The 109,509-nt window shown below is 47.2% G+C and overlaps 3 protein-coding genes and 1 pseudogene across 15 annotated transcripts; 2 read left to right on the forward strand and 2 right to left on the reverse strand.

Annotated features, from left to right (window-relative positions):
* Positions 1 to 4,029: 4,029 nt before the first annotated feature.
* RCC1L (RCC1 like) lies at positions 4,030 to 27,760 on the reverse strand. 2 transcript variants are annotated; one of them, XM_043914915.1, is made up of 11 exons: positions 27,378 to 27,758; positions 23,649 to 23,778; positions 20,746 to 20,874; positions 19,678 to 19,744; positions 19,134 to 19,185; positions 18,298 to 18,382; positions 15,907 to 16,088; positions 12,716 to 12,803; positions 11,740 to 11,913; positions 9,276 to 9,361; positions 4,030 to 4,796 (listed from the first exon to the last, which is right to left on the reverse strand). In XM_043914915.1, exons 1-11 carry the CDS (start codon positions 27,699 to 27,701, stop codon positions 4,719 to 4,721), a joined length of 1,395 nt encoding a protein of 464 aa, XP_043770850.1. In that variant the 5' UTR covers positions 27,702 to 27,758; the 3' UTR covers positions 4,030 to 4,718. The 2 variants fall into 2 exon arrangements, with proteins under 2 accessions (XP_043770850.1, XP_043770849.1); XM_043914914.1 differs by lacking the exon at positions 9,276 to 9,361 and having other exon boundaries at positions 27,378 to 27,760.
* Positions 27,761 to 36,681: 8,921 nt separating this feature from the next.
* Positions 36,682 to 94,529, forward strand: LOC122701700 (general transcription factor II-I repeat domain-containing protein 2). 10 transcript variants are annotated; one of them, XM_043914923.1, is made up of 16 exons: positions 36,682 to 37,080; positions 53,616 to 53,719; positions 54,828 to 54,966; positions 59,070 to 59,195; positions 61,327 to 61,510; positions 61,980 to 62,008; positions 63,383 to 63,437; positions 63,757 to 63,800; positions 67,956 to 68,033; positions 73,814 to 73,870; positions 75,312 to 75,374; positions 76,766 to 76,843; positions 77,148 to 77,231; positions 79,838 to 80,021; positions 80,567 to 80,595; positions 82,693 to 82,796. In XM_043914923.1, exons 2-16 carry the CDS (start codon positions 53,621 to 53,623, stop codon positions 82,743 to 82,745), a joined length of 1,302 nt encoding a protein of 433 aa, XP_043770858.1. In that variant the 5' UTR covers positions 36,682 to 37,080; positions 53,616 to 53,620; the 3' UTR covers positions 82,746 to 82,796. The 10 variants fall into 10 exon arrangements, with proteins under 10 accessions (XP_043770858.1, XP_043770859.1, XP_043770852.1 ...); XM_043914924.1 differs by lacking the exon at positions 82,693 to 82,796 and adding an exon at positions 93,742 to 94,529 and having other exon boundaries at positions 36,683 to 37,080; XM_043914917.1 differs by lacking the exon at positions 82,693 to 82,796 and adding an exon at positions 83,063 to 84,878 and having other exon boundaries at positions 36,685 to 37,080; positions 67,956 to 68,024.
* LOC122701702 lies at positions 78,332 to 79,778 on the forward strand (annotated as a pseudogene). The gene has a single exon (XR_006343112.1). The product of XR_006343112.1 is annotated as a glycine cleavage system H protein, mitochondrial-like (transcript).
* On the reverse strand, positions 92,524 to 107,565 carry NCF1 (neutrophil cytosolic factor 1). 2 transcript variants are annotated; one of them, XM_043914926.1, is made up of 11 exons: positions 107,424 to 107,565; positions 102,706 to 102,786; positions 99,797 to 99,872; positions 99,480 to 99,645; positions 98,400 to 98,455; positions 97,206 to 97,328; positions 96,344 to 96,451; positions 95,365 to 95,482; positions 93,625 to 93,732; positions 92,948 to 93,090; positions 92,524 to 92,787 (listed from the first exon to the last, which is right to left on the reverse strand). In XM_043914926.1, exons 1-11 carry the CDS (start codon positions 107,493 to 107,495, stop codon positions 92,660 to 92,662), a joined length of 1,179 nt encoding a protein of 392 aa, XP_043770861.1. In that variant the 5' UTR covers positions 107,496 to 107,565; the 3' UTR covers positions 92,524 to 92,659. The 2 variants fall into 2 exon arrangements, with proteins under 2 accessions (XP_043770861.1, XP_043770862.1); XM_043914927.1 differs by lacking the exon at positions 107,424 to 107,565 and having other exon boundaries at positions 99,797 to 99,868.
* Positions 107,566 to 109,509: the final 1,944 nt, after the last annotated feature.

Here is a 109,509-nt window from a genome sequence, read left to right on the forward strand (position 1 = left end):
GGCAGAACCTAAAAAAAAGACAAATTGTTTTTCTTCTAGCCTCAGAATTCATGTACCATCCTTTCCACCATGTTCTGTCATCATTGCAGCCCAGCTCTGACTAAGCCCTAGAGGAGACCACGGGGGTGTGAAAACCAAGAGGTCAAGGTAACCCTGGGACCACCTTGGCCTGACTGCTAACATTCACCATCCCCCCTCCCCAGCTCACATCTCTGGCAGAGGTGGGCCTGGGGGGTGGGGGCCCTGTTGAGGACGTCACACCCCCAGGAAAAGGTCTCTTGGGGCTGGAAGCCCAGGAGCTGATGCCTCCAGAGAAGACACCTGAGGTCAGGAGGCTTAGCATCCCTCCCACAAGCACTCTGGAGTTGGGACTCCTGCTCCCTTGGCAGGTGGACACAGGCTGCCCTGGCAAGAAAGGTTTGAGGGACTTCCCTGGGGGCCCAGTGGTTAAGACTGCGCTTGTAATGCAGCGGGCATGGGTTCAATCCCTGGTCAGGGAACTAAGATCCCACATGTTGTGCGACATGGCTAAAAAAAAAGAAGGAAGAGGCCTGAGACCAGCAGGTCTGGACCTTGCGCACCCTCACTGCTGTTTTCCATGGAGGGAAGGTGTGAGCAGGGCAGGGCTCTGCCTACATCAGACCCCACCCTCCCCTCACCCCTGCCGAGCAGGAAAAGTAGCCCTAACAATGGAAGGGGGTGAAAACGGGAGCTGAAGCGCTCATTCACCACCCTCAGTCCAAGGAGGTGCTTGGACCTCAGTCCTTCTGGCTGCTGCAAAGGCTTTTCTTCCTGGAATTTGCAAGGACGAAGCACCCGCCTCAACCCTTCACATTTCAAACAGGGGCCACAGCATCGGTGGGGACTCAGTTGCCCCCAACAGCGGCAGAGGCCTCCTTTTCCCACTGCTCATTCATGTTTAGTGTCTGCAGGGCAGTGCTAGACCTCGGGTTGGGGGCTGGAGGCGGGGGGCGCTGGAGACCCAGATGACTCTGCCACGGCCCCTATGCACCTGAGTTGCTCCAGGTTTAAAGATGAGGAAATGGGCCATTTCGGGGAAGTGCAGTGCCAGGTTCGACCACAAGGGGATGCTGCCGTGCCCCGGGGCCATGACCACAGGCAGGCAGGAGGAAGCAGCAGCCAGGACGTTAGGTTGAGCTTGGTTAAGCCGGGGGACCCAAACAGAAGGGACAGCAAAGGCGCAGAGAGCCTAGCAGAGAAGTGGGGAGAAGTAGGGGAGTGCGGAAATGGGACGGGGCTGGTAGGAAATGAGGCTGAAATACGAGGTGGGTCGTCAGGCCAGCTGGAGGCCTCACACTCCACTACAGACCGTGGGGAGCCGCGGAGGACTTTGTGCAAGAGATCAAACTTAGCACCTGAATGGTGAGTCTGGGTTACTGAATATGGCTGATAGGAGGAGGAAAGGGGGCAGCCAGGGGCCCAGCCGCCTATCTCAGGAGAGATGACCCTGGCCGACTCAAGAGCCTTCCCAGTGCAGTCAGGAACGGCGGGTACCGTGGATGTGGAGGGACTGGCTGGTGCCCCTCCCCCCAGCCAAGCATAATTCCACGTGGGAGCAGCTTGGCTGCTGCTTGGCAGGGATCTCACCGCAGCAAATCACTCTCCTGGAGGGTGGGAGGGGTTCCCTGTACTGGGACCCCCCCGCCAGAGAGTCTGATTCAATTCTTCTTGGCTTCAGTATAGTTTTTAAAGTTCCCCAACTCACTCTTAGGGGCTTCCTTGATGGCTCAGTGCTTCCTTGATGCACTCCTGGAGTGCAGGAGATGCAGGTTCGATCCCTGGGTCGGGAAGCTCCTCTGGAGGAGGAAATGGCAATCCATTCAGTATTCCTGCCTAGAAAATCCCATGGACAGAGGAGCCTGGCAGGCTACAGTCTGGAGGGTCACAAAGAGCCCCAGCATGGAACCCGCTCTTAAAAATACAGGGCCACAGAAGGAAAGAGCACCCTTAGTGGTCACTCTGCCTTCCCTTTGGTTTTTTGGTTTTTTATTAAATTTTATTTGGCCGCTCCAGGTCTTAGTTGTGGTGTGTGGCATCTAGTTCCCTGACCAGGGATCAAACCTGGGCCCCTGCATTCTAGCCACTGGACCACCAGGGAAGTCCCCACCTGCCCTTGGTTTGATCATGTGTAACCCTGCTGGTGGGGATGTGGGGGGCTCACAATGGTGAAAAGCTCTCCAGAGGGAGCGTGTGGAATGAGAACGTGGTGATGGTCGCACAAAAGACTAATAGGCTAAACCCACTTATACACTTGAAAATAGTTCTAGAGTATATGTCTCACATTTCAATTTTTTAAAAAAAACAATGTCCTAGAGAAGCCAGATGTGGACGCACCGCAGGAAGGATGGCCAAGAAGATGGGAGTTATTCCAACAGCCCCTTGATAGCTGTCAAAACTTAAAAGAAGGACCCAGGCATCTTAGATCGTCCACCGCGAGAGCTGGTGGTGGAGTCCTTTTGCCTTTTCAGGGGTCTGCACTGGCCCCAGCTACTGACCCCAACGTCCGTGAATGGACGCAGTCTGAGTGTGAGAGGAGAGGTCACATCAGGGCCAGCCCGGGGTCGCTTCACTCAGGGTGTCAGCCACGCATCTGCTCATGTGAGAGGTGTCCAGAGCCTGACCCTTCACAGCAACAAAATGAGAAACACAGCGACCAAGCCAGTGGCACAGAAGGCCTCTCTGTGTTCAATGCTGCGGGGCTGGGGAGTGGGGCTGGGAATGAGAGGACAGAACTGGAGAGAGAGAGGAGCACAGAGGAAGTCGTGGGAAGGGCCTGACACATGCACTCCGGCCAGGAACCCCCGTCACCTGCAGACTGAACGGCCATGCTGCCTGGCCGGGCAGAACAGACCCGGCCAGCGTTGTCTTGAGTTTTAAGACAAATCTAACTGTGTCCCTTCCCTGGCATCTCAGATGGTAAAGATTCTGCCCATGACGCCGGAGACCCAGGTGCCATCCCTGCGTCAGGAAGATCCCCTGGAGAAGGAAACAGTAACCCACTCCGATATTCTTGCCTGGAAAACCCATGGACAGAGCCTGGCAGGCTGCAGTCCACGGGGTCACAAAGCGTCAGACATGACTGAGCGACTCACACACACAGTGTCTGAGGAGGAGGTAGTGACCGGATCTTACCGTGGCTGCCACTTGTGGGGAGGCTAAAAACCACCCCCTTCTACGGAGACCCCCCATCACCACCATCCCCTACGGTCCCTGAGCATCACGGGGGGGGGTCCCCTGCCTGCCCTTCGGGGGCAGCACTCTCTGCAAATCAGTGTGAGCTTCGAGGCGTGTATCTCTCGGAGGACGGGTTACTGTTCACCGCCAGGGTGATGTCGTCCCTGGCCCAAGAGGAACTCTGGGAAGGAAAATGACAGTTTTCAATTTCTGTTTCAAGTTTATGGAAGAGCTTTGCTGTAAGAAACTCAAGAACTGGTCAGCCCACAGAGAAGTGGTACGAGCCCAGGTGAGGAGGGGTCCCAGGACCACACCCCACCCCCCAGACACCATCTGGCTGGTTCCCACTGCCTCGGGCCACAGCGAGGACGTCGACAGTGGCCGTTCCACTTTAAATGTCACACTCCCAGCATCGCCCACCCTCTTCTGCTTTTTCTCCACAGCCCACGCAAACATCTAACACACTCTGCACTTGGCTTGTTGACTGTTTTGCCTCCTCGAAATGTAAGCATCATGAGACCTGCTTGTGGGGGTTTTCTGTCCCCATGTGACTCATATGTGATCAACAATACTTGGCACATACAGGACACAACAGTAAACATTTGTTGAGTGAACAGCTAAAAGGAGGGGGATGTATGTACACCTCGAGTGAGACCCAGGTTTGTGACATAACTGGTTATTTTTATACAGCATTCTCTCCCAGTTGCAGTGAGGGGGCAGGACTGTCTTCCAGAGTTCTTTTCACTGGCTTCTAGTAGCCTCTTTACCAAATGCCTTGTTTTGGAAAGCTAATCCCTAAATGATTAGGTTAAAATAAAAAGGCCTCTCAAGTTCTTAAAAATGAAAAGGCAGAAAATAGACTTTATTCCGAAAAAGACTTTTAAAAGATTGTTAAAGATAAGGACATGTTATGTTACTAACGCAAATGTTTTTCACCGTCTGAGTTTTCCTTCTCCAAGGCGAGCACTCCAGCCAAGCTTTTGCGGACTGTGTTCAAAGCCCTTGGCCCGTAGAAATCTGGCCTTGCTCATCTTCCCAAGGGGCCTCTCAAGTCTTCCGAGCCAGGCAGGAAGAAGTGTTAGAAGGTAGGTGACTGCTGCAGGCCCACAGGGTTGCAGGCTGGTGCCCACGGGCATTTCCAGGGAGGACCCGGTGCAGGGCCGTCAGCGGGTATCCCAGAGCGCGCAGAGACGGCTGAGCGGATAGGCTCTCTGCAGACCAGACGTGACAGCGGATGCCACCGGGTGTCCCCGGGAAGGAGCAGAGATGAAGCAGATCCCCCTCGCCCCGCCAGGGCCACTCAGCCCAGAGGCAGAGTCTGTGCCAAGCGCCTCACCCTGGGCAGGAGGGGGGACCGCCTCCAGCACTTCCAGGCACCCCGCTCCAGGCTGCGGGAAGCGCGGCCCAGCGCACGGAGGGCCCTGACCCTCTCGGGCCCCAGCCAGAGCCCCGCGGCCGCCCTGGCTGAGCAGGCCAGGCGGTCCTGAGGCCAGGGCCGGGCTCCAGCAGATCGAGAAGGCAGTTCAGATGAAGGACCTGGCCAGAGTCACCATGTGATCCACACCACACGCCACGTCCACGGGCTCCCCAGGCATAGTCACCTGAAAAAGCAAGACCCGGTGCACGGTGAGGGGAGGGGGCCTAGCGGGGGCCCAGCGCGGGCCTGACCCTGGCTCTGCATCTGGGTCGGCGACGGAACCGCTCAGCCTCAGCCGCCTACCTGGAAATGGGGGCTTACACGCACCTGGCAGGTCAGCTGGGAAGGGCCATCCCAACTCCGCACCCCCAAGAGGCCGCTCTGGGCCCCTGCGTGCACCGTCCCAGGACGGGGACACCCCCCAGAGGCTGCTCCCTGTGAGGGGGACTCCCCAGAGGGGTCTGCCCCAGGGGTCACCAGACAGCTCCCTGAGCGGCTCCAGAAACCGTCCCGCCCGGTCCTGCCCGCGGGCGCACTACGGCCCACTGCCAGCCCAGTGTCTTCACCCGCCGCACCCATCAGCCCCAGGCCTGGGCAGGCTGCTCCCAAGTCCCGTGCACCCTGGGGGAGGCGTGCTGGCTGCGTCTCAAGGGGCCAGAGGCCCGGCTGGCGGCCCTGCCAGCACTTCATCACCGGCGGGGCCAGCCCTCTGGGCGACGTGCAGACAACCCCGCGCGGGTGTGGAGGCTAGGGCCTGGCCTGCTGGCCTTTACACGGGCGCTCAGCGTCCCGCAGCTCCACAGCTGAGCCCTGGAGAAGGGCACAGACACACACGCTACACACACACACTTCACGGTGCCCATGACACAAGCAGGGTCCCCAGGCCCACACAGCCCCCCAGTTCTCCAGGAGAAGGGCACTTGGCTTTCTCCTATTGTTGTTGTTGTATTTTTTTTGTTGTATTATTATTGTTGTTATTATTACTGTTATTGATTCAAATAGGTGATAGTCACATGGCTACCAAATAAAATGACATTCAGTAGAAAAGAAAGCTATTATTGCCTCTGGATACCACCAAGTCATCATCTGCCCTGCTCCCCACCTTCCCTCGGAACTGGAAACGACTTCTCACTGGTTTCTGCTCGTCCAGAGACTCTGGGTGCAGAGAGCCGGTGGGGGTGCAGTGTCTCCTTAGACAGAGCTCCCGCCCCGGCCCCTCCTCGGCCTCTGCCTGCACCCGCGTCCTGCCCGCCCTTCCCAGGGCGGCAAAGTGACAGCTGGAGACAGCCCTGCAACAGCCTGCCGAGTTTACTGAGCTTCCGAGGGGACGGCCCCGGCCAGATGGCCTGGCCTTTTAAAAGCCCAGAGGCAGCAGCGTCCACGGTTCAGAGACAAGTCCATTAAGGGCTTCGGGCTGCAAGGCAAACGGACAGTAGCACCAAGTCATGCTGCCCGCCCTGCTCTAAACAAACGCCCTCAGCAAAACCTGTTACAGGAATCACTGAGCAAACACGCCGCGGTGCCCCCGGCTCATCGCAAAGGCTCAGAGCTGCATAAAGTGTTCCGGGCTGGCCATGGAAGCAGAAGAAAACACGCTGCCCGGGGTGACCAGCCAGGTGAGCTCCCAGCAACCTCCCCGGCTGCGAGGGCGCCTTTATTGACCTTCCCGGGGGAGGCCACTCTCTGCGCGCCTCTGTCCTCATTCCCCAAGGGCTGTGGCTCGAGAGCCCAAAGCAGAGGGGGCCACGTGGCCCTGGCTGATGCTGGCCCCGGGAGCCTCTCTGGGGAGAAGCAGGCGGCTCCCCCGGCGACCAGCCCCTGAGCCTCTGAACTGAGTCCAAGAGACGGCTGCCCTCAGCCGTGTTCTGTTTGTGTCCGCCCCAAGGTTAAAAGGAGTTTCTATTTTAAACCAATTTACATTCCCATTATCGCAAAGGCAAACAGTTCCAGAAGCCGAACCCTATCTGGCCTGAGTAACTCTGAAAAGTATGAGCAGAATTAGTGTAGGAGCAACTCTCTACACAAGGACAAGCTCCCAAGACATAGACCCACCAGGTGAAGGACAGAGGACACACGCCCACCAGGTCAGGGACAGAGGAAGGCCGCAAGGAACACTGGACCGGCTGTGACCGGGCCGCTAGACTCACCACGTCCCCTCTCAGCTGCACCCGAAGACACCCTGCCCAGCACCCAGAGGTGGGGCCACACCCCGGAGGGGAGCCCGCCCAGCCTGCGAGGAGGCCCGGCCCCACAGGGCACCCTCCCCCGGGGCATCACAACTGCCGGAGGCCAAGAAAGGGGCCCTGAAGGCAGAGGGTCCCGAGCCTGGGCGCCAACCAACCAGAGGGGCGCACAGCGCAGGGGAGGCACGGTCTGCAAAGGACCAAGCTCGCACTGCAGCCCGGCCCAGCGGACCGCTGAGCCTGGGGAGGCGGGTGCAGGGGCGCAGGCTGGGGGGACAACCCACCTTCACCAGCAGGGCGCCTCGCCCCCAGGATGGTCGTCACCCTGCTATGGAGAGGGAGAGCACCGCCTGGGCGGGGTGCAGACTGAGCCCAGGCCCGCGGGGCCGCTATTGCGCAGAGGGCTCCCACGGCAGGGGACCCAGCTCAGGCCCTCACAGGGGAGGGGGGCCTTGGTGACATCTCAAAGTCAGACACTGAATCCGAATCTGGGCTCTGCTTCTCACTAGGTGTGTGGCCTTAAAGAGATCACTGAACCTCTCTGACCACCAACGTGGAGCAGGAAGACATCCTACATGCTTCCGGAAGGAGAGGCTTGGATCAGGTGACTCAGACGTCACCTCCTGGGCCTGTGAACCATGAGAAAAGCCCCAGCTCTGTGCATCTAAGAGTAACCAGTTAGTACCACTATAGGAGCTACAAATACAGTTTTACTTTTTTTTTTCCCCTTTTGTGGAATACTTTTTAAATGATGTAACATATCCCCTGCTGAAGATGAGTTAGAAAATCTAGTTTTTTAAGGAATAAAAATCACTTGCAATTGTTTTTTTAAGTGAGACAACAGAACAGACTGGAGAAAGGTCCAACTACTCAACATCAGACTAACCTTTAAGGATTCCAACCTAGCTGATCCAAAACCTGGCTCCTGTCTCCATTGCTCTCCCCGAGCCCCAGCCCCACATCCTGGAGCTGGCACGGACCTCAGCACCATCCTCCCACCTTAACCAAAAGGTGCCAAGGGGGCGAAGGAGCTCTGCAGATGCCCAAGAGGAGACAGCATGTGGCCCGAGGGCGGCCGTCACAGAACAGACCAGAGCGTCCTTGCCCTGACGGCGCAGGAGCCGGGAGCATGTCAGAGGGATGCTCAGGGGTCCAGCCTGAAGAGCAAGGGGTCCTCCTGCAGGCCTGGCGCCCCCTGCTCTGCCTCAGAGGCCAAGCCTGGCCCGGCCACCTCCACAGTAAAGATACCCTATGATGTCAAACCTGACTTCACAGCTGATGTTTGCTCTAATTTAGAGAAAATGAAGGCAGGTGGGGAGCCCCGAGTCACAGTGGTCATTCATTCAATACCTGGTTGCTTGGCCATTTCCCAAGCTGCCCCCGCAGAAGGGAGCCCTCTGGGTGGGGTCGGAGTTCCCGAAGGACAAGCGGGATCCTGACTGCCCCACGCTCTCACCCCTGGAGCAGCCGGCCACTGCCTGCTGCCGCAGCGCCGCTCCTCTCCTGGGCTAGGGTCCCCAGGGGACAGCAGGGCTGCCCCACCAGGCTGGGAACAACTCGGGGGCACACTCATCTTCCCCCAGCAAGTTCAAAGCCTCCCTTCTGACCAGTGTCTTTTAGAGACTGCACCGGAGGCAGGGCCAGCCGAGTTCACGGGAGCCAGGAGAGCCAGCCGCTAAGGGAAGGGCTGGGAGAAACAGCCGCTGAAATACCAAAGCGCCTCCAGACACTTTCTGTGGGTTTTTGACAGATAAATCTTCTTTTTAAAAATTTAAAACATTTCTTTTGCATTTTTATGTGTTTTTTTAAAAGATGCACACAACCTCAAAACACATTATTAAAAATGACCCTTCAAGACAAAACATTTAGGCACACACACGCACACAAGCGTGCATGCACACGAGCGCCTGCTTCTCTACAGAGACCACCTCCGGAAGGGAAGCATGAAACCAGAAGCTGCCTCTGGGACAGGGGACGGGAGGCTTATTTTTCACAATACGTTTTGTACCAGGTCCATATGTTCTGTACTCAAAAGAATAAATATCCTTGTTTAGAAGAACTTAAAGAACTGACTTACTAAACAACGTGAAGATAAACTACAACTGAGGAAGGAATCTCCTTCCCCTTTAATTTTGAAATGAGCCTTTTTGTATAATTGCACCCTCCTCCTGAGAAAAGCCTTTATGTTTGAGTCTGGTGGCTGTGGTAAGGCACTCTAAATATTAAACATCCTGCTTTCTTTTAAATTCGCTGTAAAACACTCCTCTCCACAGGCCTCGGTAAACAGCTCCTGGCACGTCAGCTCCTTCATCCCGACGCCCTCCCCCGTGGAGAGCCGGGACCCCAGCCTGCAGCTCACTCCTCCCTGAGGCGCCCTCAGGACAGCACGAGAACGGAACTCTGGGACCCGGTCCGGCCTGGCTGCCGCGTCCAGAGTCAGCTCCGCAGCCACGCCCTCAGGCCGCCCGGCCCAGCCTTACCCTCCACGGGAAGTACTGGTCTTCCAGGCGACCGATTCCCAGGCACCCTCGGATGTTCTTGCCCCACACAAACAGCTCTCCTCGGTCTGCAAAGAAAGAACGGTGGCTTGGTTGGGGCTTAGGCCAAGGGCAAGTCTCCAAGAGGAGGAAGGGTCATGAGAATAGGCCTTCTAGAAACTGGTACAAAAAGATCAATGTTAACCTTCAATTTCTCCCCGGCTTTATTAATGCTTGCTTTTGAAGGGACAAGTAAACAGTACCATCCCCAAACCAAATCTGGGTGTCCCAGCCCAGATTCACGCAGCATCCTTCTCAGGGGAGGTGAGCACGTGCCCGGAGGTGGGCCCAGGAGCTCCTGTGCACACAGCCCCCTCTGCTCAGCCCTTGCGAACACCCCCCATCACCCAGCTGTGTGACCTGCCCTCCACAATCCTGAGATCTCGCATCCTCAAATCCCGGCCACACCCTGACAGAGTGAGAAGTAGGATAATCTGTCACTCCTTGTCTGGTCTCAGGAGCATTTGGTCAAGTGACACATGGTGACGGGGCGCCTCTCTGGGCTGGGACTGCATCTGCGTGCTAGAAGCGGGGGCGGCAGGGGGACCAACAGGCATGCTCCCATCCTCGTCCGGGGGGAGCCAGTCCAACCGCGAAAAATAAATAACCCAACAAATGCATGATTTCCAACTGTAACAAGCGCCACGAAGGAAGAGGGCAGGCAGAGTGCTGTAGGGACAAGCCAGGACACTGAAGCCAGACTGGGGCTCTGGGAACCGCAGCCTCCAGGACGAAGCCCCAGACTGGGAAGGGCCCTCGGTCCAGACTTCCTCCCGCACCGGCTTGGGGCGTCCTCAGCAGAGGCTCCATTCACCAGCCCCAGCGGGCAGAAGCCTCTGGTCGTGGGAAGAAGAAAGGACACTAGGAGCTGGGACTGAAGCCACCCGCTGACTCAGTAAAGGGCCCTTCGGTGACAACGTCAGAGCCCTCTGCTCTGCCCGCTCTCCTTGGCCTTCCCCCTGAAAGGACACCTCAGGGTAAACCAACTCCAACCACCAGATGGCCGCAGGCCAACGCCAGGCCCAGCGGCAGGGGAGACACCGGGCCCCGGGGTGCCCTCGACTGAGGAACAGTTCACTGGGAGGGTGGCTGTTGGGTTCTGGGGGCAATCTAAGCAGGATTTCATTTCCGTGTGACCCACACGGCTACATGGCAGAACAGCAGACAAAGGAATCTACCTTAGTCGTAGGTGAAGGCCGTGTGTGGATTCTGAAGTTCGTGACTTTGCACACAGTTTAAGCCTTAAACATTTGAGAAATTACAGATAATCATTACCTCTAGAATTCACCCATACTGACTCTCTTTGCCACATCAGAACAGCTTTAAAACGCTCATGTGACACACACAATTGCAGATGGAGGTGGCCGACCCTGCGTGGGGGGTGGTGAGGGTTCACCCAGGTCCCCCTATCACTGGGGTGCCTCAGTGCGGTCAGACAACACTACACCCACCAGCACAGCAGCTGCCGCTGCTTCAGAACCCCCAAACCCGAGATGCAGGCCGTGACTGAGAGGTGGTGAGGACTCTGGAACCTCCAGAGGGTGCTTATCTGGAGCGGTCCTCACGTTAGCAGGAGGCCAGAGAACACAGACGAAGGTGACCCCAAACTGACTGTCCCAGCCCAGATGTTTTAAGAAGAAAATAACTACTTGCTGTGAGACAAAAAGGGCTTTAAGTTGCAAGGAAAAAGCAAATTTATAATACTTAAAAGTCATAAAATGAAATCTATTTAGCTCAGTCTTACATTTCAAGTCAACTAAAGAGAAGCAAATTGGCCCGACAGCCGCGGTGGCGGGATGAGGGCTGTAATCAAGAAGCGCAGACACGCTGGAGGTCTGCAGGGTAACTGGAGAGCTCATGGCTTTGTAACTGGGCAGACCTCTAAGAAAGCCTCCATTTCCGCCTCCCCTTTGATCACTCTCCCCCGGCACTCTGGAGAAACCGGGCACGTCCTCCTCCTGGAAACCACAGGCCTGTCTGACACATGCGCCTCCTGCGTTCCAGGCTGGATAAGGGGTGGGCACGGCCAGGGGACCAGGAGGAAGCCCTGCGCGGTCACTTCCTGCTCGCCCACCACGGATGTCGCCAAACCCCCACTGGTTTCCCCCGGGCCCACTCCAGGGTCCCCTCTTCCAACCACTGACGGTGTCCTCTTGAGAAACTCACTGTAACGTTAGCCTAACCACAAACCAGATGAACTGAAAACAAACCTCCGGGATGAAAAGGAGACACACATTACACAACCTCAAGCCAAACAACTTCTGGATCAGCCGCTCTCTTTAATTATCCACACAAGGGCGCCACTCCACTGGACGGATGGAGCCTGAGAGCGGCCCCGGGCCTGGGGCTGAACCCGAGAGGCAGAGGCCCGGCCAGGCCTTGGGGCCGCATGGGCTCGGTCACTTACTGGTCAGGGCGGCAAAGTGGCTGAGTCCGCAGCTAATGCGGGAAACCTGGACGCCCGGGTTGAACTCCGTCAGGCCAAAGAGAGTGGGTGGAATCATTTCTGGAAGAGCGGTTTCCAAGAGGTTTGGTCCCTTCCCAAGAATTCCATAGCCCCAGACGAAAACATGTCCTTCTCCTGGATTACAGTAAAAACAACGGTCAGGAAGTCAAACCAAGCACAGCCCTCCCTCTCAAGAAATTCAAACCACACCACCAAGATGTGTTACATCCACATGCATTTTTTTTCCTTTTTTCTTTTCCCTCTTCTTGCTTGGCAAGAACATGTTGAGATAGACACTTAAATTAATGTTTCTTTTCTCCTCTTTCAAATTCGTGCTTGTGAAGGATGTCTAGCCAACTAACCAATCTCAGAACACAAACATCCCACATCTTGAGGGTGCTGGACGGGGCTGCTCCATAAATCACCCAGACCCCACGTGAACACAGGGGAGCCTTACAAGGACAGCTTTTCCCGACACAGAGCAGGAGATCGAGCCAAGTACCCGCACGACTCCTGGTCAGATTCTAAAACTCGCAATGACTTTCAGGTTATAAGAAGTTTAACACTGATCAGTGGGGCCAGATGCGTAATCCCAGGGGGCGTGGCTCTCAGGATCTGGACCCTGTGTGCCCGCGGGCTCTCGGCACAGTCTCTCTGGAGAAGGCAGGGCTGGAGTCTTTGGCCCAGGCTTAGGGAGAGGGAGCTAGCAAGCCAGAGGTCTGTGATACAAAGTTCTATGCTGGCTCTTTGTCGACATATAAATCACAGCTGCTAGCCTTCTGTCAAGGACATCAGTCACCCTCCCCCTCTGTGGACTGAACTCTGATCTTCCCACAGGCCCACTCCCCACGCTGAGAGCTGGACCCAGTGGACACCAGCCCTTCCGCACCCATCCCACCTGCAGCTTCCCAGTAAACAGCCCACAAGAGGGGCTCACCGTTTAATACCGCACAGCCTGTGCCCCCACACGCAGCCTGCTTCACCAGCCCCACTCCTGAGAAGGGCAAGCACCGGGGGACGTTCACCTGCATCAGACGAAGGGGCCACACCGTTAGGAGGAAGACAAACCAGCGAGAACTTGGAAACAGTTTCATGTACAGGGTAGGTGTAAGTCCCAGTTCATTCATGCCCTCCCCTAGAAAATCCTCAATACTGCCCAGGTGCTGAGGGTCTAACAGGGCATGGGGGAGACGAGGGAGCAGGACACCCAGTCCCGCTCTGGGAGTGTAGTCCAGTGGAGGAGGCAGATGTCAGCCAAGATGAATGCAGGATGGACCTGCGCTGAGTGCAGTGAAGGGGAGCAGGGGGGGTCTCAGGGTGCATGTCGGGAGAGCAGTCAGGAGGAAGCAGCCGGGGGCGGCGGGTGGAGAGAAGGAAACCCCAGGTCGGGCAGGTGGAAGTGCAGAGGGGGTGAGGCGCGCGTGGCACGTTCAGGAGTTTCAGCAGGTCAGGGTGGCCGCAGCTGGGAACGAGGGGGAGTACTTGCAAGCTGCGGGTGGAGAGAGGGGAAACCAGACCACGTGGGACAGCGGCTGACCGCGGTAAGGATCTGGTCTCTACCCTGAGCATAACAGGGAGGCAGTACGGGTTCCAAGTGAGAGAGGGATGTGACTTTGAGAGGGGAAGGTGAGTGGACGTGGGAAATGATGGAGAAGGGCCAGGGTGGGGGGATGAGCATGGATTCACTCCAGGATGTTCTGAACCTGCAGTACCTAAAGACAGCCAAGTGGCCTACTTAGCCTTCCAGCAGGCTTTGGTCTTGGCGCCTCTACTGAGGAATGACTTTGGAAAGATGGATTTTAAGTGCTTCAGTGACAGGCATGGGTCTTTTCAGAGTCCCGGGCAGATGGAGACAGCTGGAGGATAACGACCCCTAAGGTGACTAAAGGGGCTTACTGATCTTAGATGGCACGAGGCTGCTGGCCGGGCCTGGCGTCCACCACCCGGCTCACGTGGCTCCTCTGCCCGACTGGGCTCTGGCACAAGGCCCTCAGCAAAGGCTGAGAAACGCTCCAGCAAAGAGCCATGCAAACGCACCACTGCTGTCCCGACAGGGTGAGGCTCGGGCCACATACAGGATCAGGGCTGTGGTGGGCTGCTTCCAAACAAGGGACCTGTCTCCTGCAGGTCACACCGTGTGCTGTCTGCACCCTGCTGTGTGGGGGGCTGCGTTGGTGACTTACTTGTACAGAACAGAACCCAGCAAACGTGAGGGGAAGCCACTGCCGGGATGAACGTGTAGAGCACTGGCTTCTGTCTCACTGACATGCTCGCTCACCCTCTCGTCTGCTTGCTCGGCTGAAGCCAGCTGCTGTGCTGGGAGCCGCCACGTGGAGAAGCCTGCATGGCAAGGAGCTGAGGAAGGCTCAGCCAGCCGCTATGAGCTGGCCAAGTGCCAGCGAGGAACCTGGGGCCCCGGGGCCAGCAGTCCATGGGGACCTGTACCCCACTGTGAACCACCAGTGTGGGCCCAAAAGCAGAGCTTTCCCAAGGTGAACCCCAAGAAAGAGACTCTCAGCCAAAGACCCAGCCAAGCCAGCCCTAGATTTGTGACACAAAAACTGAGAGAGAATAAATACGGGTTGTTTTAAGCCATTACATGGTAGGGTCATTTGTTATGCAGCACAGGTAACAACGACATGACCCTAGACCCGTCCCCACAGGAAGGCCTTGCAGACACTGATCTCAGGCCTTGGTATCAGGAAGCCCAGTCCTTCTCCTGAACACTTTATTTGCAGTTTATCTTACAGAAACAATGAATCATTAAATGACCACGTTTTCTGGGACTTCCCTGGTGATACAGTGGCTAAGACTCTGAGCTTCCAACTCCGGGAGGCCTGGGTTCAATCCCTGGTCTGGGAACTAGATCCCATATGCCACAACTAAGGTCTGACACAACCAAATGAATAAATAAAAATAAACACATTAAAATAATAAATGACCACCTTTTCTTCTGTTTTGGCTACTAGAAAGTTCAGAGCCAAATCTGCAGCCACTTCTAGCCACTGTGTCAGACCACAGAGAACCAATTATTTTCATCTGATTAGCTGACCTTTATCCCTTTGTGCATATTTCTTTAGCTATTAACATATATTTAAAACTCTTCTGTATGTTGTCAGAAGCTTGATGATATTAATTTAAATCCTTATCACTTAGAGACACATACTGATTTATAGCTATAAAGTCTAGGATTTGCTTCAAAATAATGTAGGACAGAGAAGTAGATGGAATTACAGATGCAACAGAACTGGCCATTAGGTGTGTGGGGCTTTTTGGAGAGGATGGTGGGGGAGGGTTAATGAAAATGTTCTGGAGTCAGGTACTGGTAACAGTCACACAAAACCTTGTGAATATACTAAAAACCACTAAGTCATACAATTTATTTTATTTTTTGTGTGTGTGTGTGTGTGTTTCCCCTAACATTTATTTTTTTTTTCTTTTCTTTTTTTTTCATTAGTTGGAGGCTAATTACTTCACATAAGTCATACAATTTAAAACAGTAAATTATCTATTTTTTTTAAACGGGCCATTAGTTGGTAATTATTGAATATGGGTAATGGCTACATAGAGATTAATTATGCAATAAGGTCTACTTGTTGCTTATATTTGGAAGTTTCCCTAATAAAATGTTGAAAACCCTACTGCAGTATACAGATGGTGGCCCCCTGTGGTGAAGGCGGGTCGTGATGGGGAGACACAACGCGCCGGGCAGCAGGCTCTCCTGCAAGACGTGGGGGCCACACGGTGTCTTCATCAGGGGGCACACCTCGGGCCTGTGTGCTCGGGGGCACACACGCTGGACGGCAGCAAGAGGCCCACTGGGATGTCGCAGGAACGTGTGTAAACAGCCTCACTTCCCCTTTCAGAACAGGACAGCGCACACAGACATACCTAAACTACTGCTCTAAGCCAGGACTAGCTTATGGAAGTATTGATAACGATGGCTTTTGAACCTATTCTTTCTAGGTTCCAATGAGATCGTCAAGCACTCGGCCCCTGAAGAGGCAGCCTCAGCTCAGGTGAGGCCTCCAGAGCAGCCTGTACATCTCCCCTTGGGGACGGCCCTCTTCTGCATGTCCTTAACACCATTTCCAAGCCCCCAGCCCCAGGCTGCCAATGACCGCATACCTGTGTGGAGTCGGTGACAGAGGCCAGCTGCAGGTACTCAGAGTTGCCCCAGCCAAAGAGGCCGCCGTCGGCTGACACGGCCAGGCAGCAGTCCCCGTAGGTGGCCACCTGGACAACGTTCACTCCGGCCAGGTCTCCGCCCAGCTTGGTGGGCGTGCTGGTGATATTGTAGTGACCCAGGCCTGACACGATGGAAAACTGTGTTACTCAAACACTTGCATTGACTTACTATGTGCCAAACACAGTTTTACGCACTTTGCAAAGATCAACTCAGAATCCTAATCAGTTCCCTCCGCACACTGTACCGCTTCCTGTTCCAGGTTCTCTAAGAGGAAAAAACATCACAGTGATTGTTTACATGTAAAACCCTTGATATTTTCTAAGCCTGACTCAAGTTAGAAACCTTTTCAAGATGAAACGCCCCCACACAATGAGCCCGTCAGACCTTGTGTACAACATACAGGCACAGCTCGTTCTATTGACTTTGCAGGCACCGCACTGTCAACAAAGTGAAGGTTTGTAGCAACCCTGTCTTGTCAGGTGATGGTTAATATTTTGGAGGCAGTATTTTTTTAATCAAGATAGGTACATTGTTTTTTTTTAGACATAATGCTATTGCACACTTAATAGACTACAGTATAAACATAACTTCTGTATGCACTGGGAAACCAAAGTTACAGCAAGCAATTCCTGAGGCACTGCTGGGCTTGGGAGAAAACAAAGGAAATTTCTAAGAGCCCATGCCATGTCAACCCCCCAAGCCATCCCCCCAAAACGACAAATAGAAACTGGCAAACTAGTGTGGTAAACAGTGAGCCGAGGAAAAGGCAGGGCTTGCCAGGAGGGCAAATGTCACCATCAGCTCGGCGATGGAGGGTAATCCCTTGGGCAGCTGATGAGTGAGACCCCCAAACCACAGAGGCCTGCTTATACTAGGTTTCCTCCATGGGGCCCAAAGCAGTGTCAGACTGGCAACACCTGCCAGCAACAGGCAACGCGAAACCTATGTATCATCTTCTGTATACACCAAATATAATCTATATACTAAGAAAAGACTTTTTAAAATTAACTCAAAATGTTGAAGGGTTATGAAAGAAACTGGATACTGAGATAGAAACTGCTTTACACCCAATGGTCAGGGGAGCCTTCAATGAAGAGATAACCTCAAGCCAAGGTCTGCAGGATGAAAGGGAGAGTTTTGAAGAAGAGCATGCCAGGCTAAGGGAACAGCATGTGCAAGGCCCGGCGGCAACAGAGGAGCGAGGCTCCCGATCGGGGTGCAGGGGGCCCGCAGGGCTGGACTCAGAGCCTGGCGAGCAAGGGCAGTGAGGCCACGTGACCACAGCGCTTCTGGAGTGGCACCAGGAAACCAAAGCCCGGTTCTCTCCAGCACTGGGACTTTCACTCGTTCCTTGGTCTGTGCTGTCAGAGATATATCCATTTCATTCTTTTTATAAAAAGCTGATTTTTAAAAGTTACTCACACCAAGATTTGAAAAAATAAAAAGGAAGCTTCAACTTTGCAGATACTAAAGAAATGCATGCTTTAAAAACTGGCACTGGGATTAAATTAGGACACTTAAACTGACAATAATCCCTGCTAGAGGAGTGATGATTAAATCAGTACATCTGTACACTGAAAATATTCTGATCCTCTGACCCATGCCTGGGAAATTTATCGCAGGGCAATAATCCAAATGAAGGGAAAAGCTAGACATGCATATGTGACAAATGTCGTACCTGCAATGGCTACTGCACACCACCCCCCACCCGCCAAAAGCATGCCTCCTGACTACAGGGTAATGAGTAGCTACCTGGTAAAATAACTAAGTGATTAATTTACTTTATAGTACATGAATTGGATGCTCTATCATACAAATATTAAAAACTGTAACTGCAAATTATACCAACGTGGGAAAATGTTCCATGTAAATTTAACAATAAAACAGGCATATAAAAATCACACCTCTGAGTACCTTAAATGATGTTCACATACAAACAAGGACTGGGAGAAAACATGAGTCAAGGGACAAAGATGATATGCTGAGGTGGCAGGATGATAGAGGATTTACACAAGGCTTAAATCTTAAATTTAAGGTCCTCCCTTCAGACAAACATGGAACACAGAAAGGATGATAAAGCTCCTCTCTCATTCCTCTCTCCCTTAATCACATTCTTCGCAAATCAGTTGAAGCCGAGCTCCCGTTAGGGGGGCATTTGTCTCTGAAAAGACTCAGACTTGTATGGTGGGGCAGCCCCAGTCCTCTGTCCAGTCCAGGAGCTGGGGGTGAGGGGGAAGAGGGGCGACACGCAGGAAGGGACAGGAGAAGGAAGAGCCGGACAGAGGCAGCTGCGCCAGCCCCGGGGAGGGGCCGGGGGGAAGGGACAGTACCTGTCTGCCCGTCTGCACCCCATCCACAAGAATACACTTCTCCTCGATCCGTCAGGAACAGACTGTGGTCCTGACCACAGGCGACCTACCACACAAACGGAGGCGAGATGACAGGTGAGAAGGAATCCTCAGAGCCCCGCTGTCCTGGCCCAAGTGCCCAAAGCCAGGCACCCCCGCCCACCACTCCAGAGGGCCCCGGGGGCCGGGCGGCAGGCTGCCCTGCCCTGCTCCACAGCTGATCTCAATCCAGCACAGCCCAGCTGTGTCTCCCGCTCCCCTGAAACTGCTCTGGCTAAAAACAAAACGGCGCCCGGTGTCCTAAGGAGCGAACCCGAGCGGCCCTCTGCCCCATTCCACCCAAGGAACCACGCCCTCCTCCAGAAGCCCTTCCCTCCTTCCAGTCCACCCCCGGTAGGAGTGACAGATCTCCTCTGGTGCTCTCATAAGCGCTTTCTGTATACACTCATTTACACAGGTAAGTCTCCACCATGTGCCAGGCACTGTACCATGGATGAGAATAAAATGGTCAGCAGGATAAAGCAGCCTGGAACGCAGCTCAAATTACACTCTAATACGGCTGGTATATAACCTGCCTCTCCCCAGAGTGTTACTCACCCTCCCCAATGTTTATTAAACGATGCATCCCCACAAGCTGGCCTAAGCCCTGACCTAGAATAGGCTGGCAACAATACTTACTAAAATCATTTATTAATTCAGAAAATCACCGTAACAGTTTGTCATCACCTCACCCAACTTTCACCCTTTTAAAATCACCTCCGGGTGGTGGGGGGGGGGGGGGGGGGCAGGACCAGTGGTCCTCAGCCCCCATCTCTTACCTGGACCACCTGTCCATCGAAGTCCTGCATCCTATGAACTGTGTGACTTTCACTACAGCCAGGAGAAATTTGGGGAGAAGCATGGTGAGCACTGGGTGATTCCAGCCCCTCTCATCACCCCAACAGGTGGCCCCCACATGCACACGGTAACGTTAGGGAAACCCTCAGGGTCAAATACAAGGAAGAGGTAGGTCTGGGCATGAAAGTAAAACAAAACAAAATCCTTTGGTGACTTTAATATGCTGCAGATTTCTGAATGTTATTTAGATCTACCAGCATAATGTGAGGAGCTAGAGGGAAATTTTTTAAAGACTAGTGGAATTTTTAAGTTAATCAGTCTGGTGAAAGCAACAAATGAAATCAAAGACATTCCCGCATCAGACGGGGCTCAGGCGCCCTCCCTCCCACCCGCACCAGAATGATGCTCTCCACGCCTTCCGGGGACCTCCCACTGCATTTGACGACTCTGGGGGTCTCTCACATCTCACAAGGTGTTTAACACTCGACACAACCTGGGGAAGGGGTAGCAATTTCGGGAACTCACCTATAAATTTCATTCTCGACCACCTTTCTTCCACACTGCCCGTAAGAATTGTTCCCCATGCTGAAGACTAAAGGATAAAGTGCCAATCAAATCAGCTCTGCACGTCCTGGAATCCTCAAATGTCAGGACTGGGAGGAGGGTCTCCCACGTGCTCCTAGTCCAACCACTCGCCCCAGCTGCCCCTCGACTTCCTTCTCCAACATTCCCAGCCTCTGCAGGTGCCCCAACAGGCGTGCTGGGGTCCAGGCCGGCCAAGACAGCCCAGGCCACTGTTGCCATGCTTTCTGCCTCCCCGCCTGGGCCCTGGGGGCGCTTCTCAGGAATGCCACATGATGAGGTAAGCACATCCCGCGAAAGGAAGGCCTCAGCACCCCATTCCCTGGACCTGTCACTAGGCTGCCCGCAACGCCAAGCCTCCCCCTGAAGGAGCTCCTAATACCACCTTCACCATTTCCTACAAAGCACAGCGAGCCAAAAAAGTGAAATTTGAAAACTTTAGTCAACTTGACCTTCCCCTGGAAACAACCACTCTTCTGAAGAGGGCCAGGGGTGAGCCAGGAGCTTGGACTAGGGAAACTCCCCACCCCCACCCCAAGTGGAAGAAGTATCAGCAAACAGGCTGCTCTCGGTACAAGAGTTTAAGAAAAAAAGCCATCTACACACACACACACTCCGACACACACACACGCACGTACACACAGTCTGGCATGTCAGCAAACAGGCTGCTCTCAGTACAAGAGAAAAAGCCATCTATACACACACACACACACACACACACACACAGAGTCCGGCTTGGTGGCTCCAGGGCTAAGGAAAAGTAGGTCATGATACGGTGTGTGCTGTCATGTTTATAAAAATGGACAGAGATTTTCCAAGAACCACAGAGGGCAGAGAACAGGAAAGAGTTGCCAAGGACGACCCCGCAGCTCTCTTGAGCCATCCCACTAACTTGCTCGGGAAACGCCCACAGCTTCACTAACTAGATGGGGTTCAACCCCAGGAGCCGCTTCAGGCCCAACCGCGGGAAAGTGGCCCCCAGCCTCCCACGCCCTGGAACAGGTCCATCACCTCCTTCGCCATCCGTCAGGACGAGCGAGTGGGCTCTGCCACAGGAGACCTGCAGCACCCGCGTCTCCTGGGGCCTGTCCAGCGGCAGCGGCACGGGCGAGGGCTCCAACACGTACTCATATCCCCTCGCTGAAACAAGAACCACCAGGTGCACACACGTTACACGGCCTGGGAGACAGATGTTATTGGCAGAGCTAAGACAAGAACTCCAGCCCCACACCCAGCCCCAGCGTCCATCACACGATGAGTTACTGTAAAGCTTACTTAGTCCTATTAAAGAAAACTCTTCCCATGTCATTTAAAACCTGCTGGATTTTTTTTGGGGCCACAATGCACAGCCTGCAGAATATTAGCTCCCAGACCAGGGATCGAACCCGCACCCCCTACAGCGGTAGTGCGGAGTCTTAACTGCTATAACACCAGGGAAGTCCCACCTTCTGGATTTTTAAGGAAAGGAAAAGCACTTTCTTCCTGCAACCCCCACTAGAATTCATCAGCAGAGTAAAGAATAGCATGTATAGCATGATACCACTTAGAATTAAAGCAAAAAGAACACATAGATGCATGTGCTTCCTTCCATATGCACAAAATCTCTCTAGGAGGATAAACTGGAAACTGCTGACATATGCTGTCTTCAGGGAGAAAAGCTGTGTGGCTTGGAGGACAGAGGTGGAAAGCAGACTTGTCACTATATATTCAACTGCGCCTGTAGGATTCTGAAGTGTGTATGTTATCTATTCAAAGAAAATTTTAATATTTAAATAAGCAAGAAAGGGAGGAAAGTGTTTTAGAAGGCACCCCAAAGAAGAATCTTATTGTTCTTTATAATCCTACTGGAGAAGCCAGACTGGCCTATATAGGGAGTTCCTATAGTACGTTTTGGGCTTCCCTGGTGGCTCAGACAGGGAATGATGGAGGTTCCCGGGTCGGGAAGATCCCCTGGAGGAGGGGCACTTCTATTGGCACTCTACCCCAGTATTCTTGCCTGGAGGATTCCATGGATAGAAGAGCCTGAGGCTACAGTCCATGGGGTCGCAAAGAGAGGGACATGACTGAGGTAACACTTTCACTACAGTAGATTTTAAACGATGAGCTTCTGAATATTTGTAACAGAGGCTAGAGGTAAGATCTGCAAATGTCCTGGTTCTCAACCACTCATGACCCCAATCTTTTATCCCAGGAACCCCATGTTTAAAAACATTTCATTTACCAAATATATGGCACTACTATCATACATGCCTGTTGGTACTCACTTGTGACTGATATAATATTCAAAGAGAGCTTTTGATCAGCATGGATTAACTGTAACTTATCACAAGAAGATGAGGTAATTCTAAGCTAAACCAAAGGCACTGGACACTGCTGTTAGTGTATCAGCCTTATTAACTGCAAAAATACTGAATTTTAAAATACTGAAAACTTCCCATCTCCTATTACTACAGTCACTGACCCCTCAGGGCCTGGGAAGCAGCAGAGAGAGAACACTTGAAGGGAATCTGAAGTGTGCAGCTCTCCGGGAATCTGGCTCCACTTCCAGCTACCAACCGACAGGAAACAGAGGACAGTGGACCACATCAAACAGCACTACGGGGATGCAATCAGCAAACTCCAGACTGCACACTTCCACAGGACAATCGCCATGATTTCTTCAATAAATAAATACCAAGGAGAAAAAGACGGACACAAACTCAAAAGACTTTCAAAAGTCTTATCAACCAAACAATGTCTGACCTTTATCTGGACCTTGATTCAAATAAATTTTTAAAAACATAAACCTAATGATATTCATGAGATAATCGGCAATTTAAACACTGGGGGTAGTTCCCTGGTGGTCTAATGTCAGGATTTGGTACCTTCACTGCTGTGAAAGTTTAATTACCTGGGGTTTAATCTCTGGTCAGGTAAGTGAGATCCTGCAAGCCAAGCAGCACAGCCATAAAAAAAGAATAAAATAAAATAAACACTGGATATCTGATGATATCAAATGACTATATTGCTAATTATTTCTGGGTGTGATAATGATATCTTTTTTTTTAAGAATCCTTAATTTTTTTAGATATCTACTGAAATATTTATTAAAAAAATCAATAATGTTAGGATTTGCTTCAAATTTGTTGAGGGGGATGGTAGAGACTGAATAAAACACGACTAGAGTGAGCTGATGACTGTTGGAGCTGGTGGCAGTACATTGGGTGCACTAGACTCTCTGTCCATTTCCATATATAGTAAAGGGCGTAAAAAATGTAATGTGGCATCTTGCAGCTAATAAAGACTTCAGTACTAACTTATAAAAGACTCCCAATATAAAATTAAGTGAAGAAAGGCAGAAAACAAAACATATGCTGTAATCAAAATTATATTTTAAATATATTTGCATATGAATAAAGGAATAGGAAAAAATGGAGGGGAAGGCTTATCCAGTATATCTCTGGGTAATTACCCCCCCCTTTTTTTTTTAAATGCTTCTTATTGTACTTAAAATTGATTTACTACTGTCTACTTGTAAAACTGTCATTATAAATAATTAACATTTTTACAATTCAAGTTTTGAATACCTGTAATCAAACCTCCATCTTAAAGATTTCATTGAATTTTTCCCCTCAGACCATATTGTAGGCACTGCAGAATATTTCAAGTGATCTCCAAGTTAGGGGAAAAAAGGGTCATCTCTTTGGGGCCAAAAAGAATACCTTTACTCATCAGCAAATGCTCCTTTGCCTAAAGGTTAAATGTTATTACCAAACAGGCTAAAAATAATCTGGTCTAGATGGTTTCAAACAACACTTTAAAGACTCCATCTATTCTGTTGCTATGGTTTGGTTTATGAAACCATATTCTTAAAAATCAAAGAGTGCCTTTTCAGATCACTCACAGCAGAGAGAAACCAAGGTGAGAATACTTACTTTTGTCTTTCTGGCTCCTGTGAAATCCGAGCTGGGAATCTTTGTTGAGCCCCATACCCCAAACTTTCGTAATGTCCTTGGTTTTAGAGGACAGCAACGTGAATCCATATCCACAGGCAGCAGATGAAATCTGAAAGGAAAAAAAAAATTCCCATAAAGCATTGACTGATATGGGACGTACGTTTTCCCAGCAATAAATCACAGGTTGTTTATCCATTTCAAGAACCAACACTATTACTATAGCAACTAACACTTACTGGAGGTTTACCATATGTTAAGGGCTTGATATGCACAATCTCATTTAATCTTCAGTCACCCAATGGTCTAGGTATCAAATGATCCCCATTCACCAAGACACAGTCTCACAGAGTAAACCTGAAGACTATCTTTGTTTTAGTTTGAATCTCGGCATAATCAAAGGGTTGACCACTGGTAGACCTTTACCAGCCGTGTAACCTGAGACAGACTACTTAACTTCTCTGTGTCTCTTTCCCTATATGCAAAATAGTAACAGTGTCTCCCCTGTAAGTTAGGAGTAGTTGTGAAGACTAAATGAGTTAATATAGTTAAAACTCTTAAGAGTAAACAGTACCTGGCTTAATGTAAGAGCTATATAATGTGCTTATTATTATTATTAAGGGTAGAAATAGTAGCATTTGATATATAAGAAAATCAAACCTCCTAGAGATTCGGTAACTTGCCTAAGCTGTCTGATTGCGGAGTGCGTGCTATTAATCCTTCTGCTTCACTGTTATAGTCTCAAACCACTACTTCCATGAAGAATTCTTCCATGAAGAATCACAGCTACCGTGAATACGACACACTGGCTGACCCCCACCTTCACAGATCAGATAAGGAAACTGAGTCTTCAGCAGGGCTGGAAACAAACCAAAGGCAGCCTGGCTTCATACGGTCAACTCCCTTTCCACAATACCCAGAGTGGCCTGAGACAATCCTGCTTTACACTTGATGCCCTAAAGTTCACTCTCAAGCAAGTGAGAACAAATTAAATGGTCACCCTAATGTTCCTCCACTATCTCTTGGCTGTTTATAGCTTACCAAAGGCCTATGTAGTTGATCTCAGAGACTACATGTAAATCTAACCTAATCCTGATGAAAATGCTAGCTTACCATGATAATGAACAAACATGAGTTTTGTTTTGTTTTTACATTTTTTAACTCCAGCATATCTTGAAGAAAGCAAGCTAAATATTTTTTAAATTTGATGACCTGTTTAATTGAGTCATCCAAAAGTTATAGATCCCTCCTTCTGCCCTGTGACATTTTTTCTCGTAACATTCACATGGAACATACACAGGTGCACGATTACATTAGTAAAAACAAGAAAACAGCTCAGTTCTCTGGTCTCTTGGAATGGCTCCACCTCCAAGGAAATGACCCACTGGGAAGGCAGAAGACATCCCATGACCACACAGCAGGAAACACAGAAAACTGAGTGCCAAAGCTGATGCCCAGCACAATACTATATGATTACTCTCATCTGTTTATTCAACATTCAACAAATATTTGGGAAGCACCTGCTATATTATTAAATCTGCCAATATGTGAAAAGGCTTTGAACAATACCTGACACAGAGTCAGCATTAAGCAATGTTTGTTATAATAAGGCACCAGAAGGGGACTTTCCAACTCTGGTGGTGTGAAGAGGTTAGCTAAACTTTCCCCCAAAGAACAAGTATAAAACTGGAGAAAACTGCAAAAAACCAAACCACAACCATTTCAGGGCTCCAGAAGTCAATCAAAGGCAACCAATCAAGAAATTACTCACAAAGTGCTGCTAGACCTACGGGTAAGAATACCAGGGTTTGTAGACTTCTTGCCCCGAGTTGCTCCAGCTAACCCAGCTCAGAAGTTAGAAAAGTTAGAAAAGGGCAGCGCTGATGGTGAAAACCACCAGTTTTCCTGCTTAGACAGACTTAATTGGGGGTAAAGGGTGAAAACTCATGCCGCACAGCAAATTCAGAAGGAAACAAACAAGATTCACAATTCTGTGAGTCTGAGGTTGCAATCCTGACCGGGGTAAGAGGAGAGGCAGGCCAGCCAGCAATGTAACAGGCAGGTCCTAGAAATGAGGGTCACAGAAAGCTCTCACACCTGCATGGCTGACAGGGAAACTGCACAAGGAGCTCCCAGTAGGAAGAAAAGCTGAGGCCGACTTGAGATCAGGCTGAACTTTGAATGTGATCCCCAACGCACACGCAGAATCAAAGGTGGAGAGCAGAAAACTTATTAGCTCAAGGTGTCTGAGCACAGCCTCTGTCCAAATCACTGGCAAACCCCAAGAAGTCTAACTTAAAAAAAAAAAAAGACAGTTGGGGGAGGAGGCCAGAACAAAACAAAAACCCAAGCAAGGTCAGCAGCCACACACAGCAGAGGAGACTGACTGCCGAGATTACAGAAAAGTTAGCTGCTGTTGTTCACTCGCTAAGTCTGTCCGACTCTGTGGCGAACCCACGGACTGTAGCCTGCCAGGCTCCTCTGTCCTTGGGATTTCCCCAAGAAAGAATACTGGAGTGGGTAGCCATTTCCTCCTCCAGGGGATCTTTCCCAACCACTACTCCTGCATTGGCAGGCGTATTCTTTACCACTGAGCCACCAGGGAAGCCCACATACCATGTGCAAAAATTAACTCAAATGACTGGCTCACAGACAAAAATATAAGAACTCAAACTATGAAGATCCTAGACAAAAACATACGAAAATTATCTTTGCAATCTTGGGATGGGCAAAGACTTCTTAGATACACCAAATGCCTGATCCACACCAGAAAACCTCATCAACTGAACTTCATTCAATAATTTTGCTTCCTCAAGGACACTATTAAAATAAAAAGAAAATCAAGGACTGGCAGAAAATATGTGCACATATCATATATGTGATAAAGGACCTACATCCAGGACACACAAATAACTCTCACAACTCAGTATTAAGAAGTCAAACAACCTTTCACTGAAGCTTAATCCCTGTTTCTCTGATGCTCCCTATTTAGGGCAAAAGATCATTTATCCTTGACAGAGAAGTCAGAAGCCAAGGTGGTCAAATCTGCTTCTTTTCCACCACTTACCAAGATGTCCACAAGCACGCCAAGCAAGAACCTATCCTAAACATGCATTTTTGCTTTTCTAAATACTGGCTGCCACAATAAGGCGCCCTCCGGGAGCTGTACTTCACTACATCTTTTCAAGTCTGAGTCAACTCAGGGGTCTCCTGTGCAGCCATTCCAGTGTGTTTAGACCTTTCATCCTCATTCCTGTTACTACTCCAGTTAACATTTCCTTTCAGAGCTATTCACCGACTCCAGCCGGCCCACATTTTCTCACACATTGTAGTCCGCTTTCCTAGCAGCAGACTTCTGGAGTCTGGCCCGAGGGCGAATCCCTAAGTACCGAACACCCACCAACTGTGGGCAGTGGGCGGGTCTCTTAACCTCTCTGAGCCTCCCTTTCCTCTCCCGTAACTGTGGCAACGACCCCGGCTCACGGGGTGTCGCGCGAGTGACGCGAGCCGGACACAACACCTGGCACGTTTCGGCCACTCCGTAAATCCTGGCAGAGCCCCAACACCTTCCCCGCCTGGGGCCCGCTCGAGGGTCGTTCTCCCCGAAGTTTGTCCACCGAGCGTCGCCAACCCTCCAAGAGGATCTCAGGAGAAACGGCGAAGGCTAAAGAGCGGCACCGAGGGAGGGAGGGAAGAAGCCGCAGTCCTCACCTTTTGCTCCAGCTCCAGGCGGTAGGGCACAGCCTGGATTCTGCGGCGCGGCCGCGACCCGGCGCGGGGCTGGGGTCCAGAGCCGGGCAGCACGAAGGTGGGCACGCCCAGCGCCCCGGAGAAGCTGAAGCCCCACACGAAGATGCGGTCGGCGCGAGTCGCACGCTCGCCCACGTACTGGAACACGGGCGCATCCGCCTCGGCCTCCGCCGCCTCGCGCCGGCTCCGCGAGCGCCCGGCCGCTGTCCACTGTCCGCGGCCCGGCCCCAGAGCGCTCAGCCGGCGCCCCAGCCGAGCGCCCATCGCTAGCGTCGCCACCCCCATCCTCCGTTTCACGCCTTCTCAACTCCTGGGCGCCGCCATATTGGTGACCCTTGACCTTACGCCCCTGCGGAAGAGCTTTGCGGCCTCGTTTACTATTGGCGGAAAGCAAAGGCGCTGAGAGGGCGGCGGGAGGGCTAAGCAGAACCTGGTATCCCCCGATCCTGAGAGATCCTGGGGGATCGGTCGCGGCCCGTCTTACTGCGCAACCTTTCTCCAGGCTTGAAGCTACCCTGAACTCACCTTCCCGCACAGCGCACGTTTGCTGAGCACCTTCCCGCCCCTGGCGAGCCCTTTCAGCTCAAAAAGGTCCTTTGCTTTTTGGGCAGTCAGCAGAAGTAAAATATTAGGGATTGCCCGCCCTGCACGACTCCAGCATAGTGCTCCCCCCAATCCACTGTCGCTCATGTCCATGGGATTCTCCAGGCAAGAATACTGAAATGAATTGCCATGCCCTCCTCCTGGGGATCTTCCCCACCCAGGGATTGAATCTGGGTCTCCTGCATTGCAGGCGGACTCTTTACAATCTGAGCCACAAGGGAAGCCTCCCAATTTTAGCTGAGGTTTTTTTTGTTTGTTCGTTTTAGCTGAGGTTTTTTAAGTCAACAACACCTCCCTGGAATTAGATGGGCAAGGATTTTATTAGGGGAAACATCTCTGTAAGAGAAAAAGGAGAAGGGAGGTGCTGGGAAAGCTGGGAGAACCATTAGGCCATGATACAATCTGACTCTAAATGAGGGAGAAGGAAGTCTGAATAAAAGTGTCCTATGCTTACCAAGGAAGGCTTGGTAAGGTCACCAGGGAATCCTGGCGCCCAAGACGACCGTCAGGGGAATCCATGCCTCCCAAGATCTGGTCTGCCTGCGTGTCTATCCCCGCCTCATTCAGTCACTGGGAGTAGTCCAAGGGAAGCATGACCTCGGTACAAACAGAGGCCAGATTTCATAGCTTTGCTTAATTACATTACCTGTAGTTGGAGGCCTTTGAGGAGCAGTCTCACAGCTACCACATCTTATCACTCAGTTTCCCTCCACCATCCTCTATAAAATAGCCCTACACAAGGGTAAAACATCAATCACATTTCACCACAGAACAGTAGGAACATGTTTCATAGAATGAACACCAGGCACACTCCAGGACAACAAAGCAATCCGAACTGATCTGTGCTTAGCCCCTCAGTCGTGTTGGACTCTTTGTGACCCCCATGGATTGCAGCCCTCCAGGCTCCTCTACTGGAGTGGGTAGCCTTCCCCTTCTCCAGAACATCTTCCCAACCCAGGGATGGACCCCTGTTCCCCGTCACTGCAGGGAGATTCTTTACTGTCTGATCTAGGGAAAGTGAAAGTCGCTCAGCCATGTCCAACTCAGGGACCATACAGTCCATGGAATTCTCCAGGCCAGAATACTGGAGTGGGTAGCTGTTCCCTTCTCCAAGGCATCTTCCCGACCCAGGAGTCGAACCGGGGTCTCCTGCATTGCAGGCGGATTCTTTACCAACTGATCTTGGGAGTACTTTAAAACTGGATTCGTACCAGGAGTGGAATTGATTCAAGAAACTCAGCTACAACCGAACAGGCCGGTAGGGGGAGCTCTCATACCCAATCAAGCTTCTTCGATTACTCCAAACAGGAGCAGACCAATACCCACATCTGCAACCAGAGGGTGCCGCTACTTTAGCAGCCCAGCCAATGATGCCCACAACCAGCACCAGCTGCTGCAGCAGGCGGTGGGCGGCAGCACAGAGCAGCCCCCTCAGGCGGTGCCACAGCAAAATGCCTCCCATGAAGCCCCTCCCCGTGGGAGACTTTCATTGTCCCCCAACAAAAGAGTGGATTTCTGTAAAGTACCAGAGTGCACATCTCCTGTGACCTTTGCCAGCACAGTGCTACAATGACCCCTACCATTCAGTGAGCCGTGGTTCAGTCTTTACCAGCGAGGTCTGGGTCTCAGCTCTGGGGGTGGCCTCTTTCTTTTGTTGTTCAGTTGCTCAAGTCATATCGAGACTCTCTGTGACCCCGTCGACTCAGTATGCCAGGTTTCCCAGTCCTTCACAATCTCTGGGGTCCCCTATCTCAGCCCTAGGGTTGGGGACTGCTCCCTGTGTCTACTATGCCTGTATTCTTTAGAGTTATCTTTACTTCATGCTAGCCAAACCCTTGTTAGCACTAATAATTCTTCATATTAAACTTCCCCTGTTCAAATCACAGGTGGTTTCTCCTCTCCTCATTGAACTTTGATCCACCAACTAACAAGCTGCTAATTTCATTAAACCCATTTCTAACACTCATTAAACTAATTAGCAAAGCCTCTAGTGTTGATGGAAAGAGAGATGCCTGGCAGCTCAGGAGCTGCCTCTGTTGTGTGACTCCTTCAATGACATGCTACCTGACCACACACCAGGAGTGTGTTTGGGACCCCAACCTCCAACCCCAACACCCCCAGGAGGGCGGGGTGGTAGGAGCTGAGTGCGGAGCTGACAGGTAAGAGACAAGGTTGGAAAGATGGAGGAAGAAGGACGGCAGATCACTCTGACCTCTTGGCCATGGCAAAGTTTGGGGCTTTTACCTGGGTTTGTGACTCTATAGATGTTTACTGGAGCAGGTGCATCCACAGTGTCCTCGGTCAGCCCTCTCGGCCTTAGTCTGACATCTCTGACATGGGGTGAGCAGTTCCATGCAAGGTTTGGCTCTCTTCAAGCTTCTTGTCCCATGTGCATGCCAGGCATTTTTAAATTTCTACCAAACACTCCAGAGACGCCTCAGACACAGAGAGGGGCTCACAGGGCACACACACACACACACACACACACACACACACACACACACAGCCTGGATGAGACGAGGAATTAACACCCTAAGGCAAACTTCAACCAATGGGGTTAGGAGCCCACGGATAAATGCTACCACTGAGGCCTATTCAGGGAGGCTGGCTGGGCACTTCTCAGGATCCTGGCAGAATCAGGAGTCCACAGACCACAGAGGCAGACTCAACAGTGCCCCTTACATCTGCCTTTCCTGCCTGACTCTTGCCACACCTCTCTGCTCTTTCCTGAGGAACACAGTTGGGACACATTTCTAGCAGCTCACAGTGGTTTCCTCGCCCTGTCTTGACCTGCTGCATTGCTTCAGTCGTGTCCGACCCTGTGCGACCCCATAGACGGCAGCCCACCAGGCTCCGCCGTCCCTGGGATTTTCCAGGCAAGAACACTGGAGTGGGTTGCCATTTCCTTCTCCAATGCATGAAAGTGAAAAGTGAACGTGAAAGTGAAGTCGTGTCCGACTCTTCGTGACCCCATGGACTGCAGCCCACCAGGCTCCGCCGTCCCTGGGATTTTCCAGGCAAGAGTACTGGAGTGGGCTGCCATTGCCTTCTCCGTGTCTTGACCTAGGCGGTATTAAATGAGAAGCCACACTGCACCCGAGGTGGAACTGTAGGCCTGAGAGCCCGCCTTTGGCTCCTGCAAACACCAGATGGATAATGGCAGACAACTGTAAACTACTATGAACTAAGCCAATTGCTTAATCTAATCATGGCTTTTGAGTCAGGGGTGGTATTTTACTAGAACAGATCAACACGGTTTCTGGAACTTCCAAATGATATTGATCTGGTGAATGGGTTCTTTTCAATCCCAGTGCTAAAGAGGACCAAAGGCAGCTTGCCTCTGGATGGGAAGGACAATACTACTCGCTATTTCTCCCTGCCCTCACTCCTGAAACCTCCAAAACTAAGGTTCTGTGTACAAGACTTTGTGTCCATCTCGGCTTTTATTGATAAAGCTGAGACATATTGATAAAGGAGAACTATGTGAAGATTACTGTATGTGGGTTCTCCTGAGAACCAAGAGGAGGAACAGGGTTCCCACTATGCGCCATCTGCAAGCTGGAGACCCAGGAGACTGCGTGTAGTTGTAGACTGGGTGTAGAACTACGCTGCTGGTGTAGTTCCAGTCTGAGCCCAAAAGCCTGAGAACCAGAGCAGCAATGGTGGAAGTTCCAGATTAAGGGCCGGGGAAGATCAATGTTCCAGGTTAAACAGGCAGAGAGAAAGAAAAAGAACATTTCAACCTTCTTTGCCTTTTTGTTCTACTGGGGCCGTCAGTGGGCTGGCTGAGGCCCAGGCACGTTGGGGAGGGCCAGCTTCTGTACTCAGTTTACCCATACAAGTGCTCATCTCTTCCAGAAACACCATCACAGGCACAGTCAGAAATGTTTAACCACCTCTGGGCATTCTGTGGCCCAGCTCAGTTGACATATTAAATCAACCATCACAATTAGTAATATAGTTATGATATACTTGTATAGGTATAAAATGCATATATAATTGTCAACTGTTCTTTCATAAGCAGGGCTGTCTTTTTATCTAGTGCATTTTTTGGTTTTATTTCATTTCTTTTTCATTTTTTGGTTTTAAATATCTGTTCTTTTGCAAAACTGACAATGCTGGTATATAGTAGGCTTTACTTGCCAGAATTAAACAATCAATAACCCTACACGGGTCTTTTGAATTTCCAGAACATTTTTCTTTTAAGGGATATCTGAAAGAACCATTGGTTTGAGATTTAGGAACAAAAGGGCACCGTGTCATACTCTGCAAGGTGAACCAGAACCACTGGGTGGCAATGTTTGCCCATTAATTTTCTAGCTCCCACTAAGGAAGACACAGGATAAAACAGCCAAAAAGTTGAGTTCGGCCCAAGGAGACCTGGATTTAGTCACACCTGGGCTTTTACATTTTGCTATCAAAGCCTGATTGGTTTTCTATACTGGCTTTATGCTGGCAAAGACTTACATTTTGTCCAAATTGCTATTCTGAAAAGACAGTCCTACAGCAAAATATCAGTTACCCCAAACTAAACCTTCTCCCCACTCATAATGTCATCTTTCTGTAGACATACTAATTATTTTGTTACTTTGGGATAGCTGAAATTCTCCAGTTAGGGAAAGAGTGAACTTAATTAGTCCTATATATTTTAATTTTTATTATTAACTTTGAATTATACAATTAATCTATGACTTTTACCTTTGTAGAAGAACTAATAAAACACTATACATGGCTAAGGCTAAAGACTCATTTAACCACAGCACCACATATATATGGTACTATGGAAAAATATTTTATTTTTGCTATGTGTGTATTTTTTAAAAATTAGATATGTATTTCATGCTGCAACTTCATCTTCTTACTCAAAACTATATTGGAAATACTTTTATAACAATGTGTTTGGATTTACCCCATTCTTTTCCTCTCTTGGATATTAGTGTAAGTGAATCACATCTTATTTAACCATTCTGATGAACATTCGAGTTGTTTCCAGTTTTTTCTATTACAGTGAATATTCTTGTATATGTTCCTTTTGCATTTATTTGAGGGTATCTCTTGGGTAGATGGGAAGCCCCAGTGGCTCAAGAGGTAAAGAATCCAGCAATGTATGAAACGTGGGTTCCATCCGTGGGTTGGGAAGATCCCCTAGAGGAGGAAATGGCAACCTACTATAGTATTCTTGCCTGGAACCTAGTGGGCTACAGTCCATGGGGTGGCAAACAGTCGGACATAACCGAGCACACACATGCAACATCCCCAACCAGGGTAGATACTGAAAACCAAAACTGCTGGGTCACAGAAAATACTCAATTGGAAAATTTAATAAATGATTTCAATTTGTTCTCCAAAGGTTGTGCTTCAATAGAATATGGGTAGATTCATTTTTCCATACACCCAACACCTGGATACAAACTTTTCAACTGTTCATCAATCTAATACCTAAAGCACATTTCATTACTGATTCACTTTTTACTTCTGTAATCTCTAGAACGTTTAAACATACTTACTAGCATTTCATGTTTTTCTTTTACTGAGAATTGTCTATTCATATTCTTGGCCACATTTCTATTGGATTGTTTATCTTACTAATTTATAGAAGTGACTGATATATTTTGCATAGAAATTGTTATGTGTTGAAATGTGTTGAAAAATTTTATCTTATTTTTTTAATTTATGGTGTCTTTTGTTCTATACAATTTCATTTTCTTGTAGTTAGTTTTACTAAATTTATCATTTAGAGCTTTTGCTTTCTATGTCTTGTTTAGGAAAAGTACTACCCAAGAAAATAAGGATATTCTGTAATATTTGTAAAACCCTGAATGTAACACTTGTATTTGGAGTTGATTTTTATGAGTGGTATGAGACCAGACTGTGTAATTCTTCTTTCAAACAGATATCTCACTGTCCCCAAATTATTGGCTATTAACAGACTTTATCTGAAGATCTGAAATGCCATTTATAACATATGATAAATTTCCTTATACACTGGTCAATTTCTGAACTCAATTTTTCTTTCTACTGATTTACTCTCAACTAACATGACAACGTTTCACCTGCTACAGCTTTACAATATGCTCTTTTATTCAATCAAATCCCTCTTCTTTGTTCTTTTACAAAATTGCCTTTGCTATTCATAACATTTACTCTCATATAAATTTTAAAATCATCTTGCCAAGTTGCATTTAAAAAATCCCACTGGGATTTTTTTTATTGGAGTTGCATTAAATTCATGAGCTAATTTAGAGAAATTAACTAGAAGAAACGACATTTTTACAATCTTGAGTCTTCCCATGGCACATAAATGTGGTATACTTTAATATTACCATTGGTTTCAGCCATCTGCTTGATGAATCCAGCTCACTACTTGGGGATAAATTCTTCTTTCAATTTTCTAAGAAAAGGGTACTTCCAACTTTTTAGGGCATTAGTATTCAAATTACTTTGATTATGCATCCCTATGGGGAAAATTGGTAAGCAAGAGAAAATATATACAAGTTATTTGCATATGAAAGTTATGACCAACCCAGACAGCATATTAAAAAACAGAGACATTACTTTGCCAACAAAGGTCCATCTAGTCAAGGCTATGGTTTTTCCAGTGGTCATGTATGGATGTGAGAGTTGGACTATAAAGAAAGCTGAGTGCCAAAGAACTGATGCTTTTGAAGTGTGGTGTTGGAGAAGACGCTTTGAGAGTCCCTTGGACTCTCAAAGGAGATCCAACCAGTCCATCCTAAAGATCAGTCCTGAGTGTTCATTGGAAGGACTGATGTTGAAGCTGAAACTCCAATACTTTGGCCACCTGATGCGAAGAGCTGACTCATCTGAAAAGACCCTGATGCTGGGAAAGATTGAAGGCAGGAGGAGAAGCGGACGACAGAGGATGAGATGGTTGGATGGCATCACTGACTCAATGGACATGGGTTTGGGTGGACTCCGGGAGTTGGTGATGGACAGGGGGCCTGGTGTGCTGCGGTTCATGGGGTCACAAAGAGTTGGACATGACTGAGTGACTGAACTGAACTGCTACTAATATGAGGTTTATGAATTATACAAGGAAATTATTTAAATAATGAGATAAATATTAAATAAACAATAATTTAAAAACAAACATCTTATTTATTTTAGCCAAATTTCCATTTCTTTTCTACATATTGTTATTGCTGAGTCACTAAGCCATACCTGACTATTTTGCCACCCCGTGGACTGTAGCCTGCCAGGCTCCTCTATCCATGGAATTCTCCAAGCAAGAGTACTGGAGCAGGTTGCCATTTCCTTCTCCAGGAGATCTTCCCAATCCAGGGACTGAACCCACATCTCCTGCATTGCAGGCAGATTCTTTATCGCTGAGCCACCAGGGAAGCCTGAAGTTCTTGATATACAGGTTAAGTTTTAAATCCATCATTATTATTCACTAGCTCCAGATTTGGGATTTCACCTGCTCACTACAACTCACAGGTAAATTTAAAAGCATTACTCACCCTACTTTCCCCAATCATTTCCAGACAGAGTAGAGTGGCACAAAAAAAAAAAAAAAAAAGGTTTTTTGCCTGCCACACGCGTTCCAGGCTGAGGTAGAATAGGGTGGTACCAGCTCTTACACCATAAACGTGTCCTTTTTCTGGTCTATTTAATGCCACACTTTCCACATTTGGGGGGGTTGGGGGTTTTTTGTTTTTAGTTTTTGATGATTTTGCTATTTAAAATGGTCCTCAAACTGTAAGCACTGAACACTGCAACGTTAGGTAGAAAACACTTTGCCTTAGCCAAGCTTCCTTCACACACGAGTTACAACACTGTTGGCCGTGAGTTCAACTAACAAATCTACAAAACACATTAAATACGGTGTCTTTAAACAGACACACACATAACACAAAGGTACGTTTAACAGTTCCACAAAAACGTGAAGAGGCTTGCAGAACCCTGTTTGCTAAGACTTTACAGGCCATGACTCTTCTGAATAACGAAGAATCAACTAAAACATACCACGAGGATTTTCAAACATCGCTTTTAAAAATATCATAAAACAGGTACCATCTCAGCTAATCGCTCGTTATCTCTACCTTAGAAGGTAAGCTTTTTTAAATAGCATCTCCTAGGAAGCATAACCTTGTTAGCCACTCATACACACAAAAAACAGAGAATCTGGGACACTTGCCTTTCTGCAAAAGAAAATACGTATTAGAACTCCGAGACAGTAAATAAAAAGGAATGAGAAGTGTCTTCAATTGTGTCTAAATAGTCCTTTAAAATAAGGCATGCTACGTAAATCTGAGCAATGGGTAAACGGTTTCTATTACCCTATTCTTTTGCAGTCCATGGCAAGAGTCGGACACGACTTGGCGACTAACAGCAGCAACTCTCCTCCTGGCATATTTAAAATAGTTGGACTTTGATTAAACAGCACTAAAGTAATACTTGACTATTTGCTGGAGAACCAGCACCATCAGAAGGACAGCTCCCGACTCCTTAGTAATGTCACTAAGTCCCATCAAAAGGTCAGGAGACAACTGTTACAGTATTACAACATAACTCAATGGCTTTAAGGCAAATTCACCGGTCGCTGGAGCTGTGACCTCACCGCTTAAAGCTACAAACTGCAATCACGCTAAAAAGTGTAAAACTAAATAAGAGCAAGAAAGGACGTCCACGTTTGGGGGCGGTGTCGGTGGGGGTGAGACCAGACACGTGCAGCCACTCATCAAAGGCAGGAGATGGACAAGCACGTCTGGCCCTGAACAGCGCGGAGCTAAGGGACTTCCAACAAGCTCAATGTGCAGCTGAAGTGGATTCCACGGCACCGGAAACGGCAACTCCCACTTGGGGCGCTGCGGACACACGAGTCCAGGCTGCCTTCCAGGAAGCCAAAAAAAAAAAAAGGAAAAGAAAGAAAAGAAAAAGGAGGGATAGTGGAGAGCAGGGCTTCGGCCGCCGCCCACAACGCCGCGCCCTCGTCTCCAGACGGTCTTCGCAGGCCGCGCTCGGCCCCCAGGCACTCCCAGGTGGCCCAGCCCTCGGACCCGGCGGCCGGGCGGGCGCTGCCCGCCGGCGGGGACCTCAGGTGCGTATCCCGCCCCCGCCGCAGCCGCCATTAAGAGCGGGTGCTTTGCTTGGAACTTTCTCGTCCCGCAGACCTGGCGGAGGGGAAGCCTGAGGAGGCTGCCCGCCCTGGCTCGCGCTGCGAGCGCCCCCTCCTCAGGCGGCCCGGCGGGCCCCCCGAACCGGTTCCCGGCGGGCAGGGCCCAAGGAGTGGGGGTGGGGCGGGGAAGCCCCGGCGCGGGGCAACGGTTGCACGCACGGAACGCGCATCCCTCTCCCTTCTGATTGGCTGAGCGGTGGCGGTGGGGGCGGGTGCTTGCCGTCTCTGGACGCTAGGGCCCGACGTGCCGGAGGTCACGCTCCGGCAGTCCTACGCGGGGATATTGCGCTGCGCGCGGAAGTGCGTGATTGGTTAGGTGGTGGGGCGGGTTAGCCGCTGTTGCCTGGTAACTGCGTCCGGCTCCCCGGCGGAGGCTCCCGACCCCTAGCCTACTGTCGCGCGGGTTGACGAGTGCCGCGCGACGTGGGTTTTGTCGTGGGTGTGGCCAGTGGGGCGGCCACCCGCAGCCTGCTTGAGAGCAGAAAACCAATCCCAGAGGCCGGAAGAAGAGTCTCTGATCCTGAACTCCACTCCGTCACGGTTATGATTTAGACGTTCAGTTCAGTCACTCAGTCGTGTCCGACTCTGCGACCCCATGAGCTGCAGCACGCCAGGCCTCCCTGCCCAACACCAACTCCCGGAGCCAACCCAAACTCATGTCCATTAAGTCGGTGATGCCATCCAACCATCTCATCCTCTGTCGTCCCCTTCTCCTGCCACCTCAATCTTTCTCAGCATCAGGGTGTTTTTCAGGTGAGTCAGCCCTTTGCATCAGGTGGCTAAAGTATTGGAGTTTCAGTTTCAACATCAGACCCTCCAATGAACACCCCGGACTGATCTCCTTTAGGATGGACTGGTTGGATCTCCTCGAGGTCCAACGGACTCTAAAGAGTCTTCTCCAACACCACAGTTCAAAAGCATCAATTCTTTGGCACTCAGCTTTCTTTATAGTCCAACTCTCACATCCATACATGACCACTGGAAAAACCATAGCCTTGACTAGACGGACCTCTGTTGGCAAAGTAACGCCTCTGCTTTTTCATATGCTGTCTAGGTTGGTCATTTTTCCTTCCGAGGAGTAAATGTCTTTTAAATTCATAGCTGCAATCACCATCTGCAGTGATTTTGGAGCCCAAAAAAATAGTCTCTCACTGTTTCTCACTGTTTCCACTGTTTCCCCTATTTGCCATGAGGTGATGGGACCAGATGCCATGATCTTAGTTTTCTGAATGTTGAGCTTTAAGCCAACTTTTTCACTCTCCTCTTTCACTTCATCAAGAGGCTCTTTAGTTCCTCTTCACTTTCTGCCATAAGGGTGGTGTCATTAGACATAAAGGAGAAAAAAGGCTTGGAGGGCTATATTCCCCATCCTTCAAACCCGAGCCTTGCTGTTTAATAGCTTTATTGACGCTCCATGAAATTGACCTTTAAAAGTGTGTAGTTAAGTGTGTGTGCGGTGCTAAATCGCATCAGTCGTGTCCGACTCTTAACGACCCCATGGACTGTAGCCCACCAGGCTGCTCTGTCCTTGGGATTTCCCAGGCAAAAATAATGGAGTGGGTTGTCGTCTCCAGGAGATCCGCCCGACCCAAGAATCGAACCCATGGCTCTTAGCCTCCTACGCAGGTTCTTTATCACTAGCACCACCTGGAAAGCCCCTATAGTTCAGTGATTTTTGTTTATTCAGAGTTGTGCAGCCATCACCACTAATTCCAGAACATTTTCATCACCCCAAAAGAAATGCCGTATCCATTAAGACAATCGTTCCCCTTTCCCACCCCAGCCATGGACACTGCCAATATGCATTCTGTCCCTGTGTCTCTGACATTCCAAATAGTTTTTGTTCCAGATCATTCCTAAGCACAGAATCATCAAAGGATCTTTGAGATCTGGCTTCATTCATTCATTCATTCATTCTTATGGCTGACTAGTAATCCATTGTATGGGTATACCACATTTTCATTTTCTGTCAAATGATGAATTTTTTCCCCCACTATTTGGCTATTATGAATATTGCAGTGAACATCCATGTTCATGTTTTTTTTGTGTGTGTGTGGACATTTGTTTTCAACTCTTGAGTATGTACCAAGGAGTGGAATTGCTGGGCCAAAAATGTCACCATTTAGTTTCCTGCTGGTAATTTGAAGTAAACAGATATGTAGATATAAGATTGGGAATTGGGAAACTGTGTATCGCTCACAGCTACCTGTGAAGAACTGAGCAGGCTCTTCTCACATTTGGAGAGGAAGGTTTGGTCTGCGTGACTGGCCACCTTGCCTTCAGTGGACACAGGGCTTGGCTCCAGGCAACTGCAGGTGTCAGTCCGTTTGGAGTGGGTCCCTGTTCTTCCTGCCTTCCTGTTATTTAGCCCCGATGTTTGCTGCCCAGAGCTCTGGGTCTTTGCCTACACCTGCAGCCTAACTGGTCTCTTCACTTTTTCTCAGGCTTCAGAACTTGCTCACATGCCTTCATTCTCATCCCCAACGTTGTTGACAGCAGCCTGGACCGTTTCAGGAGCATCTGGCTTCCATTTTGCCTTTATTACCTGCTATTCTGCTGTGTCTTTGCTAGTCTGTCTCACTCCAGAGCACAGGGTGTGGATTTTATTCACTTTTGTTGCCCCCTTGTCCTTCCTGTCAGCAGTATATGTTTTCACACAGCAGGTGTGCATTACATTTTTAAAAATTTTAGGGATTTGTTTGGCTAAGGTGAAGTACTTGACTATTTGTTAAACATTTAATTTTAACTAATTCTTTTTTTCATTTTTTGACATTGAAAATATGTTACATTTCTAGTTCTTTTCTGTACTCCTTGGTCCTTCCAGAAGAGTCCTTGTTGTCTTGAAATTTGTTATTATTCTTTTTTTAGAATATTTTCCCCAGGTTGAGATATAATTGACATATAACATTGTATTAGTTTTGGAAGCAAAACATAGTGATTTGACATATGTATGTATTGTGAAATGACTGGTGAACATCCATCACATCACATAGTTACAATTTGTTTTTCTCCCCGGTAAGATCGATTCTCTACGCAACTTTCGAATATACAGTACAGTATTGTTAGCTATGGGCTTCCCAGGTGGCTCAGTGGTAGAGAATTCACCTGCTGATTCAGGAGACGCAGGAGATGTGCGTTCGATGCTTGCGTCAGGCAGATCCCCTGTAGAAGCAAATGTCAACCCACTCCTGTATTCTTGCCTGGCAAATCTCATGGACAGAGGAACCTGGCGGGTACCGTCCATGGGGTCTCAAAGAGTCAGACATGACTGAGCACACATGCACGCATCATTAACTATTGTTACCAAGCTGTCTGTTACATCCTCAGAACTTATTTATTTTATAACTGGGAGTTTGTACCTCTGACCACTTCAGTACATTTCTGTTGAATGGTGAATAGGTACACTTGGGTTTGCAGTTTCCATTGACTGTAGACCTGAGAGAAGTTGGCACTTTAGGAACTTGCTAATTAACATCAAGGCCTCGGGGACCTGAACAAATAAACCTTTGGAAAGGAAAATTGGAAACAGCTTAAAAAGTAAAGCAGGCGTCTGTTTCAAGATTTCAGAGTTTTGATAAATGGAGTGGGTGCCATTCCAAATGATGAAAATTATAAGTGGTGGAAATGAAATCTAGAACAGAGATGGGCAAACTTTTTTTTGTAAGGCGTCAGATAATAAATACTTCCAGCTCTGAGGGCATGTGGTCTCTGTCACCTGCAACCCTGCCTTTTCGGAAAAGCAGTCAGTGGACAAGATGTAAGCCAATGCGCGTGGCTGTGTTCCAGTAAAACTTTATTTACCAAAATAGGAGGCAGTCTGGTTTTGATGTTTGCTTTTCATTAGTAAAATATAACACTGAAAAGGAGAGAAAGATTTCTGGGAAATCAAAGATTTCTGGGAAAGTTTTGAGATTTGAGAGTTGTTTTAGTTTAAATCTCCAGTTTTAAAAAAGCAAAAAGTTAAGCACGATGTAAAATCTGTGATCTAAATGAACATACCCAGTGCTTTGAACTTCAATCACTGTATTGGCTTTGGGGGTTTGAACTCTGTGGTACTAGCTCTCATTGTCTAGGATTTTTAGCTTTATTAGAATGCAGTGGGTTTTTTTTTTTCCCCCTCAATGATCTCAAGGTGAGAAACCGCAAAATTAGCTTATAATCATGGTTCATTAGCTTTGATGTGCTATTAACGCATGATGTGTTCTAAAGCATGAAGTATAAAAGACAAAGCTCCTGCCTCCATTTGTTGTTAAGTAAAGGGTGCAAGCAGGCGATAATTATAAAACATTCATTTTTAAAATTAAATTACAAAAGATTCTTTTTTTTAATTACTACCATTGATGCCCATTGATAAGATCTTTTTGGAGTTCCAGCTAGTTTCATTCTGCGAATTATTTGATTCTCTGTTAAAGTGTTGGCATCACAGTCCTCTCAGAGATTATTGTGGTGTGATTACAGATTGGATGCGAGCATAAGATAAGAGCCTGGAATATGCCAGTCCTTTAAGTGGACTCATCTCTGGTGGCTGTCAGTGTGAGCATCTCACAACATCAAGTCTGATTATATTATTTTAAAATGTGTATTTTTCATACATTATGGCCTCTCACTACATCATTGGATAATTAATGGTGGAAACAATGACCCATGTCAACACTGCAGGGAAAACTGGCTCTGAGGGGCTTAGCAAGAGATCACAGCAAGGTCACGATGAATCCAGAATTCATGTCATCAACACGAGAGTCACCAAACTGTGGCGTTGAGGGCTCCAGTGGTTTCCAGCCAAGAGAAGGCTTTAGAGAGGCTGAAAAGTATTAAAGTTGTGGCTGGAAGACATGAACTCTAAGAACATATCTGTCAATGGCAGAATTCTAAGACAAAAGGGAAACCACCACCAAAGAGGGGATGGACTGGTGATAGACAACGCAGAGCCTGCCAAGGGTGGTTGACACATTTCAGAACTACTTACCCGAAAAAGTGTGCAGTGTCAGCAAAGTTGCACATGCAGATTAAGAGCTAGAAAAGCCTCTCTCCTAAAACATTAAAGAAATCATAGAAGAAAAATGTTCCCTCTGGGAAAGGTGTTTATTGCTTCCACCGACAGTGTTGACCATACTTGAATTTGCCTTTTGGTGTACCTACTTCCATTGGAAGACGCAACTCTGCCGAATGAGAGATAGTCTTGTTTTTAAGCAGTATTTGAATTAATTGACTCAGAAAGATGATGGTCAAGAATATCAGTTTCTTGGGACTTCACTGGCAGTCTAATAGTTGACACTTCAACTTCCATTGTAGGGGGTCTGGGTTTGATCCCTGGTCAGGGAGTGCAGCCAAAAAACCAAAACATAAAACAAAAACAGTATTATAACAAATTCAGTAAAGAGTTTCAAAATGATCCACATCAAAAAATAATAATAATAAAAAGACTATCAGCTTCTTCATCACAGTTTTAAGTAATGGCTTAGACAGTAAAGAATCTGCCTGCAATGCAGGAGACGCAGGTTCAATCCCTGAGTCAGGAAGATCTCCTGAAGAAGGGAATGGCTACCCACTCCAATATTCTTGTCTGGAGAATTCCATGAACAGAGAGAGGAGCCTGGTGGGCTACAGTCCAGGGCGTTGCAAAGAGTCGGACACCACTTAGTGACTAAACATCAACAGCAAGATAAAAGTTGGCCAATGTTCAATATATTTAAGAGCTGGTTTAAAAATCCTTGTGAGATTTCTATAATTTACAATGGGAAAGAGATTTTAATATTTCAACCAAGTAATGCAGGTGATGTGTAAAAATACAGAAAAGAAATTAGAAGTGAAATTCTGTCTTTGCCAATAGATGGATTTTGCATAAATAAAAATTATTTCAAGTTGGGGCTTTCACGTGAAGTAGCTTAATCTGAATTCTTAATGATACAGTCTAAATACTTATTAAAGGGATTATAAAACCCTCTGACTGTACAATTTTAAGAAACAGAAATGTGTGTATATTTGATGTAAGCTTAAAAAATAATTTTTAGAAATTTGAAACAATATCAAACTTACAGAAAAATTGCAAGTGTGGTATAAAGAAGTTTTATTTTTTTCTAAACCATTTGAGATAAAAGTATCTGTGGCCACATCATCCTTAGATTACTGATAAACATTATAAAGTTTTATCAGTTATCTCTGTATACTGTTCCCTATAGGAAAACATTGGAGTGCTACATTTCCCAATATAGAAAATATTGGGTTGGCAAAAAAAGTTCATTTAGATTTTTCCATACCATCTTTTTTTTTTTTTTTCCATACCATCTTATAGAAAAACCTGAATAAACTTTTTGGCCAGCCCAATATCTGCCCATCACACATAAAAGATTTGTATCCACAAAATATAAAGAATCTACAAACTCAATAATAAAAAATAAGCAGATAATCTAGTTTCAAAATGGACAAAAGATTTGAACAAGACATTTCACTAAATAAGCTATATGGATGGCAGAAAAGCACATGAAAAGATGCCTAGCATCTTCAGTCATTAGGAAACTGCCAACTAAAACTGCAAAGTGATATCACTACCCACCTATTAAAACTGCTAAAAAAAATTTTTTTAAGTTGACAGGGATGCAGAGCAACTGGAATTCTCACATGTTAGTGGTAGGGATATATTCACATAGGGCTTCCCTGGTAGCTCAGTTGGTAAAGAATACACCAGCAATGCAAGAGACCCTGGTTCGATTCCTGGGTTGGAAAGAGTCCCTGGGGAAGGGAAAGGCTACCCACTCCTGTATTCTGGCCTAGAGAATTCCATGGACTGTATAGGACATGGGGTCACAAAGAGTCAGACACGACTGAGCGACTTTCACTTTCACTATCTTCTCATATATTAGTGGTAGGGATTGGCAAGGATCCTGATGCTGGGAAAGATTAAAAAAGGCAAAAGAAGAGAGCGGCAGAGAATGAGATGGTGAGACAGCATTACCGACTCAATGGTCATGAATATGAGCAAGCTCTGGGAGATAGTGCAGGACAGGGGAGCCTGGCCAGCTGCAGTCCATGGGGCCGAAAAGAGTCAGACACAACTTAGCAACTGAACAACAGCAAAAGGAATACAAAATGGTAAACCACTTTGGAAAACAGTTTCACTTCTTTTAAAGCTAAAAAAAACAGACAAAAAAAACCGCAAGATATGTGACCCAGCAATCCCACTCTTAGGTGTTTACACAAGAGAAATGAAACCTAAGGTTGACACAATAGTGGTTTTATTCATCAGTTCAGTTGCTCAGTCATGTCTGACTCTTTGCAACCCCATGGACTGCAGCATGCCAGGCCTCCCTGACTATCGCCAACTCCCAGAGTTTACTCAAACTCATGTCCGTTGAGTCAGTGATGCCATTCAACCATCTCATCCTCTGTCGTCCCCTTCTCCTCCTGCCTTCAATCTTTCCCAGCATCAGGGTCTTTTCCAATGATTCAGCTTTTTGCATCAGGTGGCCAAAGTATTGGGGTTTCAGCTTCAGCATCAGTCCTTCCAATGAATATTCAGGACTGATCTCCTTTAGGATGGACTGGTTGGATCTCCTTGCAGTCCAAGGGACTCTCAAGAGTCTTCTCCAACATCACAGTTCAAAAGCATCAGTTCTTCAGTGCTCAGCTTTCTTTATAGTCCAACTCTTACATCCATACACGACTACTGGAAAAACCATAGCTTTGACTAGACAGACCTTTGTTGGCAAAGTAATGTCTCTGTTTTTTAATATGCTGTCTAGGTTGGTTATAACTTTTCTTCCAAGGAGCAAGTGTCTTTTAATTTATGGTTTTATTCGTAATCATCAAAAAACTTCAGACACCCAAAAGTTTTGTAAATGGCAAAAGAGTTAATTTAACTGAGTTTCATCCCTACAGTGGAATATTCAACAAAACAAAGAACAAATTACTGATACACCCCCAGCACAGCGTAGGATTCCATTTATGTGATATTCAGGAATAAGCAAAACTGTGGGGACAGAAAACAGATCAGTTCTGGCCAGAGGTTGGGGTGGGGGTGTTGACTGACCACAAAGAGTCGTGGAGGAATCTGGGCTGTGATGGAGCTGTTCATACCATGATTTCAGTGGTGGCTACATGCTAAAAACCTACAGAACCATACATTAGACAAGGTTGAACTTTATGTAAAGTGTACTTTAATTTTTAAAAATATTTAAAAAAAAAAATATTTTTAAGGGGAATTCCCTGGCGGTCCAGTGGTTAGGACTCGGCACTTTTACTGTGGAGGACCTGGGTTCGATCCCTGGGTCAGGAAGATCCCCTGGAGGAGGGCATGGCAACCCACTCCAGTATTCTTGCCTGGAGAATCCCATGGACAGAGAAGCCTGGCGGGCTACAGTCCATGAGCCAAAAGGAGTCAGATACAACTGAGCAACAGGGCACACAGACACACACACTCAGCGAACTAAGGTCCTATGAGCCACGCCTTGGCCAAAACAACAAGTTTTTTTTAAAGGATACATGACATCATGTTCAAGTGGTTGTTATTTTTTTCATATCACAAACCATCCACATGTAAACATGTTATAATGCATCTTCCAGGCCCTTGAGAGAGAGCAGTGAAGTTGCTCAGTCGTGTCTGACTCTTTGCGACCCCATGGACTGTAGCCTACCAGGTTCCTCGGTCCATGGAATTTTCCAGGCAAGAATACTGGAGTGGGTTGCCATTTCCTTCTCCAGGGGATCTTCCCGACCCAGGAATCGAACTCGGGTCTCCCGTATTGCAGGCAGATGCTTTACCGTCTGAGCCACAAGGGAGAGAAGGGAGGACTATTAATAATTTACCTGCAAGGCAGGTGCACCAGGTCTATCCTAGCCCATGACGCATGGTCTCTCTAACCAGGGGGCTCCTGCCCTTGGAGGTCCTTGATCTGAGGTCCCTGTGCTCCTTGGTTTGCCATCCGCTCCTCCCCTGCGTTCCCAGCCCCTGTTCTGCCACGAGTCATCCTGTGTGTTACCATGGGACCTTAGACGGTGTGTGAGTATCAAATCGGATGATCAGAAAAGCACTGGCGTGTGGTGTATGTTTGGTGAGTGTTAATTTCCTTTCTTGCCATCCAACCTCTTTGATTTCATTTGATTTTCTTTCTAATTTTTAATTTTTTGGCCACACTGCACAGCATGTAGGACCTCATTTCCCCAAAAGGGATCGACCCGAGCCCCTTCTTTGAAATGGAAGTGCAGAGTCTTAACCACTGGACCACCAGGGAAGTTCTGTCATTTGATTTTTTAATAGTTTTTTGTTGTTGTTGTTGTTGGGCCCACAGCTTGGCTTGTGGGAGCTTAGTTTCCTGACCAGGGAGTGAACCCCCTGACCTGGCAGTCCTAACTAAAGCACCAAGTCCTAACCTGTGGACTGCCCGGGAATTCCCCTTTCCTTTTCTTGAAATAAAATTCACCCATTTAAAGTATACAATGCAGTGGCTTTTAATATATGCATGTAGTTGGGCAATCATAACCACAAACAATTTTAGAATAGTTTCATCACCCCTGAAAAGAAACCCTGTACCATTTATCAACCCACCTCCCAGCCCTAAGCAACCACCAGTCTACTTCTCTTTCTGTAGATTTCCCTGTTCTGAACATTACATGTTCATAGACTCCTATAAATGTGTGGTTCCCTTGATTTTGATTTTAAGACGAGGGGGCTCATAAAAGTTCAGAAGTGAAAAGACCCTTCCTGGGAAGTGATTGACTGGGTTCTCTGATCAGAGAGGAGGCGGCCGAGGGCAGCCCACCGGGGTCTCGGAGCTGGCCGGTGGTCTGGGGCGCCCCCAGCCTGGCCTTCGGGCCCGGCTCTGGGAGGACCCGCCCATCAGGCCTCAGGCCTCGTGCTCTGGAAGCTCGTGTCACCACCGGCCTGGTGTGTCCTCGCGTGGTCACCATTAACGCGGCGGTGCGATGGCAGTTTCTTTCTGGCAAAGGGCAGAGGAGAGGATGCAGTCACGGGTTAGGGGTCCAGGGAATGTTCCATGCGCCGTGTTGACTAAGGGCTCTGTGGGAAGTGATCCAGATGCAGCCATTTCTAGAGAGCAGAAAGCCCCAGACAGAATCAGCCTTCCCCATGGAGCCCGACAGGACTCTGCCACCTCCAGGGTTCTTCCCATCAAAAGTACTGAGATGGTCCCGAAAGTTCTGATAATGAGGCGGGAGCTCTCGTCTCCTGGGGCTTCCCCACAGGCTGTTAGGATGGCATCCCTCCCATTCTTTTTGTAAAATTTTTTTAATTGAAGGATAATTGCTTTACAGTGTGTTGGTTCCTGTTGTACAACAACATGAATCAACCACATGTAGACATATATCCCCTCCCTCTTAAGTCTCCCTCCCACCCCTCTAGGTCACCGCAGAGCACCAGGCTGAGCTCCCTGAGTTATGCAGCAACTTCCCACTAGCTATCCATTTTACACACGATAATGTATATATCTCAATGCTACTCTCAATTCGTCCCACGCTGTCTTTCCCCATTTCTTAACACACATTGAATCTGATTGACATCATAGCAATGCATGCATGCATGCCAACTCATGACTTCAGTCATGTCCACCTCTTTGGGACCCCATGGACTGTAGTCTGCCAGGCTCCTCTGTCCACGGGGATTCTCCAGGCAAGAATACTGGAGTGGGTTGCCATGCCCTGCTCTAGGGGATCTTCCCAACCCAGTAGTCAAACTCCTGTCTCTTACGTCTCCTGCACTGGCAAGCAGGTTCTTTACTACTAGCACCACCTGGAACATCTTAGCCAACCTAGGGCAATTGAAGGTGAGACGTGGAAACAGCAGCAGGCAGAAAGTTGCCCTGGTTCTAGCCTTGCATGGATGAATCAACATGTTTGTGACCTGAGAAAGCGTCTGCTCCTTTTTCTCTGTCTGGGATAGTAGGCAAGATAAGAATTATGAATGAAAGTATTCTGAGCTCCCAAAGTAATAAGGATAGAGCCTAATCTAAGCGAATATTCTGGTAAGTGGGAAACATACCATGCCTTTGCGGTTTCATACTTTGTGATACGCATTTCCTTGGTCTGATGTGCCAAGTGATAACCATGGAATCTAGACGCTAGAGGAAAGTTTCTAAGACTTAACACAAGTGCCTTCTAGGTGCTGCTTGCTGCTTTTTCTTTTTCAATTTTTTTTTTTTTTTTTTTAGTTGAAGGATAATTACTTTACAGAATTTTGTTGTTTTCTCAAACCTCAACATGAATCAACCATAGGTATACATATATCCTCTCCCTTTTGAACCTCCCTCCCAATCCCACGCCTCTAGGTTGATACAGAGCCTGTTTGAGTTTCCTGAGCCAGACAGCAAATTTCCATTGGCGATTTATTTTACATATGGTAATGTAAGTTTCCACGTTACTCTTTCCACACATCTCACCCTCTCCTCCCCTCTCCGCATGTCCATAACTCTGTTCTCTAAGTCCGTTTCTCCACTGCTGCCCTGTAAGTAAATTCTTCAGTACCGTTTTTCTAGATTCCGTATATATGCATTAGAATACAATATTTATCTTTCTCTTTCTGACTTACTTCACTCTGTATATTAGGTTCTAGGTTCATCCACTTCATTCGAACGGACTCAAGGGCATTCCTTTTTATGGCTGAGTAATATTCCATTGTGTATATATACCACAACTTCTTCATCCATTCATCTGTCGATGGACATCTAGGTTGCTTCCATGTTCTAGCTATTGTAAATAGTGTTGCAGTGAACAACGGGATACATGTGTCTTTTCCAATTTTGGTTTCCTCAGGGTATATGCCTAGGAGTGGGATTACTGGGTCATATGGTGGTTTTATTCCTAGTTTTTTAAGGAATCTCCATACCGTCTTCCATCGTGGCTGTCAGTTTACATTCCCACCAATGGTGCAAGAGTGTTCCCTTTTCTCCACACCCTTTCCAGCGTCTATTGTTTGTAGAGTTTTTAATAGCAGCCATTCTGACTGGTGTGAGATGATATCTCATTGTAGTTTTGATTTGCATTTCTCTAATAATGAGTGATGTTGAGCATCTTTTCATGTGTTTGTTAGCCATCTGTATGTCTTCTTTGGAGAAATGTCTGTTTAGGTCTTTTTCCCACTTTATGACTGACTTGTTTGTTTTTCTGGTATTGAGTTGTATGAACTGCTTGTATATTTTGGAAATTAATTCTTTGTCAGTTGTTTCATTTGCTATTATTTTCTCTCATTCTGGGGGTTGTCTTTTCACCTTGCTTACAGTTTCCTTTGCTGTTTTAAAGTTTTTACTTTTAATCAGGTCCCACTTGTTTACTTGTGTTTTTATTTCCATTACTCTAGGAAGTGGGTCATAGAGGATCTTGCTTTGATCTATGTCATCGAGTGTTCTGCCTATGTTTTCCTCTAAGAGTTTAATAGTTTCTGGTCTTACATTTAGGTCTTTAATCCATTTTGAGTTTATCTTTGTGTGTGGTGTTAAGAAGTGTTCTAATTTCATTCTTTTACATGTCCAGTTTTCCCAGCACAAATTTATTGAAGAGGCTCTCTTTGCCCCATTGTATATTCTTGCCTCCTTTGTCAAAAATTGGGTACCCATAGGTGCGTGGGTTTATTTCTGGGCTTTCTGTCTTGTTCCATTGGTCTGTATTTCTGTTTTTGTGCCAGTACCATACTGTCTTGATGACTGTAGCTTTGTAGTATAATCTGAAGGCAGGAAGGTGGATTCCTCCAGCTCCATTCTTCTTTCTCAGGACTGCTGTGACTATTTGGGGTCTTTTGTGTTTCCATATGAATTATGAAATTTTTTGTTCTAGTTCTGTGAAAAATGTCAGTGGTAATTTGATAGGGATTACACTGAATCTGTAGATTGCATTTGGTAGTATAGTCATTTTCACAATATTGATTCTTTCTACACAGGAACATGGAATATCTCTCCATCTGTTTATGTCATCTTTGATTTCTTTCATTAGTGTCTTATAATTTTCTGTGTACAGTTCTTTTGTCTCCTTAGGTAAGTTTATTCCTAGATATTTAATTCTCTTTGTTGCAGTGGTGAATGGGATTGATTCCTTAATTTCTCTTTCTGAATTTCATTGTTAGTATATAGAAATGCAAGTGATTTCTGTGTATTGATTTTGTATCCTGCAACTTTGCTAAATTCACTGAATAGCTCTAGTAATTTTCTGATACTGTCTTTAGGGTTTTCTATGTACAGTTTTATGTCATCTGCAAACAGTGAGAGTTTTACTTCTTTTCTGATCTGGATTCCTTTTATTTTCTTTTTCTTCTCTAATTGCTCTAGCTAGGACTTTCAGAACTATGTTGAATAATAGTGGTGAAAGTGGACACCCTTGTCTTGTTCCTGATCTTAGGGGGAATGCTTTCAGTTTTTCACCATGGAGAATAATATTTGCTGTAGGCTTATCATATATGGCCTTTACTATGTTGAGGTAGGTTCCTTCTATGCTCATTTTTTGAAGAGTTTTAATCATAAGTGGGTACTGATTTTTGTTAAAGGCCTTTTATGCATCTATTGAGATATCATATGGTTTTTATCTTTCAATTTGTTAATATGGTGTATGACATTGGTTGATTTGCATATATTGAAGAATCCTTGCATCCCTAGAGTAAACCCAACTTGATCATGGTGTATGAGCTTTTTGATATGTTGCTGAATTATATTTGCTAACATTTTGTTGAGGATTTTTGAATCTATGTTCACCAGTGATATTGGCCTGTAGTTTTCTTTTTTTGTGTTGTCTTTGTCTGGTTTTGGTATCAGGGTGATGGTGGCCTCATAAAATGAATTTGGAAGTGTTCCTTCCTCTGCAATTTTTTGAAAGAGTTTTAGAAGGATAGGCATTAGCTCTTCTCTAAATGTTTGATAGAATTCTCCTGTGAAGCCATCTGGTCCAGGGCTTTTGTTTTTTGGGAGATTTTTTATCACAGCTTCAACTTCAGTGCTTGTAATTGGGGTTGTTCATAATTTCTATTTCTTCCTGATTCAGTCTTGGAAGATTGAACATTTCTAAGAATCCATCCATTTCTTCCAGGTTATCCTGTTTGCTGCTTTTTCTGACTCCAACTCTGTTGCTGAAACAGAGTCCTTGTGATGACCAGCAATAGTCACCAACTTCTCTTTGTTCTCAAATAGGGGTGTGATAACAAGAAGAGAGTCAAAGGCTCGATTTTAAGATAATTGTTTAAAAGCTTCAAATTGGGACTTCCCTGATGGTCCAGTAGTTGGGACTCCAAACTTCCACTGCAGAGAGCATAGGTTCCATCCCTGGTCAGGGAACTAAGATCCAGCATGCCTAAGTGGCATGCCCAGTACATAAATCAATTTGCAAATAAATAAAAACTTCAAGTCAAAGTGTATTTCCTCACCTGTTCATGCCCAGGTCGTGCCTGTTAATTCATGTTCTTGGGCTTCCCAGGTGGTTCTAGTGGTAAAAAAAAAAAAAAACAGCCTGCCAATGCAGGAGACATAAGAGTTATGGGTTTGATCCCTGGGTTGGGAAGATCCCCTGGAGGAGGGCATGGCAACCCACTCCAGTATTCTTGCCTGGAGAATCCCCATGGACAGAGAAGCCTGGGAGGCTAGAGTTCACAGGGTCACAAAGAGTCGGACACGACTGAAGTGACTTAGCTCACTTGCTCGGTATGATGTCACACTCTTATGCTCTATTTCATAACAGGGAGAGTTGTGGGGAAAAAACCTTTAATTCTAGCAATTTGCATCCTAATGGCTCTGTGCGTGCTAGTCTCCTTTCTTTCTCAGGGAGGCTTTGACTCTAACATAAGAGATCCTCAAGGATCCTCCAGTGGCTTCAGAAAATCTAGATAGATGAGGAGTTACATTTTTAGAATTCCTTTTCAGCATGGTTTGTCCATCCAGATTGGCTAGGGTAAGCGATGGTCAAAAACGCCACCAGATTTGGGTGCATTCAGGGAGCAAGGACTGATTCCTTGCTTGCACTGGAGATCTCTTGTGAGTTGGCTGTGGGTCTGAGCTGCGTTTTTCTCTGGGACCTGATCACATGGAACCTGACAGATCAAACTGCAGAGGAAGAGGGAGTATGGTGGAATCGCCAGCGTGGAGATGACGTCACTTCCCTGACATCCTCGGCCAGCACAAGGCACGTGGCCACACACCTTCAAGTGGTCAAGAAATCAATTCAGGAAGAAACATTTGCAAATACTTCTGAAGAGCCTTGTAGGACCACCATACTTCATGCCCAGAGATCTTTGGGCTTCCTCCCATGTACATAAATATGTTGATCTGTTTATCTTTTGCTTACAAACATAAGTCAGCTATTGCTGGGACAGGACATGACAGATATTAATACACTGCATGCTTTATTTCAAAGAACTCTTTTTATGGTGCTGCAGAAAATTTTTCAAAGAAGCGTTCTAATGCTCACTTGATATAGAATTTAGCAAAAATTAGAATGAGCCTTCACTGCAGGAGAAGTCCTAACAGGAGAGGAAGGAAGGAGTTTTTTTCTCTTCCAGTCTCTAGTACACAAACCCACCGCTCTCCTTTTTCTGTGTATGTGGACTGGAATGTGGTGTCAGTCACCACAATGCTGGAATCTGACAAAACCACGCTGGATCAGTAAGAGACATTACCTTCTCTCCTCCTCACTTGGGAAATAGTTAACATGCCTCTTTAGTGTAATACCCGAATTTATTTAATGAAATACATGTCTAGGTTTAGTGGGAAATACACGATCTTCAGTTCAGTTCAGTCGCTCAGTCGTGTCTGACTCTTTGCGACCCCATGAACCCCAGCACGCCAGGCCTGCCTGTCCATCACCAACTCCCAGAGTTCACCCAAACCCATGTCCATCGAGTCAGTGATGCCATCCAACCATCTCCTCCTCTGTCATCCCCTTCTCCTCCTGCCCTCAATCTTTCCCAGCATCAGGGTCTTTTCAAATGAGTCAGCTCTTCACATCAGGTGGCCAAAGTATTGGAGTTTCAGCTTCAACATCAGTCCTTCCAATGACTATTCAGGACTCACCTCCTTTAGGATGGACTGGTTGGATCTCCTTGCAGTCCAAGGAACTCTCAAGAGTCTTCTCCAACACCACAGTTAAGAGCATCAATTCTTTGGCACTCAGCTTTCTTTGTGGTCCAACTCTCACATCCATACATAACAACTGGATCATATACTGTCCTTTTGGGAGAGGTGGGAGGTGCTCTGGGTCTTTGTTGTGGCAAACAGTCTTCTCTAGTTGCACTAGAGACTTAATTGCCCCTTGGCTTGTGGGGTCTTAGTTCCCCGACCAGGGATTGAACCAGAGTTCCCTGCATTGGAAGGTGAATTCTTAACCACTGGATCACCAGAGAAGCCCCTATGTACTGTTTTTAAGTGTCAGCTTTAAAGGAAGGTTTGAACTAGGTCACCTGTGAGGACCCTCCCAGTTCTAAACATGTTGAGCAGGACACAACTTCTACCATTCACTTTCTTAATACTTTTCTTTCCTAGGGATCATGGCACAAGTAGCAATGTCCACCCTGCCCACTGCAAATGAGGAGTCCTCGGAGAGCAGGATGGTAGTGACGTTCCTTGTGTCTGCTCTTGAGTCCATGGTGAGATGGTTTCCAGTTCTATAAAATGTCATCTGGTTGGATCACTGCTGAATTATGAAACACTTCACCAACACTTTTGACATTCAGCTACAGTGTTAAATCCTATTTGTGTACACATACCCTTTTTAAGAAAGAATGATGGGCTTGTCAGATAATTAAGAACTGTTTTCCTACATTATGGATGGAATCGTATAAAGGTAAGCTCTCCAGATCTGAAAATTTAATGCAGACATTTCTGTTACCTTGTTTGAAAATACTTTTTGTTTAAATTCAAAGGTCAATTAATAATCTATTTATATGCATCTATTTATATCCATAGTATAAACTTTACCCAGTGGGTAAAAATCTGAGGGGAATTTACAAAACCTCAGGGGCTTCCCTGGTGGCTCAGATGGTAAAGAATCTGCCTGCCGTGCAGGAGACCTGGGTTTGATTGCTGGGTTGGGGAACACCCCCTGGAGAAGGGAATGGCTACCCACTCCAGTATTCTTGCCTGGAGAATCCCATGGACAGAGGAGCCTGGCGGGCTGCAGTCCATGGGGTCGCAAGAGTCGGACGTGACTGAGGGACTAATACTAACTAACTTACATAAACTCAGAGCATCTGATTATAAGATACTTATGGATTAAAAAAGGAACGATCAGTAACTTTATAAAAGTGGACAAACCTGACAGCCACCTCCTTAATCAAGTGACCAACAGGAACACGGGCAGAGATGGGCCAGAGGGAGCTCTGGAGCTTCCCGGCAGGAGGCGCTGAGAAGCAGCAGTACTGCTCCCATGGCATTCATGCCTCTGAGGAGGGAGCATGGGACAAACGCAAATTTCAGGACACCTGGAAAATAACTGGGCTGCACTTCCAAACATGTCAGTCTCCTGCAAGACAAGGAAAGATGGCGATCTGTCTGTCCCAGATGGAAGGAGACTGGAAGGACAGGACAGCAAACAGAAAGTGCAACCCTGGATTGGATCTTGGACCAGGAAAAAATCAGCTAGAGAGATTTTTCTTTTTTTGTAATTTTTTTTTTTTCTTAAAGCAGACCTCCCAGACCCCACGAAATTGGGATCCATCCATGTAGATAATATTTCATTCTGTTTTTTCATTTCAGTGTAAAGAACTGGCCAAGTCCAAGGCGGAAGTGGCCTGCATCGCAATGTATGAAGCAGATGTGTTTGTTATTGGAACAGAGAAAGGACGTGCTTTTGTCAATGCCAGGACGGATTTACAGAAGGATTTTGCAAAATACTGTAGGTGTTAACGATTTTATCCTTTGTATTCATAAATCTTAGAATATTTACAGGCAAGACTTATATATTGTTTTCTTCTAAGATGTCGTCATGGTGGCTCAGTGGAAAAGAATCTGCCTGCAATGCAGGAGACCTGGGTCCTATCCTTGGGTGGGGAAGATCCTCTGGAAAAGGGAATGGCCACCCACTCCTGTCTTCTTGCCTGGAGAATCCCATGGACAGAGGAGCCTGGTGGGCTACAGTCTATATAGAGTCGGACTAGACTGAAGCCACTCTGCATGCACACACGTTAAGGATGTTACCCCTTTGTATTTATAAATCTTAGAATATTTGCAGGCAAGACTTGTGTGTTGTTTTCTTCTAAGATGTCATCAGCATTATCCTAAAAATGGTTCGGACACATCCCTTTGACCTAACAAAACACTGAGTCTAAGACCTCTTCCGTTTTTGCTTACTGGCTCCAGGCAGGGAAGACCACCCCTCGACCCGCTGTCTGTTCTGCTGCTGCTGCTAAGTCGCTTCAGTTGTGTCCGACTCTGTGCGACCCCACAGACAGCAGCCCACCAGGCTCTCCTGTCCCTGGGATTCTCCAGGCAAGAACACTGGAGTGGGTTGCCATTTCCTTCTCCAATGCATGACAGTGAAAAGTGAAAGTGAAGTCGCTCTGTCGTGTCTGACTCTTAGCTACCCCATGGACTGCAGTCCGCCAGGCTCCTCCGTCCAAGGGAGTTTCCAGGCAAGAGTACTGGAGTGGGTTGCCATTGCCTTCTCTGGCTGGCTGTTCTAGAACCTCTCAAATCTTTTTGAATCTCTTTCGCCCCCTGGTGTCTCCCCGCAGAACTGCAGCTCCGAATTAAGTCCTGTGCTCTGAGTCAGGCAAGATAGAAATCAGTTCCTCCAGCAACTCCCAGACAAGCCAGAAGGTTGAACACACAGTCCACTCTTGTGTTTGCACCCCAAGGGAGGAGCCTCAGACTGAGGGATACCTTCCCAGCTGCTCTGCACTATGCCACGTAGAAGGAGAGGCACACACAGGCACACCAAGTGCTGAGAATCTTCCTACGCCTATGTTGAAATCTCTTCTTGGTTTTCTATTAGCTGGGCTGCCATAGCTTCTCAGATGGTCTGCAGTTCTCACAGAGGTGTTCTGGTCCATATATTGTTAATTTGGTGTATCTGTGGAAGAAAGAAGGCCCGTTGCTTCCTAGTCTGCTATCATGCCAACATCATTCTCCTTGCTTTTGTTTTTGAAGAATTTTTTTTTTTTGATTGAAGTACAGTTGATTTACAATGCTGTATTAGTTTCAGGGGTACAGCAAAGTGATTCAGTTATACCTATGTTTATATATATTTTTTTAAGGTTGTTTTTCATTATGGGTTATTGAATATAGTTCCCTGGGCCACCATAGAGCAGGTTCCTGGTTTTTTTTTTTTTTGAAGACTGTTTTTCACTTGCTATGAAACCTGGCTTGACAGTTTTTTTCCCTCCAGCCTTCCTTTCTTTTTTGGTCATGCCACAAAGCTTATGGGATCTTAGTTCCCCAACCAGGGATTGAACCTGCACCCTCAGCAGTGAAAGCATGGCATCCTAACTGCTGGGCTGCCAGGGAATTTCCTTCCTCCAGCCCTTCAGAAGTTTCATTCCATTGTCTCCTGGCTGCCACTGTTTTCGATAACAAAATTAGGTTAGAATTCTTATTCTTATTCCCTTGAAGGTAACGTATGTTTTTCCCTAGCTCTGTCTCATCTTTGGTTTTTTGCCATTTGACCATGAAATGCCCATTTATGACCTTCTTTGTTCCTACCTTACTTGGTCTGTGGAGTTTATTGAATCGGCAGGTTGATGTCTTCGTCAGCGGTGGACGCTTTTGGCCATCATCTCTTCAAATGTTTATTCCGATTCTCTTCATTTACACAGAGAGGGAAAATTGCTCTTTGTTGACTCACAGGTCATTAAGGCTCTGTTCCCTCTTGTGTGTGTGTGTCCCCTTTTTCTTTTTGTATTCAAGCTTCAGATTGGATAGTTTCTACTGGCGTTTCTTTGAGGACACTGATTCTTCCTTCTGCCATATCCAGGGCACTATTCATCTGGGTAAATTTTCATTCCCAACTGTTTTCCATTTCTAAAATTCCATTTTCTTCTTTCTCTGGTTAGCATTTTCATTTCTCTGTTGGAATTCCCCTTACATTCATTTGTTGTGTTCACCGCAGCTATACAAAGTCCTTCGTGTATTTATAGCAGTTGTTTCAAGTCCTCATCTGGTCATTTCAACTGAGTCATTAGCAGGTCTGAGTCTATAAATTGCTTTTTTTTCTCTTTTGATCATGGGTCACAATTTCCTGCTTCTTCACATTTCTACTAATTTTAAGTTTTGTTTTTGTGTGTGTGGAGCTTTTGGGTTTTGTTTTTTTTTTACTGTGCTGCAGAGCATGTGGGATCTTAGTTCCCCAAACAGGGATTGAACCTGTGCCCCCTGCACTGGGAGCCCAGAGTCTTGACCACTGGACCGCCAGGGAAGTCCCTACTAATTTTAAATTTCATACCGGGTATTATGCATACTATGTTGTAAAAGTCTGTTAAAAAAAATGCATTTTGTTCTGGCAGGCAGTGAAGTTACCGGCAGGTCACCCGGTCCCCATGTGGACAAGTGATGCCCTTGGCCCTGGAGCATCCATCTCTCTTAGTCTTGGAGGGCGGCCACTCCTCCTACGATGTGCCCCTTAGTTTTACAAAGTGTTCAACAAGCTTCCCGAACCTGGTGAATCCAAAACCCTGTTTAAATATGTTTAAACCCTGTTGGCTGTTAAATCTCTGCCCAGCAATTTAGCTTGCAAATGTTGCTTCTCCTTAAAGCCTCACCCCATGCTTGCACAGTTTGAGGACCAGTCAAGGCGTCGCTGGTGGCTCAGACGGTAACGAATTCTCCTGCAATGCAAGAGACTCGGGTTCGATCCCTAGGCCGGGAAGATCCCCTGAAGGAGGAAATGGCAACCCACTCCAGTATTGTTGCCCGGGAGATCCCATGGACAGAGAAGCCCGGCGGGGCTACAGTCCGTGGGGTCGCAAAGAGTCAGACACGACTTAGCAATGAAAACAACAAGAATCCGAGGGAGGCTGCTGTGATGATGTTGGGTCTCCCGTCTTGTGACTCATTCTTCTCCAGAACTTCTGCTTCTCTGTCCGACCACAGCGGCAGTCCCAACCTGTGACGTAGATTTCCTCATTTCAGCTAAGACTGATGCTGTTAGTGCCCAGGCGCTCAATTACGTCTGACTCTTTGTGACACCGTGGACTGTAGCCCGCCAGGCTCCTCTGTCCATGGGATTCTCCAGGCAAGGATACTGACGTGGGTTGCCATTTCCTCCTTCAGGGAATCTTCCCGGCCCAGGGATCTTGCGGATCCTGCGGTGGCAGACAGATTCTTTACCCCAGCTGCTTTTTTGGTTAAGTTCTATTTCCCCTGGAATCCCACAGGAAGTAAGGGGCTCCCACAGGGGAAAAGCCAGGTCCGTGTGCAGCTCACTCCCTGTGTTCCTGCCTTCTTTCAAGGACGTCATTCCTTTCTGGTTTTGCCTGTTTTTGACTGTTCTTCAAAGCTTTCATGTAATCGATCTTAGGACTTCCTTGGTGGTCCAATGGTTAAGACTCCATGCTTCCAATGCAGGATGCATGGGTTCAATCCCTGATGGGGGAACAAGGATCCTACATGCCATGTATTAGGCCAAAAAAAAAAAAAAAAAGTAATTGATCTTAAGATTTTGTTCAGAGCTTATCATTGGGGGGCTGGTCCTAAACCTCTCCAGTTCTGAGGGTCTTCTTGCCTAGTGACTGTCGCTTGCAAACTAGGTAGCAAATAATTTTCTATGATATTTTCCTTTGAACTGCTAAATTCTGTTTCCTCATATGTTGAATTATTGTTTATCCATAGAGTCATTTCAGAGACTATCACCTTGTTATTTTATCCTATTTTTTTAATTAAAAGATCTTGTTTTATGTCAATTCCTTTTCCCCTTTTTCCTTTCAGTACTGGAAGCATGGATATTAAGGAAATGTACTGTACAGATGCTTGGCTTCTTACTTTGTACTGATGGCTCATTCACAGGTGTTGCCGAAGGGCCGCAGGAGATGAAACCCCCAGGCCCCGCCAATGCCAGCGGGATGCAGGTTGATTCAGGAGAAACGGAAATTCTCAGAAAAGCTGTCGAAGACTATTTCTGCTTTTGTTACGGTAAAGCTCACCTTAGGCATTCATTCCCTGACTAGTTCACTACAGAAGACCGTGTTGTTCAGTCGCTCAGTCATGTCCAACTCTTTTGTGACCCCATGGACTATAGCCGCCCCCAGGCTCCTCTGTCCATTGGATTCTCCAGGCAAGAATCCTGGAAGGGATGGCCATTTCCTTCCCCAGGGGATCTTCCCGACCCAGGGATGGCACCCTCATCTGCTGCATTGGCAGGCGGATTCTTTACCTCTGAGCCACTAGGGAAGCCCACAAAGATGGTATTCAGTTCAGTTCAGTTGCTCAGTCGTGTCCAACTCTTTGTGACCACATGAAACGCAGCACGCCAGGCCTCCCTATCCATCACCAACTCCCGGAGTCCATCCAAATTCATGTCCATCGAGTCGGTGATGCCATCCAGCCATCTCATCCTCTGTCGTCCCCTCCTCCTCCTGCCTTCAATCTTTCCCAGCATCAGGGTCTTTTCATATGAGTCAGCTCTTCGCATCAGGTGGCCAAAGTATTGGGGTTTCAGCTTCAGCATCAGTCCTTCCAATGAATATTCAGGACTGATCTCCTTTAGGATGGACTGGTTGGATCTCCTTGTAGTCCAAGGGACTATCAAGAGTCTTCTCCAACACCACAGTTCAAAAGCATCAATTCTTTGGTGCTCAGCTTTCTTTATAGTCCAACTCTTACATCCATACATGACTACTAGAAAAACCATAGCCTTGACTAGACGGACCTTTGTTAGCAAAGATGGTATTAGAGATCATTTTATCAGTGTGACTATATAAAGCATCTCTAACATTAGAGAAATCCACATTTTCTTCAATCGAACAGCCAGTTAAGTACCAGATCAACATGGTCTCTTCCCATTTGTCAGAACCTCTGTATACATCAGCCTTCGGTCTTTGTGGAGCCCCCTCCCCACAGCCATGTAGTTATGACAGATGTTCATGGTTGGTTCACACACCAGCCTCATCGTCATTGGTCTCCCCACAGGCCTGGACACAGAAATTTTTTTTTAATTTATTTTTTAATTGGAGGAAAATTGCTTTGAAATGTGTTGGTTTCTGCCGTACAACAACGCAAATCAACCATAATTATACATATATCCCCTCCCTCCTGAGCCTCACTTCCCTGAGATGGTGTTTTTTTATTTTTTTTAATACCTACACAATGCTTTAGATAGGGTTGTTCCCAGGTGGTTCAATGGTTAAGAATCTGTGCTTCCACTGCCAGGGGCATGGTACTATGCCAGAAGTAACATCTGGCATGCAACACAGTGCATTTTTTAAAAAAAAACACACACAAAACAGAAAACCACTTAAAAGCTAGATAACAAGGATGTCTGCAGGTGTTATATTTGCATTAGAAGCCCGTTAGCATCTTCGGGCCTGGCTCCCCTTTCCTATACAGCTGTGCACATCTGTGTGACCTGCAGTGGGCGTTTGTATTTGGGGACCCCAGCTAGGGGGTCTTAGGGTCTCGGGTTATACGTCCCTATGAGAAATGGGGCTCCAGGACCTTGGGGATGGCCAGCGGTGCAGAGAGACTGTCACAGCCCCAGGTGGTGGAGGACGTGAGGCCTCAGCTCTCTCCAGGCAAGGCCTGGTCTGTGCCGGGTGACACAGTGGGTAAGCTTTGGGCCGGGCCCTCTTCCTCAGCAGGCAGCATCGTGGGTAACCACGCAGGGTGTTCCTGCAGCCCTGGGGGCACCAGGGCGAGTACCCTGCATTGTGCAACCGCCAAGAGAAGAGACAGAAAGACCTATTATTGTCTTTTCTTTCAGAAATGGATCATTTTTAGTTTACTTATTGAAATATAAGTAAGTATAAGTTGACTTACCTTATATTAGTTTCCAGTGTGCAACATACTGATTCCATGTTTTTATAGATTATGCAATCTGTTATTTTCCCTTCTGTGAAGATTTAAAGGAAAACAGATTCTATGTATTCTCTTTTGGCCCTTTGATTGGAAATGTTACAAACTTGAGATATGGCAGCATGGGACACTTTAGGATTTTAATAAACTTTGGAGCCAGATGTTACCACCTGGCTTTATGATACTAACTGAAATTGACGGTCAGGGTTTTTTACGCTCCTGTTGTTTAAAGATATCCTGCTGGTGCTTCCAGGCAAAGCCTTGGGGACGACAGCCATGGTACCTGTTCCCTACGAGAAGATGCTGACGGACCAGGAGGCGATAGTGGTTCAGGGGCTCCCAGAAGGGGTCCCCTTCCAACACCCTGAGAACTATGACCTTGCAACGCTGAAGTGGATTTTGGAGAACAAAGCGGGGATTTCATTCCTCATCAACAGGTGACAGGCTCTCCCCCTTTTCTCACAGCTGGTTCATCTGAAGATAAACTTTGACAACTTAATTTCAGTTGGTTAAATCTGTCCCGTTACATTTATTTATTGGGATTGCTGTATTTATGTAAATAATTTTGTTTATCTACTTTTGACTGTGCTGGGGCTCCATTGCTGCGTGGGCTTTGCTCTAGTTGTGTTGAGCGGGGGCTCCTCTCTAGCCGTGATGCGCAGGCTTCTCATTTCAGTGGCTCCTCTCGTTGCCGAACACCATCTCTAGGGCACGCGGGCTCAGTAGTGTGGGATCTTCCCAGACCAGGGATCAAACCCATGTCTCCTGCATTGGCAGGCAGATTTTTTTTACCACTAAGCCACCAAGGAAGCCCGTCCCCTTACGTTTAGAAGTTGGTTCTTCAGATGTTTACTCTGTGTGGGTGGTGTGTTCATGTCAGTGTTAACATATGGGGTTTTTTTGCAGACCTTTCCCGGGTCCAGCGAATCAGCCAGGTAAGTGACAGCTTCTCCTCCTTGGTGACTGCCCACTTTGCTTTTCTTAAAGTGCAAGTTTGGCACATTTTCACACTTGTTTAGGCTGTGCCTTTCCCACACTGAGGAGGCCCCCTCTGATCCCGGGACCTGGGGTGATGTTTGCAGGGACAACAGCTCAGAGAAACACACACACCCAGCCCAGGAACCGAGACACCACCCTCCTCCAGCTTGCGTGCCAGCGGACTTCTGCGTCCAGCCTTCACAGGGCTGGAGACCTCCCTCGTCCACATGCATAGGAACGTGAGGATGCTGGTCTTTGCACACCAGCCACGGGCCAGGCGTTGTGGGCCTCAGGAGTAGGTCTGGGCTGTGTGGCCATTCCTGTGTTTCTGAGATGTCTGCGAGAAGGAATGAGGCTGTTCAGAGAACCAGGGGCGGTGACCGTGAGAGCCCTCGGGAAAGGGTTAGAATTGTGTGGTCAGAAGAGCTTCCTGGAGAAGCTGGCCCCCAAGATAAGCAGGGTCTTAACAGCTTGGTTCCCCCAGGAAGCCCATTCCATGTGGTCAGGCAGAAAGCTATGTGCAGGGTGTTGGAAACTACGTTTGGGAACCCAGGACGACTCATACTCTCCTCGTAATGATGAAGGGACCAAAAAAAGAAGCAACCCTACCAGGAGCATTTAGAGATCCATCTAACGCCCACTTCTTGTTTTCTCAGATCATTATTCTGGATGTAGTTGGAAACCTTGGGTCGTGAAAGATTCATGAAAGACCAGGTCTAAAGAGAGTGTCGTGCTGAGCCTACATAAGTGCAGAAACCAAGTGGCTGGGGTGGGCGGGGGTCTCACTGTCCACAAGACACACCTCGGGGTACAGAGGGTGATGAGACACCCCTGTGCATGGACTGCTCACAGAGCAAGTATTTCTGGAGCAGTTGTGACTTCCTGGGGGCCCAGCTCACCTTGAAGGAGGGACTGGAGGGTGAGGGGTGCCTGGTGACCGCTGTCCCAGGCGGCTTGTATTGTCCTTACAGAATAATGAAGATAACTGCTGACACATTCTGTGATGGACACTGTTCTAAGCACGTTGCATGGATAAATGAATCCATACTCAACCACCATCCTCAGATGAGGACACTGAGGCCCAGGGAGGCTTAGTAACCTGCTGGAGGCCACTCTGGCCCCAGGCTGCTGCTCAGCCCCCATCTTGCCCACACAGGTGGCCCAGTCCTTGGGGGCTGCTTTGAGCTGGTCCCTCTGCTGCCCTTCTCTGATGACCTGGAACCTGGAATTCTGTCCTCTCTGTATTTCCCTTCCCTTTATGTGCCTTTGAATGTTGTCATGTTTCAAGATGCATGAAACTAGCTAGCATGTGTCTTCTTACTCCTGCGCAGGTGGTCCTGGGGTGGTAACCGACACCGACAGGTCAGTGACATCACCAAGTGAAAGGTAAGGGACAAAAGGAAAATTAACGCCACATCTAAACCCAGTGTATTAGTTTTTAGAGTATGGAATGGCTTATTTTGTTACATGTTCCTTATTCAAAGGGGTGTTTGGGATTATGAAACTATATTCTGTTGACACCTTTAACTTTCTTCGTGGTGTCGTTTAACTTTACGAAATTACAGTCGAGGTAGCTGTGTGTTCAGCTTGAGGAGGTGAGGGGAATCATGACATCATGGAGATCTGGGGAGTGGGTTCAGTGTCCAGATGCCTGTGGGCAGTTCTTTCCCTGCCCATCTTGACCAGCGTGCCCTTCTCCTTTTAGCTGCGCCCCCATCCGTGTGAAGACCGAACCCATGGAAGATTCTGGTATGTACACTGATGCTTGTAGAATGAGGTATTCAGCAGGTTATTATTTGACTCCTTTTAATACCCACTCCAGTATTCTGGCCTGGAGAATTCCATGGACAGAGGAGCCTGGCGGGCTACAGTCCATGGAGTCTCAAAGAGTTGGACACGACTGAGCAACTTTCACTTTCACTTCACATTTTATGTGAAAATGGTACTTCCAGTAAAGCAGGACTAGAGGGGAACTTCCTCAACTTGATAAAAAAAAACTTCAAAAAACCTATAGCTGACATCATATTTAATGGTGAGAAACTATAATTTTTCCCACTAAGATCAGGAAGGATGTCCCCTCTCATCACTCCCTTTCAGTATCATACTGAAAGTCCTAGTTAATGCACTAAGACAAGAAAAGGAAATATACAGTATATGATTGAAAATAATGAATAAAATTGTCTTTAATTTTCAGATGATCTATTGGTCCATGTAGAAAATCCAGTTAACCTCAACTGTGGCCATATTTGCAGAATCATATTTTACTCAAATATCTAGAAAAAAGTCTTCTAGTTCAATAAATACTGGGTACTAAAATGTTATTGGGCTTCTCTGGTGGTTCAGACAGTAAAGAATTAGCCTGCAATGCGGGAGACCTGGGTTTGATCCCTGGGTTAGGAAGATCCCCTGGAAAAGAAAACGGCTACCCACTCCAGTGTTCGGACCTGGGGAATTCCATGGACAGACGATCCTGGCAGGCTACAGTCCATGGGGTCACTAAGTAGATATATTTGTAGGTGAAGTATTATTTTAATCATATGGAACTTGATTGTTAAATAAGTAAAAAAGTCTTAAACATACATTTGGAATTATGAATTTGATTTATGAATAAAGTATGAATAAACAACTTGTTTTATTGCTTTCTTACACTCTGTAGTTTCTAAATGTTCTACAATAGACATGCATTACTACGATAATCTATATTGGCAGAAAAGAAATCCCTCTTTGATGGATGAGAGCAGTTAACCCCCATCCCTGCCTCTCCCACTTCTCAAAAAAGAAAAGAAAAATGGCATTAGGGGAAAATGTTAGAGGTTAAAAATAGAAAAAAATTTAAAAGTCAAATGTTTAATCAAGGGGTGGGAAAATAATGAAAGCATTAGAAGTTAAAAGCTTAGGCAACCTAAAATAAGTACATAAAACTAAAGCTCAAACCTTGCAAAGATAAAGATGAAAGCAAACTGGCTATAAGGGGGGAAAGGGCTTCCCTGGTGGCCCAGCAGTAAAGGATCTGCCTGCAATGCAGGAGACAAGAATTTGATCCCTGGGTCAGTCAGAAAGATCCCCTAGAGAAGAAAATGGAAACCCATTCCAGTATTCTTGCCTAGAGAATCCCATGGACAGAGGAGCCTGGAGGCACACAGTCCCTGGGGAAGAAAGAGTTGGACGTGACTTAGTAACTAAACCACCTACTACCATAAGGGGGTAAAACTAGAATTTAATAATGTTTAGAAAAGCAATCTAAAAATAAGAAACAGTTCCAAACTTCCAAAAGTTAAAATGAAGTATGAGAGAATCTAAAAGAAAAAATATTCAATATTAAGAAAACATGTAGAGGAAAGGCAAAGAGAGACTTTATCTTCAGTGAAATGGAGGTCAGAGCACCCACGTTTCTGAAGGTGTCAGGGTGTGGTTTATGCCGGGCTGCCTCCCCCTGTCCCTCGGGGAAAGAGAGCCTGACCCTTCCCTTGTCATACACCAGGGTCACTCCCGTCTACATGTAAATGTGTGCTCGGTGGAAGCTCCACCTTAAACATCAGGGTCTGAAAAATAAGAGTGCTTGTCCATTGTAGTTATCCTAGGTAAAACCAACACAAGTCAGTGAGGAGCCGAGGATTTCAGCTAGCAGAATTCAGCTGTGTAGTTTTCATCCCCCTTATACGTGATGCCCCTTTAATCTTAGGGATGTGTGTGTTCTCAGTCATGTCCGGCTGTGTGACCCTATGGACTGTAGCCCACCAGGCTCCTCTGTCCATGGGCTTTCCCGGGCAAGAATACTGGAGTGGGTTGCCATGTCCTCCTCCAGGGGATCGTCCTGATCCAGGGATCAAGCCCTCATCTCCTGTATCTCTTGCATTGTAGGCGGATTCTGTACCGCTGAGCCACCAGAGAAGCCCCTTTAATCTTGGCCATGATGCAGTTCCATGATTCAGGGATGCATTTCAGATACATTCTGCCTGTGTCTCTGTTGGTCATGGAGAATTTAAAACCTCCAAGCCACAGTCTCCTGTTAGAATCTAGGAAAACAGATGAGAGTGAGCAGTTGTTAGCCCTCCCTGAGCGGGGGCCCTTTCATGGAACCATGGTCCCTGCTGCCTCCCTCTCCTTCCTCACCAGCTGTAGGGTGGATGAGCCATTCCCACTGGCCTTAAAATAGGCCTCTTTTGTTGAGGTCTCTCTTCTTTGGAGATGTGGTTCCCTTTAAGATAAAATATGGGTTCCCTAATAATGTGACCTTCTGCTGTGAACTTCATGGTACGAATCGCTTCCAGCTGCCTCCAGGCTTCTGAGAGCTGACCGTCCCTCGGCCTTCCTTCCCGCGATGTCTGTAGCACCTGACGCGCTGAACAGCTGTTTATACGGGGTTTGCCTTTTGAATTTCCCTTCCCCCCCGTCATGTGTTGAGGAAAAGCTGAAGCCAGTCTGTTTTCATTACCATTTCAAACACATTCTGCATTCCGCAGCATCAAATCTGCTTTCAGTTGCCTGCACTGAACAGGAATTTTTCTTTGACAGCCCAGCCGTCACGTACTTTTGTTAGTAGATGTTTGTTAGTAGAGTCATTAGTGCCTAATCAACTTGGAAGTTGTACCTAAAAGTTTGACTCTAAGTTACAGAAGCTATACACATTTCAAACAAAATTCAGGCTAGTGATATGTGAAAAGTGAAAGTCACTCAGTCGTGTCCGACTCTTTGCGACCCCATGGACTATACAGTCCTTGGAATTCTCCAGGCCAGAATACTAGAGTGGGTAGCCTTTCCCTTCTCCAGGGGATCTTCCCAGTCCAGGGATCGAACCCAGGTCTCCCATGTTGCAGGTAGATTCTTTACCAGCTGAGCCACCAGGAAAGCCCTTTTGATAATCACATTCTTTAATACCCCATCTCACTATCCCTATGCCAACAGTGCTGTTAATTTCAGAAGACCCCCAGCCCCACCCTGGAACTTGTTAATTAATGCCAAACAGTGAAATCCCAAGCTATGTCACAATTACTGTTTTTGCGTCTGTTAACTTTCACAGTTAGATTATATGTGTACTTCGGTATCAGTTATCTATTGCAGTATAAAAGACCACCTGCACCCCAGAACTGAGTGACTTCAAACCGTGACTCAGTCTTTCTCACACATGTGTGTGTGTGATGTGTGTGTGTGATGTGTCCACATGTGTGTGTGGACCAGGCCGTCCTCTGGGCTGGGCTGGCCGTACTCCTGGGTCTCTCTCCTCTGGGCCCCACATCCTCCAGGCTCATTCACCCGGCCGCTCTGCTCGAGAAACAGCAGAAGCGGAGGCACAGGCACTTTTCAAGCCTCTGTCTACCTCCCATTGGCCGAAGCAAGTCACATGGCCGGGCCTGGCTTTACAAGTTGGAGTAGTTTTCCACTTGGAGAAATCAGGAGTGGGAAAGTTATGTTGCCAACAGGCATGTATACTGGGACGGGAGACATCTGTGGCTAATTTTTGCCCTCTCCCACGCCTTTCCCTGATAAAGCCTTTTGGTTTTACTAATGTAGTTTCCCCAGGTTTTGAAATTCATCCTGTTGTAGTAAGTAAATTAAGATAATCTGTGCCAATTCAGGCCCCGTTTCAGAATATTTACAATGTTTCATGTAACTACATGTACATATTCAGCCATCTTGAAAGGGAAAATCTCCCCAGACTGGGAACTAGACCCCTTTCTCCTTCTCTTCTCCACCCCCCATCTTTCCCTCCATCTTTCATTCCTTTTATGTTGTGTTATATTTTTACGTGGATTAACCCATTCATTCATAGTGCATGAGCTACAAGTTCTCTTGCTGACTGCAGCGTTACTGTGTTAATCCCAACAACCTGGAAGGTGTATGAGCCGGTCACGTCTCTGTTGGCGAGTTTAACACATCATTTTATAATTTCCATTGCGTTCCAAGGTATTTCACTGGAAGCGGCAGTTGTGTCAGTCAAGAAAGAATCAGAAGATCCTAATTACTATGAATATGGTACGCAAGGTAATACCATTTTATAATAACTTTCTTCTCTAACAGTTATCTGTGATGGAAGCTTTTAATTAGTGCTCATCTGAACAAGCAAAGAGTCATAAAGATCCATGTATATTTACATAGAATCTTGCACAGTGCCATTAAAGTGAACAATTTCACAGTCATAAAATAGATTGCATTAATAATGTAGCCTGAATCCATATGATTCTGGGCATACGTGACTGTAGAGGTATTTCAGGCTGCGTTTTACTTGAGTTTGTCTATTAAATATTGTTTTGTGTGTTCTAAAATATTCCCCTCTTAATCCTCTTCTGTCCAGTCCGAGTTGCTGAGAAGATATTGAGATAAAAGAGATGGAGACAGAGTTAAGAAACTCAAGTGCCTTTTTTTTTACTAGAAAGGCAGCATATGACTTCACTGCCAGCATATAAGTTCAACAGGAAGAAGATGGTCGTTACCAAATACGTAAACGTCCCAAAGGTGGCGCAGGTGGGGTGGTCTATGTGGTTGGGTGGCTCGGTTCTCTACCCGAAGACCAGAATCCTGCCGGACCCCAGCTGACGATGGTTGATGATCGGCTGGGGTCATCATGGATACCGTCTTGTTGCTATGACTACTGCACGGTGTTCAGATCCTTTCTCCATCTTGCACCTCCACTGTGAGTGGGTGCAGAGTGTGGGACAATTTCCAGTTACATCCTCAAACATTATCAGATTGAAAATGTTTTCTTACAAAATCTTAAACTTTGGAATTTCCCTGCAGCATTACTTAGCTCTGTAAGTTTTACTAAAAACACCTCTTCCAAAAGATCTAAAAGGCAGAGACCAATGGAAGTTCTGTTGTAGTTGCTCTGTCGTGGGCCAGCCTCACCCACCCCCTCGGCCCCGTCCTGCCCTGTGCCCCATGACCAGTCTCCTTACATCTGGGCAGAGGGGCAGAGGATCTCTTTTTCAGCCCATCCCAGACGCCCTACCCCACCCCAGTCGTGTATTCTTTGAAAACTGGGATCTGTCCACGTCTCTCCCCCATTTGTGTTGTCTGCGGCTCCTTATCACCTGTAAAGTCCCAGTTTCCTTCCATGTTCCTATTGTCCCTTTTCTTTTTTGGCCACCCCATGAGGCCTGCAGGATCTTAGTTTCCTGAGACAGAGAGAGTGAAGTAGCTCAGTTATGTCCGACTCTTTGCAACCCCATGAACTGTAGCCTGCCATGCTTCTCCATCCATGGGATTTTCCAAGCAAGAATACTGGAGTGGATTGCTATTTCCTTCTCCAGGGGATCTTCCCAAATCAGGGATCCAACCTGGGTCTCCTGCACTGCTGGAAGACTCTACTTGAGCCACCGGGGAAGCCCTAGAAGTGAAAATTGCTCAGACCCCGTGGACTACACAGTCCATGGAATTCTCCAGGCCAGAATACTGGAGTGGGTAGCCATTCCCTTCTCCAGCGGATCTTCCCAACTCAGGAATCATACCAGGGTCTCTTGCATTGCAGGCAGATTCTTTACCAACTGAGCAGACCAGGGATCAAACCTGTGCCCCAGGCAGTGGAAGCTCAGAGTCTTAACCACTTGACCACCAGGAAAGTCCCCCTACTGCTGTTTCTGGTGTCCCCTCCTATGTCATCTGCCTCCCCCACCATCACCTTCCCTCCATTCTTCAGACACGCTGCTCTGTCTATGGTTCCTTGAACATGCCCTGAATCCCCCTTCCACGGGGCTTTTATATAAGCTGCTCCTCGCTGTGGCTCCCCATCCTATCCTGCAGACTTCTGAGGAGCGTCCCGCTTCTTTCTGGGCACAGTCAGAACCTCAACTCCTGCAGGGAACTTCCAGCATTTAGTGTGATCTGTTGTGTATGTGCCATCTTAGTGCCCTGACCAGTGACTGAAGCCACTCCCCGCCGCCTCCCCGCATTGGAAGGGTGGAGTCTTAACCACTGGACCTCCAGGGAAGTCCTATATTTATACTTTTGCCGAGGACTCCCTCAGCTAGTGGCGAGAAACACAGCATCTTACTCCCTCCTCCTGGAGTCCCAAGCCCAAGACTTTCTACATCCTGGACACTCAGATATGCTTGCTGAATTCAGGGTGAAGAATCAGTGTAACATTTGTTTCTAAATGCCTGTTGTTGGAAACAACAGGCATTTAGAAACAAATTATTGACTCCCAAGGATATATTTTTATACTTAAGTGATCAAATTGTGTACAATTAGGGATAAGATACTTAACAGATTCTGCTCTGAAAAGCAAGTGAAATAAATTAGTTGCACCTGCAATCACTCTATTTTAACTTTTCAGAAAGAAGTACATTATTTGAAGAGAAATATCCACTTTAAACGTGTGACTTTATAGTCTTTCTCCTGCTTGGCTTGGAAATGACAGAACCATTCAAGACAGCTTTGTAGAACAGCTTCCTTCTTGATGCCGAAAAAGTTCCAGATTGCCTGACATCATGGACAATATTCCATAGCACTGAATGCTCTTATAACCACTTAGGTTACGTACATGAAGTATTGGTATCTTTCTGTCTGCTTTAAGTAAGGGAGATAGTTTTAAATCCAAAAAGACAACCAATGTGACCGGCTCAGAATGGTGGCAGGCCCCTAGGAAGCCCCCAGTGAAGTCAGCCATGACCCCACAAGTGCTCAGAAGCTACCCCCACACACACCAGGACCTCACGATCCGTCTGCAACACAGATCTCTCAGAAGACCCCCTACACAGCGTCTACACAGGTACATATAGTATCTTGGCCCCCGCGAAGCCCTTGGAAGTCCCACAGGTCTTTTACATGTGCGGGGACCCCGTCTCTTCCCTGGAAATGAAGAACGCCCTGCACAGGCTTTGCTGAGCTCTACTGCACCTAGGCTTCCTTGATGGATGTCAGAGCATCAATACCGTTCTGTTTTCTTCCCGGCTGATGCTGTGTGATGTGGGGGGAAAGGCTTCCAGGATGGGGGAGCAAGGATACAGAAGCCCAAGGTCAAGGAATTAATATAGCCTTTCCCGAAATACATCACTCCAGCACTGCCCCTTCTGCCTTCCTTTTCCACATTGAAATACCCCACACGTTGATTACACAGAGCCCAGCTGGGTATGCAGGATAATCTTTTCTGAAGATTAACCATGAGGACACCTAATCCCATCTGCATCCTATCTGCCCCTTGCCATGTAACATCATATATTCACAGGTTTTGGATATCTTTTTTATTGCCGGGGTGGGGGCATGTGCCTATCACAAATAGTAAGCAATTGTACGCCAACAAATTGAGTCACCTAAATGAAATGGACAAACCACTGAAACTAAGGATAAAACACAAATTTTGAATCGTCACATAACAAGAATTTTGAATAGTCATTGAAAAGCTTCCTACAAACAAAAGCCCAGGATCAGGTGACTCCACTGGTGAATTCTACCAAGTGTTTAAAGAGTGAACACCAGAACTTCAAAAACTCTTACAGAAAACAGAGGAGGGAATACTTCTTGACTCATTCTGTAAGGCCAGTATCACCCTGATACCAAAACCAGACAAAACACCACCAGAAAACTACAGAACCGTATCGCTTATTAACAGATAAACAAAAATCCTCAGTAAAACAGTCATAAGTTTATCCTTCATACCTGTTGGGTATGTACCGCCGCCCCAGGCCTGCAAACCTTGAGAACAAAGAAAAAACCCCGCAACAAAGACATCAGTGGCTTATTGGACAGGGGACCCTGCACATCTGAAGCAAAGTCCTGGAGCAACACGCACTTTGTGCAGCAAACGGCAGACAGGAAGTGACAGCAACTTGGCTAACTCGGAGGAGGCTTCCATTTATAGGGAGGACCTGACGTCAGATGGGCTCATCAGTTACCGGGGAAGCCAGCAGTGGGGGTAGGGGGCAAGTGAGGTAGGTAGGTACTAATTAAGCCGTAATTAAGAGGATGGAGGTAGTCGTGTGTGAAGCAGTGTCTGGTTGAGCGGGGAGATATACTAAGAGCAAGAGAACAGCCATCTTGAATGCCTGACCACACAATGACCATATGGTGATTGCTCCTAGGAAGGCAAGATTAGCTCAACCTATGGAAATCAATCAACAGAATAGCAACATAATGAATAAAGGACAAAACCCACACGATTGTCCCCACAGATGTAGGGAAAAGGCGTTTGACAAAATCTAATACCTTTCATGATTTTTAAAAAACGCTCGAGAAACTAGGAACCGAAGGGAACTTTTTCAACATAATTAAGAGCATCTATTTAAAAGCTTATATAGATCATGTCATACTTAAAGATTGAAGACTATCCCCCTAAGACCAGGAACAAGACAAGTATGTCTGGGGCTTCTTTGGTGGTCCAGTGGTTAAGACTATGTCAGCCAATGCAGGGGACGTGGGTTCGATATCTGATTCAGAAAGGGCCCACAAGCTGCGGGGCAACTAAACTGGGGCACCACAATTACTGAAGCCCCTGCGCCTAGACCCTGTGTTCCACAACAAGAGAAACCACCGCAGCGAAAAGCCCGCGCCCTGCAAGGAAAAGTAGTCCCCCCTGTCTGCAGCTAGAGAAAGTCTGCACACTGCAACAAAGGCCCTGCACAGTGAAAAATGATGATTAATTTTTGAAAAAGACAAGTATGTCTGTTCTTGCCACTTCTTTTCAACAGTGTATTGGAGGTCCTAGGCAGAGCAATTAGGCAAGATTAAAAAAGAAATCCAGATGTGTGTCTCCATCTGGAGCCAGAGATCGGGAAAGACAAAGATAAAGGATAGATGTATCTTTTTTGTACTATTTTATTTTTGCAACTTTCCCGTAAGTTTAAAACTACTTCCAGTATAAAGTATGTGTCTTTTTTCTTCCAAGACATGTATGAGATTTGAGGAAACTTGAACGATGACTAGATATGAGATGATGATAAAGAATAATTCTTCATTGTGTGGGTCATCACGATATGGTGACGCTAACAGAAGAGAGATGTACTTCCTTCAACGCAGGTATTTGCAGACTGAATTCCGAGATTTACCATAAACTACCAATGGGTGTAGTTACTTTTCTTTGCCGACAAAGTTCGTATACTCAAAGGTATGGTTTTTCCAGTAGTCATGAGAGTTGGACCCTAAAGAAGACTGAGCTTCAAACAATTGATGCTTTCAAACTGTGGTGTTGGAGAAGACCCTTGAGAGTCCCTTGGGCTGCAAGGAGATCAAACCAGTCAATCCTAAAGGCAACCAACCCTGAATATTCATGGAAAGACTGATGCTGAAGCTGAAGCTCCAATATTTTGGCCACCTGATGCAAAGAGCCAACACATTGGAAAAGACCCTGATGTTGGGAAAGACTGATGGCAGGAGAAGGGGATGACAGAGGACCAGATGGTTGGATGGCGTCAACAACTCCATGGACATGAGTTAGAGCAAACTCAGGGAGACAGTGAAAGACAGGGAAGCCTGGTGTGCTGCAGTTTATGGGGTTGCAAAGAATCTGACACAACAACAACCAGTGTTGGGGGGGTGGGGGTTGGGGCACAGATAGAATGACCTGAGTCGATGACTTGATGCTGGAGGATGGACAAATGGCCTCATTTTGCCTTCTCTCTGCTTTTCTGTTGTAAGTTTTTCCAAAGCATTGGTTAGGGGAAAAAAAAAAGCATAAAGAAAGGATCATTTATATGAATTCGATTTCCAGGAGTCTATAAATATTTCGTGGGTATTTCTGTGTGGGTCTTGAATTCTTTGCCTTAGTTTCAAATGATGTCTTTTTTAAAATATGTGTTTCTGCCTTTTTAATATATCGTTTGCTTTCCTTTCAGAGAGCCATCGTCCTTCTGCAGGCACTGAAGTAATAGAAATGGAATTACCAATGGAAGGTTAGAAAATTGAGGCATTCTCTCTTTTTTTTTTAGTTTACAGTATTTTGCAGAGAATAAACTTTTTTAAAAAAGACTTTTATGATATGAGCCATTCTTTAAAAGTCTTTATTGAATTCGTTACAATACTGCTTCTGTTTTATGTTTTGGTTTTTTGGCCCCGAGGCATGTGGGATCTCAGCTCCCCGACCAGAGATCAAACCCGAACCCCCTGCCTGGAAGGTGAAGTCTTAACCACTGGACTGCCAGGGGAGCCCCTTGTTTGATTTTTTAAAGCTTTCTATTTCATGCCAGTCCTTTAATTCTTTCTTTCTTTATTGACCGAACCACATGGCCTACCAGATTTCAGTTCCCTAGCCAGGGATTAAAACCCACGCCATGGTAGTGAAAGCCCGGAATCCTAACCACAAGGCCACCAGAAAACTCCCTGAAACCTTTTTATTTTAAAATAGTTATAGTTTGATCCCTAGATCAAGAAGATCCCCTGGAGAAGGAAATGGTAACCCACTCCAGTATTCTTGCCTGGGAAATCCCATGGACAGAGGAGCCTGGTGGGCTACAATCCATGGGGTCAAAAAGTGTCAGACACAGCTTAGCAACTGAACAACAATAGATTCACAAGAAGCTGCAAGAATAGTACAAGCAATCCAATGTGCCTTCACCCATTTTTCCCTAAAGGTTACATCTTATATAATGATAGTACAAAATCAAAAGTCTTGTGTTCTAGTCTTTCTTCTTTTACTAACAATTAATTAATGTTACAACTGACAGATCATTCTAAAATGAGCCAGTTAGGTGGGATAACCTAGCCAGGCTTTTGTCTGTATGTGGAACTTGTATGTTGTTGGTGTTGTTCGGTCACTCTGTTGTGTCCAGTTCTTTGCAACCCCATGAACTGCAGCACGCCAGGCTTCCCTGTCCTTCACCATCTCCTGGAGCTTGCTCAGACTCATTTCCATTGAGTCTGTGATGCCAGCTTGATGTACGTGTCATAATTCTCATCCAGCAGAAAACTCAGTTATGAGTCCAAGTAACGATAGACCTTGAATCACCTGGGGGCTGCTGGCCGGATAAGAGAGGAGCAAATAGCTTTTAAAAAATCTCAATAATTCCCAACAACAACCAGAAAACACTGTTGCCACATGAATTCCTTTAGCTCAAAGAGAAGAATATTCTGTGTCCCTTACTGTGGGTAACTTTGTATCATTTGCTCCCTGAAAGTTTCTTACTCCTCTTATCCCTTGTAAGTTAAGGTCATCTTTTATTACTCTATTATCCCTTTTAAAATTAAAAGTACCTTTGTGTTTATACCTCTGTTTATTAAATATGAAATGCATTGAAAATGCCAGGATAAATGACTTTTAGGGTAGAGGAGCAGTAAAATATTGGAACATGAGAATGCATAACAGTGAATGTCATTTTAGAAAAATTTTTTTTCAAGATTCTACTCAACTTGTCCCTTCAGAAATGAGTGAGGACCCTGAAGCTGAGGTGAAAATTGAAGGTTGGTTGCCAAAAACCTTGCCGAATTCACACTGCCAAGTATAGTTTTTCATTTTTCCTTAAAGGATTGCTCCGGGGGAAAGAGTGAAATCGATGTGTGTGTGTGTGTGTGTGTGTGTGTGTGTGTATGACCAGGGGAGGGAGGAGCACTGTGGTGTGGCTTCTTGTGTCCTTTTGGGGTCTGCTCTCAGATGTAGAATCTCAGATATCCAAATAGTTGATTGTTCTCAGAACACAGGGACTGAGCCCTGAGTCCCTCAGAAAGGACTCGAAAGGCTCATTTCATTTCTCACATAGAACTTAAGTGAGCGTAGTGTCTGTCATTTGACCAGACCGTGATACCGTCAACTGCGCTTTTACTATTCAACCCCATCTGAGCCTTTCCTTGACTGTCCTGTTACATCATTTCTCATAGGACATCTGCTGCTTAAGTGCTCTCTTGTACGCACTCATATGTCTTACTTTCTTTACCCTTCCTTAAATTGAGAATTAACAATAAAGGAATCTTTTTTTCTTTTCCTTTGGCCAAGTGGCATGCAGGATCTTAATTCCTCAACCAGGGAATGAACCTGTGCCCCCTGCATTGGGAGCTTGGGGTCTTAACCACTGGACCACTAGGGAAGTCCCAGGAAATATATATATATATATATATATATATATATATTTTTTTTTTTTTTTTAGTTCTACCGCTTTATTGCTACCAACCCATCTCCCTCCACCCTCGTGCACACACGCTCAGTCATGTAATCCCATGGACTTCAGCCCGCCAGGCTCCTCTGTCCATGGACTTTTCCAGGCAAGAATACTGGAGTGGGTTGCCATTTCCTTCTCCAAAGTCCCAGGAAATATATTTTTATCAGTCTTCTTTTTAAATCAATTTAGACTGACTGTGAAGTATCAGGGGCTACAAACTAAGTAAAAGCCATGGAGTCCTTTCCCCTTTGCTGCTGCTGCTAAGTTGCCTCAGTCGTGTCCGACTCTGTGCGACCCGGTAGATGGCAGCCCACCAGGCTTCCCCGTCCCTGGGATTCTCCAGGCAAGAACACTGGAGTGGGTTGCCATTGCCTTTTCCTTTGACATAGACATTAAACTGCAGAGACTCAAGCATCAATTAATGCCAAGCCAGCTTGTTATTCCATAGCTAAATGTTCTCTGGAGTTTTAAAAATTTAGTCTGGCCTTTTTTTTTTTTACCACACTGTGATGCTTGTAGAATCTTAGTTCCCCATCCGGCATTGAACCCCGGGCCCTTGGCGGTGAAAGCCCCGAGTCACAATCACTACATCACCAGGAATTCCCTACTCGGGCCTTCTGATCAGAATGGCAGTTTGGTAGTTTTATAGCAGAAGTAGTCTAATTTTCTATAAGTTCTAAATTTCAATTTCTGTTTAAGGAAACACCAGTTCACCCAATATTACGAATTCTGCAGCAGGTGTTAAAGATCTTAACATCGTTCAGGTGACAGTTCCAGGTATAGAATTCTATCTGATTTTGTCATAATCTAGACTGTGTTTTTCATTTTGTTTTATTTTAACCATTTTGTGACATGGGTTAATCTCTTGGAGCTATTTCTTTGCTAAGTTCACCCTGTCAACTAAGGAAAGACATCTCTAATGCCTTAAATTTACAAATTTACAAAATGCTTACTTTTTGCTAAAAGTAAATTGATAAGCCATGTCAAGTACTTTCTCATGAGCTAATGGGGGTTTTCTCCAATGGTCTTTTGGGGTCGGGGGCAAATACATGAATAAACTTTTTTTTTTTAATTTTTTTAGATAATGAGAAGGAAAGATTATCAAGCCTTGAAAAAATAAAACAACTAAGAGAACAAGTCAATGACCTTTTTAGCCGAAAATTTGGTACGTTTTTATATTGTTGCATATTCAGATTTTTGAATATATATTTGAAATATTTCTTTCTAATTGATTGCTTTAAGAAATTGATCTTCCTCTTAAGGAGCTGTGATCAAAATTAGTGTGTATTTTTACATGGAAACACTAATTACATAATAATAATAATAGCTATCTTTTGGCCAATAGGCACATGAAGAGATGTTCAACATTATTAATTATTTGAGATATGCAACTCAAAGTCACAATGAGGTACCACCTCACACCAGTCAGATTGTCCATCATTTAAAAAATCTGCAAATAATAAATGCTGGGGAGGCTGTGGAGAAAAGAGAACCCTTCTATACTGTTGGTGGAAATAAGTTGGTGCAGCCACTATGGAGGACAGTATAGAGATTCCTTAGAAAACTAAGAATAGAACTACCATATGATCCAGCAATTCCATTTCCTGGCATATATTCAGACAAAACTATAATTCAAAAAGATACGTGCACCCCTATGTTCATAGCAGCAGTACTCACAATAGCCAAGACATGGAAACAGTCTAAATGTCCCTCGACAGATGAATGGATAAAGATGTAGTACCTGTGTATGATGGAATGCTGCTCAGCCACAAAAAAGAATGAAATAATGCCATTTGCAGCAACATGGACGCAACTAGAGATTGTCATGCTAAGTGAAGTAAGTCATAAAGAGAAAGAGAAACACTATATGATGGCACTTTCTGTGGAATCTAAAATAGGACACAAATGAGCCTATCTGTGAAACAGAGTGATGGACACAGAAAACAGACTGGCGGTTGCCAAGGAGGAGGAGGTCGGGGGAGGAGGAGGTGGAGTGGGAAGTTGGGGTTGGCAAATGTAAGCTTTTATAAATAGAATGGATAAACAGCAAAGTCATACTGTATAACGTGGAAAAATATAGTCAATATCTATGATAAACCATAGTGGAAAAGAATATTTTAAAAAGAATATGTGTGTGTGTATCTATATCTATAGCTATATAGAGATATATATGTATAACTAAATCACTTTGCTGTGCAACAGAAATTAACACATTATAAATTGACTATACTTCAATAAAAAAAATTTTTTTAAGCTATCTTTATCAAATCATTATGCTGTATACCCAAAACTAATATAATGTTACATGTCAATTTTATCTCAATTTAAAAAATAATTATCATAGCTATCTTTGACTTACCGACTTCTTCCTGTAGCTAAGTATTGTTTTTAGCGTTTGACATGTGATGAGTCATTTAATCCTCAGAAAACCTTTTTAGGTAGATAATCCCTATTTCATGCATAGAGAAACCGAGTCTGCTATCCTACACATTCCCAATTTCAAAAATCACTAAAATCACTCTTGCATCCTAGCACGCCTGGAAAATAAAATAATGGCGGATCACCATTGTTATCACTTGACGTGAATAATTTTGAAAGCTTGACGTTAAAGATAAAGCTCAGTTTGGGGACCCTCTGCACCCGTGCGAACATGGCGCTGCAAGCGGTGCGGAGCGTGCGGGCCGCGGTCGGCAGCCTGCGCGCCATCTCCGCACCCCGCGCGCCCTGCTCGCCGCGGCCCCGGGGGCTGCGGGCGGGTCCGGGCACTGCGCACCGGCCCTGCTCTGCTGTCGGTGCGGAAATTCACAGAAAAACACGAATGGGTAACAACAGAAAACGGTGTTGGAACAGTGGGAATCAGCAATTTTGCACAGGAAGCGTTGGGAGATGTTGTGTACTGTAGTCTGCCTGAAGTTGGGACAAAGTTGAACAAACAAGAGGAGTTTGGTGCTTTGGAAAGTGTGAAAGCTGCTAGTGAACTCTATTCCCCTCTATCAGGAGAAGTAACTGAAATTAATACAGCTCTAGCAGAAAACCCAGGACTTGTCAACAAGTCTTGTTATGAAGATGGTTGGCTGATCAAGATGACATTCAGTAACCCTTCAGAACTAGATGAACTAATGAGTGAAGAAGCATATGAGAAATACAGAAAATCTATTGAGGAATGAAAATGGAACCCCTAAATAAACTACTTTGAAACAACTTAATCTAGCATAGTTGTCTTAAATTAGTGGTGGATAGATATTTAAAAAGCAACTTTTAGCAAAAGAAACTACTTGTAACAATGTTTCCTGAAGAAAATACCCCTTAACTTTCTAATGCCTTCAGATAAACACTGTGTATCTTTTCCACAGCATCCTGTGATTTTTACGCTAGGCTCCAGTTATAATATTCAGAATTCCTGAAATTATCTCTGATAAAACTAATTATAAAAATTATGTAATTCAAGGATAACATGGTTATCTTATACCTTATATGACATTGTAACTTGCTTACAGCTATCCTTGGATTTGGGTCAAAATGATCTTCCCACTAGAAATAACTGCCAGTGGAGAAAAGTTTGTTAGTTGTATAGTGTCCAGTGAAGAATATTACTGTCTTAATTTTGCAATATACTGTGTTTGCTGGTGCTATTTTTATACAGTGAAGCAACAGCCTTGCAGGAGAATAAACAATTTAATAATAAAATATTCAACTTCTTAAAAAAAAAAAAGCTCAGTTTGGGAGAAGCAAGTAACAAATTGAGCTGGTTTTATGCGCGTCTCACCACAGGTGAAGCCATTGGAGTGGATTTCCCTGTGAAAGTTCCCTACAGGAAGATCACCTTCAACCCTGGCTGTGTGGTGATCGATGGCATGCCCCCGGGGGTGGTCTTCAAAGCCCCCGGCTACCTAGAAATCAGCTCCATGAGAAGAATCCTGGATGCTGCAGAGTTTATCAAATTCACAGTCATCAGGTACGTGAGGGTTCCCTGCCGGGTCAGGAGAAGGAGCTGCAGATCCTAACTTCCTCAAGGTGGACAAGTCAGGGGACACCGGGACTCTAACCCCAGCAGGTGGGCGGTGGGTCCTTGCGGTCAAGTCGCTCAAGTGCTATGTGATACCGCCCCTCATACTCCGTTCATGGTGTTCTTTTTGAAAAATATTTAGTTATTTATTTGGCTGCACTGGGTCTTAGTTGCGGCATGCGGGATCTTCATTGCAGCATGCAGGAAATTTTAATTTCAGCATGTGGGATCTAGTTCCCTGACCAGGCATCAAACCCAGGCCCCTTGCATTGGGAGTTCGAAGTCTTAACCACTGGACCACCAGGGAAGTCCCAGTTCATCAACTTCTGCTTCTGGGAACTGTGTGTTTTAGCTCCCATTTCTTGGTTATTGTTGGGCAACCAGTCTTGCTTTAGCCAATAGCTGACGTCACAAAAGTTTGCGAATAGAACTAAATGGACAAGAGAGGAAAAGTGCCCTTTGTTGCACTCACCAATGTCTCTTTTTCTCTTCAGACCACTCCCAGGTCTCGAGCTCAGCAATGGTGAGTATCCCAGGGGTGAGAAGATGGCCCCAGCCCCCAGTGTGAGTGTGAGCTGTCTTCAGGGACACTCACCGCGGGGTCCTTGCTTCCTGAGCATTGAGTCTCAGAGCAAAGCATGCCACTTCTTATTTATTTATTTGGCTGCTCTGGTTCTTAGTTGCAGCATGCAGGATCTTTAGTTACAGCATGTGGGACCTAGTTCCCCAACCAGTGATTGAACTTGGGGACCTCTGCATTGGGAGCTTGGAATCCTAGCTACTGGACCACCAGCGGCAAGTCCCAAAACATGTCGCTCTCTATGTTCATTTTTCCTGCTGCTTATAAAGCCCTTTAATTCCGTTGCTTGTGTTTTCTTAGCCAGGCATTTTTTCCCATATTAGTTTGGTGGGGCTTGCTGTGAGTGATGGCACACCACACTCTTATTCAAGAGTCTTTATGCTGGAGGAAGGTGCTCATAATACTGAACTACTGCTGCTCCACCTTAGCTGGCAAATAGTACCCGCCTGGCCACCCCAGTCCCACCTCCAGGATCTCTAACCACTGACCTCCCCACAGTTCAGAACCAACACGGCTACTGCCTGCCACAGCAGGGCTCCCAGAACCCGCTCCAGTCAGTGCCGAGGCTGACTTCTGTTCTGATGGAGCAATGTTCCAGCCTTTCTGCTTGTTTAATTTCATTTTAATTTAAAACTTTTTTTTTTGGCCGCACCACTTGGTATGTGGGGACTTAGTTCCCCAGTCAGGGATCGAACCCACGCCTCATGCAATAGAAGTTCGGCTTAACCACTAGACCACTGGGGAAGTCCAGATATTTTTCATGTCTCCCCTAGAGTCCTTGCAAGCAAGTCAAAATCCTATTGGATATTAAAGTGGACAATGTAACTGTCAAAGACCTGCGGTGTAGCACAGGGAACTATACCCATCTTGCATTAACCTATAATGGAAAAGAGTCTAAAAAAGAACATATGTATATAATACCTGAAACTAACACAACAACATTGTAAGTCAACTATATTTCGATGTAAATTTTTAAAAATAAGGTAGTTCTAGAAAAAAAAATGCAGAAAATGTAGAGATGGTTCCAAAAATTTGAATCACTAGAGAACCTCCTCACTTAAATTTTGGAAGCTCTGAACTTCCTTGGAAATCCAATGGTTAAAACTTCACCTCCAGTGCTGGGGGTGCAGGTTTCGATCCCGGGTCAGGGAACTCAGATATCCCACATGCCTCGGGTCCAAAAAAGTCAAAACCTAAAACAGAAGCAATCTTGTAACAAATTCAATAAACACTTTAAAAATGGTCCATCTCAAAAAAAATTTTTTTTTCATTTTTGGAAGCAAAACTCTTCTCTTGAAATGCACAGTTATTGTTCCTAAATTCATCTGGTTGCTAAATAGCTTTGTGCCTTTTTAAGAGCTTTATTGTGGCATAATTTACATACCATAACATTCACTTGTGCAAACTGTACATAGTCCAGTGATTTTTCTCAGTAAAGTTACAGAGTTGTGCAACCGTTACCATAATCTAATACTAGAACATTTCCATCATGCCCCAAAGATTCCTCCTACCCATTTCTAGTCATTTCCCATTCCCACCCCCAGCCCCAGGCAACCACTGAATTGACTGTCTCTGTCTGCATTTCCTTAAAGTGAATTTTTATACCCATGTTCTCTCGAAGTAAAGCTCACATACATTGTGGCCCATTTCTTTACACTGAAACCACGTAAATTCTGTGAGGGTCTGTGGCTGTCACCAGGTGTTTTGGGACTCATAGCAGGTAAATCATATGCCTTCTGTACTCATCCCCTTCTCTGTTATTTCAAAATTCTCTTGAAAAGCCATTGAAAAAAAAATATGTCCAACTCTTTGGACTATAGCCCACCAGACTCCTCTGTCTGTGGGATTTTTCAGGCAAGAATGCTGGAGTAGGCTGCCATTTCCTCCTCCAGGAGATCTTCTTGACCCAGGGATCGAACTTGAGTCTTCTGTAGACACAGAAGACTGCATTGCAAGCAGATTCTTTACCTGCTGAATCATCAGGGAAACCCAATATGTTAAAATGCAGATACAATCTCAAATCATTCTCATTTAAACCAGGTGGAACAAACGTAGCCACTTACCAACCCTCACCAAAGACGTCTTTCATTTGACTCATCAACCTTTTAAAAAAGGGAATTAGTGGCCAATACGGAAAAACCAGGGGCTTTTTCATAAAAATTCATTTCTAGGTTTTCTTTAGAAATCTGAAGATCCAGCCAGCGTGGGACCATGCTCCCTTGGCAATAGTTTGCGGCCCTGAGTGTCCCCAGCCCCACCCCCCACCTCTGCAGAGCTGGGTTACTTCTCCAGTTAACCCACGCCCCCCCGCCACCTTATCCCCTGCATTTGTCATCAGGCTTTTGCTGATGTTTTTCTAACAGTCAAGAGAAAAGTGAACTCTTTCTTGTCTCCATGTCTCTATCAAAAGTGGGAAAAAGGAAGATAGATCAAGAGGGCCGTGTATTTCAAGAAAAGTGGGAGCGAGCTTATTTCTTCGTAGAAGTGCAGAATATCCCTACCTGTTTAATATGCAAACAGAGCATGTCGGTATCCAAAGAGTACAACCTGAGACGCCATTATCAAACCAACCACAGCAAACACTACGACCAGTACACCGAGAAGATGCGTGATGAGAAGCTCCAGGAGCTCAAGGAAGGACTCAGAAAGTATCTCCTAGGGTCATCAGACATCGTGTGTCCCGAGCAAAAACAAGCGTTTGCCAAGGCGAGTCCAAGGGAAAATGCTGCCGTCCAGCCCGTGGAAGACGTGGCTGGGAACCTGTGGGAGAAGTTACGTGAAAAAATCAGATCTTTTGTGGCTTATTCCATTGCCATCGACGAGATCACAGATATAAACAACACCACCCAGTTGGCCATCTTCATCCGGGGAGTCGATGAGAATTTTGATGTGTCAGAAGAACTTTTAGATACGGTGCCCATGACGGGTACGAAGTCTGGAAACGAGATCTTTTTGCGTGTTGAGAAAAGTCTGAAAAAGTTTAATATCGACTGGTCGAAACTAGTCAGCGTGGCCTCTACCGGCACCCCTGCCATGGTAGACGCCAACGATGGGCTGGTCACGAAACTCAAGTCCAAGGTGGCAATGGTTTGCAAGGGCTCCGACCTGAAGTCCGTGTGTTGCATCATCCACCCGGAGTCGCTCTGTGCTCAGAAGTTAAAGATGGACCACATCATGAGTGTGGTAGTTAATGCCGTGAACTGGATCTGCTCCCGCGGACTGAACCACAGTGAGTTCACGACTCTGCTCTATGAGCTGGACTGCCAATATGGCAGCCTTCTGTACTACACGGAGATTAAGTGGCTCAGCCGTGGGCTGGTGCTGAAGAGGTTCTTTGAATCCTTGGAAGAGATTGACTCCTTCATGTCCTCCAGGGGCAAGCCCCTGCCTCAGCTAAGCTCTCAAGATTGGATCAAAGACTTGGCCTTCTTGGTGGACATGACCATGCACCTGAACACCTTGAACATCTCCCTGCAAGGGCATTCCCAAATCGTGACTCAGATGTACGACTTGATTCGGGCCTTCTTGGCCAAACTGTGCCTCTGGGAGACTCATCTGGCCAGGAATAACCTGGCCCACTTTCCCACCCTGAAATCGGTTTCCAGGGACGAAAGCGACGGCCTGAACTACATTCCCAAAATCGTGGAGCTGAAGACAGAGTTCCAGAAAAGACTGTCTGATTTCAAACTCTACGAAAGTGAACTGACCCTGTTCAGCTCCCCTTTCTCCATGAAGATCGAGAGTGTCCAGGAAGCCCTGCAGATGGAGGTGATTGACCTGCAGTGCAACACGGTCCTGAAAACCAAATATGACAAGGTTGGAATACCGGAATTCTATAAATACCTCTGGGGCAGTTACCCCAAGTACAGGACCCACTGTGCCAAGATCCTCTCGATGTTTGGGAGCACCTACATTTGTGAACAGCTCTTTTCCATTATGAAACTGAGTAAAGCTGAGTACTGCTCCCAGCTGAAGGACTCCCAGTGGGATTCCGTACTGCACATCTCGGCGTGACAAAAACACGCTCCCGCACGGTCCCGGGGGCTGGAAGCCTAGAATCCTCTAGGTCCGAGGGGTTGCGAGGTGAAAACATGTTATTAAATATTTCTGGTTTTCTTTTTTTTCCAGTTTGACTCAGAAATATCATTTGCAGTTAGCATACCTGTTTGTATGACATTTTGTGCTTCCCCATAGCCCAGTAAAAAAAAAAAGAAATCAAGAAAGTTTTACTGTATTTCTAGTAGTTGACTCTTCTTACGCCTGGCCTGTTTCACTCCCTCCCATGCTTGTTTAGCCCTGTGGGCATTGGGTCTGCATCCTGCAGTTTAAATCGGAGAGAGAGATGGAGTTATACATACACGCACATCTACCTCCCTGTCGTTTGCATGGTAGTCCATGTGACTTCACATGTTTCCAAATTGAAGGAGAATCAGAGACGTGTTCACATACTGTGGTGTCTCTCTTCCCAAGAAACCAGAAAGGAGGGACTTAAAATAGAAACTCCCATTGTAAAGCAACTGTTGTTGTTGTCTGGTCGCTGGATCCTGTCTGACTCTTTCACGACCCCATGGCCTATAGCCCACCAGGCTCCTCGATCCATGAGATTTCCCAGGCAAGAATACTGGAATGAGTTGGAATTTCCTTCTCCTGGGGATCTTCCCAACTCAGGGATTGAACCCACATCTCCTGCCTTGGCAGGCGGATTTTTTTACACTGAGCCACCTGGGAAGCCCAAAGCAACTATACTTCAATAAAAATTAGCAAAAATAAAGTAAAAGCAGATGATGATGATGAAAAGCAAAATACAATAGAAAATCCAAAAATAAATAACAGGCTTTCAAAGACTAAGTTGAAGTTTGGAGGCTTTTTTTAAACCTTTATTTGAAATAATTTCAAATGCATAGAAAAGTTAAAGAAATGAAAAGTGCATGAAGAATAGTTAATTCCCTTTTGCCAGATTCTCATATTGTTTTATCATCTGTTTGTTCTCTTCCCCCTGTCTCTCTCTCGTGTGTATGTATGTGTGTGTACATTTCCTGTGTGTATAAGTGTCTTGTTTATGATTATCTGTATATGTGTATAAACATATGTGCATAGTTCTTTTCTGAACCGGTTAAGAGGAAGTTACACCTTGTTTATCTCTAAATACTTTTGGGAGTATTTTTAAGAAGAAGGATATTCTTGGCCATAACCATGATTTAGTTACCAATTCCAGTAAATTGAACACTGGTGCAATATTTTTATCTAGTTTAGCAATCATACTCCAATTTTGTCAGTTGACCAAATTACTTTTCCTTTGTAGCATTTTTCCCTTGGAGGGTTGTCATATAGATGCACCTGAAACTAACACAACACTGTAAATTAACTATCCTTCAATTTTTAACAAATCATCCAAAGTTACAAAATTTTATTAACTCAAAATCATATAGATACAGATCAATGCAAAGAAATAGAGCAAAACAATGGAATGGGAAAGACTAGAGATCTCTTCAAGAAAATTAAAGATACCAAGGGAATATTTCATGCAAAGCTGAGCACAATAAAGGACAGAAATGGTATGGACCTAACAGAAGCAGAAGATATTAAGAAGAGGTGGCAAGAATACACAGAAGAACTATACAAAAAAGATCTTCACAACCCAGATAATGACGATGGTGTGATTGTCTGACCTAGAGCCAGACATCCTAGAATGCGAAGTCAAGTGGGCCTTAGGAAGCATCACTACAAACAAAGCTAGTGGAGGTGATAGGATTGAGGTGAAATAGTTGAGCTATTTCAAATCCTAAAAGATGATGCTGTGAAAGTGCTGCACTCAATATGCCAGCAAATTTGGAAAACTCAGCAGTGGCCTAGGACTGGAAAAGGTCCGTTTTCATTCCAATCCCAAAGAAAGGCAATGCCAAAGAATGCTCAAACTACTGCACAATTGCACTCATCTCACATGCTAGCAAAGTGAGGCTCAAAATTCTCCAAGCCAGGCCTCAACAGTACGTGAACTGTGAACTTCCAGATGTTCAAGCTGCATTTAGAAAAGGCAGAGGAACCAGAGATCAAATTGCCAACATCTGTTGGATCATTGAAAAAGCAAGAGAGCTCCAGAGAAACATTTACTTCTGCTTTATTGACCACACCAAAGCCTTTGACTGTGTGGCTCACAACACACTGGAAAATTCTTAAAGAGATGGGAATACCAGACCACCTGACCTGCCTCCTGAGAAATCTGCATGCAAGTCAAGAAGCAACAGTTAGAACTGGATATGGAACAACAGACTGGTTCCAAATCAGAAAGGAGTACGTCAAGGCTGTATATTGTCACCCTGCCATATTTAACTTATATGCAGAGTATATCATGAGAAATGCTGGACTGGATGAAACAAAGCTGGAATCAAGATTGCCGGGAGAAATATCAGTAACCTCAGATATGCAGATGACACCGCACTTATGGCAGAAAGCGAAGAAGAACTAAAGAGCCTCTTGAAAGTGAAAGAGGAGAGTGAAAAAGTTGGCTTAAAGCTCAACATTCAGAAAACAAAGATCATGGCATCTGGTCCCATCACTTCATGGGAAATAGATGGGGAAACAGTGGAAACAGTGACAGATTTTATTTTGGGGGGGCTCCAAAATCACTGCAGATGGTGACTCTAGCCATGAAATTAAAAGACACTTGCTCCTTGGAAGAAAATTTATGACCAACCTAGAAAGTGAAAATGAAGTCGCTCAGTCGTGTCCGACTCTTTGCGACCCCATGGACCCACCAGGCTCCTCCATCCATAGGATTCTCCAGGCAGGAATACTGGAGTGGGTTGCCGTTTCCTTCTCCAGGGGATCTTCCCGACCCAGGGATCGAACCCAGGTCTCCCACATGCAGGCAGTCGCTTTAACCTCTGAGCCACCAGGGAAGCCCAACCTAGACAGCATATTACAAAGCAGAGACATTACTTTGCCAACAAAGGTCCACCTAGTCAAAGCTATGGTTTTTCCAGGAGTCATGTATGGATGTGAGAGTTGGACTATAAAGAAAGCTGAGCGTTGAAGAATTGATGCTTTTGAACTGTGGTGTTGGAGAAGACTCTTGAGAGTCCCTTGGACTATAAGAATATCCACCCAGTCCATCCTAAAGGAAATCAGTCCTGAATATTCATTGGAAGGACTGATGCTGAAGTTGAAACTCCAATACTTTGGCCACCTGAGGTGAAGAACTGACTCATTGGAAAAGACCCTGATGCTGGGAAAGTTTGAAGGTGGGAGGAGAAGGAGACGACAGAGGATGAGATGGTTGGATGACATCACCAACTCAATGGACATGAGTTTAGAGTAACTCCGGGAGTTGGTGATGGACAGGGAGGCCTGACATGCTGCAGTCCATTGGGTCGCAGAGAGTCAGACACAAGTGAGTGACTGAACTGAACTGAACTGAATAGGTATAAAGTTAGAGATATGTGTTCTTAGTATCTATTAGTTGCTGGAATTAGTGACCCGAAATTGCGAATACTTTCCAGATTTGGAGGAATTAATCTGATTAGGGTACAAGAGGGTTGGAGATCCTACCTGACAACGCATCCAGGAAGCAATGGGGGAAAAGGCTTTGATGGAAATTAAAGGAAGCTGACGGGAGGAGAGACCAGCCTCCAACTGGTCACCCTGTGGAGGGGACCCCGCCCCAGCTGGGGCCTGGATGGATGTCCTCAGACAGGAATGACCCACGCTGGGCAGTTCCTGTCCTTAGGAGGCTGACTGCAGGTCCAGGTGGGTCCGAGGCTCACTTCCTGGGAAGTGAGTCCGGTGACTTCCGGACTGGTTCACAGTGGGAGTTTCGGGAGGCCGGCTGCTGATGTACCAGAGCAGAAGTTGACTCAGCATAAGAGGCATGGTCCTGCAAACCCTGCCAGGAAATACCAGCCCCCAGGTTTTCAGACAGTCAGCTGGGGCTCAGAATGATGAAATGGCCTGCCTGAGGCCACATAGCCAGGAAAAGATTCAATCCCGGCTCCGCATGACTTGGAAGTCCATGTTCTTCTTCCTTTTCTAAGCAGCCACCATGCGTCTGTGGAGACCTAGGAGGCATCCGTCTTAGAGCCCTGCTCATCCCTGTCACCTGTGGCTCCCTGGTGGTTAGCCCATTGAGTATTAGGGAGAGGACCACAGCGTTCAGCCAGGGCTGGCTTTTGTTGGCTGCGCTATTCATGGGACTGTTTTACTTTGATTCAACTGCCAAGGTCCCCAGGTTCCTTCTTGACCTGTAGAGTGTCCTGGGACCAGGTGGCTTGACCATCACAATCACTTGTATGACTGAGCCAAGACTGGGAGAAACTGACTTCTGTCTTAAGTGACCAGCCTTGTCCAGCCTCACTCATATACCGCTTCCCACATAGGAACAGAAGCGCTCCATGCGTCCCACGGCCTTGGGGACAAGCTGTCTTCTATCAGTCAGCTCAGTTCAGTTCAGTCGCTCAGTCGTGTCTGACTCTTTGCAGCCCCATGGACTGCAGCATGCCAGGCTTCCCTCTCCATCACCAACTCCCGGAGCTTGCTCAGAACTCCTGTCCATCGAGTCGTTGATGCCATCCAACCATCTCATCCTCTGTTGTCCCCTTCTCCTTCTGCCTTCAGTCTTTCCCAGCATGAGGGCCTTTTCTAATGAGTCAGCTGTTTGCATCAGGTGGCCAAAGTATTGGAGCTTCAGCTTCAGCATCAGTCTTTCCAATCAATATTCAGGACTGATTTCCTTTAGGATTGATTGGTTTGATCTCCTTGCAGTCCAAGGGACTCTCAATAGTCTTCTCTAACACCACAGTTCAAAAGCATCAGTTCTTCGGCAGTCAGATTTCTTTAAGGTCCAACTCTGTTTTTTATAAGATTTGCAATTCTAGTTTGCACTGTACTGTCTTTGCATCTGGAGAAAGACCCATCAGCAGAAATGTGAAGGCCCTGGGCCAGCTGCAGTGCTGGAATGGGTGGTAATAATTGCTTTCTGGTACAACTCCCTAACTGGGCAGGCTCTCTGAATAATCAGAGGCACCCTGTCTCTATAGCCAAATTACAGTTCTCTGTGTGTTTGATAAGCTATTGTCCTTCACTGAATATTCACAGCTCTTAAATTAGCCAAGACCTCCACTGTTTCTCAGAGAGGGAAAACTGGGTAAACGTTCAAATTTCTGTGCCCCTTCTATGCCTTAGCAATCACCCCAGGATGGCTATTGTCAATTAAATCTGGAATGCAAGATCAATTATATTCTCCTATTTATATTTGCCAGTTTAAAAACATGTTTATTCAATTTATTTAAACTAAAATAAATAACCAATTCACCCATTTCTTCTACCTTGTCACCTCCCACCTCTTACAGCCATCAGCCTGTTTTCTATATGTTATTTTTTGTTTGCCTTTTAGATTCCACATATAAGAGAGATAATACACTCTTTGTCTTTCTCTGCCTGACTTCACTTAGCATAATGCCCTCAAATGCCATTCATTTTGTTGCAAGTGGTAAGATTTTATTATTTTTTATGGCTGAATAATATTCCATTTTATATTTATGCCACAATTTCTTTATCTAGTCATCCACTGATGGCCACTTAGGTTGTTTCTATATCTTGGCTATTGTAAACGATGCTGCAGTGAACTTCAAGGTGCAGTTATCTTTTTGCATTAGTGTTTTCTTTTTTTTTTTTTAGTGTTTTCATTTTCTTCATATAATTCTGATGGAACTCCTGGATCATATGGTAGTTCTGTTTTTAATATTTTTTTTTTTTTTTTGAGAAATGAATGTGGTGAGAGCACACATCATTTTCTTGTTCCTGATCTTAGAGGAAAAGCTCTTAGCTTTTCACCATTGAATTTGATGTTAGCTATGTACTCCTTACACATGGCCTTTACTATGTTGAGGTATGTTCCCTACATACCTGCTTTGTTGAGTATTTTTGTCATAAATGGATGTTGAATCTTGTAAAATGCTTCTTCTGCATCTACTGAGATGATCATATGATTTTCAGCCTTCATGTTGTTAATGTGGTGTATCATTGACTGATTATTGAACCATCGTTGCATCCCTGGAATAAATTCCACTTGATCATGCCGTGTGATCAAAGGTATTGTTGAATTCTGTTTGCTAATATTCTTTGAAGAATTTTCTATCTAGGGTAATCAGAGATATTGGCCTGTAATTTTCTTGTTTTGTGACATCCTTTGTCAGGGTAATGGTGGCCTCGTAAAACACATTTGAAAGAGTTCCCCCTCTCACAAATTTTTTGTAAGAGTTTGATAAAGATTGATCTTATAATAACTGTTCTTTGAATGTTTGGTAGAATTCACCAGTGAAGCCATCTGGTCCTGGACTTTTGCTTGTTGAGAGTTTTTTGTTTCTTTGTTTGTTTTGCTGATTCAAACTCCTAATCTCCTTGCTAGCAATTGGTCTGTTTCATTTCAGATTTTCTATTTCATTATGGTTCAAGCTTTGTAGATTGTATGTCTCTAGCAATTTATCCATTTCTTCTTGGTTGCCCAGTTTATCCATTTCGTCTAGTTTGGCATATAATTGTCCATAGTCCCTTCTGATCCTTTGTATTCTGTGGTATCAGCTGTAACATCTCCTCTTTTATTTCTGATTTGAGTCCTCTCTTTCTCTTGCTGAATCTAGCTAAAAGTTTGTCAATTTTGTTTATATTTTCTAAGAACCAGTTCTTAGTTTCATTGATCTTTTCTATTGTCTTTTCAGTCTTTATTTCATTTATTTCTGCTCTAATTTTTGTTCCTTCCTTCTTTCTACTAACTTTGGGCTTCATTTGTTCTTCTTTTTTTTCTAGTTCCTTGGGGTGTACAGTTAGGTTGTTTGAGACTTTTCTTGTTTCTTGAGGTAAGCATTTATTGCTATGAACTTCCCTCTCAGAGCTGCTTTTACTGCATTTCATAAGTTTTGGTATGTTTCACTTCCGTTTTCATTTGTCTCAAGGTGTTTTTGTTTCTCTTTTGATTTTTTTCTTTGACTCATTGGTTGTTTATAACTTGTTTAATCTCCACATTTGCGAGTCTTCCAGTTTTCTTCCTGTAATTAATTTCTAGTTTCATACCACCATGACTGAAAAAAATGTTTAATATGACTTCAATCCTCTTACATTTGTTAAAACTTGTTTTGCAATCCAATAAATGATTTATCTTGGAAAACACTTACTGATTTTCTGGGTAGATGACCTGTCCATTAATGTAAACAGAGTATTAAAGTCCCCTCCTATTATTGTATTGGTGTCTGTTTCTCCCTTTGGGTCTGTTAATATTTGCTTTGTATATGTTAGTGCTCCTATGTTGGGTGCATAAATATTTACAAATGTTATATCCCCTTATAAAGGATTGACCCCTTTATTGTCATGGAATGCCTTTGTGTCTTATTACAGTCTTTGTTACAAAGTCTATTTTCTCTAAGTATAGCTACTCCAGCAGTTTCTGTTTGCATGAATGTCTTTTTCCACTTCTTCCCTTTAAGTTTATGGTATAGCTTTACATCTAGTGTGTGTTTCCCTAAACCTAAATTACAGGGGGTTTTTTGGCAATCAAAGTGTACACGCAAAGCCAACTACAGCCCTGACCCGCACCCCGACCACCCGGCCCCACCCCAGCTATGCACTGTGTCCACTCTTCTTCAGGACTCTTCTGCAGTGAGGCCAGAGTTCAAGCAGGCAGTCTGTCCAGGCGAACAGCCAGAGGAAGCTGGCGCTTCCTCTTGCACTTGGCCTTGTGCAAACTTGGTCTTGGCCAAGGCCAGAGAAGTATGCAGCCGGACCTCAGTTCTTGCAACTTCCCCAACAGACCTCACAGCCTCCAGTCCTAAGTCTAGAAATATCAAGGGTGTTGCCCGCGGGCGCGACTTTTCAAAGCATCAGTCCCCTCCAAGCAACGTTTATTAAGGGTATCGAACAGCTAGGTGGGGCGCGGCCAGGGGCTTCCAGCCTCAGGCTCTATACACGTATATACAAGTTTAGGGGCTGGGGGTGGGGAGAGCATCACGTGCGGGCGGCCTCAGACAGCGGAGGCCAGCTTCCGCTTGGTGCTCTCGCTGCAGCGGTGCAGGATGAGGTCTGCGCTGGGCCTCGGGGGCACGGCCGGCTGCGGCTTGGGGCGCTCGGTCTCGGGTTGCTGCTGTTCCCCTGCGGGTGGACAGCACCAGGTGAGGCCCGCCCGTCCTGCTCTGCACCGCCTCGCTTCACTTTTCGGCCCCCATCCTCATGGCCCCGCCCCAGACCCCGCCTCCATCACAGCCCCGCCTCCGCCGCCCGGCCCCGCCCCCAGCCCCCGGCCCGCACTCACTCAGGGCGCTCCCGGGACTCTGAGGTCCCGGCCGCTGGCGGCGGCGCTGCTGCGTAAAACGGACACTGTTGCGCCTATAGGTGTCCTGACTCAGGCGCTTCCGTGACCGCTGGTGGATGCTGTGTGCGTTGCGGATGGACGACCTGGGTCCAGCAGGAGAGGGGTTTAGTTAGCGCCCCGCGTCCGCACCCTTGCCGCCGCCCTACCCGAGGGGACTGTCACGGCCAGCCCTGGGGTCCAACGAATAGGCCGAGGAAATGGAGCCGGTGGAGGGAGTCCTGCCCAGCCCCGATAGCCATGAAGGCCACTGCCCCTCCCCGACACGGACCCCCTGCCCTGACTCAGAGCCCAGGCCCATTTCTCACTCCCTCCCCCGCCGGCCTTCAGCCTACCCCCTCCGCAGGAAGCCCTCCGGCCTGCCCCAGCCCTCAGGGGCCATCCCAAGGACGGCGGGCACCGGTGCCCCCACTTCCATCTCTCAGCCCTGCTTCCCTTGTGCTTCCCTGCTGCCCTTGTGCCGGCCCCACAGTGTAGGAGGGCACTCCAGGGCCCCGTCCTCCCCCCAGCCCCCGCCCTAGCACTGCCAACGTAGGGCCTGGACCCACAAAGGGAAGCCGCGGTACACCCTCCTCAGCCCCGCCCAGCCTGCCCCCACTGCCCCCAGGACCCTTGCTCACCTGCGGGGCGGCGCCCCCCGGCTCTTGATCTGGCTTCGGGCCTGGGCTACGTCCTGCCCTGCCTTCTGCAGGAACATGGATGGAAAGTAACCTGTGACATCTTCTTTCCTGTAACAGAGGCAGCCGCTGAGGTCTGAGCAGTGCCGGCCAGGAGAGGGGATGGAGCCTCAGACATGGGGTCAAGGGTCCCTTAGGGTCATCTGGGGTCAAGGCCGCTGGGAGGTTGCAAACACAGCAGCTAGCACCAGCCCCTGCACCTGTGTGCCTCGACTTCCTCATGGGTGTGACTCAGGCCTTCCTAGTTGTGACACCGAGAAGCGGAGCCAATTAGCAGATCCAGCTCTCCCGGGACAGGTGTTTGCTGTGAAACCTCTGCGATCTTGTATTTGTCCCTTTTTTCTCTTATATAAGGTGATGGTCTCCTGTGTCCTAAGAAATCTTTGCCCACTTCCAAGTCGAGAAGTTCCCTTATGCTTTCTTCCAAAAGCTTCTTAGTTTGCGGTTTTGTGCTTGGTAAAACCTGCGATCCATCCCAAATAAAGGTGTATTTATTTGACCCTGTGAGCCAGGGTCAAGTTTCATTTCCCACCGCCCCCTCCCAGGGATATCCAGTTGTTCCAGCACCATTTGTTGAGAAGATTTTTCTTCCCATTCTTACTACTACATTTGGGAGTAAAAAAACAACAACAACAAAAAAAAACAAAACAGTAGCCTTTGCATGATACAGACTTCACTCAGTAAAACCCATTCTTCTTGGCTGGTGGGAGAATCACAAATACTGTCTCAGGAGTGCATGATGGGGGTTCACTGAATTTGAGTCTAAAAACTAATTCACTTTGCTGTGCAACAGAAACTAACACAACGTTGTAAAACAACTTTCACCAATAAAAATAAAAAAGTTGGAGAAATCCTGCCTCAAAGTCTTCAGTGGAGGGCCAAGCTGATGGGGGGTGTTGTGGCCACAAGCTCATGGGAGTCACAGAAAGGCACTGTGACTCCAGATTTGGCAATCGTGTGTAAGACCCCAGCACTCTGCTTTCCCCAGAATCAGGAAAAACTAGTATTCTTACATTCATTTGAAGGAACGAACTGGTGAAAATTACAAGGACTTAAAAGGAAAAGGGATGACAGGGTCTGTTCTAGCAGCTGTCAAATATAATAATTCATTCAGGGACTTCGTCTGGTGGTCTAGTGGTTAAGAATCTACTTGCTAATGCAGGGGACACAGGTTCTATCCCTGATCCGCCACTACTAAAGCCTGAGCACCTGGAACCCGCGCTCTGCAACAAGAAGCCACTGCAAGGAGAAGCCCATATACCGCAACGAAGAGCAGCCCCGGCTCACTGCAGCTAGAGAAAGTCTGCATGCAGCAACAAAGACCCAGAGCAGCCAAAAGTAAATGATAAATCCTTTTAAAATGGTATTGTGTTTTTTAAAAAGATAATAATTAACACAATCAATTGTGTTACTGGAGAATGAATAGATGGACTGGTCAGGGGACATGACCCCAAGTCACAAAGGAAAGAAGTGCCCACTCAGACAAGGAGACTGAACCCCACGATACGAGCAGACTGGGATGGAAGCAGTCTGCTTCCAAAATGGGAACAGCGCAGAGAGAGGCGGTGGCCTACCCAGAGTCACAGTCAGGTCGGCACTGAGCCCGCACAGGTCCAGTCTTGGGCCAGGCTGACTCTCAGGAGGTGCAGTGGGAGGGAGAGAGAGGGGGCACGACTCTCCTACCTGACGACCCACCAGCCGTCCAGGAGCTTATGAATGACCTCAATGGTTTCACCCTCCTCCAAGGACATCTCGTCCTCCAGCACCGCAGTGTAGGCTTTGATGGTGACGTAGGGCTCACCTGGAGGGGGAGGGGCATGCTGCGAAGGTCCACCCAGCACGTGGCTCCCCACCCTTCCCCTCCTCTCTGGGCCTGGGGCTTCCTCCAGCTGGAGCTCAGGACACCATCTGCTCCAGTTCTCCCCACTCCTCCTGGGGACACCCTGGACTTCTATCCTCTGCCTGCCCTACTCAGGGGAGCTCGCCCACTCCCACCCACCACCATCCACACCGGAGGCCAGGAGCTCCCATGACCCCAGAGACCTGGCCAGCCACCTGCACACGAGGAGTGGCCAGACAGGAAGTGCGGAGGAGAGGATCCATCCAGTGGCACCTGAGCCATCACTCCAGCCCACTGTTCACATGTGGGGCTGCCAGCCCTGTATACACATCTTGCCCAGTTTTTAAAGAGGAGCCACAAATCCACATAAAATTGTAAACTCTTTCTATTAATATTTGAAGATATGGGCAACCAAAACATTTTTTTATCAAACCCCACACAGGCCCCTTCCAACCCAGAGGCTGCCCATTTTCCCATTCTAAGTCAGCCATGATACCCCCACCTCCAGGCAGCCCTCCTTCCTGACACTCAGGTTGGCTCACGGTGCCACTTCCCACTGGACCCAGCCCCAGGCTGACAGCCACCACGTGTCCAGATTGACCTCATCACCCTCTCTCCTCTATTCTACCTCCTGGTTCCCCCTGTCCTGACCAACGGCACCACCTCCTACCCCAACCTATACTCTGGGGTCTCAGCCCTGCCTCTGTCTCTGCCCAGCCCTCAGTCATGTCTGACCCCAAAGCAGTCACTCTGGCTCCTCAATATCCCTGGGCCCCTTCCCCTCCTCCTCCCACCCCTGCAGCTGGGGAAGGCAGCGGGCACCTTCATAGTTGGGTTCTGGGTCCTCGGCTTCATCAGGACTGTCCAGGGGCTCCAAGTAGGACGCTGGGACCCAGCCGCGCTTTGTCTTCATTTGGCAGAACCACCAGCCTGTGCCAGGGACACGGGGCAGTAAGTCTGGGCAGGCCTGGGAGCCTCCCTCAGCCATCACCTGGTGGGGAGGGGTGAGGACACTCAGATGCAGACACACAGACATGCAACATTCGCATTCAGACTGATTATGTGTGTGTGTGTGCTCAGTGGTGTCTGACCCTTTGTGACCCCCTGGACTGTAGCCCACCAGGCTCCTCTGCCCATTAAATTTTCCAGGCAAGAATACTGGAGCGGGTTGCCAATTCCTAGTCCAGGGGATCGTACTGACCCAGGGATCGAACCCGCATCTCTTGCATCTCCTGCATTGGCAGGCAGATTCTTTACCACTGAGCCACCTGGGAAGCCTGTCACCTTCACCACACTGCATGCTAAAATCACACACACCGGTACATGGAGGACCACAGAACTACAGCTCAGAGTCCACTTCACAGGCGTGATGAGAAGTTTGCCTCCCCACCCGGCTGTATCCCGGCAGAGATGCTCCATCATGGCCTCAAATGTGTGCAGACCCCCAGAGCAGGGGGCGCACTCTCAGAGAGAGGGTGACCACCCCCACCCCCCACCTCTGCACCCTGCCCCTCCCAGTGTGGGGAGGACAGTCAGGGCCCCCAAAGGAGCCGGAGCCCCGCTGTGGGCCAGGTGGGGAAGAGGCCCAAGGCTGTTCCCCAGGGGGCAGAGCCTTGGTGGGGGCTTGTGGCCGGGGGCCCAGGCACCAGGGGGGGGGCGGTCCAGGCAGGGTGAGGAAGCTGACCGCTCTCGTTCTTCTCCACGACATCCACCACGTCGCCCGTGGCCAGCGCCATCTGGGAGCTCGAGCCCTTCTCATAGTCAGCGATGGCGCGGTACGTCTGCAGGATGATGGGGCCCGTGATGTCTGGGCAGAGGGAGGGGAGGGTGAGTGGACACGGTGGGCACCTCCTCCCGGCTCTCCCCTGCAGGCCCTGGGTGGATCGCCAGGACAGGAACTGATGTCCTGTCCCCACCGAGCTCCAGACAGGCCGGGGGTGGACACACCGTGTGTACTGGAAAGCAGCAGAGACAAGCTAGGCTTCACAGCCCTGCACCTATTCAGCACCTACTGTGTGCCAGACACCGGCCGCACGCTTTACACACGCTCTCTCTCATTTGATGAGGTTTGCAAGCAGCCTTTCTCAACATTAATGTGCACAGGGGACTTCCCTTGTGGTCCAGTGGCTAAGACTCCATGCTCCAGGGAGCCCTGGGTTTGATCCCTGATCAGGGCACTAGATCCCACATGCTGCAACTAAGAGTTTGCATGCCTCTACTGGTGGCGCCAAATAAATAAGTAAATAATTAAAAAAAAAAAAAAAAACTATAATGTGCAAACAAATCACCCCGGGATCTCGCTGAAACACAAGCACTGATTCCATAGGTCTCGGGTAGGACCTGACGGTCTGTATCTCTAACCAGCCCCCAGGTGACGCTGCAGCTGCCTGTTAAGCTCTGACTTGTATCCACCCCCGCCACCAGATTCATATATTGAAGCCCTAATCCCCAGTACCTTAGAATCTGAGTGTATTTGGGCCACTAAAGGCCACTTTTGCCCCCAAATCTGATCATTCATTCAGCCAGAACATTCCCTGGGCTGTCCGGAGCCAGGGTCTGTGCTTGGCGCTACAGCCACAGAGGTGGGCTCCCAAAACTCCAACTATTTTTTTTTTTAACTTTTTAGCCATGCCCCACAGCACGTGGGATCTTAGTGCCCCAAGCAGGGCTCGAACCCACACTCCCTGCATGAAGTGCAGAGTCTTAGCCACCGGACACCAGGGAAGTCCCAAGACCCCAGCTCTTTAGTGCAGCCGCCAAGACCCTTCACAGCTGCTCTGATCTCCTGCTCTTTTCCCTGCATACCCCGAGCCCAGGGTCCCTGATCGTGTCAACAGTCCCTGAGGGTGACCACGCTGGGCTGCCCCCAGCCTCCTACCCGCAGTGTTGCTCTTGCCATCTTTGGGTATCAGGTATGTCTCTGGCTTTTTCACCCTGCAGCAGAGAACAGTCTGGGTTAGACCACTGGGCTTCCCCCTGGGATGCTCAGGACAGACCTACAGAAGAACTTCCCGAGACAGTTCCCAAAAGGAACGTGGGAAATGGGGTCCACTGCAGAGCGAAGGGAGCGGCTAGACTGGGAGGAAGGGCTTTTGAAGCAAGAAGGAGCTGTTTGGAGCCTGAGGGGGGTTGCCCAGCTTCCTGCAGACCCAGAGGAGAAGGCTTGTAGGCCAGCTCCCTTCTGCTGGAGCCTCGAGAGAGAAGCCAACTGGGGGTGGGCGCCCTGTCCCCCAGGGGCTGAGGGGAGCTGCCCTGCCTGGGACCAGGGGTGTGTTCAGGGGTCCAGAAGCACTAACTGGAGTGCTGCTGTCTGTCTATGGCAAAGCCTGCCCTCCAGGCATCCCCTGGCACTCAGTACCAGAGAGGGACAGAGAGAGGGACCTTCGGCAGCACATTCCCCTGAGATCTCACTCAGCTTATCCGATGCCGTCCATGGAGGGCCCTGTGTCCAGGAGACCCCCAGGGAGAGGGCAGGCAGAGAATGAGGTGGCAAAGGAGAGGAGGGGCCTGAGACATGCTCAGGAATGAACAGAGGCCACCAAGCCCCATATCCTTTCGGGGGCTCCGCACTTCCCAATTTATGAGCACTCTCCCGGGCACCCACTGCTGCATCCGGCCCTCACCACTGGGTCACAGTTGAGGAAGCTGCTTTCAGAAGCCTCCAGGTCCCACGGCCAGGCAAAGCCAGGACAAGGACGGTGGACTTAGGACCCCCAGCCCAGAGTGCGTCCTCCACCCCACCCCCAGCATCCTGAGGCTCAGGGGGGTGCAGGTAGAAGCCTGGCAGGGATGCTGGGGGTGTCCCTCTGAGCTGGAATCCTGCCTCCTTCGCTTTCTCGCTGTGTGACTTTGGGCAAGTCGCCTGCCCTCTCTGATCCTAAGGCTCTTCCTGTGTAACATGGGAAAGCCCTGCCCTCTCCAGGTTGAGCCAACCACCCTTCCCTCTCCCACCACTCACCGGCTGTCTGTGGGGAGCTTGAGGTCGTCGGGACGCACCCTGAAGAAGTCGAGGAAGTGTGGGCAGCGGGAGATCTTGACAGGCAGGCTCATGAGCACGCTGCAGTACTCGGTAAGAGTGCCCTGGCGGCTCTCGGCCGCCCGCTGCCCATCAAACCACCGCGGGGCTGGCGGGACCAGGGAAGGACACCAGAGGACCAGTGAGCATACTTGCAAGGTCAAGTCCGGAGATGGTGGGAGTGGAGGGGACAATCAGAGGGCAGATGAGGGGAACCGGGGCAGGGGAGCCCACCCAAGTGACTCAGCCCCACTCCTCACCTGGCAGGTGCGGGATGATCCTGTTCTCTGGGTTGATGTCCCCCGCCTCAATAGGAAACATCTCCTTTAAGCCTTTCTAGACAGAAAAGCAGACATGGAGGCATCGTTTTATTAGAGCATTGTAAAGGCACGGAATTGGACACGACCTAAATACTTCCTAATCGCTGGGGCGAGGAGCTGCAGTCCAAAGAGTCGGACGCAACTTAGTGACTGAACAGCAAGAAAGAAGCTTCTGGTGGCATCCTGAATTCTTCTTTCTCTCCCGCCTCACATCCAACCCACCAGCCAATCCTTTTGGCTCTGCTCCCCAAATCTGTTCAGAATCTGATCCTTTTCACTACGCCCACTTCTGCCTGGTTTGATTATTACAACCTTCTTAGGTCACTGCCCCCTCTCTCCTGGTCTGTCCTCAATCCACCATCCAGAGGCATCCTCTTAAACCCAAGTTGTATCCTGTCTCTCCTCTTCTCCCTCCGTCCCTCCCTCAGAACTTTCCCTGCCGCTCAACTCACTCAGAACGGAAACAAAGGCCACGTTGTTCCACACGGTGCCATGTGACTTGCCTCTGCCGGCGCAAACTTCTCCTGCCATCACAATGCCCCTGCTCCCTCTGCCCCAGCCACTCTCGGAAGCTCCAGGCCCACTCCTGTCCCAGGGCCTTTGCATGTGTTATCCCCATTCTTCCCCCTACACGCAGATCAATAGCTCACTCTCTCCCTCTTTCTCCTTCTTCAAGTCCTTGCTCAGCTATCTCCCCCTCACAAGGCCTCCTTCCTGACAACTGCCTCTCCTCCTCCCACCCTTCCCACCCCCCCCTCCCTGCTCTATTTTGCTCCTTCTAAGGACCATCTAACACACTATAGAAATCACTCATTTGTTTGTCTGTCTGTTATCCTGACTTCTCCACTGGAACATACGGTTTACAAGGGCAGGCAAGGATTTGCACCTGTTTCTTATACCTTTCAGCAGCATTGCCTACCAATCAAGAAGAATGTGCCTGGCACTTAGCGGGTGCTCAATAAATAGTGGTTGGATGAATTAATGAGTCCACTAGGTGATAAAAGGGGCTTATCCTGGGACTTCAGTGGCAGTCCAGTGGTGAACGCTCCATGCTTCCACTACTGGGAATGTGGGTTGAAGCCCCCAACAGGGAACTAAGATCCTGCATGCCACGTGGCATGGCCAAAAAGTAAAAAAAAAAAAAAAAAGGAAAACAAAAAAAAGCAAGGGGGAGTTGCTAATCCTACAATAGAACAGTTTAAATAGGTGAGATGGAGCCCCACAATGTATCATCAAAATTGTAACCCAGTGATGGTCATAAGACTGAGAAACAGGCAAAAGGCACACTGTTGGCATTTACCTACACCTCAGAAAATGCACGCTCCACACTACCGTATGTTGTTCCTAAGCTGCGTGTGTGTGTGTGTGTGTGTGTGTGTGTGTGTGTGTGTGTGGTGTGTGTGTAGCCATGAAGGATAGGAGCCGGTATGGGCTCTGAGATGAAGGGAGGCTTCCACTGCTTTTGCAATGCTTTATCTCCTTTATCTTTTCTTACAAAGTTTAATTGGAGGATAACTGCTTTACAATGTTGAGTAGGTTTCTGCTGCACAACAACACGGATCAGTCATAATTATATTTTAACTGTGCTGTGCTCGGTCGCTCAGTCGTGTCTGACTCTTTGTGTCCTCATGGACTGTAGCCCGCCAGGCTCCTCTGCCCATGGGGACTCTACAGGCAAGAACACTGGAGTGGGTTGCCATTTCCTCCACCAGGGGATCTTCCCAACCCAGGGATCGAACCCCAGTCTCCTGTAGTGCAAGCAGATTCTTTACTGACTAAGCCACCAGGGAAGCCCAAGAATACTGGAGTGGGTAGCCTTTCCCTTCTCCAGGGCATCTTCCCGACCCAGGAATTGAACCAGGGTCTCCTGCATTGCCCGCAGATTCTTTACCCGCTGAGGTACCAGGGAAGCCCAGAATTATATGTATATATTTAAACATTTAAATATGTGTATATATATCCCCTCCCTCTTAAGCCGCCCCATCTCCTTTATCTAAAAGCCTTGTGCAAACGGCCCAGTGACATCAGCTGTGATTCCAGGTGCTGGTGTACAAGGCTGGATGTAGTTTTTCTTCATATTTATCTGCATTTCACTTTAAATAATTCAAATAAGAGAAGTGCTTTTGTGGCCCCTCCATGTCTTAGACCAGGACCCAGCAGCCAAGCTCCACACACTGTGACCCCCACCATAAGCTCCCCCCAATTTTGTCCAAACAGCCTCTGGTGCTGAGAACCCTGGGGGATTCTCCCATGTAAATCCTGGTGATAACAGGTACCCACAAAGCAAGAAGACCAGGTTCCATGGGTATCAGGATTATCCACCCTCTTTCCAGTCCACCAAGGTCTTCATCAGGCCAGGGACCGTGAGTGAAAGAGCAAGCTCCTGGGATGACATCCCCCTGCAGGCACAGAGCAAGCAGGAGGACCCTAGAGACAGCCCCCTTGAGTTCCTGTGGAGTGGGTGCAGAGTTTTGGTTTGGGAAGATGAGAATGTTTAGAAATGGATGGTGGTGATCATAGTGTGACATAGCGAACATGTTTCATGCCACTGGCTTGTACGCTTAAAATAGGCAAAATGGTAAGTGTATGTTACGTATATTTTCACAATAAAAATTACTTTAAATGTTTTCTTTAAATTAAAAAAAAATAATGCCCACAACATTGTAAGTCAACTCTACCTCAATTTTTTAAAAAATGCCCCCTTAACTGTGGGCTGGGAGGGGAGGGGGTTTCTAAGTTTCCCTCCCCGAAGGCAGAGCTGGGGCTGGACGTGGTGTCTCCTCCTTACGCCCACACGCCCACACGCCCACACGCACACACACACACACACACACACACACGGCACTCACGTGGAATTCGTAGATCTCAGTGAAGCGCCGATAGACCACCTTCTCAGACAGGTCCTGCCATTTCACCAAGAACATGTAGACCTGGGGGGAGGCAGGAGCAGGGGACCTTGTTCAAGCATGTGTCTGGGCAGCCCCCCACCCACGGTGGAAACCCACAGGACTGGGGGTGGGAGGGAGAGTGCTATTTGGGGTACCCTGGGCCATAGAAAGAGCACCAAGTTCCTGGACCCCAGGGCAAATTAACTCTCTCAGATTAACTCAAATTCCTCTCTGTAAACTCGAGGTAAAAGTAGGTAGGACGGAGGTAAAAGTAAACTCCAAAAAGTAGGACTGCTAGGGCTGGTGTGAGAGTTAACGGGAGGTAAGATGCTGAAAGGGCTGGGCTCAGATAACAAAACGCAACACAACAGCGTAAGATGTTGTGTGGCTGGATTTATATGAAACGTCCAGGGAGTCCCTGGTGATCCAGCGGCCGGGACTCTGCACTTTTACTGTCGAGGGCCCAGGTTCAGCCCTAGGTCAGGGAACTGAGATCCCACAAGCCGAGGGCGCAGCCACAAAATAAAAAAGAAAAGAAAAAGAGATATCCAGAAGAGGCAGATCTATTGAAACAGAAAGTAGATTTGTGGTTGCCCGTGGCCGGGCGGGGTTAGGGGGAGAGGGGGCTGAGGCTTGACTGGGAATAGGATTTCTTTGGGGTGATTAAAAAGAAAAACAGATTGTAGTGATGATTGTGCAACTCTGTGAATGTGCTGAAAACCACTGAATTGTGCAATTCACATGAGTTAATCATATGACAGAAGAATTGTAGTGGTTTAGTCTCTAAGTCATATGGATCCCATGGATTGTAGCCCACCAGGTTCCTATGTCCATGGGATTTTTCAGGCAAGAATACTGGAGTGGGTTGCCATTTCCTTCTCCAATATCCAAAAAAAAAAAAAAAGCCATTATATAAAACAAACAAACAAACAAAACTCAATACAGAAAAATAAGCCGGCAAAAACAGTTAAAAGAACACCACTCAGCCACACAAAAGAACAGATAACTGATACTTGCAACCACGTGGATGAATCTTACAAGCACTGTGCTGAATGCAAGAAGTCAGGCATGAAAAGCTACATACCATTCCATGTCTGTGACATTCTAGAGTGACCACACTAATTCAAGGTGGAAGAAGACACCTTAAATAGTTGCTTCTAGGAGCTGGGAAGGAATGACTGGGACAAGAGATGGAGTGAAGGTCACGGTCAACATTTCGATGAGAGTTTGTGTTCTGTAGGGACTCCCAGGGTCAAAGCTCAGTAAATGTATCTCCAAGATTTGTGGGTTTCATTCTACACAAATTTTACATCAAAAGAGAAAAAACTATAAGCAAATGCTTAACTCTAGCTGTGATATGCATGCTGAAATATTCAGGGCAAAGTGTACTGATATTTGTGATTTGCCTTGAAGTGCATCAAAAAAAAGATAGATTGATGGGTGGATGGATGGTTTGCATCATAAAACAAGTGCTACAGGTAACGTGAATGGAAGAATCTAGATGGTGAGCATATGACTGGTTAGATTTTTTTGGTTTTGTTTTGCTGTAAAATTTTTTTCAATTTCTCTCTATATTTGAAGTTTCTCAGAATAAAATATTGGGGAATAAAAAAAGAATAGCTACCACTGGGGAAGATTAAAATACTCTAAAAATTAGATAGTTGTGAGAGTTGAACAACTCATACCAAAAACCACCGTGCACTTTAAATGGGTGAACTTGCTAATATTTTATATGTTTAGAAATAAAATTAAACCAACAAGGATTTTTTAACTTTAAAATGGAAAGCAAAGAAAACCAAATGAACTTAACAGTATATAAAATGGGTAATAATCTATTTTTTTTTTTAATGGAAAAGACTCCAAGTAGCTTTTAGTACAGTGCTGTCACTATTCTCAGTCCTAAAGGACAAAAAGAACTGCAAAAAAAAAAAAAAAGAACTGCAAAGAAAATTTAAATTTGACTTATTAGGTTAGTAGGTTTATTGTTAATAGTGGCATGGGTGTAGTTACTCTGAAACAAATTTATGTTTACTTTAGAACTGAGCAGAGGAGTGAAACACTAATCTCCTCGGGACCCACTGCTCCCACAGTGAGAGAAAGGAGCTACAGATACAAAACGGTGAGAGGCAAGAATGATAGGACACGGCTATTTCCCCGTCTGTCCCCTGAAAAGGCAGTCACGAGCCATGACACCTTGGTGGTAATGAGCGCACCTAGCTTCCAGATTTTGGGTTCTAACATCACTCCCACTAAAGAACTTCTTTAGTGAAATAGTTCAGTCCAGGCCTAGGGCTGAGACAGGCCAGGTTAAGCTGGACCATCTTGTACCATAAGAATGAATTCTGGTGCCCTCTCCAAAATAATAATAATGATGTGCTCAAAGAATGACATGATATATCCAAAAAAAAGCGCAGAGGCCAACCTGAAGGAGCTCCCAGTCACCAAATCTGGAACATTCTGAGCATCAAAATAAGTACTGATAGTAATGGACTCTGACCCACTGAATCCACGGATCCATACAGACATAGATAAGGAAGAGGGGAAGACACTTACAGGAAAATGTTAACTAATGCATGCAGAAGGACCAGTAGAGTCTAAAAATCATTATTTGGCAATCATGATAGTCATTTGATTCAAGCAAGAGTCATCCAGTGTCTGTAAGGCCCAGGACACTCACATAGCTTTCCATAACCTCCCCCGTGGGTTCGTTATTAATTTGGTTGCTTGTTGTAGTCATTAAGTCTCGTCCAACTCTTCTGCGACCCCAATGACTACAGCCCACCAGGCTCCTCTGTCCATGGAATTCTCCAGGCAAGAAAACTGGGGTGGGTTGCCATTTTCTTCTCCAGGGGATCTCTTCCAGATCCAGGGACGAAACCCACATCTTCCGCATTGGCAGGTGGATTCTTTACCACTGACTCACCAGGGAAGCCCAGTTATGAATTACAAAGGGGGAAACAGTAACTTCACAGCAGAGAAACTTGGAGGACACACTTAGGATTTAGTGATCAAACATCACTAATGTAAGAATAACTAAAAATCAACTGCCACCTGATGGGATCAAAGAGAAGAACAGACTCACTTCCAGGGTGTGTCCTTGAATTATTGAGAACATCACTAATGTAAGAATAACTAAAAATCAACTGCCACCTGATGGGATCAAAGAGAAGAACAGACTCACTTCCAGGGTGTGTCCTTGAATTATTGAGATCTAAAGTGAAAAGTGAAAAGTCACTCAGTCGTGTCCGACTCTTCACAACCCCAGGGTCTAAACAGTCCATGGAATTCTCCAGGACAGAATACTGGAGTGGGCAGCCTTTCCCTTCTCCAGGGGATCTTCCCAAGCCAGGGATCGAATCCAGGTCTCCCACATTGCAGGCAGATTCTTCACCAGCTGAGCCACACGGGAAGCCCAAGAAGACTGGAGTGGATAGCCTGTCCCTTCTCCAGCAGATCTTCCCAACCCAGGAATCGAACCAGGGTCTCTTGCATTGCAGGAGGATTCTCTACCATCTGAGCTATCAGGGAAGACACTGGGATCTAAGGAAGTATCAAACCTGTGTCTCCTGCATTGCAGGAGGATTCTTGACTCACTGAGCCATTGGAAAGTCCCTAAGAAGTATCAGAAACACCGAAATTGAGGGGCGTTCTGCAAAATAACTGGTCCCATGCCTTCAAAAAGTCAAAATTGAAAAGGACAAAGACTGGTTAAGACTGATGCGGGTCAGAGAACACCAAAGAGATGAGGCAACGCAGATACATAGGATAACCTGGATTGGATCCTGGGCCTGAAAAAACGTCCCTGCCGAGGGACAAGTAGGACAATTGCCGAAATCCTGATACTGTCTGTGGGATGGATGGTAGTGTTTTATCAAGGTTAATTTCCTCATTTCGACACCTTTGGTTATGTAAGAGAACGTTCTTGGTTTTAAGAAATACACACTTGTAATATTTAGGGGTAAAGAAGCACAATGTCTCCAAATAACTGTCAAACGATTCAGAAATACACATTCAGAGAGAGAGAAAGGGAGGGAGGGACAAAAGAACAGACGGAGAGACACTCAGAGAGAAAATGTCTGTGAAGGAATGCTGGAGTAATTGGCATTTTGCAGGGGCAACATTTCTGTAAATTTGAAATTATTTCAAAATTAAGAGTTAACAAAAGACGAAAGGGCTCTGCATATACTCTGAATGAAGCCCCCGCGCCAGTTTACAAGGTGGATCCCTCTCTGGTGTTCCTCTGGGTTTGGAGACCCTGTGATGGATGGGGTGGCTGGGTCCGAGCCAACACTTCCCCAGTTCTCCCGGGGCAAGAGGGGGGACTCTTTGAGTCCCGGGGTGGTGTCACCCTACAGGAGGGGCCGTGACTCTGATGTAACTGATCACCACCAGCGCGCCCTCCCGGGAACCCCTCCCAGAGGGGCTGGCAGAGACACGTGCTGGCGTGAAGAGCAGGGAGTTGGGGTTGGGGGGGCGCGGCGCGCATCACCTGAAGGGCTCACAGGGACTGTGGCCCTGGATGGGCGGCCTGAGCCCCGGGGACCCGGAGCCTCGGCCACAACCCTGCAGCCTCTGCCCTCGGGCCGGGAGCGCCGGGGCTGTGCGGGGACCCGCACGTGCGCCCCCCACCCACCCCCAGGTCTGTCCCCGCGCGCGGGGCGCTCCCGGCCGGTACTCACGTAGTGCTGGCTGGGGACGAAGCGCTTCTCGAAGCCCAGGAGGGCAATGTGGCGGATGAAGTGGTCCCCCATGGCTCGGCTGCGCGCGGCACCCTCTCCTCTGGGGTGCTCAGGGGCTGGGACTTAAATTGGCTGGAAAGAGGAAGTCGCCTCTGTCGCGGAGGGCGGTGGGGGGGAGGTGGCAAGAGGGGGCAGGGAGCGTGCAGAGAGGGCTCCGCTTCTTCTTTCGTTTTCTGGGATTCCTGGGGCTCCCGTGGCGGGATGTGGGTGGCCACACGCACGCAGGTGTGCAAGGACACTGGCACCTGTCCTCCCCATGGCCTCTAGGACCCCAGTGGGGTGCCGGACTCCCCGCTCTCTCCTCCTGGCTCCCTGCGCCAGTGGCCTTGGCTTCTCTGTTATGGGAACTCCCCCACTACTTGCACCTCAGGGCCTTTGCACGTCCAGTTCCACCTGGCCCATCTCTGGCAGGCCTGAAACTCCCACCTCATTGTCTGCAGGTTTCTCCTCTGAGAAAGGGCACCTCCTCCGAGAGGCCTTCCTTGATAACCTCACATAAAATAGCAACACTTCATGGGCCCCTACTCCTCTTTTCTTTTTTTCCCTCAGAGCACTGCCCACTGTTTTATTTTATTTTTACAATGTCTTTCCAGGTCAGATTGTGAGCCCCGTGAGAGAAGGGTCTGGCCTGTTTTGACAAGGGCTCTGGCCCCAATGCCCCAGAGCTGGTGCCTGGCAGGCAGTGGGCCCTCTGCAAGTATTCGGATAGTAACTGCATTGCTCATGGAGTGATAAATCCTCCAAGGGAGTGTGTACAAGCCTCCGGTGCACACTCTGGGTGAGTGTGACTGAGAACAGTAGTGGGCGGGCAGAGTAAGACCCGAGTTCAAATACTGATCAAAGAACGGCCCCTCAGAGCCAGCTTGGTTTCCTCCTGAGTGAAAGTGGACCCCCATCTCTGCTGAGAATGAGGAGAAGGGGATTTGGGATGCAGGGGTGAGGGAGGAGCAGCTTGCTGGAAGAGGATGGGTTGTTGTTCAGTTGCTCAGTCGTGTCCGACTCTTTACAACCCCATGGACTGCAGCATGCCAGGCTTCCCTGTCCTTCATCGACTCTCGAGATTTGCTCAAACCCATGTCCATTGAGTCGGTGATGCCAAAGCCTGGGGCGCTTGGCCAGGGAGATGCGGGACTCTGGGAGCTCAGGGGTTACAGGGCTGGTTCAAGGTCACAGAGCACGTGGTCTTAGACCCAGGAAATTTGACGGCAGGCTCAGGTAGGCAGGGTCACTTTGTGGCCCAGACTCTCAGATTCCAAGAGGGAGAGATGGTGGCCAAGGCCATCAGCGCTGGGAGCACTCTGAGAGCCACGGGTCCCCTGGGACCACCAGGGGCAAGGCTTGACCTTTGGCAGGGGGTGTTATCTCGGAAGCTCGGGGTCCATTCTTTCCTCTGCTCTGGAAGAATTGCTTGGCAGGTCCCCTCTAGACAATGCTGCTCCTCAGTCACCCCGAGGTCATCAACCCTGGGTGTGACCAGCCTGCCAGTCCTTGGTCACTTCCACTTACCCAGCTGGGGTCTTCCTGCAGAGAAGGATGCATGGTTCAGCGATGGGAAAGAACTGCCCTGCACAACACGGGGGAGCCTTCCAGGTACAACGTGGGGATAGAGAAGCGGACAAAATGCCCCTCCTGCAGGATGCCACTGACCCCAAGCTCAAACTCTTCCCAGGCCAGTCAGTGGGGTTGGAAGCCAGGGTGACCTCTGGGGGCAGGGGTGGGGGCCAGCAGTGAGCGGATGGGGCCCGGAGGCAGCAAGTGATTCGCTCTGTTGATAAGGACGCCAGTTCCACAAGTGCGCTCACTTCCTAAAATTAGCCCGGCCCTAGGCACGTTGAGTTTCATGCACAGCCCTTCTCTGTGGGTGCCTTTTACCGCAACAGAAAGTTGGAAGCAAGAACAGACCGAGTGGGGTCCCACGATGGATGGCGGTGCTCCCTTAAACCCACAGCACATGGCACTTAGCTCGTAGCTGAGAGATGGTCCTTTAATCATTCACTAAACGCCCCCACCCTGAGGGATGCTCAGC

The sequence above is a fragment of the Cervus elaphus genome, chromosome 10 (genome assembly GCF_910594005.1).
Source record: "Cervus elaphus chromosome 10, mCerEla1.1, whole genome shotgun sequence".
Lineage (NCBI taxonomy): Eukaryota > Metazoa > Chordata > Mammalia > Artiodactyla > Cervidae > Cervus > Cervus elaphus.

Bases quoted from the DNA above. Each gene is read 5' to 3' on its own strand.
- LOC122701700 (XM_043914916.1), top strand. From the start codon at position 53,621: ATGGCACAAGTAGCAATGTCCACCCTGCCCACTGCAAATGAGGAGTCC. The intron at 53,720-54,827 runs GTGAGATGGTTT...TTTTCATTTCAG, and splicing joins TGTCTGCTCTTGAGTCCATG to TGTAAAGAACTGGCCAAGTC. The intron at 75,375-76,765 runs GTTGGTTGCCAA...TTTCTGTTTAAG, and splicing joins AGCTGAGGTGAAAATTGAAG to GAAACACCAGTTCACCCAAT.
- RCC1L (XM_043914914.1), bottom strand. From the start codon at position 27,701: ATGGGGGTGGCGACGCTAGCGATGGGCGCTCGGCTGGGGCGCCGGCTG. The intron at 18,383-19,133 runs GTAAGAGATGGG...TTTGTGTGGTAG, and splicing joins TCGATGGACAGGTGGTCCAG to GTCGCCTGTGGTCAGGACCA. The intron at 16,089-18,297 runs GTACTGTCCCTT...CCATCGTGTCAG, and splicing joins GGGTGCAGACGGGCAGACAG to GCCTGGGTCACTACAATATC.
- NCF1 (XM_043914926.1), bottom strand. From the start codon at position 107,495: ATGGGGGACCACTTCATCCGCCACATTGCCCTCCTGGGCTTCGAGAAG. The intron at 102,787-107,423 runs GTGAGTACCGGC...GCCTCCCCCCAG, and splicing joins TCGTCCCCAGCCAGCACTAC to GTCTACATGTTCTTGGTGAA. The intron at 96,452-97,205 runs GTCAGCTTCCTC...TCCCTGGCACAG, and splicing joins CGTGGAGAAGAACGAGAGCG to GCTGGTGGTTCTGCCAAATG.